This window comes from Nothobranchius furzeri, chromosome 17 (assembly GCF_043380555.1).
Source record: "Nothobranchius furzeri strain GRZ-AD chromosome 17, NfurGRZ-RIMD1, whole genome shotgun sequence".
NCBI lineage: Eukaryota > Metazoa > Chordata > Actinopteri > Cyprinodontiformes > Nothobranchiidae > Nothobranchius > Nothobranchius furzeri.
The window spans coordinates 1,010,376-1,152,852 of record NC_091757.1 but is presented as its reverse complement, the minus strand read 5'-3'; positions in this window follow the sequence as shown (position 1 = coordinate 1,152,852).

Sequence of the window (142,477 nt, the reverse complement as noted above, 5' to 3'; positions counted from 1 at the left end):
CCAGCAAGACGCGCCCCGAGGAGCGTCTTGCCACATGTCAACACTGGGTCTGACTGAGCACCTCCAGGAGAGAGGCCCAAGCAAGACGCGCCCCGAGGAGCGTCTTGCCACATGTCAACACTGCGTCTGACTAAGGGCCTCCAGGAGAGAGGCCCGAGGAGCGTCTTGCCACATGTCACCTCTGGGTCTTACTGAGCCCCTCCAGGAGAGAGGCGCAAGCAAGAAACGCCCGAGGAGCGTCTTGACACATGTCAACACTGGGTTTGACTGAGCGCCTCCAGGAGAGAGGCCCCAGCAAGACGCGCCCCAAAGAGCGTCTTGCCACATGTCAGCACTCGGTCTGACTGAGCGCCTCCAGGAGAGAGGCCCAAGCAAGAAGCGCCCCGAGGAGCGTCTTGCCACATGTCAACACTGGGTCTAATTGAGCGCCTCCAGGAGAGAGGTCCAAGCAACACGCGCCCCGAGGAGCGTCTTGCCACATGTCAACACTGGGTCTGACTGAGTGCCTCCATGAGAGAAGCCCAAGCAAGACGCGCCCCGAGAGCGTCTTGCCACGTGTCAACACTGGGTCTGACTTAGTGCCTCCAGGAGAGAGGCCCAAGCAAGATGCGCCCCGAGGAGCGTCTTGCCACGTGTCACCACTGGGTCTGACTGAGCTCCTCCAGGAGAGAGGCCCAAGCAAGACGCGCCTGAGGAGCGTCTTGCCACATGTCACCACTTGGTCTGATTGAGCACCTCCAGGAGAGAGGCCCCAGCAAGACGCGCCCCAAGGAGCGTCTTGCCTTATGTCAGCACTCGGTCTGACTGAGCGCCTCCAGGAGAGAGGCCCAAGCATGACGCGCCCCGAGGAGCGTCTTGCCACATGTCACTACTCGGTCTAACTGAGCGCCTCCAGGAGAGAGGCCCAAGCAAGACGCGCCCCGAGGAGCGTCTTGCCACATGTCACTACTCGGTCTAACTGAGCGCCTCCAGGAGAGAGGTCCAAGCAAGACGCGCCCTGAGGAGCGTCTTGCCAAATGTCACTACTCGGTCTGACTGAGCGCCTCCAGGAGGGAGGTCCAAGCAAGACGCGCCCCGAGGAGCGTCTTGCCACATGTCAACAATGGGTCTGACTGAGGGCCTCCAGGAGAGAAGCCCAAGCAAGACGCGCCCAGAGGAGCGTCTTGCCACATGTCAACACTGGGTCTGACTGAGCGCCTCCAGGAGAGAGGCCCAAGCAAGACACGCCCCGAGGAGCGTCTTGACAATTGTCAACACTGGGTCGGACTGAGGGCCTCCATGAGAGAAGCCCAAGCAAGACGCGCCCCGAGGAGAGTCTTGCCACATGTCAACACTCGGTCTGACAGAGGGCATTCAGGAGAGAGGCCCAAGCAATACGCGCCCCGAGGAGCGTCTTGCCACATGTCACCACTGGGTCTGATTGAGCACCTCCAGGAGAGAGGCCCCAGCAAGACGCGCCCCGAGGAGCGTCTTGCCTTATGTCACTACTCGGTCTGACTGAGCGCCTCCAGGAGAGAGGCCAAAGCAAGACGTGCCCCGAGGAGCGTCAGGCAACATGTCACTACTCAGTCTGACTGAGTGCCTCCAGGAGAGAGGCCCAAGCAAGACGCGCCCAGAGGAGCGTCTTGCCACATGTCAACACTGGGTCTGACTGAGCGCCTCCAGGAGAGAGGCCCAAGCAAGACACGCCCCGAGGAGTGTCTTGCCACATGTCACCAATGGGTCTGACTGAGCGCCTCCAGGAGAGAGGCCAGAGCAAGACGCGCCCCGAGGAGCGTCTTGCCACATGTCAACACTGGGTCTGACTGAGCACCTGCAGGAGAGAGGCCCAAGCAAGACGCGCCCCGAGGAGCCTCTTGCCACATGTCAACACTGGGTCTGACTGAGCGCCTCCAGGAGAGAGGCCCGAGGAGCGTCTTGCCACATGTCACCTCTGGGTCTTACTGAGCGCCTCCAGGAGAGAGGCGCAAGCAAGAAACGCCCGAGGAGCGTCTTGACACATGTCAACACTGGGTTTGACAGAGCGCCTCCAGGAGAGAGGCCCCAGCAAGACGCGCCCCGAGGAGCGTCTTGCCACATGTCAGCACTCGGTCTGACTGAGCGCCTCCAGGAGAGAGGCCCAAGCAAGAAGCACCCCGAGGAGCTTCTTGCCACATGTCAAAAATGGGTCTGACTGAGGGCCTCCAGGAGAGAAGCCCAAGCAAGACGCGCCCCAAGGAGCGTCTTGCCACATGTCAACACTGGGTCTAATTGAGCGCCTCCAGGAGACAGGTCCAAGCAACACGCGCCCCGAGGAGCGTCTTGCCACATGTCAACAATGGGTCTGACTGAGGGCCTCCAGGAGAGAAGCCCAAGCAAGAAGCGCCCCGAGGAGCGTCTTGCCACATGTCAACACTGGGTCTGACTGAGCGCCTCCAGGAGAGAGGCCCAAGCAAGACACGCCCCGAGGAGCGTCTTGACACATGTCAACACTGGGTCTGACTGAGGGCCTCCATGAGAGAAGCCCAAGCAAGACGCGCCCCGAGGAGAGTCTTGCCACATGTCAACACGTGGTCTGACAGAGGGCCTCCAGGAGAGAGGCCCAAGCAAGACGCGCCCCGAGGAGCGTCTTGCCACATGTCACCTCTGGTTCTGACTGAGCGCCTCCAGGAGAGAGGCCCAAGCAAGACGTGCCCCGAGGAGCGTCTAGTCACATGTCAACACTGGGTCTTTCTGAGCGCCTCGAGGAGAGAAGCCCAAGCAAGACGCGCCCCGAGGTGCATCTTGCCGCATGTCAGCACTCGGTCTGACTGAGCGCCTCCAGGAGAGAGGCCCAAGCAAGACGCGCCCCGAGGAGCGTCTTGCCACATGTCAACAATGGGTCTGACTGAGGGCCTCCAGGAGAGAAGCCCAAGCAACACGCGGCCCGAGGAGCGTCTTGCCACATGTCAGCACTCGGTCTGACTGAGCGCCTCCAGGAGAGAGGCCCAAGCAAGACGCGCCCCGAGAAGTGTCTTGCCACATGTCACCACTTGGTCTGACTGAGCGCCTCCAGGAGAGAGGCCAAAGCAACACGCGCCCCGAGGAGCGTCAGGCCACATGTCACTACTCATTCTGACTGAGCGCCTCCAGGAGAGAGGCCCAAGCAAGACGCGCCCCGAGCAGCGTCTTGCCACGTGTCAACACTGGGTCTGATTGAGGGCCTTCTGGGGAGAGGCCCAAGCAAGACGCGCCCCGAGGAGCGTCTTGCCACATGTCACCACTTGGTCTGACTGAGCGCCTCCAGGAGAGAGGCCCAAGCAACACGCGCGCCGAGGAGCGTCAGGCCACATGTCACTACTCAGTCTGACTGAGCGCCTCCAGGAGAGAGGCCCAAGCAAGACGCGCCCCGAGGAGCGTCTTGCCACATGTCAACAATGGGTCTTACTGAGGGCCTCCAGGAGAGAAGCCTAAGCAAGACGTGCCCCGAGGAGCTTCTTGCCACATGTCAGCACTCGGTCTGACTGAGCGCCTCCAGGAGAGAGGCCAAAGCAAGATGCGCCCCGATCAGCGTCTTGACACATGTCAACACTGGGTCTCACAGAGGGCCTCCATGAGAGAGGCCCAAGCAAGACGCGCCCCGAGGAGTGTCTTGCCACATGTCAACACTGGGTCTGACAGAGGGCCTCCAGGAGAGAGGCCCAAGCAATACGCGCCCCGAGGAGCGTCTTGCCACATGTCACCACTTGGTCTGACTGAGCGCCTCCAGGAGAGAGGCCCAAGCAACACGCGCCCCGAGGAGCGTCAGGCCACATGTCACTACTCAGTCTGACTGAGCGCCTCCAGGAGAGAGGCCCAAGCAACACGCGCCCCGAGGAGCGTCTTGCCACATGTCAACAATGGGTCTTACTGAGGGCCTCCAGGAGAGAAGCCCAAGCAAGACGCGCCCCGAGGAGCTTCTTGCCACATGTAAGCACTCGGTCTGACTGAGCGCCTCCAGGAGAGAGGCCAAAGCAAGACATGCCCCGATGAGCGTCTTGACACATGTCAACATTGGGTCTGACAGAGGGCTTCCATGAGAGAGGCCCAAGCAAGACGCGCCCCGAGGAGCGTCTTTCCACATGTCAACACTGGGTCTGACAGAGGGCCTCCAGGAGAGAGGCCCAAGCAATAAGCGCCCCGAGGAGCGTCTTGCCACATGTCACCACTTGGTCTGACTGAGCGCCTCCAGGAGAGAGGCCCAAGCAACACGCGCCCCGAGGAGCGTCAGGCCACATGTCACTACTCACTGACTGAGCGCCTCCAGGAGAGAGGCCCAAGCAAGACGCGCCCCGAGGAGCGTCTTGCCACGTGTCAACACTGGGTCTGATTGAGGGCCTTCTGGAGAGAAGCCCAAGCAAGACGCGCCCCGAGGAGCTTCTTGCCACATGTCAGCACTCGGTCTGACTGAGCGCCTCCAGGAGAGAGGCCAAAGCAAGACGCCCCCCCGAGGAGCGTCTTGACACATGTCAACACTGGGTCTGACTGAGCGCCTCAGGGAGAGAGGTCCAAGCAAGACGCGCCCCGAGGAGCGTCTTGCCACATGTCACTACTCGGTCTGACTGAGCGCCTCAGGGAGAGAGGTCCAAGCAAGACGCGCCCCGAGGAGCGTCTTGCCACATGTCAACACTGGGTCTGACTGAGTGCCTCCATGAGAGAAGCCCCAGCAAGACGCGCCCCGAGGAGAGTCTTGTCACATGTCATCACTGGGTCTTTCTGAGCGCCTCCAGGAGAGAAGCCCAAGCAAGACGCACCCCGAGGAGCGTCTTACCACATGTCAGCACTCGGTCTGACTGAGCGACTCCAGGAGAGAGGCCCAAGCAAGACGCGCCCCGAGGAGCGTCTTGCCACATGTCAACAATGGTTCTGACTGAGGGCCTCCAGGAGAGAAGCCCAAGCAACACGCGGCCCGAGGAGCGTCTTGCCACATGTCAGCACTCGGTCTGACTGAGCGCCTCCAGGAGAGAAGCCCAAGCAAGACGCGCCCCGAGGAGCGTCTTGTCACATGTCAACTCTGGGTCTTTCTGAGCGCCTCCAGGAGAGAAGCCCAAGCAAGACGCGCCCCGAGGAGCGTCTTTCCACATGTCAGCACTCGGTCTGACTGAGCGCCTCCAGGAGAGAGGCCAAAGCAAGACGCGCCCCGAGGAGCGTCTTGCCACATGTCAACAATGGGTATGACTGAGGGCCTCCAGGAGAGAAGCCCAAGCAAGACGCGCCCCGAGGAGTGTCTTGACACATGTCAACACTGGGTCTGACAGAGGGCCTCCAGGAGAGAGGCCCAAGAAAGACGTGCCCCGAGGAGTGTCTTGCCACATGTCACCACTTGGTCTGACTGAGCGCCTCCAGGAGAGAGGCCCAAGCAACACGCGCCCCGACGAGCGTCAGGCCACATGTCACTACTCAGTCTGACTGAGCGCCTCCAGGAAAGAGGCCCAAGTAAGACGCACCCCGAGGAGCGTCTTGCCACGTGTCAACACTGGGTCTGACTGAGCACCTCCAGGAGAGAGGCCCAAGCAAGACGCGCCCCGAGGAGCGTCTTGCCACATGTCAACACTGGGTCTGACTGAGCGCCTCCAGGAGAGAGGCCCGAGGAGCGTCTTGCCACATGTCACCTCTGGGTCTTACTGAGCGCCTCCAGGAGAGAGGCGCAAGGAAGAAACGCCCGAGGAGCGTCTTGACACATGTCAACACTGGGTTTGACTGAGCGCCTCAGGAGAGAGGCCCCAGCAAGACGCGCCCCGAGGAGCGTCTTGCCACATGTCAGCACTCGGTCTGACTGAGCGCCTCCAGGAGAGAGGCCCAAGCAAGAAGCGCCCCGAGGAGCTTCTTGCCACATGTCAACAATGGGTCTGACTGAGGGCCTCCAGGAGAGAAGCCCAAGCAAGACGCGCCCCGAGGAGCGTCTTGCCACATGTCAACACTGGGTCTAATTGAGCGCCTCCAGGAGAGAGGTCCAAGCAACACGCACCCCGAGGAGCGTCTTGCCTTATGTCAGCACTCGGTCTGACTGAGCGCCTCCAGGAGAGAGGCCCAAGCAAGACGCGCCCCGAGGAGCGTCTTGCCACATGTCACTACTCGGTCTGAGCGCCTCCAGGAGAGAGGTCCAATCAAGACGCGCCCCGAGGAGCGTCTTGCCAAATGTCACTACTCGGTCTGACTGAGCGCCTCCAGGAGGGAGGTCCAAGCAAGACGCGCCCCGAGGAGCGTCTTGCCACATGTCACCACTGGGTCTGAATGAGCGCCTCCAGGAGAGAGGCCCAAGCAAGACGCGCCCCGAGGAGCGTCTTGCCACATGCCAACACTGGGTCTGACTGAGCGCCTCCAGGAGAGAGGCCCAAGCAAGACGCGCCCCGAGGAGCGTCTTGCCACGTGTCACCACTGGGTCTGACTGAGCGCCTCCAGGAGAGAGGCCCAAGCAAGACGCGCCCCGAGGAGCGTCTTGCCACATGTCAACACTGGGTCTGACTGAGCACCTCCAGGAGAGAGGCCCAAGCAAGACGCGCCCCGAGGAGCGTCTTGTCACATGTCAACACTGGGTCTGTCTGAGCGCCTCCGGGAGAGAAGCCCAAGCAAGACGCGCCTAGAGGAGTGTCTTGCCACATGTCAACAATGGGTCTGACTGAGGGCCTCCAGGAGAGAAGCCCAAGCAAGACGCGCCCCGAGGAGCGTCTTGACACATGTCAACACTGGGTCTGACAGAGGGCCTCCAGGAGAGAGGCCCAAGCAAGACGCGCCCCGAGGAGTGTCTTGCCACATGTCACCACTGGGTCTGACTGAGCGCCTCCGGGTGAGAGGCCCAAGCAAGACGCGCCCCGAGGAGCGTCTTGCCACATGTCAGCACTGGGTCTGACTGAGCGCCTCCAGGAGAGAGGCCCAAGCAAGACGCACCCCGAGGAGCGTCTTGCCACATGTCAACAATGGGTCTGTCTGAGCGCCTCAAGGAGAGAAGCCCAAGCAAGACGCGCCCAGAGGAGTGTCTTGTCACATGTCAACAATGGGTCTGACTGAGGGCCTCCAGGAGAGAAGCCCAAGCAAGACGCGCCCCGAGGAGCGTCTTGACACATGTCAACACTGGGTCTGACAGAGGGCCTCCAGGAGAGAGGCCCTAGCAAGACGCGCCCCGAGGAGTGTCTTGCCACATGTCACCACTGGGTCTGAATGAGCGCCTCCAGGAGAGAGGCCCAAGCAAGACGCGCCCCGAGGAGCGTCAGGCCACATGTCACCACTGGGTCTGAATGAGCGCCTCCAGGAGAGAGGCCCAACCAAGACGCGCCCCGAGGAGTGTCTTGCCACATGTCACCACTGGGTCTGAATGAGCGCCTCCAGGAGAGAGGCCCAACCAAGACGTGCCCCGAGGAGTGTCTTGCCACATGCCAACACTGGGTCTGACTGAGCGCCTCCAGGAGAGAGGCCCAAGCAAGACGCGCCCCGAGGAGTGTCTTGCCACATGTCACCACTGGGTCTGACTGAGCGCCTCCAGGAGAGAGGCCCAAGCAAGACGCGCCCCGAGGAGCGTCAGGCCACATGTCAGCACTGGGTCTGACTGAGCGCCTCCAGGAGAGAGTTCCCAGCAAGACACGCCCCGAGGAGCGTCTTGCCTTATGTCAGCACTCGGTCTGACTGAGCGCCTCCAGGAGAGAGGCCCAAGCAAGACGCGCCCCGAGGAGCGTCTTGCCACATGTCAACATTGGGTCTGACTGAGGGCCTCCAGGAGAGAGGCCCAAGCAAGACGCGCCCCGAGGAGCGTCTTGTCACATGTCAACACTGGGTCTTTCTGAGCGCCTCCAGGAGAGAAGCCCAAGCAAGACGCGCCCCGAGGAGAGTCTTTCCACATGTCAGCACTCGGTCTGACTGAGCGCCTCCAGGAGAGAGGCCAAAGCAAGACGCGCCCCGAGGAGCGTCTTGCCACATGTCAACAATGGGTATGACTGAGGGCCTCCAGGAGAGAAGCCCAAGCAAGACGCGCCCCGAGGAGCGTCAAGACACATGTCAACACTGGGTCTGACTGAGCGCCTCCAGGAGAGAGGCCCAAGCAACACGCGCCCCGAGGAGCGTCAGGCCAAATGTCACTACTCAGTCTTACTGAGCGCCTCCAGGAGAGAGGCCCAAGTAAGACGCGCCCCGAGGAGCGTCTTGCCACGTGTCAACACTGGGTCTGATTGAGGGCCTTCTGGAGAGAGGCCCAAGCAAGACGCGCCCCGAGGAGCGTCTTGCCACATGTCAATACTCGGTCTGACTGAGCGCCTCCAGGAGAGAAGCCCAAGCAAGACGCGCCCCGAGGAGCGTCAAGACACATGTCAACACTGGGTCTGACAGAGGGCCTCCAGGAGAGAAGCCCAAGCAAGACGCGCCCCGAGGAGCGTCTTGCCACATGTCAACACTGGGTCTGACTGAGGGCCTCCAGGAGAGAGGCCCAAATAAGACGCGCCCCGAGGAGCGTCTTGCCACATGTCAACACTGGGTCTGACTGAGGGCCTCCAGGAGAGAAGCCCAAGCAAGATGCGCCCCGAGGAGCGTCTTGCCACATATCAGCACTGGGTCTGACTGAGCGCCTCCAGGAGAGAGTTCCCAGCAAGACCCGCCCCGAGGAGCGTCTTGCCTTATGTCAGCACTCGGTCTGACTGAGCGCCTCCAGGAGAGAGGCCCAAGCAAGATGCGCCCCGAGGAGCGTCTTGCCACATGTCAACAATGGGTCTGACTGAGGGCCTCCAGGAGAGAGGCCCAAGCAAGACGCGCCCCGAGGAGCGTCTTGTCACATGTCAACACTGGGTCTTGCTGAGCGCCTCCAGGAGAGAAGCCCAAGCAAGACGCGCCCCGAGGAGAGTCTTTCCACATGTCAGCACTCGGTCTGACTGAGCGCCTCCAGGAGAGAGGCCCAAGCAAGACGCGCCCCGAGGAGCGTCTTGCCACATGTCACTACTCGGTCTGACTGAGCGCCTCCAGGAGAGAGGCCAAAGCAAGACGTGCCCAGAGGAGCGTCTTGCCACATGTCAACAATGGGTCTGACTGAGGGCCTCCAGGAGAGAAGCCCAAGCAAGACGCGCCCCGAGGAGCGTCTTGCCACATGTCAACACTGGGTCTGACTGAGGGCCTCCAGGAGAGAGGCCCAAGCAAGACGCGCCCCGAGGAGCGTCTTGCCACATGTCAGCACTGGGTCTGACTGAGCGCCTCCAGGAGAGTGTTCCCAGCAAGACGCGCCCCGAGGAGCGTCTTGCCTTATGTCAGCACTCGGTCTGACTGAGCGCCTCCAGGAGAGAGGCCCAAGCAAAAGGCGCCCCGAGGAGCGTCTTGCCACATGTCAACAATGGGTCTAACTGAGGGCCTCCAGGAGAGAGGCCCAAGCAAGACGCGCCCCGAGGAGCGTCTTTCCACATGTCAGCACTCGGTCTGACTGAGCGCCTCCAGGAGAGAGGCCAAAGCAAGACGCGCCCAAAGGAGAGTCTTGCAACATGTCAAAAATGGGTCTGACTGAGCGCCTCCAGGAGAGAGACCCAAGCAACACGCGCCCCGAGGAGCGTCAGGCCACATGTCACTTCTCAGTCTGACTGAGCGCCTCCAGGAGAGAGGCCCAAGCAAGACGCGCCCCGAGGAGCGTCTTGCCACGTGTCAACAATGGGTCTGACTGAGGGCCTCCAGGAGAGAAGCCCAAGCAAGACGCGCCCCGAGGAGCGTCTTGCCACATGTCACCACTTGGTCTGACTGAGCGCCTCCAGGAGAGAGGCCCAAGCAACACGCGCCCCGAGGAGCGTCAGGCCACATGTGACTACTCAGTCTGACTGAGCGCCTCCAGGAGAGAGGCCCAAGCAAGACGCGCACCGAGGAGCTTCTTGCCACGTGTCAACACTGGGTCTGATTGAGGGCCTTCTGGAGAGAGGCCCAAGCAAGACGCGCCCCGAGGAGCTTCTTGCCACATGTCAGCACTCGGTCTGACTGAGCGCCTCTAGGAGAGAGGCCAAAGCAAGACGCCGCCCGAGGAGCATCTTGACACATGTCAACACTGGGTCTGACAGAGGGCCTCCATGAGAGAGTTCCAAGCAAGACGCGCCCCGAAGAGTGTCTTGCCACATGTCACTACTCGGTCTGACTGAGCGCCTCAGGGAGAGAGGTCCAAGCAAGACGCGCCCCGAGGAGCGTCTTGCCACATGTCAACACTGGGTCTGACTGAGTGCCTCCATGAGAGAAGCCCCAGCAAGACGCGCCCCGAGGAGCGTCTTGCCACATGTCAACACTGGGTCTGACTGAGCGCCTCCAGGAGAGAGGCCCAAGCAAGACACGCCCCGAGGAGCGTCTTGACACATGTCAACACTGGGTCTGACTGAGGGCCTCCATGAGAGAAGCCCAAGCAAGACGCGCCCCGAGGAGAGTCTTGCCACATGTCAACACTCGGTCTGACAGAGGGCACCCAGGAGAGAGGCCCAAGCAATACGCGCCACCGAGGAGCGTCTTGCCACATGTCACCACTGGGTCTGACTGAGCGCCTCCAGGAGAGAGGCCCAACCAAGATGCGCCATGAGGAGCGTCTTGCCACATGCCAACACTGGGTCTGACAGAGGGCCTCCAGGAGAGAGGCCCAAGCAAGACACGCCCGGAGGAGTGTCTTGCCACATGTCACCACTGGGTCTGACTGAGCGCCTCCAGGAGAGAGGCCAGAGCAAGACGCGCCCCGAGGAGCGTCTTGTCACATGTCAACACTGGGTCTTTCTGAGCGCCTCCAGGAGAGAAGCCCAAGCAAGACGCGCCCCGAGGAGCGTCTTTCCACATGTCAGCACTCGGTCTGACTGAGTGCCTCCAGGAGAGAGGCCCAAGCAAGACGCGCCCAAAGGAGCGTCTTGCAACATGTCAACAATGGGTCTGACTGAGCGCCTCCAGGAGAGAGGCCCAAGCAACACGCGCCCCGAGGAGCGTCAGGCCACATGTCACTACTCAGTCTGACTGAGCGCCTCCAGGAGAGAGGCCCAAGCAAGAAGCGCCCCGAGGAGCGTCTTGCCACGTGTCAACAATGGGTCTGACTAAGGGCCTCCAGGAGAGAAGCCCAAGCAAGACGCGCCCCGAGGAGCGTCTTGCCACATGTCAACACTGGGTCTGACTGAGCGCCTCCAGGAGAGAGGCCCAAGCAAGACGCGCCCCGAGGAGCGTCAGGCCACATGTCACTACTCAGTCTGACTGAGCGCCTCCAGGAGAGAGGCCCAAGCAAGACGTGCCCCGAGGAGCGTCTTGCCACATGTCAACACTGGGTCTGATTGAGGGCCTTCTGGAGAGAGGCCCAAGCAAGACGTGCCCCGAGGAGCGTCTTGCCACATGTCAACAATGGGTCTTACTGAGGGCCTCCAGGAGAGAGGCCCAAGCCAGAAGCGCCCCGAGGAGTGTCTTGCCAAATGTCAACACTGGGTCTGACTGAGCGCCTCAGGGAGAGAGGTCCAAGCAAGACGCGCCCCGAGGAGCGTCTTGCCACATGTCAACACTGGGTCTGACTGAGTGCCTCCATGAGAGAAGCCCCAGCAAGATGCGCCCCGAGGAGCGTCTTGCCACATGTCAACAATGGGTCTCACTGAGCGCCTCCAGGAGAGAGGCCCAAGCAAGACGCGCCCCGAGGAGCGTCAGGCAACATGTCACTACTCAGTCTGACTGAGTGCCTCCAGGAGAGAGGCCCAAGCAAGACGCGCCCCGAGGAGCGTCTTGCCACGTGTCAACACTGGGTCTGATTGAGGGCCTTCTGGAGAGAGGCCCAAGCAAGACGCACCACGAGGAGCGTCTTGCCACATGTCAACAATGGGTCTTACTGAGGGCCTCCAGGAGAGAAGCCCAAGCAAGACGCGCCCCGAGGAGCTTCTTGCCACATGTCAACACTGGGTCTGACAGAGGGCCTCCAGGAGAGAGGCCCAAGCAAGACGCGCCCCGAGGAGCCTCTTGCCACATGTCACCTCTGGTTCTGACTGAGCGCCTCCAGGAGAGAGGCCCAAGCAAGACGCGACCCGAGGAGCGTCTTGCCACATGTCAACAATGGGTCTGACTGAGGGCCTCCAGGAGAGAAGCCCAAGCAAGACGCGCCCCGTGGAGCGTCTTGACACATGTCAACACTGGGTCTGACAGAGGGCCTCCAGGAGAGAGGCCCAAGCAAGACGCGCCCCGAGGAGTGTCTTGCCACATGTCACCACTGGGTCTGACTGAGCGCCTCCAGGAGAGAGGCCCAAGCAAGACGCGCCCCGAGGAGCGTCAGGCCACATGTCACTACTCAGTCTGACTGAGCGCCTCCAGGAGAGAGGCCCAAGCAAGACGCGCCCCGAGGAGCGTCTTGCCACGTGTCAACACTGGGTCTGATTGAGGGCCTTCTGGAGAGAGGCCCAAGCAAGACGCGCCACGAGGAGCGTCTTGCTACATGTCAACAATGGGTCTTACTGAGGGCCTCCAGGAGAGAAGCCCAAGCAAGACGCGCCCCGTGGAGCTTCTTGCCACATGTCAGCACTTGGTCTGACTGAGCGCCTCCAGGAGAGAGGCCAAAGCAAGACGCGCCCCGAGGAGCGTCTTGACACATGTCAACACTGGGTCTGACAGAGGGCCTCCATGAGAGAGGCCCAAGCAAGACGCGCCCCGAGGAGTGTCTTGCCACATGTCAACACTGGGTCTGACTGAGCGCCTCCAGGAGAGAGGCCCAAGCAAGACGCACCCCGACGAGCGTCTTGCCACGTGTCAACACTGGGTCTGACTGAGCGCCTCCAGGAGAGAGGCCCAAGCAAGATGCGCCCCGAGGAGCTTCTTGCCACGTGTCACCACTGGGTCTGAGTGAGCGCCTCCAGGAGAGAAGCCCAAGCAAGACTCGCCCCGAGGAGCGTCTTGCCACGTGTCACCACTGGGTCTGATTGAGCGCCTCCAGGAGAGAGGCCAGAGCAAGACGCGCCCCGAGGAGCGTCTTGTCACATGTCAACACTGGGTCTTTCTGAGCGCCTCCAGGAGAGAAGCCCAAGCAAGACGCGCCCCGAGGAGCGTCTTTCCACATGTCAGCACTCGGTCTGACTGAGCGCCTCCAGGAGAGAGGCCCAAGCAAGACGCGCCCAAAGGAGCGTCTTGCAACATGTCAACAATGGGTCTGACTGAGCGCCTCCAGGAGAGAGGCCCAAGCAACACGCGCCCCGAGGAGCGTCAGGCCACATGTCACTACTCAGTCTGACTGAGCACCTCCAGGAGAGAGGCCCAAGCAAGACGCGCCCCGAGGAGCGTCTTGCCACGTGTCAACACTGGGTCTGATTGAGGGCCTTCTGGAGAGAGGCCCAAGCAAGACACGCCCCGAGGAGCTTCTTGCCACATGTCAGCACTCGGTCTGACTGAGCGCCTCTAGGAGAGAGGCCAAAGCAAGACGCCGCCCGAGGAGCGTCTTGACACATGTCAACACTGGGTCTGACAGAGGGCCTCCATGAGAGAGTTCCAAGCAAGACGCGCCCCGAGGAGTGTCTTGCCAAATGTCAACACTGGGTCTGACTGAGCGCCTCAGGGAGAGAGGTCCAAGCAAGACGCGCCCCGAGGAGCGTCTTGCCACATGTCACTACTCGGTCTGACTGAGCGCCTCAGGGAGAGAGGTCCAAGCAAGAAGCGCCCCGAGGAGCGTCTTGCCACATGTCAACACTGGGTCTGACTGAGTGCCTCCATGAGAGAAGCCCCAGCAAGACGCGCCCCGAGGAGCGTCTTGCCACATGTCACTACTCGGTCTGTTTGAGCGCCTCCAGGAGAGAGGCCCAAGCAAGACGTGCCCCGAGGAGTGTCTTGCCACATGTCAACAATGGGTCTGACTGAGGGCCTCCAGGAGAGAAGCCCAAGCAAGACGCGCCCCGAGGAGCGTCTTGCCACATGTCAACACTGGGTCTGACTGAGCGCCTCCAGGAGAGAGGCCCAAGCAAGACGCGCCCCGAGGAGAGTCTTGCCACATGTCAACACTCGGTCTGACAGAGGGCATCCAGGAGAGAGGCCCAAGCAATACGCGCACCGAGGAGCGTCTTGCCACATGTCACCACTGGGTCTGACTGAGCGCCTCCAGGAGAGAGGCCCAACCAAGATGCGCCCTGAGGAGTGTCTTGCCACATGTCAACAATGGGTCTGACTGAGGGCCTCCAGGAGAGAAGCCCAAGCAAGACACGCCCCGAGGAGCGTCTTGACACTTGTCAACACTGGGTCTGACTGAGGGCCTCCATGAGAGAAGCCCAAGCATGACGCGCCCCGAGGAGAGTCTTGCCACATGTCAACACTCGGTCTGACAGAGGGCATCCAGGAGAGAGGCCCAAGCAATACGCGCACCGAGGAGCGTCTTGCCACATGTCACCACTGGGTCTGACTGAGCGCCTCCAGGAGAGAGGCCCAACCAAGATGTGCCCTGAGGAGCGTCTTGCCACATGCCAACACTGGGTCTGACAGAGGGCCTCCAGGAGAGAGGCCCAAGCAAGACACGCCCAGAGGAGTGTCTTGCCACATGTCACCACTGGGTCTGACTGAGCGCCTCCAGGAGAGAGGCCAGAGCAAGACGCGCCCCGAGGAACGTCTTGTCACATGTCAACACTGGGTCTTTCTGAGCGCCTCCAGGAGAGAAGCCCAAGCAAGACGCGCCCCGAGGAGCGTCTTTCCACATGTCAGCACTCGGTCTGACTGAGCGCCTCCAGGAGAGAGGCCCAAGCAAGACGCGCCCAAAGGAGCGTCTTGCAACATGTCAACAATGGGTCTGACTGAGCGCCTCCAGGAGAGAGGCCCAAGCAACACGCGCCCCGAGGAGCGTCAGGCCACATGACACTACTCAGTCTGACTGAGCGCCTCCAGGAGAGAGGCCCAAGCAAGACGCGCCCCGAGGAGCGTCTTGCCACGTGTCAACAATGGGTCTGACTGAGGGCCTCCAGGAGAGAAGCCCAAGTAAGACGCGCCCAGAGGAGCGTCTTGCCACATGTCAACACTGGGTCTGACTGAGCGCCTCCAGGAGAGAGGCCCAAGCAAGACGCCCCCCGAGGAGTGTCAGGCCACATGTCACTACTCAGTCTGACTGAGCGCCTCCAGGAGAGAGGCTCAAGCAAGATGCGCCCGGAGGAGCGTCTTGCCACATGTCAACAATGGGTCTTACTGAGGGCCTCCAGGAGAGAGGCCCAAGCAAGATGCGCCCGGAGGAGCGTCTTGCCACATGTCAACACTGGGTCTGACAGAGGGCCTCCAGGAGAGGGGCCCAAGCAAGACACGCCCCGAGGAGTGTCTTGCCACATGTCACCACTGGGTCTGACTGAGCGCCTCCAGGAGAGAGGCCCAAGCAAGACGCGCCCCGTGGAGCGTTAGGCCACATGTCACTACTCAGTCTGACTGAGCGCCTCCAGGAGAGAGGCCCAAGCAAGACGCGCCCCGAGGAGCGTCTTGCCACGTGTCAATACTGGGTCTGATTGAGGGCCTTCTGGAGAGAGGCCCAAGCAAGACGCGCCACGAGGAGCGTCTTGCCACATGTCAACAATGGGTCTTACTGAGGGCCTCCAGGAGAGAAGCCCAAGCAAGACGCGCCCCGTGGAGCTTCTTGCCACATGTCAGCACTTGGTCTGACTGAGCGCCTCCAGGAGAGAGGCCAAAGCAAGACGCGCCCCGAGGAGCGTCTTGACACATGTCAACACTGGGTCTGACAGAGGGCCTCCATGAGAGAGGCCCAAGCAAGACGCGCCCCGAGGAGTGTCTTGCCACATGTCAACACTGGGTCTGACTGAGCGCCTCCAGGAGAGAGGCCCAAGCAAGACGCACCCCGACGAGCGTCTTGCCACGTGTCAACACTGGGTCTGACTGAGCGCCTCCAGGAGAGAGGCCCAAGCAAGATGCGCCCCGAGGAGCTTCTTGCCACGTGTCAGCACTCGGTCTGACTGAGCGCCTCCAGGAGAGAAGCCCAAGCAAGACGCGCCCCGAGGAGCGTCTTTCCACATGTCAGCACTCGGTCTGACTGAGCGCCTCCAGGAGAGAGGCCCAAGCAAGACGCGCCCAAAGGAGCGTCTTGCAACATGTCAACAATGGGTCTGACTTAGCGCCTCCAGGAGAGAGGCCCAAGCAACACGCGCCCCGAGGAGCGTCAGGCCACATGTCACTACTCAGTCTGACTGAGCACCTCCAGGAGAGAGGCCCAAGCAAGACGCGCCCCGAGGAGCGTCTTGCCACGTGTCAACACTGGGTCTTATTGAGGGCCTTCTGGAGAGAGGCCCAAGCAAGACACGCCCCGAGGAGCTTCTTGCCACATGTCAGCACTCGGTCTGACTGAGCGCCTCTAGGAGAGAGGCCAAAGCAAGACGCCGCCCGAGGAGCGTCTTGACACATGTCAACACTGGGTCTGACAGAGGGCCTCCATGAGAGAGTTCCAAGCAAGACGCGCCCCGAGGAGTGTCTTGCCAAATGTCAACACTGGGTCTGACTGAGCGCCTCAGGGAGAGAGGTCCAAGCAAGACGCGCCCCGAGGAGCGTCTTGCCACATGTCACTACTCGGTCTGACTGAGCGCCTCAGGGAGAGAGGTCCAAGCAAGACGCGCCCCGAGGAGCGTCTTGCCACATGTCAACACTGGGTCTGACTGAGTGTCTCCATGAGAGAAGCCCCAGCAAGACGCGCCCCGAGGAGCGTCTTGCCACATGTCACTACTCGGTCTGTTTGAGCGCCTCCAGGAGAGAGGCCCAAGCAAGACGTGCTCCGAGGAGTGTCTTGCCACATGTCAACAATGGGTCTGACTGAGGGCCTCCAGGAGAGAAGCCCAAGCAAGACGCGCCCCGAGGAGCGTCTTGCCACATGTCAACACTGGGTCTGACTGAGCGCCTCCAGGAGAGAGGCCCAAGCAAGACGCGCCCCGAGGAGAGTCTTGCCACATGTCAACACTCGGTCTGACAGAGGGCATCCAGGAGAGAGGCCCAAGCAATACGCGCACCGAGGAGCGTCTTGCCACATGTCACCACTGGGTCTGACTGAGCGCCTCCAGGAGAGAGGCCCAACCAAGATGCGCCCTGAGGAGTGTCTTGCCACATGTCAACAATGGGTCTGACTGAGGGCCTCCAGGAGAGAAGCCCAAGCAAGACACGCCCCGAGGAGCGTCTTGACACATGTCAACACTGGGTCTGACTGAGGGCCTCCATGAGAGAAGCCCAAGCAAGACGCGCCCCGAGGAGAGTCTTGCCACATGTCAACACTCGGTCTGACAGAGGGCATCCAGGAGAGAGGCCCAAGCAATACGCGCACCGAGGAGCGTCTTGCCACATGTCACCACTGGGTCTGACTGAGCGCCTCCAGGAGAGAGGCCCAACCAAGATGCGCCCTGAGGAGCGTCTTGCCACATGCCAACACTGGGTCTGACAGAGGGCCTCCAGGAGAGAGGCCCAAGCAAGACACGCCCAGAGGAGTGTCTTGCCACATGTCACCACTGGGTCTGACTGAGCGCCTCCAGGAGAGAGGCCAGAGCAAGACGCGCCCCGAGGAACGTCTTGTCACATGTCAACACTGGGTCTTTCTGAGCGCCTCCAGGAGAGAAGCCCAAGCAAGACGCGCCCCGAGGAGCGTCTTTCCACATGTCAGCACTCGGTCTGACTGAGCGCCTCCAGGAGAGAGGCCCAAGCAAGACGCGCCCAAAGGAGCGTCTTGCAACATGTCAACAATGGGTCTGACTGAGCGCCTCCAGGAGAGAGGCCCAAGCAACACGCGCCCCGAGGAGCGTCAGGCCACATGTCACTACTCAGTCTGACTGAGCGCCTCCAGGAGAGAGGCCCACGCAAGACGCGCCCCGAGGAGCGTCTTGCCATGTGTCAACAATGGGTCTGACTGAGGGCCTCCAGGAGAGAAGCCCAAGTAAGACGCGCCCCGAGGAGCGTCTTGCCACATGTCAACACTGGGTCTGACTGAGCGCCTCCAGGAGAGAGGCCCAAGCAAGACGCGCCCCGAGGAGTGTCAGGCCACATGTCACTACTCAGTCTGACTGAGCGCCTCCAGGAGAGAGGCCCAAGCAAGATGCGCCCGGAGGAGCGTCTTGCCACATGTCAACAATGGGTCTTACTGAGGGCCTCCAGGAGAGAGGCCCAAGCAAGATGTGCCCGGAGGAGCGTCTTGCCACATGTCAACACTGGGTCTGACAGAGGGCCTCCAGGAGAGGGGCCCAAGCAAGACGCGCCCCGAGGAGCGTCTTGCCACATGTCACCTCTGGTTCTGACTGAGCGCCTCCAGGAGAGAAGCCCAAGCAAGACGCGCCCCGAGGAGCGTCTTGCCACATGTCAACAATGGGTCTGACTGAGGGCCTCCAGGAGAGAAGCCCAAGCAAGACGCGCCCCGTGGAGCGTCTTGCCAAATGTCAACACTGGGTCTGACTGAGCGCCTCAGGGAGAGAGGTCCAAGCAAGACGCGCCCCGAGGAGCGTCTTGCCACATGTCAACACTGGGTCTGACTGAGTGCCTCCATGAGAGAAGCCCCAGCAAGACGCGCCCCGAGGAGCGTCTTGCCACATGTCACTACTCGGTCTGTTTGCGCGCCTCCAGGAGAGAGGCCCAAGCAAGACGCGCCCCGAGGAGTGTCTTGCCACATGTCACCACTGGGTCTCACTGAGCGCCTCCAGGAGAGAGGCCCAAGCAAGACGCGCCCCGAGGAGCGTCAGGCAACATGTCACTACTCAGTCTGACTGAGCGCCTCCAGGAGAGAGGCCCAAGCAAGACGCGCCCCGAGGAGCGTCTTGCCACGTGTCAACACTGGGTCTGATTGAGGGCCTTCTGGAGAGAGGCCCAAGCAAGACGCGCCACGAGGACCGTCTTGCCACATGTCAACAATGGGTCTTACTGAGGGCCTCCAGGAGAGAAGCCCAAGCAAGACGCGCCCCGAGGAGCGTCTTGCCACATGTCACTACTCGGTCTGTTTGAGCGCCTCCAGGAGAGAGGCCCAAGAAAGACGTGCCCCTAGGAGTGTCTTGCCACATGTCAACAATGGGTCTGACTGAGGGCCTCCAGGAGAGAAGCCCAAGCAAGACGCGCCCCGAGGAGCGTCTTGCCACATGTCAACACTGGGTCTGACTGAGCGCCTCCAGGAGAGAGGCCCAAGCATGACACGCCCCGAGGAGCGTCTTGACACATGTCAACACTGGGTCTGACTGAGGGCCTCCATGAGAGAAGCCCAAGCAAGACGCGCCCCGAGGAGAGTCTTGCCACATGTCAACACTCGGTCTGACAGAGGGCATCCAGGAGAGAGGCCCAAGCAATACGCGCCCCGAGGAGCGTCTTGCCACATGTCACCACTGGGTCTGACTGAGCGCCTCCAGGAGAGAGGCCCAACCAAGACGCGCCCTGAGGAGCGTCTTGCCACATGCCAACACTGGGTCTGACAGAGGGCCTCCAGGAGAGAGGCCCAAGCAAGACACGCCCGGAGGAGTGTCTTGCCACATGTCACCAATGGGTCTGACTGAGCGCCTCCAGGAGAGAGGCCAGAGCAAGACGCGCGCAGAGGAGCGTCTTGTCACATGTCAACCCTGGGTCTTTCTGAGCGCCTCCAGGAGAGAAGCCCAAGCAAGACGTGCCCCGAGGAGCGTCTTTCCACATGTCAGCACTCGGTCTCACTAAGCGCCTCCAGGAGAGAGGCCCAAGCAAGACGCGCCCAAAGGAGAGTCTTGCAACATGTCAAAAATGGGTCTGACTGAGCGCCTCCAGGAGAGAGACCCAAGCAACACGCGCCCCGAGGAGCGTCAGGCCACATGTCACTTCTCAGTCTGACTGAGCGCCTCCAGGAGAGAGGCCCAAGCAAGACGCGCCCCGAGGAGCGTCTTGCCACGTGTCAACAATGGGTCTGATTGAGGGCCTCCAGGAGAGAAGCCCAAGCAAGACGCGCCCCGAGGAGCGTCTTGCCACATGTCACCACTTGGTCTGACTGAGCGCCTCCAGGAGAGAGGCCCAAGCAACACGCGCCCCGAGGAGCGTCAGGCCACATGTCACTACTCAGTCTGACTGAGCGCCTCCAGGAGAGAGGCCCAAGCAAGACGCGCCCCGAGGAGCGTCTTGCCACGTGTCAACACTGGGTCTGATTGAGGGCCTTCTGGAGAGAGGCCCAAGCAAGACGCGCCCCGAGGAGCTTCTTGCCACTTGTCAGCACTCGGTCTGACTGAGCGCCTCTAGGAGAGAGGCCAAAGCAAGACGCCGCCCGAGGAGCGTCTTGACACATGTCAACACTGGGTCTGACAGAGGGCCTCCATGAGAGAGGTCCAAGCAAGACGCGCCCCGAGGAGTGTCTTGCCAAATGTCAACACTGGGTCTGACTGAGCGCCTCAGGGAGAGAGGTCCAAGCAAGACGCGCCCCGAGGAGCGTCTTGCCACATGTCACTACTCGGTCTGACTGAGCGCCTCAGGGAGAGAGGTCCAAGCAAGACGCGCCCCGAGGAGCGTCTTGCCACATGTCAACAATGGGTCTTACTGAGGGCCTCCAGGAGAGAAGCCCAAGCAAGACGCGCCCCGAGAAGTGTCTTGCCACATGTCACTACTCGGTCTGTTTGAGCGCCTCCAGGAGAGAGGCCCAAGCAAGACGTGCCCCGAGGAGTGTCTTGCCACATGTCAACAATGGGTCTGACTGAGGGCCTCCAGGAGAGAAGCCCAAGCAAGACGCGCCCCGAGGAGCGTCTTGCCACATGTCAACACTGGGTCTGACTGAGCGCCTCCAGGAGAGAGGCCCAAGCAAGACACGCCCCGAGGAGCGTCTTGACACATGTCAACACTGGGTCTGACTGAGGGCCTCCATGAGAGAAGCCCAAGCAAGACGCGCCCCGAGGAGAGTCTTGCCACATGTCAACACTCGGTCTGACAGAGGGCATCCAGGAGAGAGGCCCAAGCAATACGCGCCCCGAGGAGCGTCTTGCCACATGTCACCACTGGGTCTGACTGAGCGCCTCCAGGAGAGAGGCCCAACCAAGATGCGCCCTGAGGAGCGTCTTGCCACATGCCAACACTGGGTCTGACAGAGGGCCTCCAGGAGAGAGGCCCAAGCAAGACACGCCCGGAGGAGTGTCTTGCCACATGTCACCACTGGGTCTGACTGAGCGCCTCCAGGATAGAGGCCAGAGCAAGACGCGCCCCGAGGAGCGTCTTGTCACATGTCAACACTGGGTCTTTCTGAGCGCCTCCAGGAGAGAAGCCCAAGCAAGACGCGCCCCGAGGAGCGTCTTTCCACATGTCAGAACTCGGTCTGACTGAGCGCCTCCAGGAGAGAGGCCCAAGCAAGACGCGCCCAAAGGAGCGTCTTGCAACATGTCAACAATGGGTCTGACTGAGCGCCTCCAGGAGAGAGGCCCAAGCAAGACGCGCCCCGAGGAGCGTCTTGCCACGTGTCAACAATGGGTCTGACTAAGGGCCTCCAGGAGAGAAGCCCAAGCAAGACGCGCCCCGAGGAGCGTCTTGCCACATGTCAACACTGGGTCTGACTGAGCGCCTCCAGGAGAGAGGCCCAAGCAAGACGTGCCCCGAGGAGCGTCTTGCCACATGTCATTACTCAGTCTGACTGAGCGCCTCCAGGAGAGAGGCCCAAGCAAGACGTGCCCCGAGGAGCGTCTTGCCACATGTCAACACTGGGTCTGATTGAGGGCCTTCTGGAGAGAGGCCCAAGCAAGACGCGCCCCGAGGAGCGTCTTGCCACATGTCAACAATGGGTCTTACTGAGGGCCTCCAGGAGAGAGGCCCAAGCAAGACGCGCCCCGAGGAGTGTCTTGCCAAATGTCAACACTGGGTGTGACTGAGCGCCTCAGGGAGAGAGGTCCAAGCAAGACGCGCCCCGAGGAGCGTCTTGCCACATGTCAACACTGGGTCTGACTGAGTGCCTCCATGAGAGAAGCCCCAGCAAGATGCGCCCCGAGGAGCGTCTTGCCACATGTCAACAATGGGTCTCACTGAGCGCCTCCAGGAGAGAGGCCCAAGCAAGACGCGCCCCGAGGAGCGTCAGGCAACATGTCACTACTCAGTCTGACTGAGCGCCTCCAGGAGAGAGGCCCAAGGAAGACGCGCCCCGAGGAGCGTCTTGCCACGTGTCAACACTGGGTCTGATTGAGGGCCTTCTGGAGAGAGGCCCAAGCAAGACGCACCACGAGGAGCGTCTTGCCACATGTCAACAATGGGTCTTACTGAGGGCCTCCAGGAGAGAAGCCCAAGCAAGACGCGCCCCGAGGAGCTTCTTGCCACATGTCAACACTGGGTCTGACAGAGGGCCTCCATGAGAGAGGCCCAAGCAAGACGCGCCCCGAGGAGCCTCTTGCCACATGTCACCTCTGGTTCTGACTGAGCGCCTCCAGGAGAGAGGCCCAAGCAAGACGCGACCCGAGGAGCGTCTTGCCACATGTCAACAATGGGTCTGACTGAGGGCCTCCAGGAGAGAAGCCCAAGCAAGACGCGCCCCGTGGAGCGTCTTGACACATGTCAACACTGGGTCTGACAGAGGGCCTCCAGGAGAGAGGCCCAAGCAAGACGCGCCCCGAGGAGTGTCTTGCCTCATGTCACCACTGGGTCTGACTGAGCGCCTCCAGGAGAGAGGCCCAAGCAAGACGCGCCCCGAGGAGCGTCAGGCCACATGTCACTACTCAGTCTGACTGAGCGCCTCCAGGAGAGAGGCCCAAGCAAGACGCGCCCCGAGGAGCGTCTTGCCACGTGTCAACACTGGGTCTGATTGAGGGCCTTCTGGAGAGAGGCCCAAGCAAGACGCGCCACGAGGAGCGTCTTGCCACATGTCAACAATGGGTCTTACTGAGGGCCTCCAGGAGAGAAGCCCAAGCAAGACGCGCCCCGTGGAGCTTCTTGCCACATGTCAGCACTTGGTCTGACTGAGCGCCTCCAGGAGAGAGGCCAAAGCAAGACGCGCCCCGAGGAGCGTCTTGACACATGTCAACACTGGGTCTGACAGAGGGCCTCCAGGAGAGAAGCCCAAGCAAGACGCGCCCCGAGGAGCGTCTTGCCACATGTCAACACTGGGTCTGACTGAGCGCCTCCAGGAGAGAGGCCCAAGCAAGACACGCCCCGAGGAGCGTCTTGCCACATGTCAGCACTCGGTCTGACAGAGGGCATCCAGGAGAGAGGCCCAAGCAATACGCGCCCCGAGGAGCGTCTTGCCACATGTCACCACTGGGTCTGACTGAGCGCCTCCAGGAGAGAGGCCCAACCAAGATGCGCCCTGAGGAGCGTCTTGCCACATGCCAACACTGGGTCTGACAGAGGGCCTCCAGGAGAGAGGCCCAAGCAAGACACGCCCGGAGGAGTGTCTTGCCACATGTCACCACTGGGTCTGACTGAGCGCCTCCAGGAGAGAGGCCAGAGCAAGACGCGCCCCGAGGAGCGTCTTGTCACATGTCAACACTGGGTCTTTCTGAGGGCCTCCATGAGAGAAGCCCAAGCAAGACGCGCCCCGAGGAGAGTCTTGCCACATGTCAACACTCGGTCTGACAGAGGGCATCCAGGAGAGAGGCCCAAGCAATACGCGCCCCGAGGAGCGTCTTGCCACATGTCACCACTGGGTCTGACTGAGCGCCTCCAGGAGAGAGGCCCAACCAAGATGCGCCCTGAGGAGCGTCTTGCCACATGCCAACACTGGGTCTGACAGAGGGCCTCCAGGAGAGAGGCCCAAGCAAGACACACCCGGAGGAGTGTCTTTCCACATGTCACCACTGGGTCTGACAGAGCGCCTCCAGGAGAGAGGCCAGAGCAAGACGCGCGAAGAGGAGCGTCTTGTCACATGTCAACCCTGGGTCTTTCTGAGCGCCTCCAGGAGAGAAGCCCAAGCAAGACGTGCCCCGAGGAGCGTCTTTCCACATGTCAGCACTCAGTCTGACTGAGCGCCTCCAGGAGAGAGGCCCAAGCAAGACGCGCCCAAAGGAGAGTCTTGCAACATGTCAAAAATGGGTCTGACTGAGCGCCTCCAGGAGAGAGACCCAAGCAACACGCGCCCCGAGGAGCGTCAGGCCACATGTCACTTCTCAGTCTGACTGAGCGCCTCCAGGAGAGAGGCCCAAGCAAGACGCGCCCCGAGGAGCGTCTTGCCACGTGTCAACAATGGGTCTGATTGAGGGCCTCCAGGAGAGAAGCCCAAGCAAGACGCGCCCCGAGGAGCGTCTTGCCACATGTCACCACTTGGTCTGACTGAGCGCCTCCAGGAGAGAGGCCCAAGCAACACGCGTCCCGAGGAGCGTCAGGCCACATGTCACTACTCAGTCTGACTGAGCGCCTCCAGGAGAGAGGCCCAAGCAAGACGCGCCCCGAGGAGCGTCTTGCCACGTGTCAACACTGGGTCTGATTGAGGGCTTCTGGAGAGAGGCCCAAGCAAGACGCGCCCCGAGGAGCTTCTTGCCACATGTCAGCACTCGGTCTGACTGAGCGCCTCTAGGAGAGAGGCCAAAGCAAGACGCCGCCCGAGGAGCGTCTTGACACATGTCAACACTGGGTCTGACAGAGGGCCTCCATGAGAGAGTTCCAAGCAAGACGCGCCCCGAGGAGTGTCTTGCCAAATGTCAACACTGGGTCTGACTGAGCGCCTCAGGGAGAGAGGTCCAAGCAAGACGCGCCCCGAGGAGCGTCTTGCCACATGTCACTACTCGGTCTGACTGAGCGCCTCAGGGAGAGAGGTCCAAGCAAGACGCGCCCCGAGGAGCGTCTTGCCACATGTCAACACTGGGTCTGACTGAGTGCCTCCATGAGAGAAGCCCCAGCAAGACGCGCCCCGAGGAGCGTCTTGCCACATGTCACTACTCGGTCTGTTTGAGCGCCTCCAGGAGAGAGGCCCAAGCAAGACGTGCCCCGAGGAGTGTCTTGCCACATGTCAACAATGGGTCTGACTGAGGGCCTCCAGGAGAGAAGCCCAAGAAAGACGCGCCCCGAGGAGCGTCTTGCCACATGTCAACACTGGGTCTGACTGAGCGCCTCCAGGAGAGAGGCCCAAGCAAGACACGCCCCGAGGAGCGTCTTGACACATGTCAACACTGGGTCTGACTGAGGGCCTCCATGAGAGAAGCCCAAGCAAGACGCGCCCCGAGGAGCGTCTTGTCACATGTCAACACTGGGTCTTTCTGAGCGCCTCCAGGAGAGAAGCCCAAGCAAGACGCGCCCCGAGGAGCGTCTTTCCACATGTCAGCACTCGGTCTGACTGAGCGCCTCCAGGAGAGAGGCCCAAGCAAGACGCGCCCAAAGGAGCGTCTTGCAACATGTCAACAATGGGTCTGACTGAGCGCCTCCAGGAGAGAGGCCCAAGCAACACGTGCCCCGAGGAGCGTCAGGCCACATGTCACTACTCAGTCTGACTGAGCGCCTCCAGGAGAGAGGCCCAAGCAAGACGCGCCCCGAGGAGCGTCTTGCCACGTGTCAACAATGGGTCTGACTAAGGGCCTCCAGGAGAGAAGCCCAAGCAAGACGCGCCCCGAGGAGCGTCTTGCCACATGTCAACACTGGGTCTGACTGAGCGCCTCCAGGAGAGAGGCCCAAGCAAGACGCGCCCCGAGGAGCGTCAGGCCACATGTCACTACTCAGTCTGACTGAGCGCCTCCAGGAGAGAGGCCCAAGCAAGACGTGCCCCGAGGAGCGTCTTTCCACATGTCAACACTGGGTCTGATTGAGGGCCTTCTGGAGAGAGGCCCAAGCAAGACGCGCCCCGAGGAGCGTCTTGCCACATGTCAACAATGGGTCTTACTGAGGGCCTCCAGGAGAGAGGCCCAAGCAAGACGCGCCCCGAGGAGTGTCTTGCCAAATGTCAACACTGGGTGTGACTGAGCGCCTCAGGGAGAGAGGTCCAAGCAAGACGCGCCCCGAGGAGCGTCTTGCCACATGTCAACACTGGGTCTGACTGAGTGCCTCCATGAGAGAAGCCCCAGCAAGATGCGCCCCGAGGAGCGTCTTGCCACATGTCAACAATGGGTCTCACTGAGCGCCTCCAGGAGAGAGGCCCAAGCAAGACGCGCCCCGAGGAGCGTCAGGCAACATGTCACTACTCAGTCTGACTGAGCGCCTCCAGGAGAGAGGCCCAAGCAAGACGCGCCCCGAGGAGCGTCTTGCCACGTGTCAACACTGGGTCTGATTGAGGGCCTTCTGGAGAGAGGCCCAAGCAAGACGCACCACGAGGAGCGTCTTGCCACATGTCAACAATGGGTCTTACTGAGGGCCTCCAGGAGAGAAGCCCAAGCAAGACGCGCCCCGAGGAGCTTCTTGCCACATGTCAACACTGGGTCTGACAGAGGGCCTCCAGGAGAGAGGCCCAAGCAAGATGCGCCCCGAGGAGCCTCTTGCCACATGTCACCTCTGGTTCTGACTGAGCGCCTCCAGGAGAGAGGCCCAAGCAAGACGCGACCCGAGGTGCGTCTTGCCACATGTCAACAATGGGTCTGACTGAGGGCCTCCAGGAGAGAAGCCCAAGCAAGACGCGGCCCGTGGAGCGTCTTGACACATGTCAACACTGGGTCTGACAGAGGGCCTCCAGGAGAGAGGCCCAAGCAAGACGCGCCCCGAGGAGTGTCTTGCCTCATGTCACCACTGGGTCTGACTGAGCGCCTCCAGGAGAGAGGCCCAAGCAAGACGCGCCCCGAGGAGCGTCAGGCCACATGTCACTACTCAGTCTGACTGAGAGCCTCCAGGAGAGAGGCTCAAGCAAGATGCGCCCCGAGGAGCGTCTTGCCACGTGTCAACACTGGGTCTGATTGAGGGCCTTCTGGAGAGAGGCCCAAGCAAGACGCGCCACGAGGAGCGTCTTGCCACATGTCAACAATGGGTCTTACTGAGGGCCTCCAGGAGAGAAGCCCAAGCAAGACGCGCCCCGTGGAGCTTCTTGCCACATGTCAGCACTTGGTCTGACTGAGCGCCTCCAGGAGAGAGGCCAAAGCAAGACGCGCCCCGAGGAGCGTCTTGACACATGTCAACACTGGGTCTGACAGAGGGCCTCCAGGAGAGAAGCCCAAGCAAGACGCGCCCCGAGGAGCGTCTTGCCACATGTCAACACTGGGTCTGACTGAGCGCCTCCAGGAGAGAGGCCCAAGCAAGACACGCCCCGAGGAGCGTCTTGCCACATGTCAGCACTCGGTCTGACAGAGGGCATCCAGGAGAGAGGCCCAAGCAATACGCGCCCCGAGGAGCGTCTTGCCACATGTCACCACTGGGTCTGACTGAGCGCCTCCAGGAGAGAGGCCCAACCAAGATGCGCCCTGAGGAGCGTCTTGCCACATGCCAACACTGGGTCTGACAGAGGGCCTCCAGGAGAGAAGCCCAAGCAAGACGCGCCCCGAGGAGAGTCTTGCCACATGTCAACACTCGGTCTGACAGAGGGCATCCAGGAGAGAGGCCCAAGCAATACGCGCCCCGAGGAGCGTCTTGCCACATGTCAACACTGGGTCTGACTGAGTGCCTCCATGAGAGAAGCCCCAGCAAGATGCGCCCCGAGGAGCGTCTTGCCACATGTCAACAATGGGTCTCACTGAGCGCCTCCAGGAGAGAGGCCCAAGCAAGACGCGCCCCGAGGAGCGTCAGGCAACATGTCACTACTCAGTCTGACTGAGCGCCTCCAGGAGAGAGGCCCAAGCAAGACGCGCCCCGAGGAGCGTCTTGCCACGTGTCAACACTGGGTCTGATTGAGGGCCTTCTGGAGAGAGGCCCAAGCAAGACGCACCACGAGGAGCGTCTTGCCACATGTCAACAATGGGTCTTACTGAGGGCCTCCAGGAGAGAAGCCCAAGCAAGACGCGCCCCGAGGAGCTTCTTGCCACATGTCAACACTGGGTCTGACAGAGGGCCTCCAGGAGAGAGGCCCAAGCAAGACGCGCCCCGAGGAGCCTCTTGCCACATGTCATCTCTGGTTCTGACTGAGCGCCTCCAGGAGAGAGGCCCAAGCAAGACGCGACCCGAGGAGCGTCTTGCCACATGTCAACACTGGGTCTGACTGAGCGCCTCCAGGAGAGAGGCCCAAGCAAGACACGCCCCGAGGAGCGTCTTGCCACATGTCAGCACTCGGTCTGACAGAGGGCATCCAGGAGAGAGGCCCAAGCAATACGCGCCCCGAGGAGCGTCTTGCCACATGTCACCACTGGGTCTGACTGAGCGCCTCCAGGAGAGAGGCCCAACCAAGATGCGCCCTGAGGAGGGTCTTGCCACATGCCAACACTGGGTCTGACAGAGGGCCTCCAGGAGAGAGGCCCAAGCAAGACACGCCCGGAGGAGTGTCTTGCCACATGTCACCACTGGGTCTGACTGAGCGCCTCCAGGAGAGAGGCCAGAGCAAGACGCGCCCCGAGGAGCGTCTTGTCACATGTCAACACTGGGTCTTTCTGAGGGCCTCCATGAGAGAAGCCCAAGCAAGACGCGCCCCGAGGAGAGTCTTGCCACATGTCAACACTCGGTCTGACAGAGGGCATCCAGGAGAGAGGCCCAAGCAATACGCGCCCCGAGGAGCGTCTTGCCACATGTCACCACTGGGTCTGACTGAGCGCCTCCAGGAGAGAGGCCCAACCAAGATGCGCCCTGAGGAGCGTCTTGCCACATGCCAACACTGGGTCTGACAGAGGGCCTCCAGGAGAGAGGCCCAAGCAAGACACGCCCGGAGGAGTGTCTTGCCACATGTCACCACTGGGTCTGACAGAGCGCCTCCAGGAGAGAGGCCAGAGCAAGACGCGCGCAGAGGAGCGTCTTGTCACATGTCAACCCTGGGTCTTTCTGAGCGCCTCCAGGAGAGAAGCCCAAGCAAGACGTGCCCCGAGGAGCGTCTTTCCACATGTCAGCACTCAGTCTGACTGAGCGCCTCCAGGAGAGAGGCCCAAGCAAGACGCGCCCAAAGGAGAGTCTTGCAACATGTCAAAATTGGGTCTGACTGAGCGCCTCCAGGAGAGAGACCCAAGCAACACGCGCCCCGAGGAGCGTCAGGCCACATGTCACTTCTCAGTCTGACTGAGCGCCTCCAGGAGAGAGGCCCAAGCAAGACGCGCCCCGAGGAGCGTCTTGCCACGTGTCAACAATGGGTCTGATTGAGGGCCTCCAGGAGAGAAGCCCAAGCAAGACGCGCCCCGAGGAGCGTCTTGCCACATGTCACCACTTGGTCTGACTGAGCGCCTCCAGGAGAGAGGCCCAAGCAACACGCATCCCGAGGAGCGTCAGGCCACATGTCACTACTCAGTCTGACTGAGCGCCTCCAGGAGAGAGGCCCAAGCAAGACACGCCCCGAGGAGCGTCTTGCCACGTGTCAACACTGGGTCTGATTGAGGGCCTTCTGGAGAGAGGCCCAAGCAAGACGCGACCCGAGGAGCTTCTTGCCACATGTCAGCACTCGGTCTGACTGAGCGCCTCTAGGAGAGAGGCCAAAGCAAGACGCCGCCCGAGGAGCGTCTTGACACATGTCAACACTGGGTCTGACAGAGGGCCTCCATGAGAGAGTTCCAAGCAAGACGCGCCCCGAGGAGTGTCTTGCCAAATGTCAACACTGGGTCTGACTGAGCGCCTCAGGGAGAGAGGTCCAAGCAAGACGCGCCCCGAGGAGCGTCTTGCCACATGTCACTACTCGGTCTGACTGAGCGCCTCAGGGAGAGAGGTCCAAGCAAGACGCGCCCCGAGGAGCTTCTTGCCACATGTCAACACTGGGTCTGACTGAGTGCCTCCATGAGAGAAGCCCCAGCAAGACGCGCCCCGAGGAGCGTCTTGCCACATGTCACTACTGGGTCTGTTTGAGCGCCTCCAGGAGAGAGGCCCAAGCAAGACGTGCCCCGAGGAGTGTCTTGCCACATGTCAACAATGGGTCTGACTGAGGGCCTCCAGGAGAGAAGCCCAAGAAAGACGCGCCCCGAGGAGCGTCTTGCCACATGTCAACACTGGGTCTGACTGAGCGCCTCCAGGAGAGAGGCCCAAGCAAGACACGCCCCGAGGAGCGTCTTGACACATGTCAACACTGGGTCTGACTGAGGGCCTCCATGAGAGAAGCCCAAGCAAGACGCGCCCCGAGGAGAGTCTTGCCACATGTCAACACTCGGTCTGACAGAGGGCATCCAGGAGAGAGGCCCAAGCAATACGCGCCCCGAGGAGCGTCTTGCCACATGCCAACACTGGGTCTGACAGAGGGCCTCCAGGAGAGAGGCCCAAGCAAGACACGCCCGGAGGAGTGTCTTGCCACATGTCACCACTGGGTCTGACTGAGCGCCTCCAGGAGAGAGGCCAGAGCAAGACGCGCCCCGAGGAGCGTCTTGTCACATGTCAACACTGGGTCTTTCTGAGCGCCTCCAGGAGAGAAGCCCAAGCAAGACGCGCCCCGAGGAGCGTCTTTCCACATGTCAGCACTCGGTCTGACTGAGCGCCTCCAGGAGAGAGGCCCAAGCAAGACGCGCCCAAAGGAGCGTCTTGCAACATGTCAACAATGGGTCTGACTGAGCGCCTCCAGGAGAGAGGCCCAAGCAACACGTGCCCCGAGGAGCGTCAGGCCACATGTCACTACTCAGTCTGACTGAGCGCCTCCAGGAGAGAGGCCCAAGCAAGACGCGTCCCGAGGAGCGTCTTGCCACGTGTCAACAATGGGTCTGACTAAGGGCCTCCAGGAGAGAAGCCCAAGCAAGACGCGCCCCGAGGAGCGTCTTGCCACATGTCAACACTGGGTCTGACTGAGCGCCTCCAGGAGAGAGGCCCAAGCAAGACGCGCCCCGAGGAGCGTCAGGCCACATGTCACTACTCAGTCTGACTGAGCGCCTCCAGGAGAGAGGCCCAAGCAAGACGTGCCCCGAGGAGCGTCTTTCCACATGTCAACACTGGGTCTGATTGAGGGCCTTCTGGAGAGAGGCCCAAGCAAGACGCGCCCCGAGGAGCGTCTTGCCACATGTGAACAATGGGTCTTACTGAGGGCCTCCAGGAGAGAGGCCCAAGCAAGACGCGCCCCGAGGAGTGTCTTGCCAAATGTCAACACTGGGTGTGACTGAGCGCCTCAGGGAGAGAGGCCCAAGCAAGACGCGCCCCGAGGAGCGTCTTGCCACATGTCAACAATGGGTCTCACTGAGCGCCTCCAGGAGAGAGGCCCAAGCAAGACGCGCCCCGAGGAGCGTCAGGCAACATGTCACTACTCAGTCTGACTGAGCGCCTCCAGGAGAGAGGCCCAAGCAAGACGCGCCCCGAGGAGCGTCTTGCCACGTGTCAACACTGGGTCTGATTGAGGGCCTTCTGGAGAGAGGCCCAAGCAAGACGCACCACGAGGAGCGTCTTGCCACATGTCAACAATGGGTCTTACTGAGGGCCTCCAGGAGAGAAGCCCAAGCAAGACGCGCCCCGAGGAGCTTCTTGCCACATGTCAACACTGGGTCTGACAGAGGGCCTCCAGGAGAGAGGCCCAAGCAAGACGCGCCCCGAGGAGCCTCTTGCCACATGTCACCTCTGGTTCTGACTGAGCGCCTCCAGGAGAGAGGCCCAAGCAAGACGCGACCCGAGGTGCGTCTTGCCACATGTCAACAATGGGTCTGACTGAGGGCCTCCAGGAGAGAAGCCCAAGCAAGACGCGCCCCGTGGAGCGTCTTGACACATGTCAACACTGGGTCTGACAGAGGGCCTCCAGGAGAGAGGCCCAAGCAAGACGCGCCCCGAGGAGTGTCTTGCCTCATGTCACCACTGGGTCTGACTGAGCGCCTCCAGGAGAGAGGCCCAAGCAAGACGCGCCCCGAGGAGCGTCAGGCCACCTGTCACTACTCAGTCTGACTGAGACCCTCCAGGAGAGAGGCTCAAGCAAGATGCGCCCCGAGGAGCGTCTTGCCACGTGTCAACACTGGGTCTGATTGAGGGCCTTCTGGAGAGAGGCCCAAGCAAGACGTGCCACGAGGAGCGTCTTGCCACATGTCAACAATGGGTCTTACTGAGGGCCTCCAGGAGAGAAGCCCAAGCAAGACGCGCCCCGTGGAGCTTCTTGCCACATGTCAGCACTTGGTCTGACTGAGCGCCTCCAGGAGAGAGGCCAAAGCAAGACGCGCCCCGAGGAGCGTCTTGACACATGTCAACACTGGGTCTGACAGAGGGCCTCCAGGAGAGAAGCCCAAGCAAGACGCGCCCCGAGGAGCGTCTTGCCACATGTCAACACTGGGTCTGACTGAGCGCCTCCAGGAGAGAGGCCCAAGCAAGACACGCCCCGAGGAGCGTCTTGCCACATGTCAGCACTCGGTCTGACAGAGGGCATCCAGGAGAGAGGCCCAAGCAATACGCGCCCCGAGGAGCGTCTTGCCACATGTCACCACTGGGTCTGACTGAGCGCCTCCAGGAGAGAGGCCCAACCAAGATGCGCCCTGAGGAGCGTCTTGCCACATGCCAACACTGGGTCTGACAGAGGGCCTCCAGGAGAGAGGCCCAAGCAAGACACGCCCGGAGGAGTGTCTTGCCACATGTCACCACTGGGTCTGACTGAGCGCCTCCAGGAGAGAGGCCAGAGCAAGACGCGCCCCGAGGAGCGTCTTGTCACATGTCAACACTGGGTCTTTCTGAGGGCCTCCATGAGAGAAGCCCAAGCAAGACGCGCCCCGAGGAGAGTCTTGCCACATGTCAACACTCGGTCTGACAGAGGGCATCCAGGAGAGAGGCCCAAGCAATACGCGCCCCGAGGAGCGTCTTGCCACATGTCACCACTGGGTCTGACTGAGTGCCTCCAGGAGAGAGGCCCAACCAAGATGCGCCCTGAGGAGCGTCTTGCCACATGCCAACACTGGGTCTGACAGAGGGCCTCCAGGAGAGAGGCCCAAGCAAGACACGCCCGGAGGAGTGTCTTGCCACATGTCACCACTGGGTCTGACTGAGCGCCTCCAGGAGAGAGGCCAGAGCAAGACGCGCCCCGAGGAGCGTCTTGTCACATGTCAACACTGGGTCTTTCTGAGCGCCTCCAGGAGAGAAGCCCAAGCAAGACGCGCCCCGAGGAGCGTCTTTCCACATGTCAGCACTCGGTCTGACTGAGCGCCTCCAGGAGAGAGGCCCAAGCAAGACGCGCCCAAAGGAGCGTCTTGCAACATGTCAACAATGGGTCTGACTGAGCGCCTCCAGGAGAGAGGCCCAAGCAACACGTGCCCCGAGGAGCGTCAGGCCACATGTCACTACTCAGTCTGACTGAGCGCCTCCAGGAGAGAGGCCCAAGCAAGACGCGCCCGGAGGAGCGTCTTGCCACGTGTCAACAATGGGTCTGACTAAGGGCCTCCAGGAGAGAAGCCCAAGCAAGACGCGCCCCGAGGAGCGTCTTGCCACATGTCAACACTGGGTCTGACTGAGCGCCTCCAGGAGAGAGGCCCAAGCAAGACGCGCCCCGAGGAGCGTCAGGCCACATGTCACTACTCAGTCTGACTGAGCGCCTCCAGGAGAGAGGCCCAAGCAAGACGTGCCCCGAGGAGCGTCTTGCCACATGTCAACACTGGGTCTGATTGAGGGCCTTCTGGAGAGAGGCCCAAGCAGGACGCGCCCCGAGGAGCGTCTTGCCACATGTCAACAATGGGTCTTACTGAGGGCCTCCAGGAGAGAGGCCCAAGCAAGACGCGCCCCGAGGAGTGTCTTGCCAAATGTCAACACTGGGTGTGACTGAGCGCCTCAGGGAGAGAGGTCCAAGCAAGACGCGCCCCGAGGAGCGTCTTGCCACATGTCAACACTGGGTCTGACTGAGTGCCTCCATGAGAGAAGCCCCAGCAAGATGCGCCCCGAGGAGCGTCTTGCCACATGTCAACAATGGGTCTCACTGAGCGCCTCCAGGAGAGAGGCCCAAGCAAGACGCGCCCCGAGGAGCGTCAGGCAACATGTCACTACTCAGTCTGACTGAGCGCCTCCAGGAGAGAGGCCCAAGCAAGACGCGCCCCGAGGAGCGTCTTGCCACGTGTCAACACTGGGTCTGATTGAGGGCCTTCTGGAGAGAGGCCCAAGCAAGACGCACCACGAGGAGCGTCTTGCCACATGTCAACAATGGGTCTTACTGAGGGCCTCCAGGAGAGAAGCCCAAGCAAGACGCACCCCGAGGAGCTTCTTGCCACATGTCAACACTGGGTCTGACAGAGGGCCTCCAGGAGAGAGGCCCAAGAAAGACGCGCCCCGAGGAGCCTCTTGCCACATGTCACCTCTGGTTCTGACTGAGCGCCTCCAGGAGAGAGGCCCAAGCAAGACGTGCCCCGAGGAGCGTCTTTCCACATGTCAACACTGGGTCTGATTGAGGGCCTTCTGGAGAGAGGCCCAAGCAAGACGCGCCCCGAGGAGCGTCTTGCCACATGTCAACAATGGGTCTTACTGAGGGCCTCCAGGAGAGAGGCCCAAGCAAGACGCGCCCCGAGGAGTGTCTTGCCAAATGTCAACACTGGGTGTGACTGAGCGCCTCAGGGAGAGAGGCCCAAGCAAGACGCGCCCCGAGGAGCGTCTTGCCACATGTCAACAATGGGTCTCACTGAGCGCCTCCAGGAGAGAGGCCCAAGCAAGACGCGCCCCGAGGAGCGTCAGGCAACATGTCACTACTCAGTCTGACTGAGCGCCTCCAGGAGAGAGGCCCAAGCAAGACGCGCCCCGAGGAGCGTCTTGCCACGTGTCAACACTGGGTCTGATTGAGGGCCTTCTGGAGAGAGGCCCAAGCAAGACGCACCACGAGGAGCGTCTTGCCACATGTCAACAATGGGTCTTACTGAGGGCCTCCAGGAGAGAAGCCCAAGCAAGACGCGCCCCGAGGAGCTTCTTGCCACATGTCAACACTGGGTCTGACAGAGGGCCTCCAGGAGAGAGGCCCAAGCAAGACGCGCCCCGAGGAGCCTCTTGCCACATGTCACCTCTGGTTCTGACTGAGCGCCTCCAGGAGAGAGGCCCAAGCAAGACGCGACCCGAGGTGCGTCTTGCCACATGTCAACAATGGGTCTGACTGAGGGCCTCCAGGAGAGAAGCCCAAGCAAGACGCGCCCCGTGGAGCGTCTTGACACATGTCAACACTGGGTCTGACAGAGGGCCTCCAGGAGAGAGGCCCAAGCAAGACGCGCCCCGAGGAGTGTCTTGCCTCATGTCACCACTGGGTCTGACTGAGCGCCTCCAGGAGAGAGGCCCAAGCAAGACGCGCCCCGAGGAGCGTCAGGCCACATGTCACTACTCAGTCTGACTGAGAGCCTCCAGGAGAGAGGCTCAAGCAAGATGCGCCCCGAGGAGCGTCTTGCCACGTGTCAACACTGGGTCTGATTGAGGGCCTTCTGGAGAGAGGCCCAAGCAAGACGCGCCACGAGGAGCGTCTTGCCACATGTCAACAATGGGTCTTACTGAGGGCCTCCAGGAGAGAAGCCCAAGCAAGACGCGCCCCGTGGAGCTTCTTGCCACATGTCAGCACTTGGTCTGACTGAGCGCCTCCAGGAGAGAGGCCAAAGCAAGACGCGCCCCGAGGAGCGTCTTGACACATGTCAACACTGGGTCTGACAGAGGGCCTCCAGGAGAGAAGCCCAAGCAAGACGCGCCCCGAGGAGCGTCTTGCCACATGTCAACACTGGGTCTGACTGAGCGCCTCCAGGAGAGAGGCCCAAGCAAGACACGCCCCGAGGAGCGTCTTGCCACATGTCAGCACTCGGTCTGACAGAGGGCATCCAGGAGAGAGGCCCAAGCAATACGCGCCCCGAGGAGCGTCTTGCCACATGTCACCACTGGGTCTGACTGAGCGCCTCCAGGAGAGAGGCCCAACCAAGATGCGCCCTGAGAAGCGTCTTGCCACATGCCAACACTGGGTCTGACAGAGGGCCTCCAGGAGAGAGGCCCAAGCAAGACACGCCCGGAGGAGTGTCTTGCCACATGTCACCACTGGGTCTGACTGAGCGCCTCCAGGAGAGAGGCCAGAGCAAGACGCGCCCCGAGGAGCGTCTTGTCACATGTCAACACTGGGTCTTTCTGAGGGCCTCCATGAGAGAAGCCCAAGCAAGACGCGCCCCGAGGAGAGTCTTGCCACATGTCAACACTCGGTCTGACAGAGGGCATCCAGGAGAGAGGCCCAAGCAATACGCGCCCCGAGGAGCGTCTTGCCACATGTCACCACTGGGTCTGACTGAGTGCCTCCAGGAGAGAGGCCCAACCAAGATGCGCCCTGAGGAGCGTCTTGCCACATGCCAACACTGGGTCTGACAGAGGGCCTCCAGGAGAGAGGCCAAAGCAAGACACGCCCGGAGGAGTGTCTTGCCACATGTCACCACTGGGTCTGACTGAGCGCCTCCAGGAGAGAGGCCAGAGCAAGACGCGCCCCGAGGAGCGTCTTGTCACATGTCAACACTGGGTCTTTCTGAGCGCCTCCAGGAGAGAAGCCCAAGCAAGACGCGCCCCGAGGAGCGTCAGGCCACATGTCACTACTCAGTCTGACTGAGCGCCTCCAGGAGAGAGGCCCAAGCAAGACGTGCCCCGAGGAGCGTCTTGCCACATGTCAACACTGGGTCTGATTGAGGGCCTTCTGGAGAGAGGCCCAAGCAAGACGCGCCCCGAGGAGCGTCTTGCCACATGTCAACAATGGGTCTTACTGAGGGCCTCCAGGAGAGAGGCCCAAGCAAGACGCGCCCCGAGGAGTGTCTTGCCAAATGTCAACACTGGGTGTGACTGAGCGCCTCAGGGAGAGAGGTCCAAGCAAGACGCGCCCCGAGGAGCGTCTTGCCACATGTCAACACTGGGTCTGACTGAGTGCCTCCATGAGAGAAGCCCCAGCAAGATGCGCCCCGAGGAGCGTCTTGCCACATGTCAACAATGGGTCTCACTGAGCGCCTCCAGGAGAGAGGCCCAAGCAAGACGCGCCCCGAGGAGCGTCAGGCAACATGTCACTACTCAGTCTGACTGAGCGCCTCCAGGAGAGAGGCCCAAGCAAGACGCGCCCCGAGGAGCGTCTTGCCACGTGTCAACACTGGGTCTGATTGAGGGCCTTCTGGAGAGAGGCCCAAGCAAGACGCACCACGAGGAGCGTCTTGCCACATGTCAACAATGGGTCTTACTGAGGGCCTCCAGGAGAGAAGCCCAAGCAAGACGCGCCCCGAGGAGCTTCTTGCCACATGTCAACACTGGGTCTGACAGAGGGCCTCCAGGAGAGAGGCCCAAGAAAGACGCGCCCCGAGGAGCCTCTTGCCACATGTCACCTCTGGTTCTGACTGAGCGCCTACAGGAGAGAGGCCCAAGCAAGACGCGACCCGAGGAGCGTCTTGCCACATGTCAACAATGGGTCTGACTGAGGGCCTCCATGAGAGAAGCCCAAGCAAGACGCGCCCCGTGGAGCGTCTTGACACATGTCAACACTGGGTCTGACAGAGGGCCTCCAGGAGAGAGGCCCAAGCAAGACGCGCCCCGAGGAGTGTCTTGCCACATGTCACCACTGGGTCTGACTGAGCGCCTCCAGGAGAGAGGCCCAAGCAAGACGCGCCCCGAGGAGCGTCAGGCCACATGTCACTACTCAGTCTGACTGAGCGCCTCCAGGAGAGAGGCCCAAGCAAGACGCGCCCCGAGGAGCGTCTTGCCACGTGTCAACACTGGGTCTGATTGAGGGCCTTCTGGAGAGAGGCCCAAGCAAGACGCGCCACGAGGAGCGTCTTGCCACATGTCAACAATGGGTCTTACTGAGGGCCTCCAGGAGAGAAGCCCAAGCAAGACGCGCCCCGTGGAGCTTCTTGCCACATGTCAGCACTTGGTCTGACTGAGCGCCTCCAGGAGAGAGGCCAAAGCAAGACGCGCCCCGAGGAGCGTCTTGACACATGTCAACACTGGGTCTGACAGAGGGCCTCCAGGAGAGAGGCCCAAGCAAGACGCGCCCCGAGGAGCGTCTTGCCACATGTCAACACTGGGTCTGACTGAGCGCCTCCAGGAGAGAGGCCCAAGCAAGACACGCCCCGAGGAGCGTCTTGCCACATGTCAGCACTCGGTCTGACAGAGGGCATCCAGGAGAGAGGCCCAAGCAATACGCGCCCCGAGGAGCGTCTTGCCACATGTCACCACTGGGTCTGACTGAGCGCCTCCAGGAGAGAGGCCCAACCAAGATGCGCCCTGAGGAGCGTCTTGCCACATGCCAACACTGGGTCTGACAGAGGGCCTCCAGGAGAGAGGCCCAAGCAAGACACGCCCGGAGGAGTGTCTTGCCACATGTCACCACTGGGTCTGACAGAGGGCCTCCAGGAGAGAGGCCCAAGCAAGACGTGCCCCGAGGAGCGTCTTGCCACATGTCAACACTGGGTCTGATTGAGGGCCTTCTGGAGAGAGGCCCAAGCAGGACGCGCCCCGAGGAGCGTCTTGCCACATGTCAACAATGGGTCTTACTGAGGGCCTCCAGGAGAGAGGCCCAAGCAAGACGCGCCCCGAGGAGTGTCTTGCCAAATGTCAACACTGGGTGTGACTGAGCGCCTCAGGGAGAGAGGTCCAAGCAAGACGCGCCCCGAGGAGCGTCTTGCCACATGTCAACACTGGGTCTGACTGAGTGCCTCCATGAGAGAAGCCCCAGCAAGATGCGCCCCGAGGAGCGTCTTGCCACATGTCAACAATGGGTCTCACTGAGCGCCTCCAGGAGAGAGGCCCAAGCAAGACGCGCCCCGAGGAGCGTCAGGCAACATGTCACTACTCAGTCTGACTGAGCGCCTCCAGGAGAGAGGCCCAAGCAAGACGCGCCCCGAGGAGCGTCTTGCCACGTGTCAACACTGGGTCTGATTGAGGGCCTTCTGGAGAGAGGCCCAAGCAAGACGCACCACGAGGAGCGTCTTGCCACATGTCAACAATGGGTCTTACTGAGGGCCTCCAGGAGAGAAGCCCAAGCAAGACGCACCCCGAGGAGCTTCTTGCCACATGTCAACACTGGGTCTGACAGAGGGCCTCCAGGAGAGAGGCCCAAGAAAGACGCGCCCCGAGGAGCCTCTTGCCACATGTCACCTCTGGTTCTGACTGAGCGCCTCCAGGAGAGAGGCCCAAGCAAGACGTGCCCCGAGGAGCGTCTTTCCACATGTCAACACTGGGTCTGATTGAGGGCCTTCTGGAGAGAGGCCCAAGCAAGACGCGCCCCGAGGAGCGTCTTGCCACATGTCAACAATGGGTCTTACTGAGGGCCTCCAGGAGAGAGGCCCAAGCAAGACGCGCCCCGAGGAGTGTCTTGCCAAATGTCAACACAGGGTGTGACTGAGCGCCTCAGGGAGAGAGGCCCAAGCAAGACGCGCCCCGAGGAGCGTCTTGCCACATGTCAACAATGGGTCTCACTGAGCGCCTCCAGGAGAGAGGCCCAAGCAAGACGCGCCCCGAGGAGCGTCAGGCAACATGTCACTACTCAGTCTGACTGAGCGCCTCCAGGAGAGAGGCCCAAGCAAGACGCGCCCCGAGGAGCGTCTTGCCACGTGTCAACACTGGGTCTGATTGAGGGCCTTCTGGAGAGAGGCCCAAGCAAGACGCACCACGAGGAGCGTCTTGCCACATGTCAACAATGGGTCTTACTGAGGGCCTCCAGGAGAGAAGCCCAAGCAAGACGCGCCCCGAGGAGCTTCTTGCCACATGTCAACACTGGGTCTGACAGAGGGCCTCCAGGAGAGAGGCCCAAGCAAGACGCGCCCCGAGGAGCCTCTTGCCACATGTCACCTCTGGTTCTGACTGAGCGCCTCCAGGAGAGAGGCCCAAGCAAGACGCGACCCGAGGTGCGTCTTGCCACATGTCAACAATGGGTCTGACTGAGGGCCTCCAGGAGAGAAGCCCAAGCAAGACGCGCCCCGTGGAGCGTCTTGACACATGTCAACACTGGGTCTGACAGAGGGCCTCCAGGAGAGAGGCCCAAGCAAGACGCGCCCCGAGGAGTGTCTTGCCTCATGTCACCACTGGGTCTGACTGAGCGCCTCCAGGAGAGAGGCCCAAGCAAGACGCGCCCCGAGGAGCGTCAGACCACATGTCACTACTCAGTCTGACTGAGAGCCTCCAGGAGAGAGGCTCAAGCAAGATGCGCCCCGAGGAGCGTCTTGCCACGTGTCAACACTGGGTCTGATTGAGGGCCTTCTGGAGAGAGGCCCAAGCAAGACGCGCCACGAGGAGCGTCTTGCCACATGTCAACAATGGGTCTTACTGAGGGCCTCCAGGAGAGAAGCCCAAGCAAGACGCGCCCCGTGGAGCTTCTTGCCACATGTCAGCACTTGGTCTGACTGAGCGCCTCCAGGAGAGAGGCCAAAGCAAGACGCGCCCCGAGGAGCGTCTTGACACATGTCAACACTGGGTCTGACAGAGGGCCTCCAGGAGAGAAGCCCAAGCAAGACGCGCCCCGAGGAGCGTCTTGCCACATGTCAACACTGGGTCTGACTGAGCGCCTCCAGGAGAGAGGCCCAAGCAAGACACGCCCCGAGGAGCGTCTTGCCACATGTCAGCACTCGGTCTGACAGAGGGCATCCAGGAGAGAGGCCCAAGCAATACGCGCCCCGAGGAGCGTCTTGCCACATGTCACCACTGGGTCTGACTGAGCGCCTCCAGGAGAGAGGCCCAACCAAGATGCGCCCTGAGGAGCGTCTTGCCACATGCCAACACTGGGTCTGACAGAGGGCCTCCAGGAGAGAGGCCCAAGCAAGACACGCCCGGAGGAGTGTCTTGCCACATGTCACCACTGGGTCTGACTGAGCGCCTGCAGGAGAGAGGCCAGAGCAAGACGCGCCCCGAGGAGCGTCTTGTCACATGTCAACACTGGGTCTTTCTGAGGGCCTCCATGAGAGAAGCCCAAGCAAGACGCGCCCCGAGGAGAGTCTTGCCACATGTCAACACTCGGTCTGACAGAGGGCATCCAGGAGAGAGGCCCAAGCAATACGCGCCCCGAGGAGCGTCTTGCCACATGTCACCACTGGGTCTGACTGAGTGCCTCCAGGAGAGAGGCCCAACCAAGATGCGCCCTGAGGAGCGTCTTGCCACATGCCAACACTGGGTCTGACAGAGGGCCTCCAGGAGAGAGGCCAAAGCAAGACACGCCCGGAGGAGTGTCTTGCCACATGTCACCACTGGGTCTGACTGAGCGCCTCCAGGAGAGAGGCCAGAGCAAGACGCGCCCCGAGGAGCGTCTTGTCACATGTCAACACTGGGTCTTTCTGAGCGCCTCCAGGAGAGAAGCCCAAGCAAGACGCGCCCCGAGGAGCGTCAGGCCACATGTCACTACTCAGTCTGACTGAGCGCCTCCAGGAGAGAGGCCCAAGCAAGACGTGCCCCGAGGAGCGTCTTGCCACATGTCAACACTGGGTCTGATTGAGGGCCTTCTGGAGAGAGGCCCAAGCAAGACGCGCCCCGAGGAGCGTCTTGCCACATGTCAACAATGGGTCTTACTGAGGGCCTCCAGGAGAGAGGCCCAAGCAAGACGCGCCCCGAGGAGTGTCTTGCCAAATGTCAACACTGGGTGTGACTGAGCGCCTCAGGGAGAGAGGTCCAAGCAAGACGCGCCCCGAGGAGCGTCTTGCCACATGTCAACACTGGGTCTGACTGAGTGCCTCCATGAGAGAAGCCCCAGCAAGATGCGCCCCGAGGAGCGTCTTGCCACATGTCAACAATGGGTCTCACTGAGCGCCTCCAGGAGAGAGGCCCAAGCAAGACGCGCCCCGAGGAGCGTCAGGCAACATGTCACTACTCAGTCTGACTGAGCGCCTCCAGGAGAGAGGCCCAAGCAAGACGCGCCCCGAGGAGCGTCTTGCCACGTGTCAACACTGGGTCTGATTGAGGGCCTTCTGGAGAGAGGCCCAAGCAAGACGCACCACGAGGAGCGTCTTGCCACATGTCAACAATGGGTCTTACTGAGGGCCTCCAGGAGAGAAGCCCAAGCAAGACGCGCCCCGAGGAGCTTCTTGCCACATGTCAACACTGGGTCTGACAGAGGGCCTCCAGGAGAGAGGCCCAAGAAAGACGCGCCCCGAGGAGCCTCTTGCCACATGTCACCTCTGGTTCTGACTGAGCGCCTACAGGAGAGAGGCCCAAGCAAGACGCGACCCGAGGAGCGTCTTGCCACATGTCAACAATGGGTCTGACTGAGGGCCTCCATGAGAGAAGCCCAAGCAAGACGCGCCCCGTGGAGCGTCTTGACACATGTCAACACTGGGTCTGACAGAGGGCCTCCAGGAGAGAGGCCCAAGCAAGACGCGCCCCGAGGAGTGTCTTGCCACATGTCACCACTGGGTCTGACTGAGCGCCTCCAGGAGAGAGGCCCAAGCAAGACGCGCCCCGAGGAGCGTCAGGCCACATGTCACTACTCAGTCTGACTGAGCGCCTCCAGGAGAGAGGCCCAAGCAAGACGCGCCCCGAGGAGCGTCTTGCCACGTGTCAACACTGGGTCTGATTGAGGGCCTTCTGGAGAGAGGCCCAAGCAAGACGCGCCACGAGGAGCGTCTTGCCACATGTCAACAATGGGTCTTACTGAGGGCCTCCAGGAGAGAAGCCCAAGCAAGACGCGCCCCGTGGAGCTTCTTGCCACATGTCAGCACTTGGTCTGACTGAGCGCCTCCAGGAGAGAGGCCAAAGCAAGACGCGCCCCGAGGAGCGTCTTGACACATGTCAACACTGGGTCTGACAGAGGGCCTCCAGGAGAGAGGCCCAAGCAAGACGCGCCCCGAGGAGCGTCTTGCCACATGTCAACACTGGGTCTGACTGAGCGCCTCCAGGAGAGAGGCCCAAGCAAGACACGCCCCGAGGAGCGTCTTGCCACATGTCAGCACTCGGTCTGACAGAGGGCATCCAGGAGAGAGGCCCAAGCAATACGCGCCCCGAGGAGCGTCTTGCCACATGTCACCACTGGGTCTGACTGAGCGCCTCCAGGAGAGAGGCCCAACCAAGATGCGCCCTGAGGAGCGTCTTGCCACATGCCAACACTGGGTCTGACAGAGGGCCTCCAGGAGAGAGGCCCAAGCAAGACACGCCCGGAGGAGTGTCTTGCCACATGTCACCACTGGGTCTGACTGAGCGCCTCCAGGAGAGAGGCCAGAGCAAGACGCGCCCCGAGGAGCGTCTTGTCACATGTCAACACTGGGTCTTTCTGAGCGCCTCCAGGAGAGAAGCCCAAGCAAGACGAGCCCCGAGGAGCGTCTTTCCACATGTCAGCACTCGGTCTGACTGAGCGCCTCCAGGAGAGAGGCCCAAGCAAGACGCGCCCAAAGGAGCGTCTTGCAACATGTCAACAATGGGTCTGACTGAGCGCCTCCAGGAGAGAGGCCCAAGCAACACGTGCCCCGAGGAGCGTCAGGCCACATGTCACTACTCAGTCTGACTGAGCGCCTCCAGGAGAGAGGCCCAAGCAAGACGCGCACCGAGGAGCGTCTTGCCACATGTCAACACTGGGTCTGACTGAGCGCCTCCAGGAGAGAGGCCCAAGCAAGACGCGCCCCGAGGAGCGTCAGGCCACATGTCACTACTCAGTCTGACTGAGCGCCTCCAGGAGAGAGGCCCAAGCAAGACGTGCCCCGAGGAGCGTCTTGCCACATGTCAACACTGGGTCTGATTGAGGGCCTTCTGGAGAGAGGCCCAAGCAAGACGCGCCCCGAGGAGCGTCTTGCCACATGTCAACAATGGGTCTTACTGAGGGTCTCCAGGAGAGAGGCCCAAGCAAGACGCGCCCCGAGGAGTGTCTTGCCAAATGTCAACACTGGGTCTGACTGAGCGCCTCAGGGAGAGAGGTCCAAGCAAGACGCGCCCCGAGGAGCGTCTTGCCACATGTCAACACTGGGTCTGACTGAGTGCCTCCATGAGAGAAGCCCCAGCAAGATGCGCCCCGAGGAGCGTCTTGCCACATGTCAACAATGGGTCTCACTGAGCGCCTCCAGGAGAGAGGCCCAAGCAAGACGCGCCCCGAGGAGCGTCAGGCAACATGTCACTACTCAGTCTGACTGAGCGCCTCCAGGAGAGAGGCCCAAGCAAGACGCGCCCCGAGGAGCGTCTTGCCACGTGTCAACACTGGATCTGATTGAGGGCCTTCTGGAGAGAGGCCCAAGCAAGACGCACCACGAGGAGCGTCTTGCCACATGTCAACAATGGGTCTTACTGAGGGCCTCCAGGAGAGAAGCCCAAGCAAGACGCGCCCCGAGGAGCTTCTTGCCACATGTCAACACTGGGTCTGACAGAGGGCCTCCAGGAGAGAGGCCCAAGCAAGACGCGCCCCGAGGAGCCTCTTGCCACATGTCACCTCTGGTTCTGACTGAGCGCCTCCAGGAGAGAGGCCCAAGCAAGACGCGACCCGAGGAGCGTCTTGCCACATGTCAACAATGGGTCTGACTGAGGGCCTCCAGGAGAGAAGCCCAAGCAAGACGCGCCCCGTGGAGCGTCTTGACACATGTCAACACTGGGTCTGACAGAGGGCCTCCAGGAGAGAGGCCCAAGCAAGACGCGCCCCGAGGAGTGTCTTGCCACATGTCACCACTGGGTCTGACTGAGCGCCTCCAGGAGAGAGGCCCAAGCAAGACGCGCCCCGAGGAGCGTCAGGCCACATGTCACTACTCAGTCTGACTGAGCGCCTCCAGGAGAGAGGCCCAAGCAAGACGCGCCCCGAGGAGCGTCTTGCCACGTGTCAACACTGGGTCTGATTGAGGGCCTTCTGGAGAGAGGCCCAAGCAAGACGCGCCACGAGGAGCGTCTTGCCACATGTCAACAATGGGTCTTACTGAGGGCCTCCAGGAGAGAAGCCCAAGCAAGACGCGCCCCGTGGAGCTTCTTGCCACATGTCAGCACTTGGTCTGACTGAGCGCCTCCAGGAGAGAGGCCAAAGCAAGACGCGCCCCGAGGAGCGTCTTGACACATGTCAACACTGGGTCTGACAGAGGGCCTCCATGAGAGAGGCCCAAGCAAGACACGCCCCGAGGAGTGTCTTGCCACATGTCAACACTGGGTCTGACTGAGCACCTCCAGGAGAGAGGCCCAAGCAAGATGCGCCCCGAGGAGCTTCTTGCCACGTGTCACCACTGGGTCTGAGTGAGCGCCTCCAGGAGAGAAGCCCAAGCAAGAATCGCCCCGAGGAGCGTCTTGCCACGTGTCACCACTGGGTCTGATTGAGCGCCTCCAGGAGAGAGGCCAGAGCAAGACGCGCCCCGAGGAGCGTCTTGTCACATGTCAACACTGGGTCTTTCTGAGCGCCTCCAGGAGAGAAGCCCAAGCAAGACGCGCCTCGAGGAGCGTCTTTCCACATGTCAGCACTCGGTCTGACTGAGCGCCTCCAGGAGAGAGGCCCAAGCAAGACGCGCCCAAAGGAGCGTCTTGCAACATGTCAACAATGGGTCTGACTGAGCGCCTCCAGGAGAGAGGCCCAAGCAACACGCGCCCCGAGGAGCGTCAGGCCACATGTCACTACTCAGTCTGACTGAGCGCCTCCAGGAGAGAGGCCCAAGCAAGACGCGCCCCGAGGAGCGTCTTGCCACGTGTGAACAATGGGTCTGACTGAGCACCTCCAGGAGAGAGGCCCAAGCAACATGCGCCACGAGGAGCGTCAGGCCACATGTCACTACTCAGTCTGACTGAGCACCTCCAGGAGAGAGGCCCAAGCAAGACACGCCCCGAGGAGCGTCTTGCCACGTGTCAACACTGGGTCTGATTGAGGGCCTTCTGGAGAGAGGCCCAAGCAAGACACGCCCCGAGGAGCTTCTTGCCACATGTCAGCACTCGGTCTGACTGAGCGCCTCTAGGAGAGAGGCCAAAGCAAGACGCCGCCCGAGGAGCGTCTTGACACATGTCACCACTGGGTCTGACAGAGGGCCTCCATGAGAGAGTTCCAAGCAAGACGCGCCCCGAGGAGTGTCTTGCCAAATGTCACTACTCGGTCTGACTGAGCGCCTCAGGGAGAGAGGTCCAAGCAAGACGCGCCCCGAGGAGCGTCTTGCCACATGTAAACACTGGGTCTGACTGAGTGCCTCCATGAGAGAAGCCCCAGCAAGACGCGCCCCGAGGAGCGTCTTGCCACATGTCACTACTCGGTCTGTTTGAGCGCCTCCAGGAGAGAGGCCCAAGCAAGACGTGCCCCGAGGAGTGTCTTGCCACATGTCAACAATGGGTCTGACTGAGGGCCTCCAGGAGAGAAGCCCAAGCAAGACGCGCCCCGAGGAGCGTCTTGCCACATGTCAACACTGGGTCTGACTGAGCGCCTCCAGGAGAGAGGCCCAAGCAAGACGCGCCCCGAGGAGAGTCATGCCACATGTCAACACTCGGTCTGACAGAGGGCATCCAGGAGAGAGGCCCAAGCAATACGCGCACCGAGGAGCGTCTTGCCACATGTCACCACTGGGTCTGACTGAGCGCCTCCAGGAGAGAGGCCCAACCAAGATGCGCCCTGAGGAGTGTCTTGCCACATGTCAACAATGGGTCTGACTGAGGGCCTCCAGGAGAGAAGCCCAAGCAAGACACGCCCCGAGGAGCGTCTTGACACATGTCAACACTGGGTCTGACTGAGGGCCTCCATGAGAGAAGCCCAAGCAAGACGCGCCCCGAGGAGAGTCTTGCCACATGTCAACACTCGGTCTGACAGAGGGCATCCAGGAGAGAGGCCCAAGCAATACGCGCACCGAGGAGCGTCTTGCCACATGTCACCACTGGGTCTGACTGAGCGCCTCCAGGAGAGAGGCCCAACCAAGATGCGCCCTGAGGAGCGTCTTGCCACATGCCAACACTGGGTCTGACAGAGGGCCTCCAGGAGAGAGGCCCAAGCAAGACACGCCCAGAGGAGTGTCTTGCCACATGTCACCACTGGGTCTGACTGAGCGCCTCCAGGAGAGAGGCCAGAGCAAGACGCGCCCCGAGGAGCGTCTTGTCACATGTCAACACTGGGTCTTTCTGAGCGCCTCCAGGAGAGAAGCCCAAGCAAGACGCGCCCCGAGGAGCGTCTTTCCACATGTCAGCACTCGGTCTGACTGAGCGCCTCCAGGAGAGAGGCCCAAGCAAGACGCGCCCAAAGGAGCGTCTTGCAACATGTCAACAATGGGTCTGACTGAGCGCCTCCAGGAGAGAGGCCCAAGCAACACGTGCCCCGAGGAGCGTCAGGCCACATGTCACTACTCAGTCTGACTGAGCGTCTCCAGGAGAGAGGCCCAAGCAAGACGCGCCCCGAGGAGCATCTTGCCACGTGTCAACAATGGGTCTGACTGAGCGCCTCCAGGAGAGAGGCCCAAGCAAGACGCGCCCCGAGGAGCGTCAGGCCACATGTCAACACTGGGTCTGACAGAGGGCCTCCAGGAGAGGGGCCCAAGCAAGACGCGCCCCGAGGAGCGTCTTGCCACATGTCACCTCTGGTTCTGACTGAGCGCATCCAGGAGAGAGGCCCAAGCAAGACGCGCCCCGAGGAGCGTCTTGCCACATGTCAACAATGGGTCTGACTGAGGGCCTCCAGGAGAGAAGCCCAAGCAAGACGCGCCCCGTGGAGCGTCTTGCCAAATGTCAACACTGGGTCTGACTGAGCGCCTCAGGGAGAGAGGTCCAAGCAAGACGCGCCCCGAGGAGCGTCTTGCCACATGTCAACACTGGGTGTGACTGAGTGCCTCCATGAGATAAGCCCCAGCAAGACGCGCCCCGAGGAGCGTCTTGCCACATGTCACTACTCGGTCTGTTTGAGCGCCTCCAGGAGAGAGGCCCAAGCAAGACGCGCCCCGAGGAGTGTCTTGCCACATGTCACCACTGGGTCTCACTGAGCGCCTCCAGGAGAGAGGCCCAAGCAAGACGCGCCCCGAGGAGCGTCAGGCAACATGTCACTACTCAGTCTGACTGAGCGCCTCCAGGAGAGAGGCCCAAGCAAGACGCGCCCCGAGGAGCGTCTTGCCACGTGTCAACACTGGGTCTGATTGAGGGCCTTCTGGAGAGAGGCCCAAGCAAGACGCGCCACGAGGAGCGTCTTGCCACATGTCAACAATGGGTCTTACTGAGGGCCTCCAGGAGAGAAGCCCAAGCAAGACGCGCCCCGAGGAGCGTCTTGACACATGTCAACACTGGGTCTGACAGAGGGCCTCCAGGAGAGAGGCCAAAGCAAGACGCGCCCCGAGGAGCGTCTTGACACATGTCAACACTGGGTCTGACAGAGGGCCTCCAGGAGAGAGGCCCAAGCAAGACGCGCCCCGAGGAGCGTCTTGCCACATGTCAACACTGGGTCTGATTGAGGGCCTTCTGGAGAGAGGCCCAAGCAAGACGCGCCCCGAGGAGCGTCTTGCCACATGTCAACAATGGGTCTTACTGAGGGCCTCCAGGAGAGAGGCCCAAGCAAGATGCGCCCGGAGGAGCGTCTTGCCACATGTCAACACTGGGTCTGACAGAGGGCCTCCAGGAGAGAGGCCCAAGCAAGACGCGCCCCGAGGAGCCTCTTGCCACATGTCACCTCTGGTTCTGACTGAGCGCCTCCAGGAGAGAGGCCCAAGCAAGACGCGCCCCGAGGAGCGTCTTGCCACGTGTCACCACTGGGTCTGACTGAGCGCCTTCAGGAGAGAGGCCCAAGCAAGACGCGCCCCGAGGAGCGTCTTGCCACGTGTCACCACTGGGTCTGATTGAGCGCCTCCAGGAGAGAGGCCCCAGCAAGACCGGTCAGGCCTGCAGTGTACACATCAGAGACATGATGTTCTTTCACAGAACTGAGGTTGTTCATTACTAAATGACTTTTACAGGAATATTGTTATTATACTATTCAACAGGTTGATCATAATAATGTGTATTAAACCCACAACCTAGCACTGAGGACAGAGGGACTTTATTTAAATTAGTACTTAATGGAAACGATACATAATGGTACATAAGAGCCATGTCATACATTCAGCCTAGGAATACTAGCATTGAGCACTATTAAAAATATACACATCAATTGCTCGAATCCCATTGTTGCAAAGTAAAACTCTAATAAAACTCTAGTCTGACATCAACAGAGAAGACTTAGTGTATGTACTACAAATACAGCATTAGGATTTCGAGTGGACCGTGCACCTTGTGAACCATCAGAGGCTTATGACGCAACATATCTTCGGTTTGCTATTAGACAAGTTATCACAATTACGTTGATTAATAAATCCAGTGTTGTAGCGACTGCAGCCAGCGCCGTCGCGCAACTCGTGTCGGTGTTATCTCTCGATACTTTCATTCGTATCCAAGCGTATGCAGAATCTACGGATCTGGTGAAGTTGCTTGTCACTAGCTTGCGCACGTTTGATATGGCACTTTGCGCGAGACTCACACAACCTGCAGTGGCGACCATCGCGTCAGTGCAAAGTTTTTCCGATATATCGCTCGCAACATCGTTTGTCATTTGCTGTACACTGCGCACACTGGCCACGAGGTCGCGGAGAGGGTCTTCGTTACGAGTTGTGTAATATCCGCTGACTTGCCGATTCAATTCTGGTGGCGCTGACCCAAACGAGAACGCTTTTAAGGCGCATGTCGTGGTAACTCTGGTAGCGCCGTGGTTGACGAGGACGATCATCTTTAGCAATAGTTCATCTCGAAGCGCAACGATGGTGAGGGCGACGGGTTGGCCGGTTCCGCCTTCAGGCCACTCGGTTGTCGCTAGATTGCCCAATGCCACACACGCAGACGAACCCTGTACACACTCAATGACCCGTGTGCGATCGTTGATTTCTGCTAGTACGTTTGCTAGTTCAACGTGCTTCCACGGATTGGGCGTGGGCACGCGCTTGTTTTAGACGCGTTTTCGCGCAGCCTCTACCCTGCACGACCGCTCGTGGCCGCACTAGCTATATTTATCTTTATTTGTTTCACACACACACACACACACACACACACACACACACACACACACACACGTACAACACCCAAGAAAAAAAATTATCTCGCTGTCTGTACTGGGTGTACTCTCAGTAGTCGCAGTTGCTCAGGCCATGGTGGTACGCTCACATAACGCCTCTGAGATACGTTCCATCACACCACCTCCTAGACTACTCGCGAAGGAGTATTCAACACCCCCTTTGTACGAAGACAACCATTATAACGAGCACAGCACAACGCTTGCCGCACGCGAAGACAACATGCAGGAGACAACGCTACCACCTGTCGTGAGAACAACGGATTCGAGTGACAACGATCGCGACTATGACGAGCACATTACAACACCCTCTGTGCACGAAGACCAGGTGCAGGAGACAACGCTACCACCTGTCGTGAGAAAGAAGAGTTTGGTTAACAATGATCATCGTCGTGTCCCATTGTAAACGGGCGCGCCATCGCACACATTGTACATGTGTGTTAACCCACCTGTATGCGACAGACTTTGTGTGTTGCATGACATCGAGATGTATTGACGTCTGCGTCAATACAGGACTCTCTATAAGCCGGGAGCTGGACGCTAACGACCCGTGCATGCGCCACACAAAAGGTATCGTACATGTGTTAACCCACCTGTATGCGACAGCCTTTGTGTGTTGCATGACATCGAGATGTATTGACGTCTGTGTCAATACAGGACTCTCTAAGCTGGGAGCTGGACGCTAACGACCCGTGCATGCGCCACACAAAAGGTAACTCGACTAACTACAAAACGCATATTGTGATGTAGAAAGTTGGCTCGACTGTTTGAATCAGCTGCAGCTGCGGTTTACTCACGAAGTGAATCGCACGCTTGTTAGAAGTACATTCTGAGCACTTAAAAAATACATCGCTTTCATCGAGTTCTGTCTCAGCGTTCACCGGCTGATGGGCAAGAGCGTGACATGGGATCGCCAGGAACTTACTTAAGGACTATCATCTCATTTGGCATTTACTCACTGACCCAAGAAACCAGTTCCGAAAAATGGTCGAGAATTATAACTTGTCTAATAGCAACTGGAAGATATGTTGCGTCATAAGCCTCTGATGGTTCACAAGGTGTACGGTCCACTCGAAATCCTAATGCTGTATTTGTAGTACATACACTAAGTCTTCTCTGTTGATTTCAGACTAGAGTTTTATTAGAGTTTTACTTTGCAACAATGGGATTCGAGCAATTTATGTGTATATTTTTAATAGTGCACAATGCTACTATTCCTAGGCTGAATGTATGACATGGCTCTTATGTATCATTATGTATCGTTTCCATTAAGTTCTAATTTAAATAAAGTCCCTCTGTCCTCAGTGCTAGGTTGTGGGTTTAATACACATTATTATGATCAACCTGTTGAATAGTATAATAACAATATTCCTGTAAAAGTCATTTAGTAATGAACAACCTCAGTTCTGTGAAAGAACATCATGTCTCTGATGTGTACACTGCAGGCCTGACCGGGGTTTGCAGGCAAGGGCCTGTGTGTGTGTGTGTGTGTGTGTGTGTGTGTGTGTGTGTGTGTGTGTGTGTGTGTGTGTGTGTGTGTGTGTGTGAAACAAATAAAGATAAATATAGCTAGTGCGGCCACGAGCGGTCGTGCAGGGTAGAGGCTGCGCGAAAACGCCTCTAAAAACAAGCGCGTGCCCACGCCCGATCCGTGGAAGCACGTAGACCTAGCAAACGTACTAGCAGAAATCAACGATCGCACACGGGTCATTGAGTGTGTACAGGGTTCGTCTGCGTGTGTGGCATAGGGCAATCTAGCGGCAACCGAGTGGCCTGAAGGCGGAACCGGCCAACCCGTCGCCCTCACCATCGTTGCGCTTCGAGATGAACTATTGCTAAAGATGATCGTCCTCATCAACCACGGCGCTACCAGAGTAGCTCGTAACGAAGACCCTCTCCGCGACCTCGCGGCCAGTGTGCGCAGTGTACAGCAAATGACAAACGATGTTGCGAGCGATATATCGGAAAAACTTTGCACTGACGCGACGGTCGCCACTGCAGGTTGTGTGAGTCTCGCGCAAAGTGCCATATCAAACGTGCGCAAGCTAGTGACAAGCAACTTCACCAGATCCGTAGATTCTGCATACGCTTGAATAACAACGAAAGTATCGAGAGATAACACCGACATGAGTTGCGCGACGGCGCTGGCTGCAGTCGCTACAACACTGGATTTATTAATCAACGTAATTGTGATCGTAATGGCGTATCGAGTGTGCACCAGAAACTACAACCAGTACTACAGAAAACTGGCATGAGGGTCGCGGTCTAACGTTATGTTGGTGTCTCGCATCGACCGTCGACGGCCGTTTGCCAGCGGCTGAAAATGGCACAGTTGACGAAATGGAAACGCCGACCGTCCATAGTGCACTCTCACAAGTTCCAACCGCACCATCTCAGGAGACAGACCACAGAGTCATATTAGCGGAGGGTAGATAGAAAATGCGCAAACCGCTGCAACCGCCCATATACATACTATACGAGTTCAACATAGAGTGGAGTAAGAAGTTACTACCGATTGTATTTCCAACATGCAAGCAGCTGTGGTGTGACGCTTTACTTGAGTATCACAGAGGTTGCGATGTCCTGTGTTCCACGAGCGCATGGAAACAAGTGAACGAACTTCTACGGACCGTACTGTTGGGGTATGAGCGAGCTGTAAAATCAATACACGCTAGACACGCGGACTTTGCCGCGTTACTGGACACGCATATCGCCACAACAAAACCGGGTCAAGTGTTCGGGGCGTCACCGCGCTCGACTATACACGTCTTGGCCTACCACGAGTACATGAGCCCACAAGATCCTAAGCGAGGTCGAAGCAGTTGTGTCTACCCAACGCAAATTCAGCACAGCCGTGCGCGCTAAGACAAGTCCCTCTAGACTGCTGGAAACTTTGGAAACGTGGAAGGCTGGCGTGTACGCGCTTTCTACACATCTCAACGGTATGATCGCGATACTCTCGGCCGCACAACAACTAATGGTCATGTGTTCGGAAGGTCTGATAAGGTCTGACATGACCGGTTGTCAATCGACGTCGAGTGTGCACTCACACACGGATATCCTGGCGTACAGTAAAGCGACAGCGACCTCTACGCTCACGTTGATCGCCGATGTTTCGAAGGGCAATCGAGTGTGTTGGCTGACGAAAGCTATGGTGACCGACGGTCGCGTCGACTACAATGTGCCTCATTGCGACTGGAGAGGCGTATGTGATCCTTTGCAAATCGACAACACCACCGCGGTCGAGTGCGAAGTCACGGTCGGCGGCGTGTTGTCCTTACTGTGCCCCATACAATGTGACGGTCCGTGTGACGGACCGGTGTGTTACGACCCGACTAACGAAACGTACCAGGTGATAACATTGCATCTGCCCATTACAGCGGAGCGAGCGTTTCGCCACACTCCCAAACCAAGGTTAATAGTTGTAGCGCACGCCCTTTCGGACCTCGGTGCACGCGAAACACTGGCGTACACTCACAACATCACGCTCGAGACAGCTCAAGTGTTACGCAAAACAAAGGACGTGTTCAAATCCATAGAGAATATACGCGTATATAAAGAAGGTCGATGACATTTACAGACCCGGCGGCGTGGGCACCACAGTAGAACAACAAGGTGCTCTCAAGCGCACACAGATACTGGCCGCATTATCACTCGCGATGTCTATCCTGACATGCCCGTTTCTGATTTCTATGTATATTAAATTATGACAAGAGCTACGGTGGTTACGATTACACTCTGACCATGTGCCTTAGTTTCTGCTAGTGACCTATAAATACATTTGACCACTGGCTCTCACTGCCATTAAAGCGGCTGTACCCACACGTACAACACCCAAGTAAAAAAATGATCTCGCTGTCTGTACTGGGTGTACTCTCAGTAGTCGCAGTTGCTCAGGCCATGGTGGTACGCTCACATAACGCCACTGAGATACGTCCCATCACACCACCTCCTAGACTACTCGCGAAGGAGTATTCAACACCCCCTTTGTACGAAGACAACCATTATAACGAGCACAGCACAACGCTTGCCGCACGCAAAGACAACATGCAGGAGACAACGCTACCACCTGTCGTGAGAACAACGGATTCGAGTGACAACGATCGCGACTATGACGAGCACATTACAACACCCTCTGTGCACGAAGACCAGGTGCAGGAGACAACGCTACCACCTGTCGTGAGAAACAAGAGTTTGGTTAACAATGATCGTCGTGTCCCATTGTAAACGGGCGCGCCATCGCACACATCGTACATGTGTGTTAACCCACCTGTATGCGACAGACTTTGTGTGTTGCATGACATCGAGATGTATTGACGTCTGTGTCAATACAGGACTCTCTAAGCTGGGAGCTGGACGCTAACGACCCGTGCATGCGCCACACAAAAGGTATCGTACATGTGTTAACCCACCTGTATGCGACAGACTTTGTGTGTTGCATGACATCGAGATGTATTGACGTCTGTGTCAATACAGGACTCTCTAAGCTGGGAGCTGGACGCTAACGACCCGTGCATGCGCCACACAAAAGGTAACTCGACTAACTACAAAACGAATATTGTGATGTAGAAAGTTGGCTCGACTGTTTGAATCAGCTGCAGCTGCGGTTTACTCACGAAGTGAATCGCACGCTTGTTAGAAGTACATTCGGAGCACTTAAAACATACATCGCTCTCATCGAGTTCCGTCTCAGCGTTCACCGGCTGATGGGCAAGAGTGTGACATGGGATCGCCAGGAACTTACTTAAGGACTATCATCTCATTTGGATTTACTCACGGACCCAAGAAACCAGTTCCGAAAAATGGTCGAGAATTATAACTTGTCTAATAGCAACTGGAAGATATGTTGCGTCATAAGCCTCTGATGGTTCACAAGGTGCACGGTCCACTCGAAATCCTAATGCTGTATTTGTAGTGCATACACTAAGTCTTCTCTGTTGATGTCAGACTAGAGTTTTATTAGAGTTTTACTTTGCAACAATGGGATTCGAGCAATTTATGTGTATATTTTTAATAGTGCACAATGCTACTATTCCTAGGCTGAATGTATGACATGGCTCTTATGTATCATTATGTATCGTTTCCATTAAGTACTAATTTAAATAAAGTCCCTCTGTCCTCAGTGCTAGGTTGTGGGTTTAATACACATTATTATGATCAACCTGTTGAATAGTATAATAACAATATTCCTGTAAAAGTCATTTAGTAATGAACAACCTCAGTTCTGTGAAAGAACATCATGTCTCTGATGTGTACACTGCAGGCCTGACCGGTCTTGCTGGGGCCTCTCTCCTGGAGGCGCTCAATCAGACCCAGTGGTGACACGTGGCAAGACGCTCCTCGGGGCGCGTCATGCTTGGGCCTCTCTCCTGGAGGCGCTCAGTCAGACCAAGTGGTGACACGTGGCAAGAAGCTCCTCGGGGCGCATCTTGCTTGGGCCTCTCTCCTGGAGGCGCTCAGTTAGACCGAGTGTTGACATGTGGCAAGACACTCCTCGGGGCGCGTCTTGCTTGGGCCTCTCTCATGGAGGCCCTCTGTCAGACCCAGTGTTGACATGTGTCAAGACGCTCCTCGGGGCGCGTCTTGCTTTGAACTCTCCTGGAGGCGCTCAGTCAGACCGAGTGCTGACATGTGGCAAGAAGCTCCTCGGGGCGCGTCTTGCTTGGGCTTCTCTCCTGGAGGCCCTCAGTAAGACCCATTGTTGACATGTGGCAAGACGCTCCTCGTGGCGCGTCTTGCTTGGGCCTCTCTCCAGAAGGCCCTCAATCAGACCCAGTGTTGACACGTGGCAAGACGCTCCTCAGGGCGCGTCTTGGTTGTGCCTCTCTCATGGAGGCCCTCAGTCAGACCCAGTGTTGACATGTGTCAAGACGCTCCTCGGGGCGTGTCTTGCTTGGGCCTCTCTCCTGGAGGCGCTCAGTCAGACCCAGTGGTGACATGTGGCAAGACACTCCTCGGGGCGCGTCTTGCTTGGGCCTCTCTCCTGGAGGCCCTCTGTCAGACCCAGTGTTGGCATGTGGCAAGACGCTCCTCAGGGCGCGTCTTGGTTGGGCCTCTCTCATGGAGGCCCTCAGTCAGACCCAGTGTTGACATGTGTCAAGACGCTCCTCGGGACGTGTCTTGCTTGGGCCTCTCTCCTGGAGGCGCTCAGTAAGACTGAGTAGTGACATGTGGCCTGACGCTCCTCGGGGCGCGTCTTGCTTGGGCCTCTCTCCTGGAGGCCCTCAGTCAGACCCATTGTTGACACGTGGCAATTGGGCCTCTCTCCTGGAGGCGCTCAGTCAGACTGAGTAGTGACATGTGGCCTGACGCTCCTCGGGGCGCGTGTTGCTTGGGCCTCTCTCCTGGAGGCGCTCAGTCAGACCCATTGTTGACATGTTGCCAGACACTCCTTTGGGCGCGTCTTGCTTGGGCCTCTCTCCTGGAGGCGCTCAGTCAGACCGAGTGCTGACATGTGGAAAGACGCTCCTCGGGGCGCGTCTTGCTTGGGCTTCTCTCCTGGAGGGGCTCAGAAAGACCCAGGGTTGACATGTGACAAGACAGTCCTCGGGGCGCGTCTTGCTTGGGCCTCTCTCCTGGAGGCGCTCAGTCAGACCCAGTGGTGACATGTGGCAAGACACTCCTCGGGGCGCGTCTTGCTTGGGCCTCTCTCCTGGAGGCCCTCTGTCAGACCCAGTGTTGGCATGTGGCAAGACGCTCCTCAGGGCGCGTCTTGGTTGGGCCTCTCTCCTGGAGGCGCTCAGTCAGACCCAGTGGTGACATGTGGCAACACGCTCCTCGGGGCGCGTATTGCTTGGGCCTCTCTCCTGGATGCCCTCTGTCAGACCCATTGTTGACATGTGGCAAGACTCTCCTCGGGGCGCGTCTTGCTTGGGCTTCTCTCATGGAGGCCCTCAGTCAGACCCAGTGTTGACATGTGTCAAGACGCTCCTCGGGGCGTGTCTTGCTCGGGCCTCTCTCCTGGAGGCGCTCAGTCAGACCCAGTGTTGACATGTGGCAAGACGCTCCTCGGGGCGCGTCTTGCTTGGGCTTCTCTCCTGGAGGCCCTCAGTCAGACCCATTGTTGACATGTGGCAAGACACTCCTCGGGGCACGTCTTGCTTCGGCCTCTCTCCTGGAGGCGCTCAAACAGACCGAGTAGTGACATGTGGCAAGACGCTCCTCGGGGCGTGTCTTGCTGGGGCTTCTCTCATGGAGGCACTCAGTCAGACCCAGTGTTGACATGTGGCAAGACGCTCCTCGGGGCGCGTCTTGCTTGGACCTCTCTCCCTGAGGCGCTCAGTCAGACCGAGTAGTGACATGTGGCAAGACGCTCCTCGGGGCGCGTCTTGCTTGGACCTCTCTCCCTGAGGCGCTCAGTCAGACCCAGTGTTGACATTTGGCAAGACACTCCTCGGGGCGCGTCTTGCTTGGGCCTCTCTCATGGAGGCCCTCTGTCAGACCCAGTGTTGACATGTGTCAAGACGCTCCTCGGGGGGCGTCTTGCTTTGGCCTCTCTCCTGGAGGCGCTCAGTCAGACCGAGTGCTGACATGTGGCAAGAAGCTCCTCGGGGCGCGTCTCTCTTAGGCTTCTCTCCTGGAGGCCCTCAGTAAGAACCATTGTTGACATGTGGCAAGACGCTCCTCGGGGCGCTCTTGCTTGGGCCTCTCTCCAGAAGGCCCTCAATCAGACCCAGTGTTGACACGTGGCAAGACGCTCCTCGGGGCGCGTCTTGCTTGGGCCTCTCTCCTGGAGGCGCCCAGTCAGACTGAGTAGTGACATGTGGCCTGACGCTCCTCGGGGCGCGTGTTGCTTGGGCCTCTCTCCTGGAGGCGCTCAGTCAGACCAAGTGGTGACATGTGGCAAGACACTCCTCGGGGTGCGTCTTGCTTGGGCCTCTCTCCTGGAGGCCCTCTGTCAGACCCAGTGTTGACATGTGGCAAGACACTCCTCGGGGCGCGTCTTGCTTGGGCCTCTCTCATGGAGGCCCTCTGTCAGACCCAGTGTTGACATGTGTCAAGACGCTCCTCGGGAAGCGTCTTGCTTTGGCCTCTCTCCTGGAGGCGCTCAGTCAGACCGAGTGCTGACATGTGGCAAGAAGCTCCTCGGGGCGCGTCTTGCTTGGGCTTCTCTTCTGGAGGCCCTCAGTAAGACCCATTGTTGACATGTGGCAAGACGCTCCTCTGGGCGCGTCTTGCTTGGGCCTCTCTCCTGGAGGCACTCAGTCAGACTGAGTAGTGACATGTGGCCTGACGCTCCTCGGGGCGCGTGTTGCTTGGGCCTCTGTCCTGGAGGCGCTCAGTCAGACCAAGTGGTGACATGTGGCAAGACGCTCCTCGGGGCGCGTCTTGCTTGGGCCTCTCTCCAGAAGGCCCTCAATCAGACCCAGTGTTGACACGTGGCAAGACGCTCCTCGGGGCGCGTCTTGCTTGGGCCTCTCTCCTGGAGGCGCTCAGTCAGACTGAGTAGTGACATGTGGCCTGACGCTCCTCGGGGCGCGTGTTGCTTGGGCTTATCTCCTGGAGGGGCTCAGAAAGACCCATTGTTGACATGTGGCAAGACGCTCCTCGGGGCGCGTCTTGCTTGGGCCTCTCTCCTGGAGGCGCTCAGTCAGAACCAGAGGTGACATGTGGCAAGACGCTCCTCGGGGCGCGTCTTGCTTGGGCCTCTCTCCTGGAGGCCCTCTGTCAGACCCAGTGTTGACATGTGGCAAGACGCTCCTCCGGGCGCATCTTGCTTGGGCCTCTCTCCTGGAGGCCCTCAGTAAGACCCATTGTTGACATGTGGCAAGACGCTCCTCGGGGCGCGTCTTGCTTGGGCCTCTCTCCAGGAGGCCCTCAATCAGACCCAGTGTTGACATGTGGCAAGACGCTCCTCGGGTCGCGTCTTGCTTGGGCTTCTCTCCTGGAGGCGCTCAGTCAGACTGAGAAGTGACATGTGGCCTGACGCTCCTCGGGGCGCGTGTTGCTTGGGCCTCTCTCCTGGAGGCGCTCAGTCAGACCCATTGTTGACATGTTGCAAGACGCTCCTCTGGGCGCGTCTTGCTTGGTTCTCTCTCCTGGAGGCGCTCAGTCAGACCGAGTGCTGACATGTGGAAAGACGCTCCTCGGGGCGCGTCTTGCTTGGGCTTCTCTCCTGGGGGGGCTCAGAAAGACCCAGTGTTGACATGTGACAAGACGCTCCTCGGTGCGTGTCTTGCTTGGGCCTCTCTCCTGGAGGCGCTCAGTCAGACCCAGTGGTGACATGTGGCAAGACACTCCTCGGGGCGCGTCTTGCTTGGGCCTCTCTCCTGGAGGCCCTCTGTCAGACCCAGTTTTGGCATGTGGCAAGACGCTCCTCAGGGCGCGGCTTGGTTGGGCCTCTCTCCTGGAGGCGCTCAGTCAGACCCAGTGGTGACATGTGGCAAGACGCTCCTCGGGGAGCGTATTGCTTGGGCCTCTCTCCTGGATGCCCTCTGTCAGACCGAGTGTTGACATGTGGCAAGACTCTCCTCGGGGCGCGTCTTGCTCGGGCTTCTCTCATGGAGGCCCTCAGTCAGACCCAGTGTTGACATGTGTCAAGACGCTCCTCGGGGCGTGTCTTGCTTGGGCCTCTCTCCTGGAGGCGCTCAGTCAGACTGAGTAGTGACATGTGGCCTGACGCTCCTCGGGGCGCGTCTTGCTTGGGCCTCTCTCCTAGAGGCCCTCAGTCAGACCCATTGTTGACACGTGGCAATTGGGCCTCTCTCCTGGAGGCGCTCAGTCAGACTGAGTGGTGACATTTGGCCTGACGCTCCTCGGGGCGCGTGTTGCTTGGGCCTCTCTCCTGGAGGCGCTCAGTCAGACCCATTGTTGACATGTGGAAAGACGCTCCTCGGGGCGCGTCTTGCTTGGGCTTCTCTCCTGGAGGGGCTATGAAAGACCCAGTGTTGACATGTGACAAGACGCTCCTCGGGGCGCGTCTTGCTTGGGCCTCTCTCCTGGAGGCACTCAGTCAGACCCAGTGTTGACATGTGGCAAGACTCTCCTCGGGGCGCGTCGTGCTTGGGCTTCTCTCATGGAGGCCCTCAGTCAGACCCAGTGTTGACATGTGTCAAGACGCTCCTCGGGGCGTGTCTTGCTTGGGCCTCTCTCCTGGAGGCGCTCAGTCAGACCCAGTGTTGACATGTGGCAAGACGCTCCTCGGGGCGCGTCTTGCTTGGGCTTCTCTCCTGGAGGCCCTCAGTCAGACCCATTGTTGACATGTGGCAAGACACTCCTCGGGGCACGTCTTGCTTGGGCCTCTCTCCTGGAGGCGCTCAAACAGACCGAGTAGTGACATGTGGCAAGACGCTCCTCGGGGCGTGTCTTGCTGGGACTTCTCTCATGGAGGAACTCAGTCAGATCCAGTGTTGACATGTGGCAAGACGCTCCTCGGGGCGCGTCTTGCTTGGACCTCTCTCCCTGAGGCGCTCAGTCAGACCCAGTGTTGACATTTGGCAAGACACTCCTCGGGGCGCGTCTTGCTTGGGCCTCTCTCCTGGAGGCGCTCAGTCAGACCAAGTGGTGACATGTGGCAAGACACTCCTCGGGGTGCGTCTTGCTTGGGACTCTCTCCTGGAGGCCCTCTGTCAGACCCAGTGTAGACATGTGGCAAGACACTCCTCGGGGCGCGTCGTGCTTGGGCTTCTCTCATGGAGGGGCTATGAAAGACCCAGTGTTGACATGTGACAAGACGCTCCTCGGGGCGCGTCTTGCTTGGACCTCTCTCCCTGAGGCGCTCAGTCAGACCCAGTGTTGACATTTGGCAAGACACTCCTCGGGGCGCGTCTTGCTTGGGCCTCTCTCCTGGAGGCGCTCAGTCAGACCAAGTGGTGACATGTGGCAAGACACTCCTCGGGGTGCGTCTTGCTTGGGACTCTCTCCTGGAGGCCCTCTGTCAGACCCAGTGTTGACATGTGGAAAGACGCTCCTCGGGGCGCGTCTTGCTTGGGCTTCTCTCCTGGAGGGGCTTTGAAAGACCCAGTGTTGACATGTGACAAGACGCTCCTCGGGGCGCGTCTTGCTTGGGCCTCTCTCCTGGAGGCACTCAGTCAGACCCAGTGTTGACATGTGGCAAGACTCTCCTCGGGGCGCGTCGTGCTTGGGCTTCTCTCATGGAGGCCCTCAGTCAGACCCAGTGTTGACATGTGTCAAGACGCTCCTCGGGGCGTGTCTTGCTTGGGCCTCTCTCCTGGAGGCGCTCAGTCAGACCCAGTGTTGACATGTGGCAAGACGCTCCTCGGGGCGCGTCTTGCTTGGGCTTCTCTCCTGGAGGCCCTCAGTCAGACCCATTGTTGACATGTGGCAAGACACTCCTTGGGGTACGTCTTGCTTGGGCCTCTCTCCTGGAGGCGCTCAAACAGACCGAGTAGTGACATGTGGCAAGACGCTCCTCGGGGCGTGTCTTGCTGGGACTTCTCTCATGGAGGAACTCAGTCAGATCCAGTGTTGACATGTGGCAAGACGCTCCTCGGGGCGCGTCTTGCTTGGACCTCTCTCCCTGAGGCGCTCAGTCAGACCCAGTGTTGACATTTGGCAAGACACTCCTCGGGGCGCGTCTTGCTTGGGCCTCTCTCCTGGAGGCGCTCAGTCAGACCAAGTGGTGACATGTGGCAAGACACTCCTCGGGGTGCGTCTTGCTTGGGACTCTCTCCTGGAGGCCCTCTGTCAGACCCAGTGTTGACATGTGGCAAGACACTCCTCGGGGCGCGTCTTGCTTGGGCCTCTCTCATGGAGGCCCTCTGTCAGACCCAGTGTTGACATGTGTCAAGACGCTCCTCGGGGCGCGTCTTGCTTTGGCCTCTCTCCTGGAGGCGCTCAGTCAGACCGAGTGCTGACATGTGGCAAGAAGCTCCTCGGGGCGCGTCTTGCTTGGGCTTCTCTCCTGGAGGCCCTCAGTAAGACCCATTGTTGACATGTGGCAAGACGCTCCTCTGGGCGCGTCTTGCATGGGCCTCTCTCCTGGAGGCGCTCAGTCAGACTGAGTAGTGACATGTGGCCTGACGCTCCTCGGGGCGCGTGTTGCTTGGACCTCTCTCCTGGAGGCGCTCAGTCAGACCAAGTGGTGACATGTGGCAAGACGCTCCTCGGTGCGCGTCTTGCTTGGGCCTCTCTCCAGAAGGCCCTCAATCAGACCCAGTGTTGACACGTGGCAAGACGCTCCTCGGGGTGCGTCTTGCTTGGGCCTCTCTCCTGGAGGCGCTCAGTCAGACTGAGTAGTGACATGTGGCCTGACGCTCCTCGGGGCGCGTGTTGCTTGGGCCTCTCTCCTGGAGGCGCTCAGTCAGACCCATTGTTGACATGTTGCAAGACGCTCCTTTGGGCGCGTCTTGCTTGGGCCTCTCTCCTGGAGGCGCTCAGTCAGACCGAGTGCTGACATGTGGAAAGACGCTCCTCGGGGCGCGTCTTGCTTGGGCTTATCTCCTGGAGGGGCTCAGAAAGACCCAGTGTTGACATGTGACAAGACGCTCCTCGGGGCGCGTCTTGCTTGGGCCTCTCTCCTGGAGGCGCTCAGTCAGACCCAGTTGTGACCTGTGGCAAGACACTCCTCGGGGCGCGTCTTGCTTGGGCCTCTCTCCTGGAGGCCCTCTGTCAGACCCAGTGTTGGCATGTGGCAAGACGCTCCTCAGGGCGCGTCTTGGTTGGGCCTCTCTCCTGGAGGCGCTCAGTCAGACCCAGTGGTGACATGTGGCAAGACGCTCCTCGGGGCGCGTCTTGCTTGGGCTTCTCTCATGGAGGCCCTCAGTCAGACCCAGTGTTGACATGTGTCAAGACACTCCTCGGGGCGTGTCTTGCTTGGGCCTCTCTCCTGGAGGCGCTCAGTCAGACCCAGTGTTGACATGTGGCAAGACGCTCCTCGGGGCGCGTCTTGCTTGGGATTCTCTCCTGGAGGCCCTCAGTCAGACCCATTGTTGACATGTTGCAAGACACTCCTCGGGGCACGTCTTGCTTGGGCCTCTCTCCTGGAGGCGCTCAAACAGACCGAGCAGTGACATGTGGCAAGACGCTCCTCGGGGCGTGTCTTGCTGGGGCTTCTCTCATGGAGGCCCTCAGTCAGACCCATTGTTGACATGTTGCAAGACACTCCTCGGGGCACGTCTTGCTTGGGCCTCTCTCCTGGAGGCGCTCAAACAGACCGAGCAGTGACATGTGGCAAGACGCTCCTCGGGGCGTGTCTTGCTTGGACCTCTCTCCATGAGGCGCTCAGTCAGACCCAGTGTTGACATTTGGCAAGACACTCCTCGAGCGCTTCTTGCTTGGGCCTTTCTCATGGAGGCCCTCTGTCAGACCCAGTGTTGACATGTGTCAAGACGCTCCTCGGGGGCCGTCTTGCTTTGGCCTCTCTCCTGGAGGCGCTCAGTCAGACCGAGTGCTGACATGTGGCAAGAAGCTCCTCAGGGCGCGTCTTGCTTGGGCTTCTCTCCTGGAGGCCCTCAGTAAGAACCATTGTTGACATGTGGCAAGACGCTCCTCGGGGCGCGTCTTGCTTGGGCCTCTCTCCAGAAGGCCCTCAATCAGACCCAGTGTTGACACGTGGCAAGACGCTCCTCGGGGCGCGTCTTGCTTGGGCCTCTCTCCTGGAGGCGCTCAGTCAGACTGAGTAGTGACATGTGGCCTGACGCTCCTCAGGGCGCGTGTTGCTTGGGCCTCTCTCCTGGAGGCGCTCAGTCAGACCAAGTGGTGACATGTGGCAAGACACTCCTCGTGGCCCGTCTTGCTTGGGCCTCTCTCCTGGAGGCCCTCTGTCAGACCCAGTGTTGACATGTGGCAAGACACTCCTCGGGGCGCGTCTTGCTTGGGCCTCTCTCATGGAGGCCCTCTGTCAGACCCAGTGTTGACATGTGTCAAGACGCTCCTCGGGGCGCGTCTTGCTTGGGCCTCTCTCCTGGAGGCGCTCAGTCAGACTGAGTAGTGACATGTGGCCTGACGCTCCTCGGGGCGCGTGTTGCTTGGGCCTCTCTCCTGGAGGCGCTCAGTCAGACAAAGTGGTGACATGTGGCAAGACGCTCCTCGGGGCGCGTCTTGCTTGGGCCTCTCTCCAGAAGGCCCTCAATCAGACCCAGTGTTGACATGTGGCAAGACGCTCCTCGGGGCGCGTCTTGCTTGGGCCTCTCTCCTGGAGGCGCTCAGTCAGAATGAGTAGTGACATGTGGCCTGACGCTCCTCGGGGCGCGTGTTGCTTGGGCCTCTCTCCTGGAGGCGCTCAGTCAGACCAAGTGGTGACATGTGGCAAGACACTTCTCGGGGCGCGTCTTGCTTGGGCCTCTCTCCTGGAGGCCCTCTGTCAGACCCAGTGTTGACATGTGTCAAGACGCTCCTCGGGGCGCGTCTTGCTTTGGCCTCTCTCCTGGAGGCGCTCAGTCAGACCGAGTGCTGACATGTGGCAAGACGCTCCTCGGGCCGCGTGTTGCTTGGGCTTCTCTCCTGGAGGCCCTCAGTCAGACCCATTGTTGACATGTGGCAAGACGCTCCTCGGGGCGCGTCTTGCTTGGGCCTCTCTCCTGGAGGCGCTCAGTCAGACCGAGTGCTGACATGTGGCAAGACGCTCCTCGGGGCGCGTCTTGCTTGGGCTTCTCTCCTGGAGGCGCTCAGAAAGAAAGAGTGTTGACATGTGACAAGACGCTCCTCGGGGCACGTCTTGCTTGGGCCTCTCTCCTGGAGGCGCTCAGTCAGAACCAGAGGTGACATGTGGCAAGACGCTCCTCGGGGCGCGTCTTGCTTGGACCTCTCTCCTGGAGGCCCTCTGTCAGACCCAGTGTTGACATGTGGCAAGACGCTCCTCCGAGCGCATCTTGCTTGGGCCTCTCTCCTGGAGGCCCTCAGTCAGACCCATTGTTGACATGTGGCAAGACGCTCCTCGGGGCGCGTCTTGCTTGGGCCTCTCTCCTGGAGGCGCTCAGTCAGACCGAGTGCTGACATAAGGCAAGACGCTCCTCGCGGCGCGTCTTGCTGGGGCCTCTCTCCTGGAGGCGCTCAGTAGGACCCAGTGCTGACATGTGGCAAGACGCTCCTCGGGGCGCGTCTTGCTTGGGCCTCTCTCCTGGAGGCGCTTAGTCAGACTGAGTAGTGACATGTGGCCTGACGCTCCTCGGGGCGCGTCTTGCTTGGGCCTCTCTCCTGGAGGCGCTCAGTCAGACCCAGTGGTGACATGTGGCAAGACACTCCTCGGGGCGCGTCTTGCTTGGGCCTCTCTCCTGGAGGCCCTCTGTCAGACCCAGTGTTGACATGTGTCAAGACGCTCCTCGGGGCGCGTCTTGCTTGGGCTTCTCTCCTGGAGGCCCTCAGTCAGACCCATTGTTGACATGTGACAAGACGCTCCTCGGGGCGCGTCTTGCTTGGGCCTCTCTCCTGGAGGCGCTCAGTCAGAACCAGAGGTGACATGTGGCAAGACGCTCCTCGGGGCGCGTCTTGCTTGGGCCTCTCTCCTGGAGGCCCTCTGTCAGACCCAGTGTTTACATGTGGCAAGACGCTCCTCCGGGCGCATCTTGCTTGGGCCTCTCTCCTGGAGGCCCTCAGTCAGACCCATTGTTGACATGTGGTAAGACGCTCCTCGGGGCGCGTCTTGCTTGGGCCTCTCTCCTGGAGGCGCTCAGTCAGACCGAGTGCTGACATAAGGCAAGACGCTCCTCGGGGCGCGTCTTGCTGGGGCCTCTCTCCTGGAGGCGCTCAGTCAGACCCAGTGCTGACATTTGGCAAGACGCTCCTCGGGGCGATTCTTGCTTGGGCCTCTTTCCTGGAGGCGCTCAGTCAGACCCAGTGTTGACATGTGGCAAGACACTCATCGGGGCGCGTCTTGCTTGGGCCTCTCTCCTGGAGGCCCTCTGTCAGACCCAGTGTTTACATGTGGCAAGACGCTCCTCCGGGCGCATCTTGCTTGGGCCTCTCTCCTGGAGGCCCTCAGTCAGACCCATTGTTGACATGTGGTAAGACGCTCCTCGGGGCGCGTCTTGCTTGGGCCTCTCTCCTGGAGGCGCTCAGTCAGACCGAGTGCTGACATAAGGCAAGACGCTCCTCGGGGCGCGTCTTGCTTGGGCCTCTCTCCTGGAGGCGCTCATTCAGACCCAGTGGTGACATGTGGCAAGACGCTCCTCGGGGCGCGTATTGCTTGGGCCTCTCTCCTGAATGCCCTCTGTCAGACCGAGTGTTGACATGTGGCAAGACTCTCCTCGGGGCGCATCTTGCTTGGGCTTCTCTCATGGAGGCCATCAGTCCGACCCAGTGTTGACATGTGTCAAGACGCTCCTCGGGGCGTGTCTTGCTTGGGCCTCTCTCCTGGAGGCGCTCAGTCAGACTCAGTGTTGACATGTGGCAAGACGCTCGTCTGGGCGCGTCTTGCTTGGGATTCTCTCCTCGAGGCCCTCAGTCAGACCCATTGTTGACATGTGGCAAGACGCTCCTCGGGGCACGTCTTGCTTGGGCCTCTCTCCTGGAGGCGCTCAGTCAGACCGAGTAGTGACATTTGGCAAGACGCTCCTCGGGGCGCGTCTTGCTTGGACCTCTCTCCTGGAGGCGCTCAGTTAGACCGAGTAGTGACATGTGGCAAGACGCTCCTCGGGGCGCGTCTTGCTTGGGCCTCTCTCTTGGAGGCGCTCAGTCAGACCGAGTGCTGACATAAGGCAAGACGCTCCTCGGGGCGCGTCTTGCTGGGGCCTCTCTCCTGGAGGTGCTCAATCAGACCCAGTGGTGACACGTGGCAAGACGCTCCTCGGGGCGCGTCTTGCTTGGACCTCCCTCCTGGAGGCGCTCAGTCAGACCGAGTAGTGACATTTGGCAAGACGCTCCTCGGGGCGCGTCTTGCTTTGACCTCTCTCCTGGAGGCGCTCAGTTAGACCGAGTAGTGACATGTGGCAAGACGCTCCTCGGGGCGCGTCTTGCTTGGGCCTCTCTCTTGGAGGCGCTCAGTCAGACCGAGTGCTGACATAAGGCAAGACGCTCCTCGGGGCGCGTCTTGCTGGGGCCTCTCTCCTGGAGGTGCTCAATCAGACCCAGTGGTGACACGTGGCAAGACGCTCCTCTGGGCGCGTCTTGTTTGGGCCTCTCTCCTGGAGGAGCTCAGTCAGACCCAGTGGTGACACGTGGCAAGACGCTCCTCGGGGCGCATCTTGCTTGGGCCTCTCTCCTGGAGGCGCTAAGTCAGACCCAGTGTTGACACGTGGCAAGACGCTCCTCGGGGCGCGTCTTGCTTGGGCCTCTCTCCTGGAGGCGCTCAGTCAGACACAGTGTTGACATGTGGCAAGACTCTCCTCGGGGCGCGTCTTGCTTGGGCTTCTCTCATGGAGGCCCTCAGTAAGACCCATTGTTGACATGTGGAAAGAAGCTCCTCGGGGCGCGTCTTGCTTTGGCTTCTCTCCTGGAGGCCCTCAGTCAGACCCATTGTTGACATGTGGCAAGACGCTCCTCGGGGCGCGTATTGCTTGGGCCTCTCTCCTGGATGCCCTCTGTCAGACCCAGTGTTGACATGTGGCAAGACTCTCCTCGGGGCGCATCTTGCTTGGGCTTCTCTCATGGAGGCCCTAAGTCAGACCCAGTGTTGACATGTGTCAAGACGCTCCTCGGGGCGTGTCTTGCTTGGGCCTCTCTCCTGGAGGCGCTCAGTCAGACCCAGTGTTGACATGTTGCAAGACGCTCCTCGGGGCGCTTCTTGCTTGGGCTTCTCTCCTGGAGGCCCTCAGTCAGACCCATTGTTGACATGTGGCAAGACGCTCCTCGGGGCACGTCTTGCTTGGGCCTCTCTCCTGGAGGCGCTCAGTCAGACCTAGTAGTGACATGTGGCAAGACGCTCCTCGGGGCGCATCTTGCTGGGGCTTCTCTCATGGAGGCACTCAGTCAGACCCAGTGTTGACGTGGTAAGACGCTCCTCGGGGCGCGTGTTGCTTGGACCTCTCTCCTGGAGGCGCTCAATTAGACCAAGTGTTGACATGTGGCAAGACGCTCCTCGGGGCGCGTCTTGCTTGGGCTTCTCTCATGGAGGCCCTCAGTAAGACCCATTGTTGACATGTGGAAAGAAGCTACTCGGGGCGCGTCTTGCTTTGGCTTCTCTCCTGGAGACCCTCAGTCAGACCCATTGTTGACATGTGGCAAGACGCTCCTCGGGGCGCGTATTGCTTGGGCCTCTCTCCTGGATGCCCTCTGTCAGACCCAGTGTTGACATGGGGCAAGACTCTCCTCGGGGCGCGTCTTGCTTGGGCTTCTCTCATGGAGGCCCTAAGTCAGACCCAGTGTTGACATGTGTCAAGACGCTCCTCGGGGCGTGTCTTGCTTGGGCCTCTCTCCTGGAGGCGCTCAGTCAGACCCAGTGTTGACATGTTGCAAGACGCTCCTCGGGGCGCTTCTTGCTTGGGCTTCTCTCCTGGAGGCCCTCAGTCAGACCCATTGTTGACATGTGGCAAGACGCTCCTCGGGGCACGTCTTGCTTGGGCCTCTCTCCTGGAGGCGCTCAGTCAGACCTAGTAGTGACATGTGGCAAGACGCTCCTCGGGGCGCGTCTTGCTGGGGCTTCTCTCATGGAGGCACTCAGTCAGACCCAGTGTTGACATGTGGTAAGACGCTCCTCGGGGCGCGTGTTGCTTGGACCTCTCTCCTGGAGGCGCTCAATTAGACCCAGTGTTGACATGTGGCAAGACGCTCCTCGGGTCGCGTCTTGCTTGGGCTTCTCTCCTGGAGGCCCTCAGTCAGACCCATTGTTGACATGTGGCAAGAAGCTCCTCGGGGCGCTTCTTGCTTGGGCCTCTCTCCTGGAGGCGCTCAGTCAGACCGAGTGCTGACATGTGGCAAGACGCTCCTCGGGGCGCGTCTTGCTGGGGCCTCTCTCCTGGAGGCGCTCAGTCAAACCCAGTGTTGACATGTGTCAAGACGCTCCTCGGGCGTTTCTTGCTTGCGCCTCTCTCCTGGAGGCGCTCAGTCAGACCCAGAGGTGACATTTGGCAAGACGCTCCTCGGGCCTCTCTCTTGGAGGCGCTCAGTCAGACCCAGTGTTGACATGTGGCAAGACGCTCCTCGGGGCGCGTCTTGCTTGGGCCTCTCTCCTGGAGCTGCTCAGTCAGACCCAGTGTTGACATGTGGCAAGACGCTCCTCGGGGCTGCGTCTCGCTGGGGCTTCTCTCATGGAGGCACTCAGTCAGACCCAGTGTTGACATGTGGCAAGATGCTCGTCGGGGCACGTCTTGCTTGGGCCTCTCTCCTGGAGGCGCTCAGTCAGACCCAGAGGAGACATGTGTCAAGACCCTCCTCGGGGCGCGTCTTGCTTGGGCCTCTCTCCTGGAGGCGCTCAGTCAGACCGAGTGCTGACATGTTGCAAGACGCTCCTCGGGGCGCGTCTTGCTTGGGCCTCTCTCCTGGAGGCGCTCAGTCAGACCCAGTTTTTACATGTGGCAAGACGCTCCTCGGGGCGCGTCTTATTTGGGCCTCTCTCCTGGAGGCCCTCAGTCAGACCCAGTGTTGACATGTGGCAAGACGCTCCTCGGGGCACGTCTTGCTTGGGCCTCTCTCCTGGAGGAGCTCAGTCAGACCGAGAAGTGACATGTGGCAAGACGCTCCTCGGGGCGCGTCTTGCTTAGGCTTCTCTCATGGAGGCCCTCAGTCCGACCCAGTGTTGACATGTGTCAAGACGCTCCTCGGGGCGTGTCTTGCTTGGGCCTCTCTCCTGGAGGCGCTCAGTCAGACTCAGTGTTGACATGTGGCAAGACGCTCCTCTGGGCGCGTCTTGCTTGGGATTCTCTCCTGGAGGCCCTCAGTCAGACCCATTGTTGACATGTGGCAAGACGCTCCTCGGGGCGCGTCTTGCTTGGACCTCCCTCCTGGAGGCGCTCAGTCAGACCGAGTAGTGACATTTGGCAAGACGCTCCTCGGGGCGCGTCTTGCTTGGACCTCTCTCCTGGAGGCGCTCAGTTAGACCGAGTAGTGACATGTGGCAAGACGCTCCTCGGGGCGCGTCTTGCTTGGGCCTCTCTCTTGGAGGCGCTCAGTCAGACCGAGTGCTGACATAAGGCAAGACGCTCCTCGGGGCACGTCTTGCTTGGGCCTCTCTCCTGGAGGCGCTCAGTCAGACCGAGTAGTGACATGTGGCAAGACGCTCCTCGGGGCGCGTCTTGCTTGGGCTTCTCTCATGGAGGCCCTCAGTCCGACCCAGTGTTGACATGTGTCAAGACGCTCCTCGGGGCGTGTCTTGCTTGGGCCTCTCTCCTTGAGGCGCTCAGTCAGACTCAGTGTTGACATGTGGCAAGACGCTCCTCTGGGCGCGTCTTGCTTGGGATTCTCTCCTGGAGGCCCTCAGTCAGACCCATTGTTGACATGTGGCAAGACGCTCCTCGGGGCACATCTTGCTTGGGCCTCTCTCCTGGAGGCGCTCAGTCAGACCGAGTAGTGACTTGTGGCAAGACGCTCCTCGGGGCGCGTCTTGCTTGGACCTCCCTCCTGGAGGCGCTCAGTCAGACCGAGTAGTGACATTTGGCAAGACGCTCCTCGGGGCGCGTCTTGCTTGGACCTCTCTCCTGGAGGCGCTCAGTTAGACCGAGTAGTGACATGTGGCAAGACGCTCCTCGGGGCGCGTCTTGCTTGGGCCTCTCTCTTGGAGGCGCTCAGTCAGACCGAGTGCTGACATAAGGCAAGACGCTCCTCGGGGCGCGTCTTGCTGGGGCCTCTCTCCTGGAGGTGCTCAATCAGACCCAGTGGTGACACGTGGCAAGACGCTCCTCTGGGCGCGTCTTGCTTGGGCCTCTCTCCTGGAGGAGCTCAGTCAGACCCAGTGGTGACACGTGGCAAGACGCTCCTCGGGGCGCATCTTGCTTGGGCCTCTCTCCTGGAGGCGCTAAGTCAGACCCAGTGTTGACACGTGGCAAGACGCTCCTCGGGGCGCGTCTTGCTTGGGCCTCTCTCCTGGAGGCGCTCAGTCAGACACAGTGTTGACATGTGGCAAGACTCTCCTCGGGGCGCGTCTTGCTTGGGCTTCTCTCATGGAGGCCCTCAGTAAGACCCATTGTTGACATGTGGAAAGAAGCTCCTCGGGGCGCGTCTTGCTTTGGCTTCTCTCCTGGAGGCCCTCAGTCAGACCCATTGTTGACATGTGGCAAGACGCTCCTCGGGCCGCGTATTGCTTGGGCCTCTCTCCTGGATGCCCTCTGTCAGACCCAGTGTTGACATAAGGCAAGACTCTCCTCGGGGCGCGTCTTGCTTGGGCTTCTCTCATGGAGGCCCTAAGTCAGACCCAGTGTTGACATGTGTCAAGACGCTCCTCGGGGCGTGTCTTGCTTGGGCCTCTCTCCTGGAGGCGCTCAGTCAGACCCAGTGTTGACATGTTGCAAGATGCTCCTCGGGGCGCTTCTTGCTTGGGCTTCTCTCCTGGAGGCCCTCAGTCAGACCCTTTGTTGACATGTGGCAAGACGCTCCTCGGGGCACGTCTTGCTTGGGCCTCTCTCCTGGAGGCGCTCAGTCAGACCTAGTAGTGACATGTGGCAAGACGCTCCTCGGGGCGCGTCTTGCTGGGGCTTCTCTCATGGAGGCACTCAGTCAGACCCAGTGTTGACATGTGGTAAGACGCTCCTCGGGGCGCGTGTTGCTTGGACCTCTCTCCTGGAGGCGCTCAATTAGTCCCAGTGTTGACATGTAGCAAGACGTTCCTCGGGGCGCGTCTTGCTTGGGCTTCTCTCCTGGAGGCCCTCAGTCAGACCCATTGTTGACATGTGGCAAGAAGCTCCTCGGGGCGCTTCTTGCTTGGGCCTCTCTCCTGGAGGCGCTCAGTCAGACCGAGTGATGACATGTGGCAAGACGCTCCTCGGGGCGCGTCTTGCTGGGGCCTCTCTCCTGGAGGCGCTCAGTCAAACCCAGTGTTGACATGTGTCAAGACGCTCCTCGGGCGTTTCTTGCTTGCGCCTCTCTCCTGGAGGCGCTCAGTCAGACCCAGAGGTGACATTTGGCAAGACGCTCCTCGGGCCTCTCTCTTGGAGGCGCTCAGTCAGACCCAGTGTTGACATGTGGCAAGACGCTCCTCGGGGCGCGTCTTGCTTGGGCCTCTCTCCTGGAGGTGCTCAGTCAGACCCAGTGTTGACATGTGGCAAGACGCTCCTCGGTGCTGCGTCTTGCTGGGGCTTCTCTCATGGAGGCACTCAGTCAGACCCAGTGTTGACATGTGGCAAGATGCTCGTCGGGGCACGTCTTGCTTGGGCCTCTCTCCTGGAGGCGCTCAGTCAGACCCAGAGGAGACATGTGTCAAGACCCTCCTCGGGGCGCGTCTTGCTTGGGCCTCTCTCCTGGAGGCGCTCAGTCAGACCGAGTGCTGACATGTTGCAAGACGCTCCTCGGGGCGCGTCTTGCTTGGGCCTCTCTCCTGGAGGTGCTCAGTCAGACCCAGTTTTCACATGTGGCAAGACGCTCCTCGGGGCGCGTCTTATTTGGGCCTCTCTCCTGGAGGCCCTCAGTCAGACCCAGTGTTGACATGTGGCAAGACGCTCCTCGGGGCACGTCTTGCTTGGGTTTCTCTCCTGGAGGCGCTCAGTCAGACCGAGTAGTGACAGGTGGCAAGACGCTCCTCGGGGCGCGTCTTGCTTGGGCTTCTCTCATGGAGGCCCTCAGTCCGACCCAGTGTTGACATGTGTCAAGACGCTCCTCGGGGCGTGTCTTGCTTGGGCCTCTCTCCTGGAGGCGCTCAGTCAGACTCAGTGTTGACATGTGGCAAGACGCTCCTCTGGGCGCGTCTTGCTTGGGATTCTCTCCTGGAGGCCCTCAGTCAGACCCATTGTTGACATGTGGCAAGACGCTCCTCGGGGCACGTCTTGCTTGGGCCTCTCTCCTGGAGGCGCTCAGTCAGACCGAGTAGTGACATGTGGCAAGACGCTCCTCGGGGCGCGTCTTGCTTGGACCTCCCTCCTGGAGGCGCTCAGTCAGACCGAGTAGTGACATTTGGCAAGACGCTCCTCGGGGCGCGTCTTGCTTGGACCTCTCTCCTGGAGGCGCTCAGTTAGACACAGTAGTGACATGTGGCAAGACGCTCCTCGGGGCGCGTCTTGCTTGGGCCTCTCTCTTGGAGGCGCTCAGTCAGACCGAGTGCTGACATAAGGCAAGACGCTCCTCGGGGCGCGTCTTTCTGGGGCCTCTCTCCTGGAGGTGCTCAATCAGACCCATTGGAAACATGTGGCAAGACGCTACTCTGGGCGCGTCTTGCTTGGGCCTCTCTCCTGGAGGAGCTCAGTCAGACCCAGTGGTGACACGTGGCAAGACGCTCCTCGGGGCGCATCTTGCTTGGGCCTCTCTCCTGGAGGCGCTAAGTCAGACCCAGTGTTGACACGTGGCAAGACGCTCCTCGGGGCGCGTCTTGCTTGGGCCTCTCTCCTGGAGGCGCTCAGTCAGACACAGTGTTGACATGTGGCAAGACTCTCCTCGGGGCGCGTCTTGCTTGGGCTTCTCTCATGGAGGCCCTCAGTAAGACCCATTGTTGACATTTGGCAAGACGCTCCTCGGGGCGCGTATTGCTTGGGCCTCTCTCCTGGATGCCCTCTGTCAGACCCAGTGTTGACATGTGGCAAGACTCTCCTCGGGGCGCGTCTTGCTTGGGCTTCTCTCATGGAGGCCCTAAGTCAGACCCAGTGTTGACATGTGTCAAGACGCTCCTCGGGGCGTGTCTTGCTTGGGCCTCTCTCCTGGAGGCGCTCAGTCAGACCCAGTGTTGACATGTTGCAAGACGCTCCTCGGGGCGCTTCTTGCTTTGGCTTCTCTCCTGGAGGCCCTCAGTCAGACCCATTGTTGACATGTGGCAAGACGCTCCTCGGGGCACGTCTTGCTTGGGCCTCTCTCCTGGAGGCGCTCAGTCAGACCTAGTAGTGACATGTGGCAAGACGCTCCTCGGGGCGCGTCTTGCTGGGGCTTCTCTCATGGAGGCACTCAGTCAGACCCAGTGTTGACATGTGGTAAGACGCTCCTCGGGGCGCGTGTTGCTTGGACCTCTCTCCTGGAGGCGCTCAATTAGACCCAGTGTTGACATGTGGCAAGACGCTCCTCGGGGCGCGTCTTGCTTGGGCTTCTCTCATGGAGGCCCTCAGTAAGACCCATTGTTGACATGTGGAAAGAAGCTCCTCGGGGCGCGTCTTGCTTTGGCTTCTCTCCTGGAGGCCCTCATTCAGACCCATTGTTGACATGTGGCAAGACGCTCCTCGGGGCGCGTATTGCTTGGGCCTCTCTCCTGGATGCCCTCTGTCAGACCCAGTGTTGACATGTGGCAAGACTCTCCTCGGGGCGCGTCTTGCTTGGGCTTCTCTCATGAAGGCCCTAAGTCAGACCCAGTGTTGACATGTGTCAAGACGCTCCTCGGGGCGTGTCTTGCTTGGGCCTCTCTCCTGGAGGCGCTCAGTCAGACCCAGTGTTGACATGTTGCAAGACGCTCCTCGGGGCGCTTCTTGCTTTGGCTTCTCTCCTGGAGGCCCTCAGTCAGACCCATTGTTGACATGTGGCAAGACGCTCCTCGGGGCACGTCTTGCTTGGGCCTCTCTCCTGGAGGCGCTCAGTCAGACCTAGTAGTGACATGTGGCAAGACGCTCCTCGGGGCGCGTCTTGCTGGGGCTTCTCTCATGGAGGCACTCAGTCAGACCCAGTGTTGACATGTGGTAAGACGCTCCTCGGGGCGCGTGTTGCTTGGACCTCTCTCCTGGAGGCGCTCAATTAGACCCAGTGTTGACATGTGGCAAGACGCTCCTCGGGGCGCGTCTTGCTTGGGCTTCTCTCATGGAGGCCCTCAGTAAGACCCATTGTTGACATGTGGAAAGAAGCTCCTCGGGGCGCGTCTTGCTTTGGCTTCTCTCCTGGAGGCCCTCATTCAGACCCATTGTTGACATGTGGCAAGACGCTCCTCGGGGCGCGTATTGCTTGGGCCTCTCTCCTGGATGCCCTCTGTCAGACCAAGTGTTGACATGTGGCAAGACTCTCCTCAGGGCGCGTCTTGCTTGGGCTTCTCTCATGGAGGCCCTAAGTCAGACCCAGTGTTGACATGTGTCAAGACGCTCCTCGGGGCGTGTCTTGCTTGGGCCTCTCTCCTGGAGGCGCTCAGTCAGACCCAGTGTTGACATGTTGCAAGACGCTCCTCGGGGCGCTTCTTGCTTGGGCTTCTCTCCTGGAGGCCCTCAGTCAGACCCATTGTTGACATGTGGCAAGACGCTCCTCGGGGCGCGTCTTGCTTTGGCTTCTCTCCTGGAGGCCCTCATTCAGACCCATTGTTGACATGTGGCAAGAAGCTCCTCGGGGCGCTTCTTGCTTGGGCCTCTCTCCTGGAGGCGCTCAGTCAGACCGAGTGCTGACATGTGGCAAGACGCTCCTCGGGGCGCGTCTTGCTGGGGCCTCTCTCCTGGAGGCGCTCAGTCAAACCAAGTGTTGACATGTGTCAAGACGCTCCTCGGGCGTTTCTTGCTTGCGCCTCTCTCCTGGAGGCGCTCAGTCAGACCCAGAGGTGACATTTGGAAAGACGCTCCTCGGGCCTCTCTCTTGGAGGCGCTCAGTCAGACCCAGTGTTGACATGTGGCAAGACGCTCCTCGGGGCGCGTCTTGCTTGGGCCTCTCTGCTGGAGGTGCTCAGTCAGACCCAGTGTTGACATGTGGCAAGACGCTCCTCGGGGCGCGTCTTGCTGGGGCTTCTCTCATGGAGGCACTCAGTCAGACCCAGTGTTGACATGTGGCAAGATGCTCGTCGGGGCACGTCTTGCTTGGGCCTCTCTCCTGGAGGCGCTCAGTCAGACCCAGAGGAGACATCTGTCAAGACCCTCCTCGGGGCGTGTCTTGCTTGGGCCTCTCTCCTGGAGGCGCTCAGTCAGACCGAGTGCTGACAAGTTGCAAGACGCTCCTCTGGGCGCGTCTTGCTTGGGCCTCTCTCCTGGAGGCGCTCAGTCAGACCCAGTTTTCACATGTGGCAAGACGCTCCTCGGGGCGCGTCTTATTTGGGCCTCTCTCCTGGAGGCCCTCAGTCAGACCCAGTGTTGACATGTGGCAAGACTCTCCTCGGGGCACGTCTTGCTTGGGCCTCTCTCCTGGAGGCGCTCAGTCAGACCGAGTAGTGACATGTGGCAAGACGCTCCTCGGGGCGCGTCTTGCTTGGGCCTCTCTCCAGAAGGCCCTCAATCAGACCCAGTGTTGACACGTGGCAAGACGCTCCTCGGGGCGCATCTTGCTTGGGCCTCTCTCCTGGAGGCGCTAAGTCAGACCCAGTGTTGACACGTGGCAAGACGCTCCTCGGGGCGCGTATTGCTTGGGCCTCTCTCCTGGATGCCCTCTGTCAGACCCAGTGTTGACATGTGGCAAGACTCTCCTCGGGGCGCGTCTTGCTTGGGCTTCTCTCATGGAGGCCCTAAGTCAGACCCAGTGTTGACATGTGTCAAGACGCTCCTCGGGGCGCGTCTTGCTTGGGCCTCTCTCCTGGAGGTGCTCAGTCAGACCCAGTGTTGACATGTGGCAAGACGCTCCTCGGGGCTGCGTCTTGCTGGGGCTTCTCTCATGGAGGCCCTCAGTCAGACCCAGTGTTTACATTTGGCAAGATGCTCGTCGGGGCACGTCTTGCTTGGGCCTCTCTCCTGGAGGCGCTCAGTCAGACCCAGAGGAGACATGTGTCAAGACCCTCCTCGGGGCGCGTCTTGCTTGGGCCTCTCTCCTGGAGGCGCTCAGTCAGACCCAGTTTTCACATGTGGCAATACGCTCCTCGGGGCGCGTCTTATTTGGGCCTCTCTCCTGGAGGCGCTCAGTCAGACTGAGTAGTGACATGTGGCCTGACGCTCCTCGCGGCGCGTGTTGCTTGGGCCTCTCTCCTGGAGGCGCTCAGTCAGACCAAGTGGTGACATATGGCAAGACACTCCTCGGGGCGCGTCTTGCTTGGGCCTCTCTCCTGGAGGCCCTCTGTCAGACCCAGTGTTGACATGTGTCAAGATGCTCCTCGGGGCGCGTCTTGCTTGGGCTTCTCTCCTGGAGGCCCTCAGTCATACCCATTGTTGACATGTGGCAAGACGCTCCTCGGGGCGCGTCTTGCTTTGGCCTCTCTCCTGGAGGCGCTCAGTCAGACCGAGTGCTGACATGTGGAAAGACGCTCCTCGGGGCGTGTCTTGCTTGGGCTTCTCTCCTGGAGGCGCTCAGAAAGACCCAGTGTTGACATGTGACAAGTCTCTCCTCGGGGCGCATCTTGCTTGGGCCTCTCTCCTGGAGGCGCTCAGTCAGACCCAGTGCTGACATGTGGCAAGACGCTCCTCGGGGCGCGTCTTGCTTGGGCCTCTCTCCTGGAGGCGCTCAGTCAGACCCAGTGTTGACATGTGGCAAGACGCTCCTCGGGGCGCGTCTTGCTTGGGCCTCTCTCCTGGAGGCGCTCATTCAGACCCAGTGGTGACATGTGGCAAGACGCTCCTCGGGGCGCGTATTGCTTGGGCCTCTCTCCTGAATGCCCTCTGTCAGACCGACTGTTGACATGTGGCAAGACTCTCCTCGGGGCGCATCTTGCTTGGGCTTCTCTCATGGAGGCCCTCAGTCCGACCCAGTGTTGACATGTGTCAAGACGCTCCTCGGGGCGTGTCTTGCTTGGGATTCTCTCCTGGAGGCCCTCAGTCAGATCCATTGTTGACATGTGGCAAGACGCTCCTCGGGGCACGTCTTGCTTGGGCCTCTCTCCTGGAGGCGCTCAGTCAGACCGAGTAGTGACATGTGGCAAGACGCTCCTCGGGGCGCGTCTTGCTTGGACCTCTCTCCTGGAGGCGCTCAGTCAGACCGATTAGTGACATTTGGCAAGACGCTCCTCGGGGCGCGTCTTGCTTGGACCTCTCTCCTGGAGGCGCTCAGTTAGACCGAGTAGTGACATGTGGCAAGACGCTCCTCGGGGCGCGTCTTGCTTGGGCCTCTCTCCTGGAGGCGCTCAGTCAGACCGAGTGCTGACATAAGGCAAGACGCTCCTCGGGGCGCGTCTTGCTGGGGCCTCTCTCCTGGAGGTGCTCAATCAGACCCAGTGGTGACACGTGGCAAGACGCTCCTCTGGGCGCGTCTTGCTTGGGCCTCTCTCCTGGAGGAGCTCAGTCAGACCCAGTGGTGACACGTGGCAAGACACTCCTCGGGGCGCATCTTGCTTGGGCCTCTCTCCTGGAGGCGCTAAGTCAGACCCAGTGTTGACACGTGGCAAGACGCTCCTCGGGGCGCGTATTGCTTGGGCCTCTCTCCTGGATGCCCGCTGTCAGACCCAGTGTTGACATGTGGCAAGACTCTCCTCGGGGCGCGTCTTGCTTGGGCTTCTCTCATGGAGGCCCTAAGTCAGACCCAGTGTTGACATGTGTCAAGACGCTCCTCGGGGCGTGTCTTGCTTGGGCCTCTCTCCTGGAGGCGCTCAGTCAGACCCAGTGTTGAAATGTGGCAAGATGCTCCTCGGGGCGCTTCTTGCTTGGGCTTCTCTCCTGGAGGCCCTCAGTCAGACCCATTGTTGACATGTGGCAAGACGCTCCTCGGGGCACGTCTTGCTTGGGACTCTCTCCTGGAGGCGCTCAGTCAGACCGAGTAGTGACATGTGGCAAGACGCTCCTCAGGGCGCATCTTGCTGGGGCTTCTCTCCTGGAGGCCCTCAGTCATACCCATTGTTGTCATGTGGCAAGACGCTCCTCGGGGCGCGTCTTGCTTTGGCCTCTCTCCTGTAGGCGCTCAGTCAGACCGAGTGCTGACATGTGGAAAGACGCTCCTCGGGGCGCGTCTTGCTTGGGCTTCTCTCCTGGAGGCGCTCAGAAAGACCCAGTGTTGACATGTGACAAGTCTCTCCTCGGGGCGTGTCTTGCTTGGGCCTCTCTCCTGGAGGCGCTCAGTCAGACCCAGTGTTGACATGTGGCAAGACGCTCCTCGGGGCGTGTCTTGCTTGGGCCTCTCTCCTGGAGGCCCTCTGTCAGACCCAGTGTTCACATGTGGCAAGACGCTCCTCGGGGCGCGTCTTGCTTGGGCCTCTCTCCTGGAGGCCCTCTGTCAGACCCAGTGTTGGCATGTGGTAAGACGCTCCTCAGGGCGCGTCTTGGTTGGGCCTCTCTCCTAGAGGCGCTCAGTCAGACCCATTGTGACATGTGGCAAGCCCTCAGTCAGACCCATTGTTGACATGTGGCAAGACGCTCCTCGGGGCACGTCTTGCTTGGGCCTCTCTCCTGGAGGCGGTCAAACAGACCGAGTAGTGACATTTGGCAAGACACTCCTCGGGGCGCGTCTTGCTTGGGCCTCTCTCATGGAGGCCCTCTGTCAGACCCAGTGTTGACATGTGTCAAGACGCTCCTCGGGGCGCGTCTTGCTGGGGCTTCTCTCATGGAGGCACTCAGTCAGACCCAGTGTTGACATGTGGCAAGATGCTCGTCGGGGCACGTCTTGCTTGGGCCTCTCTCCTGGAGGCGCTCAGTCAGACCCAGAGGAGACATGTGTCATGACCCTCCTCGGGGCGCGTCTTGCTTGGGCCTCTCTCCTGGAGGCGCTCAGTCAGACCGAGTGCTGACATGTTGCAAGACGCTCCTCCGGGCGCGTCTTGCTTGGGCCATCTCCCCTGGAGGCGCTCAGTCAGAACCAGTTTTCACATGTGGCAAGACGCTCCTCGGGGCGCGTCTTGCTTGGGCTTCTCTCCTGGAGGCCCTCAGTCAGACCCATTGTTGACATGTGGCAAGACGCTCCTCGGGGCACGTCTTGCTTGGGCCTCTCTCCTGTAGGCGCTCAGTCAGACCGAGTAGTGACATGTGGCAAGACGCTCCTCGGGCCGCGTCTTGCTTGGGCCTCTCTCCAGAAGGCCCTCAATCAGACCCAGTGTTGACACGTGGCAAGACGCTCCTTGGGGCGCGTCTTACTTGGGCCTCTCTGCTGGAGGCGCTCAGTCAGACTGAGTAGTGACATGTGGCCTGACGCTCCTCGGGGCGCGTGTTGCTTGGGCCTCTCTCCTGGAGGCGCTCAGTCAGATCGAGTGCTGACATGTGTCAAGACGCTCCTCGGGGCGCGTCTTGCTTGGGCTTCTCTCCTGGAGGCCCTCAGTCATACCCATTGTTGACATGTGGCAAGACGCTCCTCGGGGCGCGTCTTGCTTTGGCCTCTCTCCTGGAGGCGCTCAGTCAGACCGAGTGCTGACATGTGGAAAGACCCTCCTCGGGGCGCGTCTTACTTGGGCTTCTCTCCTGGAGGCGCTCAGAAAGACCCAGTGTTGATATGTGACAAGTCTCTCCTCGGGGCGCGTCTTGCTTGGGCCTCTCTCCAGGAGGCGCTCAGTCAGACCCAGTGGTGACATGTGGCAAGACACTCCTCGGGGCGCGTCTTGCTTGGGCCTCTCTCCTGGAGGCCCTCTGTCAGACCCAGTGTTGGCATGTGGCAAGACGCTCCTCGGGGCGCGTCTTGGTTGGGCCTCTCTCCTGGAGGCGCTCAGTCAGACCCATTGTGACATGTGGCAAGATGCTCCTCGGGGCGCGTATTGCTTGGGCCTCTCTCCTGGATGCCCTCTGTCAGACCGAGTGTTGACATGTGGCAAGACTCTCCTCGGGGCGCGTCTTGCTTGGGCTTACCTCATGGAGAACCTCAACCAGACCCAGTGATGACATGTGTCAAGACGCTCCTCGGGGCGTGTCTTGCTTGGGCCTCTCTCCTGGAGGCGCTCAGTCAGACCCAGTGTTGACATGTGGCAAGACGCTCCTCGGGGCGCGTCTTGCTTGGGCTTCTCTCCTGGAGGCCCTCAGTCAGACCCATTGTTGACATGTGGCAAGACGCTCCTCGGGGCACGTCTTTCTTGGGCCTCTCTCCTGGAGGCGCTCAAACAGACCGAGTAGTGACATGTGGCAAGACGCTCCTCGGGGCGCGTCTTGCTGGGGCTTCTCTCATGGAGGCACTCAGTCAGACCCAGTGTTGACATGTGGCAAGACGCTCCTCTGGGCGCGTCTTGCTTGGACCTCTCTCCCTGAGACGCTCAGTCAGACCCAGTGTTGACATTTGGCAAGACACTCCTTGGGGCGCATCTTGCTTGGGCCTCTCTCATGGAGGCCCTCTGTCAGACCCAGTGTTGACATGTGTCAAGACGCTCCTCGGGGGGCGTCTTGCTTTGGCCTCTCTCCTGGAGGCGCTCAGTCAGACCGAGTGCTGACATGTGGCAAGAAGCTCCTCGGGGCGCGTCTTGCTTGGGCTTCTCTCCCGGAGGCCCTCAGTAAGAACCATTGTTGACATGTGGCAAGACGCTCCTCGGGGCGCGTCTTGCTTGGGCCTCTCTCCAGAAGGCCCTCAATCAGACCCAGTGTTGACACGTGGCAAGACGCTCCTCGGGGCGCGTCTTGCTTGGGCCTCTCTCCTGGAGGCGCTCAGTCAGACTGAGTAGTGACATGTGGCCTGATGCTCCTCGGGGCGCGTGTTGCTTGGGCCTCTCTCCTGGAGGAGCTCAGTCAGACCAAGTTGTGACATGTGGCAAGACACTCCTCGGGGTGCGTCTTGCTTGGGCCTCTCTCCTGGAGGCCCTCTGTCAGACCCAGTGTTGACATGTGTCAAGACGCTCCTCGGGGCGCGTCTTGCTTGGGCTTCTCTCCTGGAGGCGCTCAGTCAGACCCATTGTTGACATGTGGCAAGACGCTCCTCGGGGCGCGTCTTGCTTGGGCTTCTCTCCTGGAGGCGCTCAGAAAGACCCAGTGTTGACATGTGGCAAGATGCTCGTCGGGGCACGTCTTGCTTGGGCCTCTCTCCTGGAGGCGCTCAGTCAGACCCAGAGGAGACATGTGTCAAGACCCTCCTCGGGGCGCGTCTTGCTTGGGTCTCTCTCCTGGAGGCGCTCAGTCAGACCGAGTGCTGACATGTTGCAAGACGCTCCTCGGGGCGCGTCTTGCTTGGGCCTCTCTCCTGGAGGCGCTCAGTCAGACCCAGTTTTCACATGTGGCAAGACGCTCCTCGGGGCGCGTCTTATTTGGGCCTCTCTCCTGGAGGCCCTCAGTCAGACCCAGTGTTGACATGTGGCAAGACGCTCCTCGGGGCACGTCTTGCTTGGGCCTCTCTCCTGGAGGCGCTCAGTCAGACCGAGTAGTGACATGTGGCAAGACGCTCCTCGGGGCGCGTCTTGCTTGGGCCTCTCTCCAGAAGGCCCTCAATCAGACCCAGTGTTGACACGTGGCAAGACGCTCCTCGGGGCGCGTCTTACTTGGGCCTCTCTCCTGGAGGCGCTCAGTCAGACTGAGTAGTGACATGTGGCCTGACGCTCCTCGGGGCGCGTGTTGCTTGGGCCTCTCTCCTGGAGGCGCTCAGTCAGACCAAGTGGTGACATATGGCAAGACACTCCTCGGGGCGCGTCTTGCTTGGGCCTCTCTCCTGGAGGCCCTCTGTCAGACCCAGTGTTGACATGTGTCAAGACGCTCCTCGGGGCGCGTCTTAATTGGGCTTCTCTCCTGGAGGCCCTCAGTCATACCCATTGTTGACATGTGGCAAGACGCTCCTCGGGGCGCGTCTTGCTTTGGCCTCTCTCCTGGAGGCGCTCAGTCAGACCGAGTGCTGACATGTGGAAAGACGCTCCTCGGGGCGTGTCTTGCTTGGGCTTCTCTCCTGGAGGCGCTCAGAAAGACCCAGTGTTGACATGTGACAAGTCTCTCCTCGGGGCGCGTCTTGCTTGGGCCTCTCTCCTGGAGGCGCTCAGTCAGACCCAGTGCTGACATGTGGCAAGACGCTCCTCGGGGCGCGTCTTGCTTGGGCCTCTCTCCTGGAGGCGCTCAGTCAGACCCAGTGTTGACATGTGGCAAGACGCTCCTCGGGGCGCGTCTTGCTTGGCCCTCTCTCCTGGAGGCTCTCATTCAGACCCAGTGGTGACATGTGGCAAGACGCTCCTCGGGGCGCGTATTGCTTGGGCCTCTCTCCTGAATGCCCTCTGTCAGACCGACTGTTGACATGTGGCAAGACTCTCCTCGGGGCGCGTCTTGCTTGGGCTTCTCTCATGGATTGGAGTACACTAAAACAAACCTGATCTCTCTAGGACATTCAGAAGCCAAGTTATAAGCCCACAAATGTGTAACTGGACTACTTCTTTAAATTGACACCAGATCCGGTGACCTTTGGGACATAGTTTGACCCCCTTAGGAAAGTGCTATCATCACGAAACGTTCAGATCACTTACAACTCAATAGATTCTACCTTCCTGTAATGTTTCAGCCTGATTGGACCTTGTTTTCACATAAATGAACCCAGAATGATGTGAAATTGTGCTTCGTGCAACATAATTCTGGGTGCCATTTAAAAACCATAAGTGCTAATGACTCCAGTCCTTTTTGTGGTATTAGGGGCTGTTGATTGGAGTACACTAAAACAAACCTGACCTCTTGAGGATATTCAGAAGCCAAGTTTTAAGCCCACAAAGTTGTAACTGGACTACTTCTTTAAAGTGACACCAGGCCCGGTGACCTTTGGGACATGGTTTGACCCCCTTAGGAAAGTGCTATCATCATGAAACGTTCAGATCTCTTACAACTCAATAGATTCTACCTTCTTGTAACGTTTCAGCCTGATTGGACCTTGTTTTCACACAAATGGACCCAGAATGATGTGAAATTGTGCTCCGTGCAACATAATTCTGGCTGCCATTTACAAACCATAAGTGCTAATGACTCCATTCCTTTTTGTGGTTGTAGGAGCTATTAATTGAAGTACTCTAAAACAAACCTGACCTTTCTAGGACATTCAGAAGAAAAGTTATAAGCCGACAAAGGTGTAACTGGACTACTTCTTTAAAGTGACACCAGGCCCGGTGACCTTTGGGACATGGTTTGACCCCCTATAGTAATGTGCAATCATCTTGAAACGTTCAGATCACTTACAACTCAATAGATTCTACCTTCTTGTAACGTTTCAGCCTGATTGGACCTTGTTTTCACACAAATGGACCCAGAATGATGTGAAATTGTGTTTCGTGCAACATAATTCTGGGTGCCATTTACAAACCATAAGTGCTAATGACTCCATTCCTTTTTGTGGTTGTAGGGGCTGTTGGTTGGAGTACACTAAAACAAACCTGATCTCGCTAGGACATTCAGAAGCCAAGTTATAAGCCCACAAATGTGTAACTGGACTACTTCTTTAAATTGACACCAGATCCGGTGACCTTTGGGACATGGTTTGACCCCCTTAGGAAAGTGCTATCATCATGAAACGTTCAGATCACTTACAACTCAATAGATTCTACCTTCCTGTAACGTTTCAGCCTGATTGGACCTTGTTTTCACACAAATGAACCCAAAATGATGTGAAATTGTGCTTCGTGCAACATAATTCTGGGTGCCATTTAAAAACCATAAGTGCTAATGACTCCATTCCTTTTAGTGGTAATGGGGGCTGTTAATTGGAGTACTCTAAAACAAACCTGATCTCACTAGGACATTCAGAAGCCAAGCTATAAGCCCACAAATGTGTAACTGGACTACTTCTTTAAAGTGACACCAGGCCCGGTGAACTTTGCGACAAGGTTTTACCCCCTATAGGAATGTGCGATCATCATGAAACGTTCAGATCACTTACAACTCAATAGATTCTACCTTCTTGTAACGTTTCAGCCTGATTGGACCTTGTTTTCACACAAATGAACCCAGAATGATGTGAAATTGTGCTTCGTGCAACATAATTCTGGGTGCCATTTAAAAACCATAAGTGCTAATGACTCCGTTCCTTTTAGTGGTAATGGGGGCTGCTAATTGGAGTACTCTAAAACAAACCTGACCTCTCTAGGATATTCAGAAGCCAAGTTATAAGCCCACAAAGGTGTAACTGGACTACTTCTTTAAAGTTACACCAGGCCCGGTGACCTTTGGGACAATGTTTGACCCCCAATAGGAATGTGCGATCATCATGAAACGTTCAGATCCCTTACAACTCAATAGATTCTACCTTCTTGTAAAGTTTCAGCCTGATTGGACCTTGTTTTCACACAAATGGACCCAGAATGATGTGAAATTGTGCTTTGTGCAACATAATTCTGGGTGCCATTTAAAAATCATAAGTGCTAATGACTCCATTCCTTTTTGAGGTTGTAGGGGCTGTTGATTGGAGTACACTAAAACAAACCTGATCTCTCTAGGACATTCAGAAACCAAGTTATAAGCCCTCAAAGGTGTAATTGGAATACTTCTTTAAAGTGACACCAGGCCCGGTGACCTTTGGGACATGGTTTGACCCCCTATAGGAAAGTGCGATCATCATGAAACGTTCAGATCACTTACAACTCAATAGATTCTACCTTCTTGTAACGTTTCAGCCTGATTGGACCTTGTTTTCACACAAATGGACCCAGAATGATGTGAAATTGTGCTTCGTGCAACATAATCTTGGGTGCCATTTACAAACCATAAGTGCTAATGACTCCATTCCTTTTTGTGGTTGTAGGGGCTGTTGGTTGGAGTACATTAAAACAAACCTGATCTCTCTAGGAAATTCAGAAGCCAAGTTATAAGCCCACAAATGTGTAACTGGACTACTTCTTTAAATTGACACCAGATCCGGTGACCTTTGGGACATGGTTTGACCCCCTTAGGAAAGTGTGATCATCTTGAAACGTTCAGATCACTTACAACTCAATAGATTCTACCTTTTTGTGATGTTTCAGCCTGATTGGACCTTGTTTTCACACAAATGGACCCAGAATGAGGTGAAATTGTGCTTCATGCAACATAATTCTGGGTGCCATTTACAAACCATAAGTGCTAATGACTCCATTCCTTTTTGTGGTTGTAGGGGCTGTTGATTGGAGTACATTAAAACAAACCTGATCTCTCTAGGACATTCAGAAGTCAAGTTATAAGCCCACAAATGTGTGACTGGACTACTTCTTTAAATTGACACCAGATCCGGTGACATTTGGGACATGGTTTGATCCCCTTAGGAAAGTACTATCATCATGAAACGTTCAGATCACTTACAACTGAATAGATTCTACCTTCCTGTAACGTTTCAGCTTGATTGGACCTTGTTTTCGTCTTCGTCTTCGTCTTCCTCCGCTTATCCGGGTCTGGGTCGCGGGGGCAGCATACCAATTAGGGAGCTCCAGGCCGTCCTCTCCCCGGCCTTGCCCACCAGCTCCTCCGGCAGGACCCCAAGGCGTTCCCGGACCAGATTGGAGATGTAACCTCTCCAACGTGTCCTGGGTCGACCCGGGGGCCTTCTGCCGGCAGGACATGCCCGAAACACCTCCCCGGGGAGGCGTCCAGGAGGCATCCTGACCAGATGCCCAAACCACCTCAACTGGCTCCTTTCGATCCGGAGGAGCAGCGGCTCTACTCCGAGTCCCTCCCGAATGTCCGAGCTCCTCACCCTATCTCTAAGGCTGAGCCCGGCCACCCTACGGAGGAAACTCATTTCGGCCGCTTGTATCCGCGATCTCGTTCTTTCGGTCATTACCTAAAGCTCATGACCATAGGTGAGGATTGGGACGTAGATCGACCGGTAAATCGAGAGCCTGGCTTTCTGGCTCAGCTCCCTCTTCCCCACGACAGATCAGCTCAGCGTCCGCATCACTGCAGACGCCGAACCAATCCGACTGTCGATCTCCCGATCCCACCTACCCTCACTCGTGAACAAGACCCCGAGATACTTAAACTCCTCCACTTGAGGTAGGACCTCTCCCCCGACCCGGAGGTGGCAAGCCACCCTTTTCCAGTCGAGAACCATGGTCTCAGATTTGGAGGTGCTGATCCTCATCCCAGCCGCTTCACATTCAGCCGCGAACCTACCCAGCAAGAGCTGAAGGTCAGAGCTGGATGAAGCTAGGAGGACCACATCATCCGCAAAAAGCAGAGACGAGATTCTCCTGCCACCAAACTCGACACACTCCACACCATGGCTGTGTCTAGAAATTCTGTCCATAAAAGTGATGAACAGAACCGGTGACAAAGGGCAGCCCTGGCGGAGTCCAACCCTCACTGGGAACAGGTCCGACTTACTACCGGCTATGCGGACCAAACTCACGCTCCTCTGGTAAAGGGACTGAATGGCCCTTAACAGAAAGCCACCCACCCCATACTCCTGGAGCGTCCCCCACAGGGTGCCCCTGGGGACACGGTCATAAGCCTTCTCCAAATCCACAAAGCACATGTGGATTGGTTGGGCAAACTCCCATGCACCCTCCATCACCCTTGCAAGGGTATAGAGCTGGTCCACAGTTCCACGGCCAGGACGAAAACCACATTGCTCCTCCTCTATCTGAGATTCAACTATCAATCGGACCCTCCTCTCCAGTACCTTGGCGTAGACCTTTCCAGGGAGGCTGAGGAGTGTGATCCCCCTATAGTTGGAACACACCCTCAGGTCACCCTTCTTAAAGATGGGGACCACCACCCCGGTCTGCCACTCCCTAGGAACTGCCCCCGATGACCACGCAATGTTGTAGAGACGTGTCAACCATGACAGCCCTACAACATCCATAGCCTTGAGATACCCAGGACGAACCTCATCCGCCCCCGGGGCTCCGCCGCTGTGTAGTTGTTTGACTACCTCAGCATCTTCTGTCCCCGAGATCGGACAGTCCATCCCCAGGCCTCCCAGCTCTGGTTCCTCCTCGGAATGCGCATTGGTGGGATTGAGGAGCTCCTCAAAGTATTCCTTCCACCGTCCGACTATAGCCTCAGTTGACGTCAGCAACTCCCCATCCCCACTGTAAACAGTGTGAGCGAGTTGCTGCCTTCCTCTCCTGAGGCGCCGGACAGTTTGCCAGAACCTCTTTGGAGCCGATCGATAGTCTTTCTCCATGGCCTCACCAAACTCCTCCCACGCCCGAGATTTTGCCTCGGTAACTGCCACTGCTGCACCCCGCTTGGCTATCCGGTACCTGTCTGCTGCCTCCGGAGACCCACAGACCAGCCACGCCCTGTAGGCCTCCTTCTTCAGCCTGACGGCTCCCCGAACCTCTGTTGTCCACCAGCGGGTACGGGGGTTGCCACCACGACTGGCACCGGCCACCTTACGACCACAGCTAGCAACAGCCGCCTCGAACAAGGCCCACTCGGACTCAATGTCCCCCACTGCTCTCGGGACTTGGTCAAAGCTCTGCCGGAGGTGGGAGTTGAAGACCGTCTTGACAGGTTCTTCTGCCAGGCGTTCCCAGCAGACCCTCACTATGCGTTTGGGTCTGCCAGGTCTACGCGGCATGTTCCCTTGCCATCTGATCCAACTCACCACCAGGTGGTGATCAGTTGACAGCTCCGCCCCTCTCTTCACTCGGGTGTCCAAAACATACGGCCGCAGGTCAGATGATACGACTACAAAATCCATCATCGACCTGTGACCTAGGCTGCCCTGGAACCAAGTGTACCGGTGGGCATCCTTATGTTCGAACTTGGTGTTCATTATGGCCAAACTGCTGCTTGCACAGAAGTCCAATAACAAAACACCGCTCGAGTTCAGATTAGGTGGGCCGTTCCTCCCAATCACACCCCTCCAGGTCAAGCTGTCATTGCCCACGTGAGCATTGAAGTCCCCCAGCAGGACAATGGAGTCCCCTGATGGAGCACTATCTAGCACTCGTCCCAGGGACTCCAAAAAGGGTGGGTACTCTGAACTGATATTTGGCCCATAAGCACAAACAACAGTCAGGACCCGTTCCCCGACCCGAAGGCGCCAGGAAGCTACCCTCTTGTCCCACCGGGGTAAACCCCAACACACAGGCAGAGAGTCTCGGGGCTAACAAAAAGCCAACCCCAGCCCTCCGCCTCTCACCCGGAGCAACTCCAGCAAAGTAGAGTGTCCAACCCCTCTCCAGGTCTCGGGTTCCAGAGCCAATGCAATGTGTCGAGGTGAGTCCGACTATATCTAGCCGGTACCGCTCAACCTCTGCCACAAGCTCCGGCTCCTTCCCCGCCAGCGAGGTGACATTCCATGTCCCAAAAACTAGTTTTCTTGTCCGGGGATTGGACCGCCAAGGCTCCCGCCTTGGCCTGCCACCCGATTCGCATTGCACCGGACCCTTCATGTTCCTCCTGCGGGTGGTGGGTCCACAGTTGGACGAGCCCATGTATCCGGTTCGGGCTGGGCCCGGCCGGGCCCCATGGGCGAAAGCCCGGCCACCAGGCGCTCGCTCACGGGCCCCAACCCCAGGCCTGAGTCCAGGGTGGGACCCCGGTAACCCTCCGGGCCGGGTACTCCGACTCTTCGTTTTAACCGCCATGAAAGATCCTTCGAACCGTTCTTTGTCTCACCCTTCACCTAAGACAAATTTGTCATGGGAGACCCTACCAGGGGCACTAAGTGCCCCAGACACCATAGCTCCTAGGATCATTAGGGCACTCAAACTCCTCCACCACGATAAGGTGACGGTTCACACAAATGAACCCAGAATGATGTGAAAGTGTGCTTCGTACCACATAATTCTGGGTGCCATTTAAAAACCACAAGTGCTAATGACTCCATTCCTTTTTGTGGTTGTAGGGGCTGTTGATTGGAGTATACAAAAACAAACCTGATCTCTCTAGGACATTCAGAAGCCAAGTTATAAGCCCACAAATGTGTAACTGGACTACTTCTTTAAATTGACACCAGATCCGGTGACCTTTGGGACATGGTTTGACCCCCTTAGGAAAGTGCTATCATCATGAAACGTTCAGATCACTTACAACTCAATAGATTCTACCTTCCTGTAACGTTTCAGCCTGATTGTACCTTGTTTTCACACAAATGAACCCAGAATGATGTGAAATTGTGCTTCGTGTAACATAATTCTGGGTGCCATTTAAAAACCATAAGTGCTAATGACTCCATTCCTTTTTATGGTTGTAGGGGCTGTTGATTGGAGTATACTAAAACAAACCTGATCTCTCTAGGACATTCAGAAACCAAGTTATAAGCCCTCAAAGGTGTAATTGGACTACTTCTTTAAAGTGACACCAGGCCCGGTGACCTTTGGGACATGGTTTGACCCCCTATAGGAATGTGCGATCATCATGAAACGTTCAGATCACTTACAACTCAATAGATTCTACCTTCTTGTAACGTTTCAGCCTGATTGGACCTTGTTTTCACACAAATGGACCCAGAATGATGTGAAATTGTGCTTCGTGCAATATAATTCTGGGTGCCATTTACAAACCATAAGTGCTAATGACTCCATTTCTTTTTGTGGTTGTAGGGGCTGTTGGTTGGAGTACATTAAAACAAACCTGATCTCTCTAGGACATTCAGAAGCCAAGTTATAAGCCCACAAATGTGTAACTGGACTACTTCTTTAAATTGACACCAGATCCGGTGACCTTTGGGACATAGTTTGACCCCCTATAGGAATTTGCTATCATCATGAAACATTCAGATCACTTACAACTCAATAGATTCTACCTTCCTGTAACGTTTCAGCCTGATTGGACCTTGTTTTCACACAAATGGACCCAGAATGATGTGAAATTGTGCTTCGTGCAACATAATTGTGGGTGCCATTTACAAACCATAAGTGCTAATGACTCCATTCCTTTTTGTGGTTGTAGGGGCTGTTGATTGGAGTATCCTAAAACAAACCTGATCTCTCTAGGACATTCAGAAACCAAGTTATAAGCCCTCAAAGGTGGTATTGGACTACTTCTTTAAAGTGACACCAGGCCCGGTGACCTTTGGGACATGGTTTGACCCCCTATAGGAATGTGCGATCATCATGAAACGTTCAGATCACTTACAACTCAATAGATTCTACCTTCTTGTAACGTTTCAGCCTGACTGGACCTTGTTTTCACACAAATGGACCCAGAATGATGTGAAATTGTGCTTCGTGCAATATAATTCTGGGTGCCATTTACAAACCATAAGTGCTAATGACTCAATTTCTTTTTGTGGTTGTAGGGGCTGTTGGTTGGAGTACATTAAAACAAACCTGATCTCTCTAGGACATTCAGAAGCCAAGCTATAAGCCCACAAATGTGTAACTGGACTACTTCTTTAAATTGACACCAGATCCGGTGACCTTTGGGACATAGTTTGACCCCCTATAGGAATGTGCTATCATCATGAAACGTTCAGATCACTTACAACTCAACAGATTCTACCTTCCTGTAACGTTTCAGCCTGATTGGACCTTGTTTTCACACAAATGGACCCAGAATCATGTGAAATTGTGCTTCGTGCAACATAATTCTGAGTGCCATTTACAAACCATAAGTGCTAATGACTCCATTCCTTTTTGTGGTTGTAGAGGCTGTTGATTGGAGTACACTAAAACAAACCTGACCTCTTTAGGATATTCAGAAGCCAAGTTATTAGCTCACAAAGGTGTAACTGGACTACTTTAAAGTGACACCAGGCCCGGTGAAATTTGGGACATGGTTTGACCCCCTATAGGAATGTGCGATCATCATGAAACCTTCAGATCACTTACAACTCAATAGATTCTACCTTCCTGTAACGTTTCAGCCTGATTGGACCTTGTTTTCACACAAATGGACCCAGAATGTTGTGAAATTGTGCTTCGTGCAGCATAATTCTGGGTGCCATTTACAAACCATAAGTGCTAATGACTCCATTCCTTTATGTGGTTGTAGGGGCTGTTGATTGGAGTACACTAAAACAAACCTGATCTCTCTAGGACATTCAGAAGCCAAGTTATAAGCCCACAAATGTGTAACTGGACTACTTCTTTAAATTGACACCAGATCCGGTGACCTTTGGGACATGGTTTGACCCGCTTAGGAAAGTGCTATCATCATGAAACGTTCAGACCACTTACAACTCAATAGATTCTACCATCCTGTAACATTTCAGCCTGATTGGACCTTGTTTTCACACGAATGAACCCAGAATGATGTGAAATTGTGCTTCGTGCAACATAATTCTGGGTGCCATTTAAAAACCATAAGTGCTAATGACTCCATTCCTTTTTGTGTTTGTAGGGGCTTTTGATTGGAGTACACTAAAACAAACCTGACCTCTTTAGGATTTTCAGAAGCCAAGTTATAAGCCCACAAATGTGTAACTGGACTACTTCTTTAAAGTGACATCAGGCCCGGTGACCTTTGGGACATGGTTTGACCCCCTAAAGGAATGTGCGATCATCATGAAACGTTCAGATCACTTACAACTCAATAGATTCTACCTTCTTGTAACGTTTCAGCCTGATTGGACCTTATTTTCACAAAAATGGACCCAGAATGATGTGAAATTGTGCTTCGTGCAACATAATTCTGGGTGCCATTTACAAACCATAAGTGCTAATGACTCCATTTCTTTTTGTTGTTGTAGGGGCTGTTGATTGGAGTACACTAAACCAAACCTGATCTCTCTAGGACATTCAGAAGCCAAGTTATAAGCCCACAAATGTGTAACTGGACTACTTCTTTAAATTGACACCAGATCCAGTGACATTTTGGGACATGGTTTGACCCCCTTAGGAAAGTGCTATCATCATGAAACGTTCAGATCACTTACAACTCAATAGATTCTACCTTCCTGTAACGTTTCAGCCTGATTGGACCTTGTTTTCACACAAATGAACACAGAATGATGTGAAATTGTGCTTTGTGCAACATAATTCTGGGTGCCATTTACAAACCATAAGTGCTAATGACTCCATTCTTTTTTGTGGTTGTAGGGGCTGTTGATTGGAGTACACCAAAACAAGCCTGACCTCTCTAGGACATTCAGAAACCAAGTTATAAGCCCACAAATGTGTAACTGGACTACTTCTTTAAATTGACACCAGATCCGGTGACCTTTGGGACATGGTTTGACCCCCTTAGGAAAGTGCTATCATCATGAAACGTTCAGATCACTTACAACTCAATAGATTCTACCTTCCTGTAACGTTTCAGCCTGATTGGACCTTGTTTTCACACAAATGAACCCAGAATGATGTGAAATTGTGCTTTGTGCAACATAATTCTGGGTGCCATTTACAAACCATAAGTGCTAATGACTCCATTCTTTTTTGTGGTTGTAGGGGCTGTTGATTGGAGTACACTAAAACAAGCCTGACCTCTCTAGGACATTCAGAAACCAAGTTATAAGCCCACAAATGTGTAACTGGACTACTTCTTTAAATTGACACCAGATCCGGTGACCTTTGGGACATGGTTTGACCGCCTTAGGAAAGTGCTATCATCATGAAACGTTCAGATCACTTACAACTCAATAGATTCTACCTTCCTGTAACGTTTCAGCCTGATTGGACCTTGTTTTCACACAAATGAACCCAGAATGATGTGAAATTGTGCTTCGTGCAACATAATTCTGGGTGCCATTTACAAACCATAAGTGCTAATGACTCCATTCCTTTTTGTGGTTGTAGGGACTGTTTACTGGAGTACACTAAATTAAACCTGATCTCTCTAGGACATTCAGAAGCCAAGTTATAAGCCCACAAATGTGTAACTGGACTACTTCTTTAAATTGACACCAGACCCGGTGACCTTTGGGACATAGTTTGACCTCCTTAGGAAAGTGCTATCAGCATGAAACGTTCAGATCACTTACAACTCAATAGATTCTACCTTCCTGTAACGTTTCAGCCTGATTGGACCTTGTTTTCACACAAATGAACCCAGAATGATGTGAAATTGTGCTTCGTGCAACATAATTCTGGGTGCAATTTACAAACCATAAGTGCTAATGACTCCATTCCTTTTTGTGGTTGTAGGGGCTGTTTATTGGAGTACACTAAATTAAACCTGATCTCTCTAGGACATTCAGAAGCCAAGTTATAAGCCCACAAATGTGTAACTGGACTACTTCTTTAAATTGACACCAGATCCGGTGACCTTTGGGACATAGTTTGACCTCCTTAGGAAAGTGCTATCAGCATGAAACGTTCAGATCACTTACAACTCAATAGATTCTACCTTCCTGTAACGTTTCAGCCTGATTGGACCTTGTTTTCACACAAATGGACCCAGAATGATTTGAAATTGTGCTTCGTACAACTTAATTCTGGATGCCATTTACAAACCATAAGTGCTAATGACTCCATTCCTTTTTGTGGTTGTAGGGGCTGTTGACTGGAGTACACTAAAACAAGCCTGACCTCTCTAGGATATTCAGAAGCCAAGTTATAAGCCCACAAATGTTGGTACTGGACTACTTCTTTAAATTGACACCAGATCCGGTGACCTTTGGGACATGGTTTGACCCCCTTAGGAAAGTGCTATCATCATGAAACGTTCAGATCACTTACAACTCAATAGATTCTACCTTCCTGTAACGTTTCAGCCTGATTGGACCTTGTTTTCACACAAATGAACCCAGAATGATGTGAAATTGTGCTTCGTGCAACATAATTCTGGGTGCCATTTAGAAACCATAAGTGCTAATGACTCCATTCCTTTTTGTGGTTGTAGGGGCTGTTGATTGGAGTACACTAAAACAAACCTGATCGCTCTAGGACATTCAGAACTCAAGTTATAAGCCCACAAATGTGTAACTGGACTACTTCTTTAAATTGACACCAGATCCGGTGACCTTTGGGACATGATTTGACCCCCTTAGGAAAGTGCTATCATCATGAAACGTTCAGACCACTTACAACTCAGTAGATTCTACCTTCCTGTAACGTTTCAGCCTGATTGGACCTTGTTTTCACACAAATGAACCCAGAATGATGTGAAATTGTGCTTTGTGCAACATAATTCTGGGTGCCATTTACAAACCATAAGTGCTAATGACTCCATTCCTTTTTGTGGTTGTAGGGGCTGTTGACTGGAGTACACTAAAACAAGCCTGACCTCTCTAGGACATTCAGAAGCCAAGTTATAAGCCCACAAATGTTGGTACTGGACTACTTCTTTAAATTGACACCAGATCCGGTGACCTTTGGGACATGGTTTGACCCCCTTAGGAAAGTGCTATCATCATGAAACGTTCAGATCACTTACAACTCAATAGATTCTACCTTCCTGTAACGTTTCAGCCTGATTGGACCTTGTTTTCACACAAATGAACCCAGAATGATGTGAAATTGTGCTTCGTGCAACATAATTCTGGGTGCCATTTACAAACCATAAGTGCTAATGACTCCATTCCTTTTTGTGGTTGTAGGGGCTGTTGATTGGAGTACACTAAAACAAACCTGATCGCTCTAGGACATTCAGAACTCAAGTTATAAGCCCACAAATGTGTAACTGGACTACTTCTTTAAATTGACACCAGATCCGGTGACCTTTGGGACATGATTTGACCCCCTTAGGAAAGTGCTATCATCATGAAACGTTCAGACCACTTACAACTCAGTAGATTCTACCTTCCTGTAACGTTTCAGCCTGATTGGACCTTGTTTTCACACAAATGAACCCAGAATGATGTGAAATTGTGCTTTGTGCAACATAATTCTGGGTGCCATTTACAAACCATAAGTGCTAATGACTCCATTCCTTTTTGTGGTTGTAGGGGCTGTTGATTGTAGTACACTAAAACAAGCCTGACCTCTCTAGGACATTCAGAAGCCAAGTTATAAGCCCACAAATGTGTAACTGGACTACTTCTTTAAATTGACACCAGATCCGGTGACCTTTGGGACATGGTTTGACCCCCTTAGGAAAGTGCTATCATCATGAAACGTTCAGATCACTTACAACTCAATAGATTCTACCTTCCTGTAACGTTTCAGCCTGATTGGACCTTGTTTTCACACAAATGAACCCAGAATGATGTGAAATTGTGCTTCGTGCAACATAATTCTGGGTGCCATTTACAAACCATAAGTGCTAATGACTCCATTCCTTTTTGTGGTTGTAGGGGCTGTTTACTGGAGTACACTAAATTAAACCTGATCTCTCTAGGACATTCAGAAGCCAAGTTATAAGCCCACAAATGTGTAACTGGACTACTTCTTTAAATTGACACCAGATCCGGTGACCTTTGGGACATAGTTTGACCTCCTTAGGAAAGTGCTATCAGCATGAAACGTTCAGATCACTTACAACTCAATAGATTCTACCTTCCTGTAACGTTTCAGCCTGATTGGACCTTGTTTTCACACAAATGGACCCAGAATGATTTGAAATTGTGCTTTGTACAACTTAATTCTGGATGCCAATTACAAACCATAAGTGCTAATGACTCCATTCCTTTTTGTGGTTGTAGGGGCTGTTGACTGGAGTACATTAAAACAAGCCTGACCTCTCTAGGACATTCAGAAGCCAAGTTATAAGCCCACAAATGTTGGTACTGGACTACTTCTTTAAATTGACACCAGATCAGGTGACCTTTGGGACATGGTTTGACCCCCTTAGGAAAGTGCTATCATCATGAAACGTTCAGATCACTTACAACTCAATAGATTCTACCTTCCTGTAACGTTTCAGCCTGATTGGACCTTGTTTTCACACAAATGAACCCAGAATGATGTGAAATTGTGCTTCGTGCAACATAATTCTGGGTGCCATTTACAAACCATAAGTGCTAATGACTCCATTCCTTTTTGTGGTTGTAGGGGCTGTTGATTGGAGTACACTAAAACAAACCTGATCACTCTAGGACATTCAGAAGCCAAGTTATAAGCCCACAAATGTGTAACTGGACTACTTCTTTAAATTGACACCAGATCCGGTGACCTTTGGGACATGATTTGACCCCCTTAGGAAAGTGCTATCATCATGAAACGTTCAGATCACTTACAACTCAATAGATTCCACCTTCCTGTAACGTTTCAGCCTGATTGGACCTTGTTTTCACACAAATGAACCCAGAATGATGTGAAATTGTGCTTTGTGCAACATAATTCTGGGTGCCATTTACAAACCATAAGTGCTAATGACTCCATTCCTTTTTGTGGTTGTAGGGGCTGTTGATTGGAGTATACTAAAACAAACCTGATCTCTCTAGGGCATTCAGAAGCTAAGTTATGAGCCCACAAATGTGTAACTGGACTACTTCTTTAAATTGACACCAGATCCGGTGACCTTTGGGACATGGTTTGACCCCCTATAGGAATGTGCTATCATCATGAAACGTTCAGATCACTTACAACTCAATAGAATCTACCTTCCTGTAACGTTTCAGCCTGATTGGACCTTGTTTTCACACAAATGGACCCAGAATGATGTGAAATTGTGCTTCGTGCAACATAATTGTGGGTGCCATTTACAAACCATAAGTGCTAATGACTCCATTCCTTGATGTGGTTGTAGGGGCTGTTGACTGGAGAACACTAAAACAAGCCTGACCTCTCTAGGACATTCAGAAGCCAAGTTATAAGCCCACAAATGTTGGTACTGGACTACTTCTTTAAATTGACACCAGATCCGGTGACCTTTGGGACATGGTTTGACCCCCTTAGGAAAGTGCTATCATCATGAAACGTTCAGATCACTTACAACTCAATAGATTCTACCTTCCTGTAACGTTTCAGCCTGATTGGACCTTGCTTTCACACAAATGAACCCAGAATGATGTGAAATTGTGCTTCGTGCAACATAATTCTGGGTGCCATTTACAAACCATAAGTGCTAATGACTCCAATCCTTTTTGTGGTTGTAGGGGCTGTTGATTGGAGTACACTAAAACAAACCTGATCGCTCTAGGACATTCAGAAGCCAAGTTATAAGCCCACAAATGTGTAACTGGACTACTTCTTTAAATTGACACCAGATCCGGTGACCTTTGGGACATGATTTGACCCCCTTAGGAAAGTGCTATCATCATGAAACGTTCAGATCCCTTACAACTTAATAGATTCTACCTTCCTGTAACGTTTCAGCCTGATTGGACCTTGTTTTCACACAAATGAACCCAGAATGATGTGAAATTGTGCTTTGTGCAACATAATTCTGGGTGCCATTTACAAACCATAAGTGCTAATGACTCCATTCCTTTTTGTGGTTGTAGGGGCTGTTGATTGGAGTACACTAAAACAAGCCTGACTTCTCTAGGACATTCAGAAGCCAAGTTATAAGCCCACAAATGTGTAACTGGAATACTTCTTTAAATTGACACCAGATCCGGTGACCTTTGGGACATGGTTTGACCCCCTTAGGAAAGTGCTATCATCATGAAACGTTCAGATCACTTACAACTCAATAGATTCTACCTTCCTGTAACGTTTCAGCCTGATTGGACCTTGTTTTCACACAAATGAACCCAGAATGATGTGAAATTGTGCTTCGTGCAACATAATTCTGGGTGCCATTTACAAACCATAAGTGCTAATGACTCCATTCCTTTTTGTGGTTGTAGGGGCTGTTTATTGGAGTACACTAAATTAAACCTGATCTCTCTAGGACATTCAGAAGCCAAGTTATCAGCCCACAAATGTGTAACTGGACTACTTCTTTAAATTGACACCAGATCCGGTGACCTTTGGGACATAGTTTGACCTCCTTAGGAAAGTGCTATCAGCATGAAACGTTCAGATCACTTACAACTCAATAGATTCTACCTTCCTGTAACGTTTCAGCCTGATTGGACCTTGTTTTCACACAAATGGACCCAGAATGATTTGAAATTGTGCTTCGTACAACTTAATTCTGGATGCCATTTACAAACCATAAGTGCTAATGACTCCATTCCTTTTTGTGGTTGTAGGGGCTGTTGACTGGAGTACACTAAAACAAGCCTGACCTCTCTAGGACATTCAGAAGCCAAGTTATAAGCCCACAAATGTTGGTACTGGACTACTTCTTTAAATTGACACCAGATCAGGTGACCTTTGGGACATGGTTTGACCCCCTTAGGAAAGTGCTATCATCATGAAACGTTCAGATCAATTACAACTCAATAGATTCTACCTTCCTGTAACGTTTCAGCCTGATTGGACCTTGTTTTCACACAAATGAACCCAGAATGATGTGAAATTGTGCTTCGTGCAACATAATTCTGGGTGCCATTTACAAACCATAAGTGCTAATGACTCCATTCCTTTTTGTGGTTGTAGGGGCTGTTTACTGGAGTACACTAAATTAAACCTGATCTCTCTAGGACATTCAGAAGCCAAGTTATAAGCCCACAAATGTGTAACTGGACTACTTCTTTAAATTGACACCAGATCCGGTGACCTTTGGGACATGATTTGACCCCCTTAGGAAGGTGCTATCATCATGAAACGTTCAGACCACTTACAACTCAGTAGATTCTACCTTCCTGTAACGTTTCAGCCTGATTGGACCTTGTTTTCACACAAATGAACCCAGAATGATGTGAAATTGTGCTTTGTGCAACATAATTCTGGGTGCCATTTACAAACCATAAGTGCTAATGACTCCATTCCTTTTTGTGGTTGTAGGGGCTGTTGATTGTAGTACACTAAAACAAGCCTGACCTCTCTAGGACATTCAGAAGCCAAGTTATAAGCCCACAAATGTGTAACTGGACTACTTCTTTAAATTGACACCAGATCCGGTGACCTTTGGGACATGATTTGACCCCCTTAGGAAAGTGCTATCATCATGAAACGTTCAGACCACTTACAACTCAGTAGATTCTACCTTCCTGTAACGTTTCAGCCTGATTGGACCTTGTTTTCACACAAATGAACCCAGAATGATGTGAAATTGTGCTTTGTGCAACATAATTCTGGGTGCCATTTACAAACCATAAGTGCTAATGACTCCATTCCTTTTTGTGGTTGTAGGGGCTGTTGATTGTAGTACACTAAAACAAGCCTGACCTCTCTAGGACATTCAGAAGCCAAGTTATAAGCCCACAAATGTGTAACTGGACTACTTCTTTAAATTGACACCAGATCCGGTGACCTTTGGGACATGGTTTGACCCCCTTAGGAAAGTGCAATCATCATGAAACGTTCAGATCACTTACAACTCAATAGATTCTACCTTCCTGTAACGTTTCAGCCTGATTGGACCTTGTTTTCACACAAATGAACCCAGAATGATGTGAAATTGTGCTTCGTGCAACATAATTCTGGGTGCCATTTACAAACCATAAGTGCTAATGACTCCATTCCTTTATGTGGTTGTAGGGGCTGTTGACTGGAGAACACTAAAACAAGCCTGACCTCTCTAGGACATTCAGAAGCCAAGTTATAAGCCCACAAATGTTGGTACTGGACTACTTCTTTAAATTGACACCAGATCCGGTGACCTTTGGGACATGGTTTGACCCCCTTAGGAAAGTGCTATCATCATGAAACGTTCAGATCACTTACAACTCAATAGATTCTACCTTCCTGTAACGTTTCAGCCTGATTGGACCTTGCTTTCACACAAATGAACCCAGAATGATGTGAAATTGTGCTTCGTGCAACATAATTCTGGGTGCCATTTACAAACCATAAGTGCTAATGACTCCAATCCTTTTTGTGGTTGTAGGGGCTGTTGATTGGAGTACACTAAAACAAACCTGATCGCTCTAGGACATTCAGAAGCCAAGTTATAAGCCCACAAATGTGTAACTGGACTACTTCTTTAAATTGACACCAGATCCGGTGACCTTTGGGACATGATTTGACCCCCTTAGGAAAGTGCTATCATCATGAAACGTTCAGACCACTTACAACTCAGTAGATTCTACCTTCCTGTAACGTTTCAGCCTGATTGGACCTTGTTTTCACACTAATGAACCCAGAATGATGTGAAATTGTGCTTTGTGCAACATAATTCTGGGTGCCATTTACAAACCATAAGTGCTAATGACTCCATTCCTTTTTGTGGTTGTAGGGGCTGTTGATTGGAGTACACTAAAACAAGCCTGACTTCTCTAGGACATTCAGAAGCCAAGTTATAAGCCCACAAATGTGTAACTGGAATACTTCTTTAAATTGACACCAGATCCGGTGACCTTTGGGACATGGTTTGACCCCCTTAGGAAAGTGCTATCATCATGAAACGTTCAGATCACTTACAACTCAATAGATTCTACCTTCCTGTAACGTTTCAGCCTGATTGGACCTTGTTTTCACACAAATGAACCCAGAATGATGTGAAATTGTGCTTCGTGCAACATAATTCTGGGTGCCATTTACAAACCATAAGTGCTAATGACTCCATTCCTTTTTGTGGTTGTAGGGGCTGTTTATTGGAGTACACTAAATTAAACCTGATCTCTCTAGGACATTCAGAAGCCAAGTTATCAGCCCACAAATGTGTAACTGGACTACTTCTTTAAATTGACACCAGATCCGGTGACCTTTGGGACATAGTTTGACCTCCTTAGGAAAGTGCTATCAGCATGAAACGTTCAGATCACTTACAACTCAATAGATTCTACCTTCCTGTAACGTTTCAGCCTGATTGGACCTTGTTTTCACACAAATGGACCCAGAATGATTTGAAATTGTGCTTCGTACAACTTAATTCTGGATGCCATTTACAAACCATAAGTGCTAATGACTCCATTCCTTTTTGTGGTTGTAGGGGCTGTTGACTGGAGTACACTAAAACAAGCCTGACCTCTCTAGGACATTCAGAAGCCAAGTTATAAGCCCACAAATGTTGGTACTGGACTACTTCTTTAAATTGACACCAGATCAGGTGACCTTTGGGACATGGTTTGACCCCCTTAGGAAAGTGCTATCATCATGAAACGTTCAGATCACTTACAACTCAATAGATTCTACCTTCCTGTAACGTTTCAGCCTGATTGGACCTTGTTTTCACACAAATGAACCCAGAATGATGTGAAATTGTGCTTCGTGCAACATAATTCTGGGTGCCATTTACAAACCATAAGTGCTAATGACTCCATTCCTTTTTGTGGTTGTAGGGGCTGTTTACTGGAGTACACTAAATTAAACCTGATCTCTCTAGGACATTCAGAGGCCAAGTTTTAAGCCCACAAATGTGTAACTGGACTACTTCTTTAAATTGACACCAGATCCAGTGACCTTTGGGACATAGTTTGACCTCCTTAGGAAAGTGCTAGCAGCATGAAACGTTCAGATCAATTACAACTCAATAGATTCTACCTTCCTGTAACGTTTCAGCCTGATTGGACCTTGTTTTCACACAAATGGACCCAGAATGATTTGAAATTGTGCTTTGTACAACTTAATTCTGGATGCCATTTACAAACCATAAGTGCTAATGACTCCATTCCTTTTTGTGGTTGTAGGGGCTGTTGACTGGAGTACACTAAAACAAGCCTGACCTCTCTAGGACATTCAGAAGCCAAGTTATAAGCCCACAAATGTTGGTACTGGACTACTTCTTTAAATTGACACCAGATCAGGTGACCTTTGGGACATGGTTTGACCCCCTTAGGAAAGTGCTATCATCATGAAACGTTCAGATCACTTACAACTCAATAGATTCTACCTTCCTGTAACGTTTCAGCCTGATTGGACCTTGTTTTCACACAAATGAACCCAGAATGATGTGAAATTGTGCTTCGTGCAACATAATTCTGGGTGCCATTTACAAACCATAAGTGCTAATGACTCCATTCCTTTTTGTGGTTGTAGGGGCTGTTGATTGGAGTACACTAAAACAAACCTGTTCGCTCTAGGACATTCAGAACTCAAGTTATAAGCCCACAAATGTGTAACTGGACTACTTCTTTAAATTGACACCAGATCCGGTGACCTTTGGGACATGATTTGACCCCCTTAGGAAAGTGCTATCATCATGAAACGTTCAGATCACTTACAACTCAATAGATTCTACCTTCCTGTAACGTTTCAGCCTGATTGGACCTTGTTTTCACACAAATGAACCCAGAATGATGTGAAATTGTGCTTTGTGCAACATAATTCTGGGTGCCATTTACAAACCATAAGTGCTAATGACTCCATTCCTTTTTGTGGTTGTAGGGGCTGTTGATTGGAGTACACTAAAACAAGCCTGACCTCTCTTGGACATTCAGAAGCCAAGTTATAAGCCCACAAATGTGTAACTGGACTACTTCTTTAAATTGACACCAGATCCGGTGACCTTTGGGACATGGTTTGACCCCCTTAGGAAAGTGCTATCATCATGAAACGTTCAGATCACTTACAACTCAATAGATTCTATCTTCCTGTAACGTTTCAGCCTGATTGGACCTTGTTTTCACACAAATGAACCCAGAATGATGTGAAATTGTGCTTCGTGCAACATAATTCTGGGTGCCATTTACAAACCATAAGTGCTAATGACTCCATTCCTTTTTGTGGTTGTAGGGGCTGTTTACTGGAGTACACTAAATTAAACCTGATCTCTCTAGGACATTCAGAAGCCAAGTTATAAGCCCACAAATGTGTAACTGGACTACTTCTTTAAATTGACACCAGATCCGGTGACCTTTGGGACATAGTTTGACCTCCTTAGGAAAGTGCTATCAGCATGAAACGTTCAGATCACTTACAACTCAATAGATTCTACCTTCCTGTAACGTTTCAGCCTGATTGGACCTTGTTTTCACACAAATGGACCCAGAATGATTTGAAATTGTGCTTTGTACAACTTAATTCTGGATGCCATTTACAAACCATAAGTGCTAATGACTCCATTCCTTTTTGTGGTTGTAGGGGCTGTTGACTGGAGTACACTAAAACAAGCCTGACCTCTCTAGGACATTCAGAAGCCAAGTTATAAGCCCACAAATGTTGGTACTGGACTACTTCTTTAAATTGACACCAGATCAAGTGACCTTTGGGACATGGTTTGACCCCCTTAGGAAAGTGCTATCATCATGAAACGTTCAGATCACTTACAACTCAATAGATTCTACCTTCCTGTAACGTTTCAGCCTGATTGGACCTTGTTTTCACACAAATGAACCCAGAATGATGTGAAATTGTGCTTCGTGCAACATAATTCTGGGTGCCATTTACAAACCATAAGTGCTAATGACTCCATTCCTTTTTGTGGTTGTAGGGGCTGTTGATTGGATTACAATAAAACAAACCTGTTCGCTCTAGGACATTCAGAACTCAAGTTATAAGCCCACAAATGTGTAACTGGACTACTTCTTTAAATTGACACCAGATCCGGTGACCTTTGGGACATGATTTGACCCCCTTAGGAAAGTGCTATCATCATGAAACGTTCAGATCACTTACAACTCAATAGATTCTACCTTCCTGTAACGTTTCAGCCTGATTGGACCTTGTTTTCACACAAATGAACCCAGAATGATGTGAAATTGTGCTTTGTGCAACATAATTCTGGGTGCCATTTACAAACCATAAGTGCTAATGACTCCATTCCTTTTTGTGGTTGTAGGGGCTGTTGATTGGAGTACACTAAAACAAGACTGACCTCTCTAGGACATTCAGAAGCCAAGTTATAAGCCCACAAATGTGTAACTGGACTACTTCTTTAAATTGACACCAGATCCGGTGACCTTTGGGACATGGTTTGACCCCCTTAGGAAAGTGCTATCATCATGAAACGTTCAGATCACTTACAACTCAATAGATTCTATCTTCCTGTAACGTTTCAGCCTGATTGGACCTTGTTTTCACACAAATGAACCCAGAATGATGTGAAATTGTGCTTCGTGCAACATAATTCTGGGTGCCATTTACAAACCATAAGTGCTAATGACTCCATTCCTTTTTGTGGTTGTAGGGGCTGTTTACTGGAGTACAGTAAATTAAACCTGATCTCTCTAGGACATTCAGAAGCCAAGTTATAAGCCCACACATGTGTAACTGGACTACTTCTTTAAATTGACACCAGATCCGGTGACCTTTGGGACATAGTTTGACCTCCTTAGGAAAGTGCTATCAGCATGAAACGTTCAGATCACTTACAACTCAATAGATTCTACCTTCCTGTAACGTTTCAGCCTGATTGGACCTTGTTTTCACACAAATGGACCCAGAATGATTTGAAATTGTGCTTTGTACAACTTAATTCTGGATGCCATTTACAAACCATAAGTGCTAATGACTCCATTCCTTTTTGTGGTTGTAGGGGCTGTTGACTGGAGTACATTAAAACAAGCCTGACCTCTCTAGGACATTCAGAAGCCAAGTTATAAGCCCACAAATGTTGGTACTGGACTACTTCTTTAAATTGACACCAGATCCGGTGACCTTTGGGACATGGTTTGACCCCCTTAGGAAAGTGCTATCATCATGAAACGTTCAGATCACTTACAACTCAATAGATTCTACCTTCCTGTAACGTTTCAGCCTGAATGGACCTTGTTTTCACACAAATGAACCCAGAATGATGTGAAATTGTGCTTCGTGCAACATAATTCTGGGTGCCATTTACAAACCATAAGTGCTAATGACTCCATTCCTTTTTGTGGTTGTAGGGGCTGTTGATTGGAGTACACTAAAACAAACCTGATCGCTCTAGGACATTCAGAAGCCAAGTTATAAGCCCACAAATGTGTAACTGGACTACTTCTTTAAATTGACACCAGATCCGGTGACCTTTGGGACATGATTTGACCCCCTTAGGAAAGTGCTATCATCATGAAACGTTCAGATCACTTACAACTCAATAGATTCCACCTTCCTGTAACGTTTCAGCCTGATTGGACCTTGTTTTCACACAAATGAACCCAGAATGATGTGAAATTGTGCTTTGTGCAACATAATTCTGGGTGCCATTTACAAACCATAAGTGCTAATGACTCCATTCCTTTTTGTGGTTGTAGGGGCTGTTGATTGGAGTATACTAAAACAAACCTGACCTCTCTAGGACATTCAGAAGCCAAGTTATAAGCCCACAAATGTTGGTACTGGACTACTTCTTTAAATTGACACCAGATCCGGTGACCTTTGGCACATGGTTTGACCCCCTTAGGAAAGTGCTATCATCATGAAACGTTCAGATCACTTACAACTCAATAGATTCTACCTTCCTGTAACGTTTCAGCCTGATTGGACCTTGCTTTCACACAAATGAACCCAGAATGATGTGAAATTGTGCTTCGTGCAACATAATTCTGGGTGCCATTTACAAACCATAAGTGCTAATGACTCCAATACTTTTTGTGGTTGTAGGGGCTGTTGATTGGAGTACACTAAAACAAACCTGATCGCTCTAGGACATTCAGAAGCCAAGTTATAAGCCCACAAATGTGTAACTGGACTACATCTTTAAATTGACACCAGATCCGGTGACCTTTGGGACATGATTTGACCCCCTTAGGAAAGTGCTATCATCATGAAACGTTCAGATCCCTTACAACTTAATAGATTCTACCTTCCTGTAACGTTTCAGCCTGATTGGACCTTGTTTTCACACAAATGAACCCAGAATGATGTGAAATTGTGCTTTGTGCAACATAATTCTGGGTGCCATTTACAAACCATAAGTGCTAATGACTCCATTCCTTTTTGTGGTTGTAGGGGCTGTTGATTGGAGTACACTAAAACAAGCCTGACTTCTCTAGGACATTCAGAAGCAAAGTTAAAGCCCACAAATGTGTAACTGGAATACTTCTTTAAATTGACACCAGATCCGGTGACCTTTGGGACATGGTTTGACCCCCTTAGGAAAGTGCTATCATCATGAAACGTTCAGATCACTTACAACTCAATAGATTCTACCTTCCTGTAACGTTTCAGCCTGATTGGACCTTGTTTTCACACAAATGAACCCAGAATGATGTGAAATTGTGCTTCGTGCAACATAATTCTGGGTGCCATTTACAAACCATAAGTGCTAATGACTCCATTCCTTTTTGTGGTTGTAGGGGCTGTTTATTGGAGTACACTAAATTAAACCTGATCTCTCTAGGACATTCAGAAGCCAAGTTATCAGCCCACAAATGTGTAACTGGACTACTTCTTTAAATTGACACCAGATCCGGTGACCTTTGGGACATAGTTTGACCTCCTTAGGAAAGTGCTATCAGCATGAAACGTTCAGATCACTTACAACTCAATAGATTCTACCTTCCTGTAACGTTTCAGCCTGATTGGACCTTGTTTTCACACAAATGGACCCAGAATGATTTGAAATTGTGCTTCGTACAACTTAATTCTGGATGCCATTTACAAACCATAAGTGCTAATGACTCCATTCCTTTTTGTGGTTGTAGGGGCTGTTGACTGGAGTACACTAAAACAAGCCTGACCTCTCTAGGACATTCAGAAGCCAAGTTATAAGCCCACAAATGTTGGTACTGGACTACTTCTTTAAATTGACACCAGATCAGGTGACCTTTGGGACATGGTTTGACCCCCTTAGGAAAGTGCTATCATCATGAAACGTTCAGATCACTTACAACTCAATAGATTCTACCTTCCTGTAACGTTTCAGCCTGATTGGACCTTGTTTTCACACAAATGAACCCAGAATGATGTGAAATTGTGCTTCGTGCAACATAAATCTGGGTGCCATTTACAAACCATAAGTGCTAATGACTCCATTCCTTTTTGTGGTTGTAGGGGCTGTTGATTGGAGTACACTAAAACAAGCCTGATCGCTCTAGGACATTCAGAAGCCAAGTTATAAGCCCACAAATGTGTAACTGGACTACTTCTTTAAATTGACACAAGGTCCGGTGACCTTTGGGACATGATTTGACCCCCTTAGGAAAGTGCTATCATCATGAAACGTTCAGATCACTTACAACTCAATAGATTCTACCTTCCTGTAACGTTTCAGCGTGATTGGACCTTGTTTTCACACAAATGAACCCAGAATGATGTGAAATTGTGCTTTGTGCAACATAATTCTGGGTGCCATTTACAAACCATAAGTGCTAATGACTCCATTCCTTTTATTGGTTGTAGGGGCTGTTGATTGGAGTATACTAAAACAAACCTGATCTCTCTAGGACATTCAGAAGCCAAGTTATGAGCCCACAAATGTGTAACTGGACTACTTCTTTAAATTGACACCAGATCCGGTGACCTTTGGGACATGATTTGACCCCCTTAGGAAAGTGCTATCATCATGAAATGTTCAGATCACTTACAACTCAATAGATTCTACCTTCCTGTAACGTTTCAGCCTGATTGGACCTTGTTTTCACACAAATGAACCCAGAATGATGTGAAAGTGTGCTTTGTGCAACATAATTCTGGGTGCCATTTACAAACCATAAGTGCTAATGACTCCATTCCTTTTTGTGGTTGTAGGGGCTGTTGATTGGAGTATACTAAAACAAACCTGATCTCTCTAGGGCATTCAGAAGCCAAGTTATGAGCCCACAAATGTGTAACTGGACTACTTCTTTAAATTGACACCAGATCCGGTGACCTTTGGGACATGGTTTGACCCCCTATATGAATGTGCTATCATAATGAAACGTTCAGATCACTTACAACTCAATAGAATCTACCTTCCTGTAACGTTTCAGCCTGATTGGACCTTGTTTTCACACAAATGGACCCAGAATGATGTGAAATTGTGCTTCGTGCAACATAATTCTGGGTGCCATTTACAAACCATAAGTGCTAATGACTCCATTCCTTTATGTGGTTGTAGGGGCTGTTGACTGGAGAACACTAAAACAAGCCTGACCTCTCTAGGACATTCAGAAGCCAAGTTATAAGCCCACAAATGTTGGTACTGGACTACTTCTTTAAATTGACACCAGATCCGGTGACCTTTGGGACATGGTTTGACCCCCTTAGGAAAGTGCTATCATCATGAAACGTTCAGATCACTTACAACTCTATAGATTCTACCTTCCTGTAACGTTTCAGCCTGATTGGACCTTGCTTTCACACAAATGAACCCAGAATGATGTGAAATTGTGCTTCGTGCAACATAATTCTGGGTGCCATTTACAAACCATAAGTGCTAATGACTCCATTCCTTTTTGTGGTTGTAGGGGCTGTTGATTGGAGTACACTAAAACAAACCTGATCGCTCTAGGACATTCAGAAGCCAAGTTATAAGCCCACAAATGTGTAACTGGACTACTTCTTTAAATTGACACCAGATCCGGTGACCTTTGGGACATGATTTGACCCCCTTAGGAAAGTGCTATCATCATGAAACGTTCAGATCCCTTACAACTTAATAGATTCTACCTTCCTGTAACGTTTCAGCCTGATTGGACCTTGTTTTCACACAAATGAACCCAGAATGATGTGAAATTGTGCTTTGTGCAACATAATTCTGGGTGCCATTTACAAACCATAAGTGCTAATGACTCCATTCCTTTTTGTGGTTGTAGGGGCTGTTTATTGGAGTACACTAAATTAAACCTGATCTCTCTAGGACATTCAGAAGCCAAGTTATCAGCCCACAAATGTGTAACTGGACTACTTCTTTAAATTGACACCAGATCCGGTGACCTTTGGGACATAGTTTGACCTCCTTAGGAAAGTGCTATCAGCATGAAACGTTCAGATCACTTACAACTCAATAGATTCTACCTTCCTGTAACGTTTCAGCCTGATTGGACCTTGTTTTCACACAAATGGACCCAGAATGATTTGAAATTGTGCTTCGTACAACTTAATTCTGGATGCCATTTACAAACCATAAGTGCTAATGACTCCATTCATTTTTGTGGTTGTAGGGGCTGTTGACTGGAGTACACTAAAACAAGCCTGACCTCTCTAGGACATTCAGAAGCCAAGTTATAAGCCCACAAATGTTGGTACTGGACTACTTCTTTAAATTGACACCAGATCAGGTGACCTTTGGGACATGGATTGACCCCCTTAGGAAAGTGCTATCATCATGAAACGTTCAGATCACTTACAACTCAATAGATTCTACCTTCCTGTAACGTTTCAGCCTGATTGGACCTTGTTTTCACACAAATGAACCCAGAATGATGTGAAATTGTGCTTCGTGCAACATAAATCTGGGTGCCATTTACAAACCATAAGTGCTAATGACTCCATTCCTTTTTGTGGTTGTAGGGGCTGTTGATCGGAGTACACTAAAACAAGCCTGATCGCTCTAGGACATTCAGAAGCCAAGTTATAAGCCCACAAATGTGTAACTGGACTACTTCTTTAAATTGACACAAGATCCGGTGACCTTTGGGACATGATTTGACCCCCTTAGGAAAGTGCTATCATCATGAAACGTTCAGATCACTTACAACTCAATAGATTCTACCTTCCTGTAACGTTTCAGCTTGATTGGACCTTGTTTTCACACAAATGAACCCAGAATGATGTGAAATTGTGCTTTGTGCAACATAATTCTGGGTGCCATTTACAAACCATAAGTGCTAATGACTCCATTCCTTTTATTGGTTGTAGGGGCTGTTGATTGGAGTATACTAAAACAAACCTGATCTCTCTAGGACATTCAGAAGCCAAGTTATGAGCCCACAAATGTGTAACTGGACTACTTCTTTAAATTGACACCAGATCCGGTGACCTTTGGGACATGATTTGACCCCCTTAGGAAAGTGCTATCATCATGAAACGTTCAGATCACTTACAACTCAATAGATTCTACCTTCCTGTAACGTTTCAGCCTGATTGGACCTTGTTTTCACACAAATGAACCCAGAATGATGTGAAATTGTGCTTTGTGCAACATAATTCTGGGTGCCATTTACAAACCATAAGTGCTAATGACTCCATTCCTTTTTGTGGTTGTAGGGGCTGTTGATTGGAGTATACTAAAACAAACCTGATCTCTCTAGGGCATTCAGAAGCCAAGTTATGAGCCCACAAATGTGTAACTGGACTACTTCTTTAAATTGACACCAGATCCGGTGACCTTTGGGACATGGTTTGACCCCCTATAGGAATGTGCTATCATCATGAAACGTTCAGATCACTTACAACTCAATAGAATCCACCTTCCTGTAACGTTTCAGCCTGATTGGACCTTGTTTTCACACAAATGGACCCAGAATGATGTGAAATTGTGCTTCGTGCAACATAATTCTGGGTGCCATTTACAAACCATAAGTGCTAATGACTCCATTCCTTTATGTGGTTGTAGGGGCTGTTGACAGGAGAACACTAAAACAAGCCTGACCTCTCTAGGACATTCAGAAGCCAAGTTATAAGCCCACAAATGTTGGTACTGGACTACTTCTTTAAATTGACACCAGATCCGGTGACCTTTGGGACTTGGTTTGACCCCCTTAGGAAAGTGCTATCATCATGAAACGTTCAGATCACTTACAACTCAATAGATTCTACCTTCCTGTAACGTTTCAGCCTGATTGGACCTTGCTTTCACACAAATGAACCCAGAATGATGTGAAATTGTGCTTCGTGCAACATAATTCTGGGTGCCATTTACAAACCATAAGTGCTAATGACTCCATTCCTTTTTGTTGTTGTAGGGGCTGTTGATTGGAGTACACTAAAACAAACCTGATCGCTCTAGGATATTCAGAAGCCAAGTTATAAGCCCACAAATGTGTAACTGGACTACTTCTTTAAATTGACACCAGATCCGGTGACCTTTGGGACATGATTTGACCCCCTTAGGAAAGTGCTATCATCATGAAACGTTTAGATCCCTTACAACTTAATAGATTCTACCTTCCTGTAACGTTTCAGCCTGATTGGACCTTGTTTTCACACAAATGAACCCAGAATGATGTGAAATTGTGCTTTGTGCAACATAATTCTGGGTGCCATTTACAAACCATAAGTGCTAATGACTCCATTCCTTTTTGTGGTTGTAGGGGCTGTTGATTGGAGTACACTAAAACAAGCCTGACTTCTCTAGGACATTCAGAAGCCAAGTTATAAGCCCACAAATGTGTAACTGGACTACTTCTTTAAATTGACACCAGATCCGGTGACCTTTGGGACATGGTTTGACCCCCTTAGGAAAGTGCTATCATCATGAAACGTTCAGATCACTTACAACTCAATAGATTCTACCTTCCTGTAACGTTTCAGCCTGATTGGACCTTGTTTTCACACAAATGAACCCAGAATGATGTGAAATTGTGCTTCGTGCAACATAATTCTGGGTGCCATTTACAAACCATAAGTGCTAATGACTCCATTCCTTTTTGTGGTTGTAGGGGCTGTTTATTGGAGTACACTAAATTAAACCTGATCTCTCTAGGACATTCAGAAGCCAAGTTATCAGCCCACAAATGTGTAACTGGACTAGTTCTTTAAATTGACACCAGATCCGGTGACATTTGGGACATAGTTTTACCTCCTTAGGAAAGTGCTATCAGCATGAAACGTTCAGATCACTTACAACTCAATAGACTCTACCTTCCTGTAACGTTTCAGCCTGATTGGACCTTGTTTTCACACAAATGGACCCAGAATGATTTGAAATTGTGCTTCGTACAACTTAATTCTGGATGCCATTTACAAACCATAAGTGCTAATGACTCCATTCCTTTTTGTGGTTGTAGGGGCTGTTGACTGGAGTACACTAAAACAAGCCTGACCTCTCTAGGACATTCAGAAGCCAAGTTATAAGCCCACAAATGTTGGTACTGGACTACTTCTTTAAATTGACACCAGATCAGGTGACCTTTGGGACATGGTTTGACCCCCTTAGGAAAGTGCTATCATCATGAAACGTTCAGATCACTTACAACTCAATAGATTCTACCTTCCTGTAACGTTTCAGCCTGATTGGACCTTGTTTTCACACAAATGAACCCAGAATGATGTGAAATTGTGCTTCGTGCAACATAAATCTGGGTGCCATTTACAAACCATAAGTGCTAATGACTCCATTCCTTTTTGTGGTTGTAGGGGCTGTTGATTGGAGTACACTAAAAAGAGCCTGATCGCTCTAGGACATTCAGAAGCCAAGTTATAAGCCCACAAATGTGTAACTGGACTACTTCTTTAAATTGACACAAGATCCGGTGACCTTTGGGACATGATTTGACCCCCTTAGGAAAGTGCTATCATCATGAAACGTTCAGATCACTTACAACTCAATAGATTCTACCTTCCTGTAACGTTTCAGCTTGATTGGACCTGGTTTTCACACAAATGAACCCAGAATGATGTGAAATTGTGCTTTGTGCAACATAATTCTGGGTGCCATTTACAAACCATAAGTGCTAATGACTCCATTCCTTTTATTGGTTGTAGGGGCTGTTGATTGGAGTATACTAAAACAAACCTGATCTCTCTAGGACATTCAGAAGCCAAGTTATGAGCCCACAAATGTGTAACTGGACTACTTCTTTAAATTGACACCAGATCCGGTGACCTTTGGGACATGGTTTGACCCCCTATAGGAATGTGCTATCATCATGAAACGTTCAGATCACTTACAACTCAATAGAATCTACCTTCCTGTAACGTTTCAGCCTGATTGGACCTTGTTTTCACACAAATGGACCCAGAATGATGTGAAATTGTGCTTCGTGCAACATAATTCTGGGTGCCATTTACAAACCATAAGTGATAATGACTCCATTCCTTTTTGTGGTTGTAGGGACTGTTGATTGGAGTACACTCAAACAAACCTGATCTCTCTAGGACATTCAGAAGCCAAGTTATAAGCCCACAAATGTGTAACTGGACTACTTCTTTAAATTGACACCAGATCCGGTGACCTTTGGGACATGGTTCGACCCCCTTAGGAAAGTGCTATCATCATGAAACGTTCAGATCACTTACAACTCAATAGATTCTACCTTCTTGTAACGTTTCAGCCTGATTGGACCTTGTTTTCACACAAATGGACCCAGAATGATGTGAAATTGTGCTTCGTGCAACATAATTCTGGTTGCCATTTAAAAACCATAAGTGATAATGACTCCATTCCTTTTAGTGGTAATGGGGGCTGTTAATTGGAGTACTCTAAAACAAACCTGACCTCTCTAGGATATTCAGAAGCCAAGTTATAAGCCCACAAATGTGTAACTGGACTACTTCTTTAAAGTGACACCAGGCCCGGTGACCATTGGGACATGGTTTGACCCCCTATAGGAATGTGCGATCATCATGAAACGTTCAGATCACTTACAACTCAATAGATTCTACCTTCTTGTAACGTTTCAGCCTGATTGGACCTTGTTTTCACACAAATTAACCCAGAATGGTGTGAAATTGTGCTTTGTGCAACATAATTCTGGGTGCCATTTAAAAACCATAAGTGCTAATGACTCCATTCCTTTTTGTGGTTGTAGGGGCTGTTGGTTGGAGTACATTAAAACAAACCTGATCTCTCTAGGACATTCAGAAGCCAAGTTACAAGCCCACAAATGTGTAACTGGACTACTTCTTTAAATTGACACCAGATCCGGTGACCTTTGGGACAATGTTTTACCCTCTATAGGAATGTGCGATCATCATGAAACCTTCAGATCACTTACAACTCAATAGATTCTACCTTCTTGTAACGTTTCAGCGTGATTGGACCTTGTTTTCACACAAATGAACCCAGAATGATGTGAAATTGTGCTTCGTGCAACATAATTCTGGGTGCCATTTAAAAACCATAAGTGCTAATGACTCCATTCCTTTTAGTGGTAATGGGGGCTGTTGGTTGGAGTACATTAAAACAAACCTGATCTCTCTAGGACATTCAGAAGCCAAGTTATAAGCCCACAAATGTGTAACTGGACTACTTCTTTAAATTGACACAAGATCCGGTGACCTTTGGGACATGGTTTGACCCCCTTAGGAAAGTGCTATCATCATGAAACGTTCAGATCACTTACAACTCAATAGATTCTACCTTCCTGTAACGTTTCAGCCTGATTGGACCTTGTTTTCACACAAATGAACCCAGAATGATGTGAAATTGTGCTTCGTGCAACATAATTCTGGGTGCCATTTAAAAACCATAAGTGCTAATGACTCCGTTCCTTTTAGTGGTAATGGGGGCTGCTAATTGGAATACTCTAAAACAAACCTGACCTGTCTAGGATATTCCGAAGCCAAGTTATAAGCCCACAAAGGTGTAACTGGACTACTTCTTTAAAGTTACACACGGCCCGGTGACCTTTGGGACATGGTTTGACCCCCAATAGGAATGTGCGATCATCATGAAACGTTCAGATCACTTACAACTCAATAGATTCTACCTTCTTGTAAAGTTTCAGCCTGATTGGACCTTGTTTTCACACAAATGGACCCAGAATGATGTGAAATTGTGCTTCGTGCAACATAATTCTGGGTGCCATTTAAAAACCATAAGTGCTAATGACTCCATTCCTTTTTGAGGTTGTAGGGGCTGTTGATTGGAGTACACTAAAACAAACCTGATCTCTCTAGGACATTCAGAAACCAAGTTATAAGCCCTCAAATGTGTAATTGGACTACTTCTTTAAAGTGACACCAGGCCCGGTGACCTTTGGGACATGGTTTGACCCCCTATAGGAATGTGCGATCATCATGAAACGTTCAGATCACTTACAACTGAATAGATTCTACCTTCCTGTAACGTTTCAGCTTGATTGGACCTTGTTTTCACACAAATGAACCCAAAATGATGTGAAATTGTGCTTCGTACCACATAATTCTGGGTGCCATTTAAAAACCACAAGTGCTAATGACTCCAATCATTTTTGTGGTTGTAGGGGCTGTTGATTGGAGTATACTAAAACAAACCTGATCTCTCTAGGACATTCAGAAGCCAAGTTATAAGCCCACAAATGTGTAACTGGACTACTTCTTTAAATTGCCACCAGATCCAGTGACGTTTGGGACATGGTTTGACCCCCTTAGGAAAGTGCTATCATCATGAAACGTTCAGATCACTTAACACTCAATAGATTCTACCTTCCTGTAACGTTTCAGCCTGATTGTACCTTGTTTTCACACAAATGAACCCAGAATGATGTGGGATGATCATTTGCACGTCAGGATAGACATCGCGAGTGATAATGCCACCAGTATCTGTGTGCGCTTGAGAGCACCTAGTTGTTCTACTGTGGTGCCCACGCCGCCGGGTCTGTAAATGTCATCGACCTTCTTTATATACGCATACGCTAAAGACCGTATATTCTCTATGGATTTGAACACGTCCTTTGTTTCGCGTAACACGAGCTGTCTCGAGCGTGATGTTGTGAGTGTACACCAGTGTTTCGCGTGCACCGAGGTCCGAAAGGGCGTGCACTACAACTATTAACCTTGGTTTGGGAGTGTGGCGAAACGCTCGCTCCGCTGTAATGGGCAGATGCAATGTTATCACCTAGTACGTTTCGTTAGTCGGGTCGTAACACACCGGTCCGTCACACGGACCGTCACATTGTATGGGGCTTATACTATTCAACAGGTTGATCATAATAATGTGTATTAAACCCACAACCTAGCACTGAGGACAGAGGGACTTTATTTAAATTAGTACTTAATGGAAACGATACATAATGATACATAAGAGCCATGTCATACATTCAGCCTAGGAATAGTAGCATTGTGCACTATTAAAAATATACACATCAATTGCTCGAATCTCATTGTTGCAAAGTAAAACTCTAATAAAACTCTAGTCTGACATGAACAGAGAAGACTTAGTGTATGTACTACAAATACAGCATTAGGATTTCGAGTGGACCGTGCACCTGGTGAACCATCAGAGGCTTATGACGCAACATATCTTCCAGTTGCTATTAGACAAGTTATAATTCTCGACCATTTTTCGGAACTGGTTTTTTGGGTCCGTGAGTAAATGCCAAATGAGATGATAGTCCTTAAGTAAGTTCCTGGCGATCCCATGTCATGCTCTTGCCCATCAGCCGGTGAACACTGAGACGGAACTCGATGAGAGCGATGTAGTTTTTTAAGTGCTCCGAATGTACTTCTAACAAGCGTGCGATTCACTTCGTGAGTAAACCGCAGCTGCAGCTGATTCAAACAGTCCAGCCAACTTTCTACATCACAATATGCGTTTTGTAGTTAGTCGAGTTACCTTTTGTGTGGCGCAAGCACGGGTCGTTAGAGTCCAGCTCCCAGCTTATAGAGTCCTGTATTGACACAGACGTCAATACATCTCGATGTCATGTAACACACAAAGTCTGTCGCATACAGGTGGGTTAACACATGTACGTTACCTTTTGTGTGGCGCATGCACGGGTCGTTAGCTTCCAGCTCCCGGCTTATAGAGAGTCCTGTATTGACACAGACGTCAATACATCTCGATGTCATGCAACACACAAAGTCTGTCGCATACAGGTGGGTTAACACACATGTACGATGTGTGCGATGGCGCGCCCGTTTACAATGGGACACGACGATGATCATTGTTAACCAAACTCTTGTTTCTCACGACAGGTGGTAGCGTTGTCTCCTGCACCTGGTCTTCGTGCACAGAGGGTGTTGTAATGTGCTCATCATAGTCGCGATCGTTGTCACTCGAATCCGTTGTTCTCACGACAGGTGGTAGCGTTGTCTCCTGCATGTTGTCTTCGCGTGCGGCAAGCGTTGTGCTGTGCTCGTTATAATGGTTGTCTTTGTACAAAGGGGGTGTTGAATACTCCTTCGCGAGTAGTCTAGGAGGTGGTGTGATGGGACGTATCTCAGAGGCGTTATGTGAGCGTACCACCATGTGTACCTTGCAGGCCTGACCGGGGTTTGCACGCAAGGGCCTGTGTGTGTGTGTGTGTGTGTGTGTGTGTGTGTGTGTGTGTGTGTGTGTGTGTGTGTGTGTGTGTGTGTGTGTGTGTGTGTGTGTGTGTGTGTGTGTGTGTGTGTGTGTGTGAAACAAATAAAGATAAATATAGCTAGTGCGGCCACGAGCCATGTGGCAAGAAGCTCCTCGGGGCGCGTCTTGCTTGGGCTTCTCTCCTGGAGGCCCTCAGTAAGACCCATTGTTGACATGTGGCAAGACGCTCCTCGGGGCGCGTCTTGCTTGGGAATCTCTCCTGGAGGCGCTCAGTCAGACTGAGTAGTGACATGTGGCCTGACGCTCCTCGGGGCGCGTCTTGCTTGGGCCTCTCTCCTGGAGGCCCTCTGTCAGACCCAGTGTTGGCATGTGTTAAGACGCTCCTCAGGGCGCGTCTTGGTTGGGCCTCTCTCCTGGAGGCGCTCAGTCAGACCCAGTGGTGACATGTGGCAAGACGCTCCTCGGGGCGCGTATTGCTTGGGCCTCTCTCCTGGATGCCCTCTGTTAGACCGAGTGTTGACATGTGGCAAGACTCTCCTCGGGGCGCGTCTTGCTTGGGCTTCTCTCATGGAGGCCCTCAGTCAGACCCAGTGTTGACATGTGTCAAGACGCTCCTCGGGGCGTGTCTTGCTTGGGCCTCTCTCCTGGAGGCGCTCAGTCAGACTGAGTAGTGACATGTGGCCTGACGCTCCTCGGGGCGCGTCTTGCTTGGGCCTCTCTCCTGGAGGCGCTCAGTCAGACCCAGTGTTGACATGTTGCAAGACGCTCCTTTGGGCGCGTCTTGCTTGGGCCTCTCTCCTGGAGGCGCTCAGTCAGACCGAGTGCTGACATGTGGAAAGACGCTCCTCGGGGCGCGTCTTGCTTTGGCTTCTCTCCTGGAGGGGCTCAGAAAGACCCAGTGTTGACATGTGACAAGACGCTCCTCGGGGCGCGTCTTGCTTGGGCCTCTCTCCTGGAGGTGATCAGTCAGACCCATTGGTGACATGTGGCAAGAAACTCCTCGGGGCGCGTCTTGCTTGGGCCTCTCTCCTGGAGGCCCTCTGTCAGACCCAGTGTTGGCATGTGGCAAGACGCTCCTCAGGGCGCGTCTTGGTTGGGCCTCTCTCCTGGAGGCGCTCAGTCAGACCGAGTAGTGACATGTGACAAGACGCTCCTCGGGGCGCGTCTTGCTGGGGCTTCTCTCATGGAGGCACTCAGTCAGACCCAGTGGTGACATGTGGCAAGACGCTCCTCGGGGCGCGTATTGCTTGGGCCTCTCTCCTGGATGCCCTCTGTCAGACCGAGTGTTGACATGTGGCAAGACTCTCCTCTGGGCGCGTCTTGCTTGGGCTTCTCTCATGGAGGCCCTCAGTCAGACCCAGTGTTGACATGTGTCAAGACGCTCCTCGGGGCGTGTCTTGCTTGGGCCTCTCTCCTGGAGGCGCTCAGTCAGACCCAGTGTTGACATGTGGCAAGACGCTCCTCGGGGCGTGTCTTGCTTGGGCTTCTCTCCTGGAGGCCCTCAGTCAGACCCATTGTTGACATGTGGCAAGACACTCCTCGGGGCACGTCTTGCTTGGGCCTCTCTCCTGGAGGCGCTCAAACAGACCGAGTAGTGACATGTGGCAAGACGCTCCTCGGGGCGTGTCTTGCTGGGGCTTCTCTCATGGAGGCACTCAGTCAGACCCAGTGTTGACATGTGGCAAGACGCTCCTCGGGGCGCGTCTTGCTTGGACCTCTCTCCCTGAGGCGCTCAGTCAGACCGAGTAGTGACATGTGGCAAGACGCTCCTCGGGGCGCGTCTTGCTTGGACCTCTCTCCCTGAGGCGCTCAGTCAGACCGAGTGTTGACATTTGGCAAGACACTCCTCGGGGCGCGTCTTGTTTGGGCCTCTCTCATGGAGGCCCTCTGTCAGACCCAGTGTTGACATGTGTCAAGACGCTCCTCGGGGGGCGTCTTGCTTTGGCCTCTCTCCTGGAAGCCCTCAGTCAGACCCATTGTTGACATGTGGCAAGACACTCCTCGGGGCACGTCTTGCTTGGGCCTCTCTCCTGGAGGCGCTCAAACAGACCGAGTAGTGACATGTGGCAAGACGCTCCTCGGGGCGTGTCTTGCTGGGGCTTCTCTCATGGAGGCACTCAGTCAGACCCAGTGTTGACATGTGGCAAGACGCTCCTCGGGGCGCGTCTTGCTTGGACCACTCTCCCTGAGGCGCTCAGTCAGACCGAGTAGTGACATGTGGCAAGACGCTCCTCGGGGCGCGTCTTGCTTGGGCTTCTCTCCTGGAGGCCCTCAGTAAGAACCATTGTAGACATGTGGCAAGACGCTCCTCGGGGCACGTCTTGCTTGGGCCTCTCTCCAGAAGGCCCTCAATCAGACCCAGTGTTGACACGTGGCAAGACGCTCCTCGGGGCGCGTCTTGCTTGGGCCTCTCTCCTGGAGGCGCTCAGTCAGACTGAGTAGTGACATGTGGCCTGACGCTCCTCGGGGCGAGTGTTGCTTGGGCCTCTCCCCTGGAGGCGCTCAGTCAGACCAAGTGGTGACATGTGGCAAGACACTCCTCGGGTCGCGTCTTGCTTGGGCCTCTCTCCTGGAGGCCCTCTGTCAGACCCAGTGTTGACATGTGGCAAGACACTCCTCGGGGCGCGTCTTGCTTGGGCCTCTCTCATGGTGGCCCTCTGTCAGACCCAGTGTTGACATGTGTCAAGACGCTCCTCGGGGCGCGTCTTGCTTTGGCCTCTCTCCTGGAGGCGCTCAGTCAGACCGAGTGCTGACATGTGGCAAGAAGCTCCTCGGGGCGCGTCTTGCTTGGGCTTCTCTCCTGGAGGCCCTCAGTAAGAGCCATTCTTGACATGTGGCAAGACGCTCCTCGGGGCGCGTCTTGCTTGGGCCTCTCTCCTGGAGGCGCTCAGTCAGACTGAGTAGTGACATGTGGCCTGACGCTCCTCGGGGCGCGTGTTGCTTGGGCCTCTCTCCTGGTGGCGCTCAGTCAGACCAAGTGGTGACATGTGGCAAGACGCTCCTCGGGGCGCGTCTTGCTTGGACCTCTCTCCAGAAGGCCCTCAATCAGACCCAGTGTTGACACGTGGCAAGACGCTCCTCGGGGCGCGTCTTGCTTGGGCCTCTCTCCTGGAGGCGCTCAGTCAGAATGAGTAGTGACATGTGGCCTGACGCTCCTCGGGGCGCGTGTTGCTTGGGCCTCTCTCCTGGAGGCGCTCAGTCAGACCCAGTGTTGACATGTGTCAAGACGCTCCTCGGGGCGCGTCTTGCTTTGGCCTATCTCCTGGAGGCGCTCAGTCAGACCGAGTGCTGACATGTGGCAAGACGCTCCTCGGGCCGCGTGTTGCTTGGGCTTCTCTCCTGGAGGCCCTCAGTCAGACCCATTGTTGACATGTGGCCTGACGCTCCTCGGGGCGCGTCTTGCTTGGGCCTCTCTCCTGGAGGCGCTCAGTCAGACCCAGTGGTGACATGTGGCAAGACACTCCTCGGGGCGCGTCTTGCTTGGGCCTCTCTCCTGGAGGCCCTCTGTCAGACCCATTGTTGACATGTGTAAAGACGCTCCTCGGGCCGCGTCTTGCTTGGGCCTCTCTCCAGAAGGCCCTCAATCAGACCCAGTGTTGACACGTGGCAAGACACTCCTCGGGGCGCGTCTTGCTTGGGCCTCTCTCCTGGAGGCGCTCAGTCAGAATGAGTAGTGACATGTGGCCTGACGCTCCTCGGGGCGCGTGTTGCTTGGGCCTCTCTCCTGGAGGCGCTCAGTCAGACCAAGAGGTGACATGTGGCAAGACACTTCTCGGGGCGCGTCTTACTTGGGCCTCTCTCCTGGAGGCCCTCTGTCAGACCCAGTGTTGACATGTGTCAAGACGCTCCTCGGGGCGCGTCTTGCTTTGGCCTCTCTCCTGGAGGCGCTCAGTCAGACCGAGTGCTGACATGTGGCAAGACGCTCCTCGGGCCGCGTGTTGCTTGGGCTTCTCTCCTGGAGGCCCTCAGTCAGACCCATTGTTGACATGTGGCAAGACGCTCCTCGGGGCGCTTCTTGCTTGGGCCTCTCTCCTGGAGGCGCTCAGTCAGAACCAGAGGTGACATGTGGCAAGACGCTCCTCGGGGCGCGTCTTGCTTGGGACTCTCTCCTGGAGGTGCTCAGTCAGACCCAGTGTTGACATGTCGCAAGACGCTCCTCGGGGCGCGTCTTGCTTGGGCCTCTCTCCTGGAGGCGCTCATTCAGACCCAGTGGTGACATGTGGCAAGACGCTCCTCGGGTCGCGTATTGCTTGGGCCTCTCTCCTGAATGCCCTCTGTCAGACCGAGTGTTGACATGTGGCAAGACTCTCCTCGGGGCGCGTCTTGCTTGGGCTTCTCTCATGGAGGCCCTCAGTCCGACCCAGTGTTGACATGTGTCAAGACGCTCCTCGGGGCGTTTCTTGCTTGGGCTTCTCTCCTGGAGGCCCTCAGTCAGACCCATTGTTGACATGTGGCAAGACGCTCCTCGGGGCACGTCTTGCTTGGGCCTCTCTCCTGGAGGCGCTCAGTCAGACCGAGTAGTGACATGTGGCAAGACGCTCCTCGGGGCGCGTCTTGCTTGGGCCTCTCTCCTGGAGGCGCTCAGTCAGACCGAGTGCTGACATGTGGAAAGACGCTCCTCGGGGCGCGTCTTGCTTTGGCTTCTCTCCTGGAGGGGCTCAGAAAGACCCAGTGTTGACATGTGACAAGACGCTCCTCGGGGCGCGTCTTGCTTGGGCCTCTCTCCTGGAGGTGCTCAGTCAGACCCATTGGTGACATGTGGCAAGAAACTCCTCGGGGCGCGTCTTGCTTGGGCCTCTCTCCTGGAGGCCCTCCATCAGACCCAGTGTTGGCATGTGGCAAGACGCTCCTCAGGGCGCATCTTGGTTGGGCCTCTCTCCTGGAGGCGCTCAGTCAGACCGAGTAGTGACATGTGACAAGACGCTCCTCGGGGCGCGTTTTGCTGGGGCTTCTCTCATGGAGGCACTCAGTCAGACCCAGTGGTGACATGTGGCAAGACGCTCCTCGGGGCGCGTATTGCTTGGGCCTCTCTCCTGGATGCCCTCTGTCAGACCGAGTGTTGACATGTGGCAAGACTCTCCTCTGGGCGCGTCTTGCTTGGGCTTCTCTCATGGAGGCCCTCAGTCAGACCCAGTGTTGACATGTGTCAAGACGCTCCTCGGGGCGTGTCTTGCTTGGGCCTCTCTCCTGGAGGCGCTCAGTCAGACCCAGTGTTGACATGTGGCAAGACGCTCCTCGGGGCGTGTCTTGCTTGGGCTTCTCTCCTGGTGGCCCTCAGTCAGACCCATTGTTGACATGTGGCAAGACACTCCTCGGGGCACGTCTTGCTTGGGCCTCTCTCCTGGAGGCGCTCAAACAGACCGAGTAGTGACATGTGGCAAGACGCTCCTCGGGGCGTGTATTGCTGGGGCTTCTCTCATGGAGGCACTCAGTCAGACCCAGTGTTGACATGTGGCAAGACGCTCCTCGGGGCGCGTCTTGCTTGGACCTCTCTCCCTGAGGCGCTCAGTCAGACCGAGTAGTGACATGTGGCAAGACGCTCCTCGGGGCGCGTCTTGCTTGGACCTCTCTCCCTGAGGCGCTCAGTCAGACCCAGTGTTGACATTTGGCAAGACACTCCTCGGGGCGCGTCTTGCTTGGGCCTCTCTCATGGAGGCCCTCTGTCAGACCCAGTGTTGACATGTGTCAAGACGCTCCTCGGGGGGCGTCTTGCTTTGGCCTCTCTCCTGGAAGCCCTCAGTCAGACCCATTGTTGACATGTGGCAAGACACTCCTCGGGGCACGTCTTGCTTGGGCCTCTCTCCTGGAGGCGCTCAAACAGACCGAGTAGTGACATGTGGCAAGACGCTCCTCGGGGCGTGTCTTGCTGGGGCTTCTCTCATGGAGGCACTCAGTCAGACCCAGTGTTGACATGTGGCAAGACGCTCCTCGGGGCGGGTCTTGCTTGGACCTCTCTCCCTGAGGCGCTCAGTCAGACCGAGTAGTGACATGTGGCAAGACGCTCCTCGGGGCGCGTCTTGCTTGGGCTTCTCTCCTGGAGGCCCTCAGTAAGAACCATTGTAGACATGTGGCAAGACGCTCCTCGGGGCACGTCTTGCTTGGGCCTCTCTCCAGAAGGCCCTCAATCAGACCCAGTGTTGACACGTGGCAAGACGCTCCTCGGGGCGCGTCTTGCTTGGGCTTCTCTCCTGGAGGCCCTCAGTAAGACCCATTCTTGACATGTGGCAAGACGCTCCTCGGGGCGCGTCTTGCTTGGGCCTCTCTCCTGGAGGCGCTCAGTCAGACTGAGTAGTGACATGTGGCCTGACGCTCCTCGGGGTGCGTGTTGCTTGGGCCTCTCTCCTGGTGGCGCTCAGTCAGACCAAGTGGTGACATGTGGCAAGACGCTCCTCGGGGCGCGTCTTGCTTGGACCTCTCTCCAGAAGGCCCTCAATCAGACCCAGTGTTGACATGTGGCAAGACGCTCCTCGGGGCGCGTCTTGCTTGGGCCTCTCTCCTGGAGGCGCTCAGTCAGAATGAGTAGTGACATGTGGCCTGACGCTCCTCGGGGCGCGTGTTGCTTGGGCCTCTCTCCTGGAGGCGCTCAGTCAGACCCAGTGTTGACATGTGTCAAGACGCTCCTCGGGGCGCGTCTTGCTTTCGCCTATCTCCTGGAGGCGCTCAGTCAGACCGAGTGCTGACATGTGGCAAGACGCTCCTCGGGCCGCGTGTTGCTTGGGCTTCTCTCCTGGAGGCCCTCAGTCAGACCCATTGTTGACATGTGGCAAGATGCTTGTCAAGGCACGTCTTGCTTGGGCCTCTCTCCTGGAGGCGCTCAGTCAGACTGAGTAGTGACATGTGGCCTGACGCTCCTCGGAGCGCGTGTTGCTTGGGCCTCTCTCCTGGAGGCGCTCAGTCAGACCAAGTGGTGACATGTGGCAAGACACTCCTCGGGGCGCGTCTTGCTTGGGCCTCTCTCCTGGAGGCCCTCTGTCAGACCCAGTGTTGACATGTGGCAAGACACTCCTCGGGGCGCGTCTTGCTTGGGCCTCTCTCATGGAGGCCCTCTGTCAGACCCAGTGTTGACATGTGTCAAGACGCTCCTCGGGGCGCGTCTTGCTTTGGCCTCTCTCCTGGAGGCGCTCAGTCAGACCAAGTGCTGACATGTGGCAAGAAGCTCCTCGGGGCGCGTCTTGCTTAGGCTTCTCTCCTGGAGGCCCTCAGTAAGACCCATTGTTGACATGTGGCAAGACGCTCCTCGGGGCGCGTCTTGCTTGGGCCTCTCTCCTGGAGGCGCTCAGTCAGACTGAGTAGTGACATGTGGCCTGACGCTACTCGTGGTGCGTGTTGCTTGGGCCTCTCTCCTGGAGGCGCTCAGTAAGACCAAGTTGTGACATGTGGCAAGACGCTCCTCGGGGCGCGTCTTGCTTGGGCCTCTCTCCAGAAGGCCCTCAATCAGACCCAGTGTTGACACGTGGCAAGACGCTCCTCGGGGCGCGTCTTGCTTGGGCCTCTCTCCTGGAGGCGCTCAGTCAGAATGAGTAGTGACATGTGGCAAGACGCTCCTCTGGGCGCTTCTTGCTTGGGCTTCTCTCCTGGAGGCCCTCAGTCAGACCCATTGTTGACATGTGGCAAGACGCTCCTCGGGGCACCTCTTGCTTGGGCCTCTCTCCTGGAGGCGCTCAGTCAGACCGAGTAGTGACATGTGGCAAGACGCTCCTCGGGGCGCGTGTTGCTTGGGCCTCTCTCCTGGAGGCGCTCAGTCAGACCCAGTTTTCACATGTGGCAAGACGCTCCTCGGGGCGCGTCTTGCTTGGGCCTCTCTCCTGGAGGCGCTCAGTCAGACCGAGTGCTGACATGTGGCAAGACGCTCCTCGGGGCGCATCTTGCTTGGGCTTCTCTCCTGGAGGCCCTCAGTCAGACCCAGTGTTGAGATGTGGCAAGACGCTCCTCGGGGCGCGTCTTATTTGGGCCTCTCTCCTGGAGGCCCTCAGTCAGACCCAGTGTTAACATTTTGCAAGACGCTCCTCGGGGCGCGTCTTGCTTGGGCTTCTCTCCTGGAGGCCCTCAGTCAGACCCATTGTTGACATGTGGCAAGACGCTCCTCGGGGCACGTCTTGCTTGGGCCTCTCTCCTGGAGGCGCTCAGTCAGACCGAGTAGTGACATGTTGCAAGACGCTCCTCGGGGCGCGTCTTGCTTGGGCCTCTCTCCAGAAGGCCCTCAATCAGACCCAGTGTTGACACGTGGCAAGACGCTCCTCGGGGCGCGTCTTGCTTGGGCTTACCTCATGGAGGCCCTCAGTCAGACCCAGTGTTGACATGTGTCAAGACGCTCCTCGGGGCGTGTCTTGCTTGGGCCTCTCTCCTGGAGGCGCTCAGTCAGACCCAGTGTTGACATGTGGCAAGACGCTCCTCGGGGCGCGTCTTGCTTGGTCTTCTCTCGTGGAGACCCTCAGTCAGACCCATTGTTGACATGTGGCAAGACGCTCCTCGGGGCACGTCTTGCTTGGGCCTCTCTCCTGGAGGCGCTCAAACAGACCGAGTAGTGACATGTGGCAAGACGCTCCTCGGGGCGCGTATTGCTGGGGCTTCTCTCATGGAGGCACTCAGTCAGACCCAGTGTTGACATGTGGCAAGACGCTCCTCGGGGCGCGTCTTGCTTGGACCTCTCTCCCTGAGGCACTCAGTCAGACCGAGTAGTGACATGTGGCAAGACGCTCCTCGGGGCGTGTCTTGCTTGGACCTCTCTCCCTGAGGCGCTCAGTCAGACCCAGTGTTGACATTTGGCAAGACACTCCTCGGGGCGCGTCTTGCTTGGGCCTTTCTCATGGAGGCCCTCTGTCAGACCCAGTGTTGACATGTGTCAAGACGCTCCTCGGGGGGCGTCTTGCTTTGGCCTCTCTCCTGGAGGCGCTCAGTCAGACCGAGTGCTGACATGTGGCAAGAAGCTCCTCGGGGCGCGTCTTGCTTGGGCTTCTCTCCCGGAGGCCCTCAGTAAGAACCATTGTTGACATGTGGCAAGACGCTCCTCGGGGCGCGTCTTGCTTGGGCCTCTCTCCAGAAGGCCCTCAATCAGACCCAGTGTTGACACGTGGCAAGACGCTCCTCGGGGCGCGTCTTGCTTGGGCCTCTCTCCTGGAGGCGCTCAGTCAGACTGAGTAGTGACATGTGGCCTGACGCTCCTCGGGGCGCGTGTTGCTTGGGCCTCTCTCCTGGAGGCGCTCAGTCAGACCAAGTGGTGACATGTGGAAAGACAATCCTCGGGGCGCGTCTTGCTTGGGCCTCTCTCCTGGAGGCCCTCTGTCAGACCCAGTGTTGACATGTGTCAAGACGCTCCTCGGGGCGCATCTTGCTTTGGCCTCTCTCCTGGAGGCGCTCAGTCAGACCGAGTGCTGACATGTGGCAAGAAGCTCCTCGGGGCGCGTCTTCCTTGGGCTTCTCTCCTGGAGGCCCTCAGTAAGACCCATTGTTGACATGTGGCAAGACGCTCCTCGGGGCGCTTCTTGCTTGGGCCTCTCTCCTGAAGGCGCTCAGTCAGACTGAGTAGTGACATGTGGCCTAACGCTCCTCGGGGCGCGTGTTGCTTGGGCCTCTCTCCTGGAGGCGCTCAGTCAGACCAAGTGGTGACACGTGGCAAGACGTTCCTCGGGGCGCGTCTTGCTTGGGCCTCTCTCCTGGAGGCGCTCAGTCAGAATGAGTAGTGACATGTGGGCTGACGCTCCTCGGGGCGCGTGTTGTTTGGGCCTCTCTCCTGGAGGCGCTCAGTCAGACCAAGTGGTGACATGTGGCAAGACACTTCTCGGGGCGCGTCTTGCTTGGGCCTCTCTCCTGGAGGCCCTCTGTCAGACCCAGTGTTGACATGTGTCAAGACGCTCCTCGGGGCGCGTCTTGCTTTGGCCTATCTCCTCGAGGCGCTCCGTCAGACCAAGTGCTGACATGTGGCAAGACGCTCCTAGGGCCGCGTGTTGCTTGGGCTTCTCTCCTGGAGTTCCTCAGTCAGACCCATTGTTGACATGTGGCCTGACGCTCCTCGGGGCGCGTCTTGCTTGGGCCTCTCTCCTGGAGGCGCTCAGTCAGACCCAGTGGTGACATGTGGCAAGACACTCCTCGGGGCGCGTCTTGCTTGGGCCTCTCTCCTGGAGGCCCCTTTGTCAGACCCAGTGTTGACATGTGTCAAGATGCTCCTCGGGGCGCGTCTTGCTTGGGTTTCTCTCCTGGAGGCCCTCAGTCAGACCCATTGTTGACATGTGGCAAGACACTCCTCGGGGCGCGTCTTGCTTGGGCTTCTCTCCTGGAGGCGCTCAGACAGACCCAGTGTTGACATGTGACAAGACGCTCCTCGGGGCGCGTCTTGCTTGGGCCTCTCTCCAGAAGGCCCTCAATCAGACCCAGTGTTGACACGTGGCAAGATGCTCCTCGGGGCGCGTCTTGCTTGGGCCTCTCTCCTGGAGGTGCTCAGTCAGACTGAGTAGTGACATGTGGCCTGACGCTCCTCGGGGGGCGTGTTGCTTGGGCCTCTCTCCTGGAGGCGCTCAGTCAGACCAAGTGGTGACATGTGGCAAGACACTCCTCGGGGCGCGTCTTGCTTGGGCCTCTCTCCTGGAGGCCCTCTGTCAGACCCAGTGTTGACATGTGGCAAGACACTCCTCGGGGCGCGTCTTGCTTGGGCCTCTCTCATGGAGGCCCTCTGTCCGACCCAGTGTTGACATGTGTCAAGACGCTCCTCGGGGCGCGTCTTGCTTTGGCCTCTCTCCTGGAGGCGCTCAGTCATACCAAGTGCTGACATGTGGCAAGAAGCTCCTCGGGGCGCGTCTTGCTTGGGCTTCTCTCCTGGAGGCCCTCAGTAAGACCCATTGTTGACATTTGGCAAGACGCTCCTCGGGGCGCGTCTTGCTTGGGCCTCTCTCCTGGAGGCGCTGAGTCAGACTGAGTAGTAACATGTGGCCTGACGCTACTCGTGTTGCGTGTTGCTTGGGCCTCTCTCCTGGAGGCGCTCAGTAAGACCAAGTGGTGACATGTGGCAAGACGCTCCTCGGGGCGCGTCTTGCTTGGGCCTCTCTCCAGAAGGCCCTCAATCAGACCCAGTGTTGACACGTGGCAAGACGCTCCTGGGGGCGCGTCTTGCTTGGGCCTCTCTCCTGGAGGCGCTCAGTCAGAATGAGTAGTGACATGTGGCCTGACGCTCCTCGGGGCGTGTGTTGCTTGGGCCTCTCTCCTGGAGGGGCTCAGTCAGACCAAGTGGTGACATGTGGCCAGACACTTCTCAAGGCGCGTCTTGCTTGGGCCTCTCTCCTGGAGGCCCTCTGTCGGACCCAGTGTTGAGATGTGTCAAGACGCTCCTCGGGGCGCATCTTGCTTTGGCCTCTCTCCTGGAGGCGCTCAGTCAGACCGAGTGCTGACATGTGGCAAGACGCTCCTCGGGGCGCGTCTTGCTTGGGCTTCTCTCCTGGAGGCGCTCAGAAAGACCCAGTGTTGACATGTGACAAGACGCTCCTCGGGGCAGGTCTTGCTTGGGCCTCTCTCCTGGAGGCGCTCAGTCAGAACCAGAGGTGACATGTGGCAAGACGTTCCTCGGGGCGCGTCTTGCTTGGGCCTCTCTCCTGGAGGTGCTCAGTCAGACCCAGTGTTGACATGTGGCAAGACGCTCCTCGGGGCGCGTCTTGCTTGGGCCTCTCTCCTGGAGGCGCTCATTCAGACCCAGTGGTGACATGTGGCAAGACGCTCCTCGGGGCGTGTCTTGCTTGGGCCTCTCTCCTGGAGGCGCTCAGTCAGACCCAGTGTTGACATGTGGCAAGATGCTCCTCTGGGCGCGTCTTGCTTGGGCTTCTCTCCTGGAGGCCCTCAGTCAGACCCATTGTTGACATGTGGGAAGACGCTCCTCGGGGCACGTCTTGCTTGGGCCTCTCTCCTGGAGGCGCTCAGTCAGACCGAGTAGTGACATGTGGCAAGACGCTCCTCGGGGCGCGTCTTGCTTGGACCTCCCTCCTGGAGGCGCTCAGTCAGACCGAGTAGTGACATTTGGCAAGACGCTCCTCGGGGCGCGTCTTGCTTGGACCTCTCTCCTGGAGGCGCTCAGTTAGACCGAGTAGTGACATGTGGCAAGACGCTCCTCGGGGCGCGTCTTGTTTTGGCCTCTCTCCTGGAGCCGCTCAGTCAGAACGAGTGCTGACATAAGGCAAGACGCTCCTCGGGGCGCGTCTTGCTGGGGCCTCTCTCCTGGAGGTGCTTAATCAGACCCAGTGGTGACACGTGGCAAGACGCTCCTCTGGGCGCGTCTTGCTTGGGCCTCTCTCCTGGAGGAGCTCAGTCAGACCCAGTGGTGACACGTGGCAAGACGCTCCTCGGGGCGCATCTTGCTTGGGCCTCTCTCCTGGAGGCGCTAAGTCAGACCCAGTGTTGACACGTGGCAAGATGCTCCTCGGGGCGCGTCTTGCTTGGGCCTCTCTCCTGGAGGCGCTCAGTCAGACACAGTGTTGACATGTGGCAAGACACTCCTCGGGGCGCGTCTTGCTTGGGCTTCTCTCATGGAGGCCCTCAGTAAGACCCATTGTTGACATGTGGAAAGAAGCTCCTCGGGTCGCGTCTTGCTTTGGCTTCTCTCCTGGAGGCCCTCAGTCAGACCCATTGTTGACATGTGGCAAGACGCTCCTTGGGGCGCGTATTGCTTGGGCCTCTCTCCTGGATGCCCTCTGTCAGACCCAGTGTTGACATGTGGCAAGACTCTCCTCGGGGCGCGTCTTGCTTGGGCTTCTCTCATGGAGGCGCTCAGTCAGACCCAGTGTTGACATGTGGCAAGACGCTCCTCGGGGCGCTTCTTGCTTGGGCTTCTCTCCTGGAGGCCCTCAGTCAGACCCATTGTTGACATGTGGCAAGACGCTCCTCGGGGCGCGTCTTGCTTGGGCTTCTCTCATGGAGTCCCTCAGTCACACCCATTGTTGACATGTGGCAAGAAGCTCCTCGGGGCGCTTCTTGCTTGGGCCTCTCTCCTGGAGGCGCTCAGTCAGACCGAGTGCTGACATGTGGCAAGACGCTCCTCGGGGCGCGTCTTGCTGGGGGCTCTCTCCTGGAGGCGCTCAGTCAAACCCAGTGTTGACATGTGTCAAGACGCTCCTCGGAAGTTTCTTGCTTGCGCCTCTCTCCTGGAGGCGCTCAGTCAGACCCAGAGGTGACATGTGGCAAGACGCTCCTCGGGCCTCTCTCCTGGAGGCGCTCAGTCAGACCCAGTGTTGACATGTGGCAAGACGCTCCTCGGGGCGCGTCTTGCTTGGGTCTCTCTCCTGGAGGCGCTCAGTCAGACCGAGTGCTGACATGTTGCAAGACGCTCCTCCGGGCGCGTCTTGCTTGGGCCTCTCTCCTGGAGGCGCTCAGTCAGACCCAGTTTTCACACGTGGCAAGACGCTCCTCGGGGCGCGTCTTGCTTGGGCCTCTCTCCTGGAGGCGCTCAGTCAGACCGAGTGCTGACATGTGGCAAGACGCTCCTCGGGGCGCATCTTGCTTGGGCCTCTCTCCTGGAGGCCCTCAGTCAGACCCAGTGTTGACATGTGGCAAGACGCTCCTCGGGGCGCGTCTTATTTGGGCCTCTCTCCTGGAGGCGCTCAGTCAGACCGAGTGCTGACATGTTGCAAGACGCACCTCCGGGCGCGTCTTGCTTGGGCCTCTCTCCTGGAGGCGCTCAGTCAGACCCAGTTTTCACACGTGGCAAGACGCTCCTCGGGGCGCGTCTTGCTTGGGCCTCTCTCCTGGAGGCGCTCAGTCAGACCGAGTGCTGACATGTGGCAAGACGCTCCTCGGGGCGCATCTTGCTTGGGCTTCTCTCCTGGAGGCCCTCAGTAATACCCATTGTTGACATGTTGAAAGAAGCTCCTCGGGTCGCGTCTTGCTTTGGCTTCTCTCCTGGAGGCCCTCAGTCAGACCCATTGTTGACATGTGGCAAGACACTCCTTGGGGCGCGTATTGCTTGGGCCTCTCTCCTGGATGCCCTCTGTCAGACCCAGTGTTGACATGTGGCAAGACTCTCCTCGGGGCGCGTCTTGCTTGGGCTTCTCTCATGGAGGCGCTCAGTCAGACCCAGTGTTGACATGTGGCAAGACGCTCCTCGGGGCGCTTCTTGCTTGGGCTTCTCTCCTGGAGGCCCTCAGTCAGACCCATTGTTGACATGTGGCAAGACGCTCCTCGGGGCGCGTCTTGCTTGGGCTTCTCTCATGGAGGCGCTCAGTCAGACCCAGTGTTGACATGTGGCAGGACGCTCCTCGGGGCGCGTGTTGCTTGGACCTCTCTCCTGGAGGCGCTCAATTAGACCCAGTGTTGACATGTGGCAAGACGCTCCTCGGGGCGCGTCTTGCTTGGGCTTCTCTCCTGGAGTCCCTCAGTCACACCCATTGTTGACATGTGGCAAGAAGCTCCTCGGGGCGCTTCTTGCTTGGGCCTCTCTCCTGGAGGCGCTCAGTCAGACCGAGTGCTGACATGTGGCAAGACGCTCCTCGGGGCGCGTCTTGCTGGGGGCTCTCTCCTGGAGGCGCTCAGTCAAACCCAGTGTTGACATGTGTCAAGACGCTCCTCGGAAGTTTCTTGCTTGCGCCTCTCTCCTGGAGGCGCTCAGTCAGACCCAGAGGTGACATGTGGCAAGACGCTCCTCGGGCCTCTCTCCTGGAGGCGCTCAGTCAGACCCAGTGTTGACATGTGGCAAGACGCTCCTCGGGGCGCGTCTTGCTTGGGCCTCTCTCCTGGAGGTGCTCAGTCAGACCCAGTGTTGACATGTGGCAAGACGCTCCTCGGGGCGCGTCTTGATGGGGCTTCTCTCATGGAGGAACTCAGTCAGACCCAGTGTTGACATGTGGCAAGATGCTCGTCGGGGCACGTCTTGCTTGGGCCTCTCTCCTGGAGGCGCTCAGTCAGACCCAGAGGAGACATGTGTCAAGACCCTCCTCGGGGCGCGTCTTGCTTGGGTCTCTCTCCTGGAGGCGCTCAGTCAGACCGAGTGCTGACATGTTGCAAGACGCTCCTCCGGGCGCGTCTTGCTTGGGCCTCTCTCCTGGAGGCGCTCAGTCAGACCCAGTTTTCACACGTGGCAAGACGCTCCTCGGGGCGCGTCTTGCTTGGGCCTCTCTCCTGGAGGCGCTCAGTCAGACCGAGTGCTGACATGTGGCAAGACTCTCCTCGGGGCGCATCTTGCTTGGGCTTCTCTCCTGGAGGCCCTCAGTCAGACCCAGTGTTGACATGTGGCAAGACGCTCCTCGGGGTGCGTCTTATTTGGGCCTCTCTCCTGGAGGCCCTCAGTCAGACCCAGTGTTGACATGTGGCAAGACGCTCCTCGGGGCGCGTCTTGCTTGGGCTTCTCTCCTGGAGGCCCTCAGTCAGACCCATTGTTGACATGTGGCAAGACGCTCCTCGGGGCACGTCTTGCTTGGGCCTCTCTCCTGGAGGCGCTCAGTCAGACCGAGTAGTGACATGTGGCAAGACGCTCCTCTGGGCGCGTCTTGCTTGAGCCTCTCTCCAGAAGGCCCTCAATCAGACCCAGTGTTGACACGTGGCAAGACGCTCCTCGGGGCGCGTCTTGCTTGGGCCTCTCTCCTGGAGGCGCTCAGTCAGACTGAGTAGTGACATGTGGCCTGACGCTCCTCGGGGCGCGTGTTGCTTGGGCCTCTCTCCTGGAGGCGCTCAGTCAGACCAAGTGGTGACATGTGGCAAGACAATCCTCGGGGCGCGTCTTGCTTGGGCCTGTCTCCTGGAGGCCCTCTGTCAGACCCAGTGTTGACATGTGGCAAGACACTCCTCGGGGCACGTCTTGCTTGGGCCTCTCTCATGGAGGCCCTCTGTCAGACCCAGTGTTGACATGTGTCAAGACGCTCCTCGGGGCACATCTTGCTTTGGCCTTTCTCCTGGAGGCGCTCAGTCAGACCGAGTGCTGACATGTGGCAAGAAGCTCCTCGGGGCGCGTCTTGCTTGGGCTTCTCTCCTGGAGGCCCTCAGTAAGACCCATTGTTGACATGTGGCAAGACGCTCCTCGGGGCGCGTCTTGCTTGGGCCTCTCTCCTGGAGGCGCTCAGTCAGACTGAGTAGTGACATGTGGCCTGACGCTCCTCGGGGCGCGTGTTGCTTGGGCCTCTCTCCTGGAGGCGCTCAGTCAGACCAAGTGGTGACACATGGCAAGACAATCCTCGGGGCGCGTCTTGCTTGGGCCTCTCTCCTGGAGGCCCTCTGTCAGACCCAGTGTTGACATGTGGCCTGACGCTCCTCGGGGCGCGTCTTGCTCGGGCCTCTCTCCTGGAGGCGCTCAGTCAGACCGAGTGCTGACATGTGGCAAGACGCTCCTCGGGGCGCGTCTTGCTTGGGCTTCTCTCCTGGAGGCGCTCAGAAAGACCCAGTGTTGACATGTGACAAGACGCTCCTCGGGGCACGTCTTGCTTGGGCCTCTCTCCTGGAGGCGCTCAGTCAGAACCAGAGGTGACAAGTGGCAAGACGCTCCTCGGGGCGCGTCTTGCTTGGGCCTCTCTCCTGGAGGTGCTCAGTCAGACCCAGTGTTGACATGTGGCAAGACGCTCCTAGGGGCGCGTCTTTCTTGGGCCTCTCTCCTGAATGCCCTCTGTCAGACCGAGTGTTGACATGTGGCAAGACTCTCCTCGGGGCGCGTCTTGCTTGGGCTTCTCTCATGGAGGCCCTCAGTCGGACCCAGTGTTGACATGTGTCAAGACGCTCCTCGGGGCGTGTCTTGCTTGGGCCTCTCTCCTGGAGTCGCTCAGTCAGACCCAGTGTTGACATGTGGCAAGACGCTCCTCTGGGCGCGTCTTGCTTGGGCTTCTCTCCTGGAGGCCCTCAGTCAGACCCATTGTTGACATGTGGCAAGACGCTCCTCGGGGCACGTCTTGCTTGGGCCTCTCTCCTGGAGGCGCTCAGTCAGACCGAGTAGTGACATGTGGCAAGACGCTCCTCGGGGCGCGTCTTGCTTGGACCTCCCTCCTGGAGGCGCTCAGTCAGACCGAGTAGTGACATTTGGCAAGACGCTCCTCGGGGCGCGTCTTGCTTGGACCTCTCTTTTGGAGGCGCTCAGTTAGACCGAGTAGTGACATGTGGCAAGACGCTCCTCGGGGCGCGTCTTGCTTGAGCCTCTCTCCTGGAGGCGCTCAGTCAGACCGAGTGCTCACATAAGGCAAGACGCTCCTCGGGGCGCGTCTTGCTGGGGCCTCTCTCCTGGAGGTGCTCAATCAGACCCAGTGGTGACACGTGGCAAGACGCTCCTCTGGGCGCGTCTTGCTTGGGCCTCTCTCCTGGAGGAGCTCAGTCAGACCCAGTGGTGACACGTGGCAAGACGCTCCTCGGGGCGCATCTTGCTTGGGCCTCTCTCCTGGAGGCGCTATGTCAGACCCAGTGTTGACATGTGTCAAGACGCCCCTCGGGGGGCGTCTTGCTTTGGCCTCTCTCCTGGAGGCGCTAAGTCAGACCGAGTGCTGACATGTGGCAAGAAGCTCCTCGGGGCGCGTCTTGCTTGGGCTTCTCTCCCGGAGGCCCTCAGTAAGAACCATTGTTGACATGTGGCAAGACGCTTCTCGGGGCGCGTCTTGCTTGGGCCTCTCTCCAGAAGGCCCTCAATCAGACCCAGTGTTGACACATGGCAAGACGCTCCTCGGGGCGCATCTTGCTTGGGCCTCTCTCCTGGAGGCGCTCAGTCAGACTGAGTAGTGACATGTGGCCTGACGCTCCTCGGGGCGCGTGTTGCTTGGGCCTCTCTCCTGGAGGCGCTCAGTCAGACCAAGTGGTGACACGTGGCAAGACGCTCCTCAGGGCGCGTCTTGCTTGGGCCTCTCTCCTGGAGGCGCTCAGTCAGAATGAGTAGTGACATGTGGCCTGACGCTCCTCGGGGCGCGTGTTGCTTGGGCCTCTCTCCTGGAGGCGCTCAGTCAGATCAAGTGGTGACATGTGGCAAGACACTTCTCGGGGCGCGTCTTGCTTGGGCCTCTCTCCTGGAGGCCCTCTGTCAGACCCAGTGTTGACATGTGTCAAGACGCTCCTCGGGGCGCGTCTTGCTTTTGCCTATCTAATGGAGGCGCTCAGTCAGACCGAGTGCTGACATGTGGCAAGACGCTCCTCGGGCCGTGTGTTGCTTGGGCTTCTCTCCTGGAGGCCCTCAGTCAGACCCATTGTTGACATGTGGCCTGACGCTCCTCGGGCCGCGTCTTGCTTGGGCCTCTCTCCTGGAGGCGCTCAGTCAGACCCAGTGGTGACATGTGGCAAGACACTCCTCGGGGCGCGTCTTGCTTGGGCCTCTCTCCTGGAGGCCCTCTGTCAGACCCAGTGTTGACATGTGTCAAGACGCTCCTCGGGGCGTGTCTTGCTTGGGCTTCTCTCCTGGAGGCCCTCAGTCAGACCCATTGTTGACATGTGGCAAGACACTCCTCCGGGCGCGTCTTGCTTGGGCTTCTCTCCTGGAGGTGCTCAGACAGACCCAGTGTTGACATGTGACAAGACGCTCCTCGGGGCGCGTCTTGCTTGGGCCTCTCTCCAGAAGGCCCTCAATCAGACCCAGTGTTGACACGTGGCAAGACGCTCCTCGAGGCGCGTCTTGCTTGGGCCTCTCTCCTGGAGGCGCTCAGTCAGACTGAGTAGTGACATGTGGCCTGACGCTCCTTGGGGCGCGTGTTGCTTGGGCTTCTCTCCTGGAGGCGCTCAGTCAGACCAAGTGGTGACATGTGGCAAGACACTCCTCGGGGCGCGTCTTGCTTGGGCCTCTCTCCTGGAGGCCCTCTGTCAGACCCAGTGTTGACATGTGGCAAGACACTCCTCGGGGCGCGTCTTGCTTGGGCCTCTCTCATGGAGGTCCTCTGTCAGACCCAGTGTTGACATGTGTCAAGACGCTCCTCGGGGCGCGTCTTGCTTTGGCCTCTCTCCTGGAGGCGCTCAGTCAGACCGAGTGCTGACATGTGGCAAGAAGCTCCTCGGGGCGCGTCTTGCTTGGGCTTCTCTCCTGTAGGCCCTCAGTCTGACTGAGCGCCTCCAGGAGAGAGGCCCAAGCAAGACGCGCCCCGAGGAGCTTCTTGCCACATGTCATTACTCGGTCTGACTGAGCGCCTCCAGGAGAGAGGCCAAAGCAAGACGCTCCTCGGGGCGCGTCTTGCTTGGGCCTCTCTCCTGGAGGCGCTCAGTCAGACTGAGTAGTGACATGTGGCCTGACGCTACTCGGGGTGAGTGTTGCTTGGGCCTCTCTCCTGGAGGCGCTCAGTCAGACCAAGTGGTGACATGTGGCAAGACGCTCCTCGGGGCGCGTCTTGCTTGGGCCTCTCTCCAGAAGGCCCTCAATCAGACCCAGTGTTGACACGTTGCAAGACGCTCCTCGGGGCGCGTCTTGCTTGGGCCTCTCTCCTGGAGGTGCTCATTCAGAATGAGTAGTGACCTTTGGCCTGACGCTCCTCGGGGTGTGTGTTGCTTGGGCCTCTCTCCTGGAGGCCCTCTGTCAGACCCAGTGTTTACATGTGTCAAGACGCTCCTCGGGGCGCGTCTTGCTTTGGCCTCTCTCCTGGAGGCGCTCAGTCAGACCGAGTGCTGACATGTGGCAAGACGCTCCTCGGGCCGCGTGTTGCTTGGGCTTCTCTCCTGGAGGCCCTCAGTCAGACCCATTGTTGACATGTGGCAAGACGCTCCTCGGGGCGCGTCTTGCTTGGGCCTCTCTCCTGGAGGCGCTCAGTCAGACCGAGTGCTGACATGTGGCAAGACGCTCCTCGGGGCGCGTCTTGCTTGGGCCTCTCTCCTGGAGGTGCTCAGTCAGACCCAGTGTTGACATGTAGCAAGACGCTCCTCGGGGCGCGTCTTGCTTGGGCCTCTCTCCTGGAGGCGCTCATTCAGACCCAGTGGTGACATGTGGCAAGACGCTCCTCGGGGCGCGTATTGCTTGGGCCTCTCTCCTGGAGGCCCTCTGTCAGACCCAGTGCTGACATGTGTCAAGACGCTCCTCGGGGCGCGTCTTGCTTTGGCCTCTCTCCTGGAGGCGCTCAGTCAGACCGAGTGCTGACATGTGGCAAGACGCTCCTCGGGCCGCGTGTTGCTTGGGCTTCTCTCCTGGAGGCCTTCAGTCAGACCCATTGTTGACATGTGGCAAGACGCTCCTCGGGGCGCGTCTTGCTTGGGCTTCTCTCATGGAGGCCCTCAGTCCGACCCAGTGTTGACATGTGTCAAGAAACTCCTCGGGGCGTGTCTTGCTTGGGCTTCTCTCCTGGAGTTCCTCAGTCAGACCCATTGTTGACATGTGGCAAGACGCTCCTCGGGGCACGTCTTGCTTGGGCCTCTCTCCTGGAGGCGCTCAGTCAGACTGAGTAGTGACATGTGGCCTGACGCTACTCGGGGTGAGTGTTGCTTGGGCCTCTCTCCTGGAGGCGTTCAGTCAGACCAAGTGGTGACATGTGGCAAGACGCTCCTCGGGGCGCGTCTTGCTTGGGCCTCTCTCCAGAAGGCCCTCAATCAGACCCAGTGTTGACACGTTGCAAGACGCTCCTCGGGGCGCGTCTTGCTTGGGCCTCTCTCCTGGAGGTGCTCATTCAGAATGAGTAGTGACCTTTGGCCTGACGCTCCTCGGGGTGTGTGTTGCTTGGGCCTCTCTCCTGGAGGGGCTCAGTAAGACCAAGTGGTGACATGTGGCAAGACACTTCTCGGGGCGCGTCTTGCTTGGGCCTCTCTCCTGGAGGCCCTCTGTCAGACCCAGTGTTTACATGTGTCAAGACGCTCCTCGGGGCGCGTCTTGCTTTGGCCTCTCTCCTGGAGGCGCTCAGTCAGACCGAGTGCTGACATGTGGCAAGACGCTCCTCGGGCCGCGTGTTGCTTGGGCTTCTCTCCTGGAGGCCCTCAGTCAGACCCATTGTTGACATGTGGCAAGACGCTCCTCGGGGCGCGTCTTGCTTGGGCCTCTCTCCTGGAGGCGCTCAGTCAGACCGAGTGCTGACATGTGGCAAGACGCTCCTCGGGGCGCGTCTTGCTTGGGCCTCTCTCCTGGAGGTGCTCAGTCAGACCCAGTGTTGACATGTAGCAAGACGCTCCTCGGGGCGCGTCTTGCTTGGGCCTCTCTCCTGGAGGCGCTCATTCAGACCCAGTGGTGACATGTGGCAAGACGCTCCTCGGGGCGCGTATTGCTTGGGCCTCTCTCCTGGAGGCCCTCTGTCAGACCCAGTGCTGACATGTGTCAAGACGCTCCTCGGGGCGCGTCTTGCTTTGGCCTCTCTCCTGGAGGCGCTCAGTCAGACCGAGTGCTGACATGTGGCAAGACGCTCCTCGGGCCGCGTCTTGCTTGGGCCTGTCTCCTGGAGGCGCTCAGTCAGACCCAGTTTTCACATGTGGCAAGACGCTCCTCGGGGCGAGTCTTGCTTGGGCCTCTCTCCTGGAGGCGCTCAGTCAGACCGAGTGCTGACATAAGGCAAAACGCTCCTCGGGGCGCGTCTTGCTGGGGCCTCTCCTGGAGGTGCTCAATCAGACCCAGTGGTGACACGTGGCAAGACGCTCCTCTGGGCGCGTCTTGCTTGGGCCTCTCTCCTGGAGGAGCTCAGTCAGACCCAGTGGTGGCACGTGGCAAGACGCTCCTCGGGGCGCATCTTGCTTGGGCCTCTCTCCTGGAGGCGCTAAGTCAGACCCAGTGTTGACACGTGGCAAGATGCTCCTCGGGGCGCGTCTTGCTTGGGCCTCTCTCCTGGAGGCGCTCAGTCAGACACAGTGTTGACATGTGGCAAGACACTCCTTGGGGCGCGTCTTGCTTGGGCTTCTCTCATGGAGGCCCTCAGTAAGACCCATTGTTGACATATGGAAAGAAGCTCCTCGGGGCGCGTCTTGCTTTGGCTTCTCTCCTGGAGGCCCTCAGTCAGACCCATTGTTGACATGTGGCAAGACGCTCCTCGGGGAGCGTATTGCTTGGGCCTCTCTCCTGGATGCCCTCTGTCAGACCCAGTGTTGACATGTGGCAAGACTCTCCTCGGGGCACGTCTTGCTTGGGCTTCTCTCATGGAGGCGCTCAGTCAGACCCATTGTTGACATATGGCAAGACGCTCCTCGGGGCACGTCTTGCTTGGGCCTAACTCCTGGAGGCGCTCAGTCAGACCCAGTGTTGACATGTGGCAAGACGCTCCTCGGGGCGCGTGTTGCTTGGACCTCTCTCCTAGAGGCGCTCAATTAGACCCAGTGTTGTCATGTGGCAAGATGCTCCTCGGGGCGCGTCTTGCTTGGGCTTCTCTCCTGGAGGCCCTCAGTCAGACCCAGTGTTGACATGTGGCAAGATGCTCCTCTGGGCGCGTCTTGCTTGGGCTTCTCTCCTGGAGGCCCTCAGTCAGACCCATTGTTGACATGTGGGAAGACGCTCCTCGGGGCACGTCTTGCTTGGGCCTCTCTCCTGGAGGCGCTCAGTCAGACCGAGTAGTGACATGTGGCAAGACGCTCCTCGGGGCGCGTCTTGCTTGGACCTCCCTCCTGGAGGCGCTCAGTCAGACCGAGTAGTGACATTTGGCAAGACGCTCCTCGGGGCGCGTCTTGCTTGGACCTCTCTCCTGGAGGCGCTCAGTTAGACCGAGTAGTGACATGTGGCAAGACGCTCCTCGGGGCGCGTCTTGTTTTGGCCTCTCTCCTGGAGGCGCTCAGTCAGAACGAGTGCTGACATAAGGCAAGACGCTCCTCGGGGCGCGTCTTGCTGGGGCCTCTCTCCTGGAGGTGCTTAATCAGACCCAGTGGTGACACGTGGCAAGACGCTCCTCTGGGCGCGTCTTGCTTGGGCCTCTCTCCTGGAGGAGCTCAGTCAGACCCAGTGGTGACACGTGGCAAGACGCTCCTCGGGGCGCATCTTGCTTGGGCCTCTCTCCTGGAGGCGCTAAGTCAGACCCAGTGTTGACACGTGGCAAGATGCTCCTCGGGGCGCGTCTTGCTTGGGCCTCTCTCCTGTAGGCGCTCAGTCAGACACAGTGTTGACATGTGGCAAGACACTCCTCGGGGCGCGTCTTGCTTGGGCTTCTCTCATGGAGGCCCTCAGTAAGACCCATTGTTGACATGTGGAAAGAAGCTCCTCGGGTCGCGTCTTGCTTTGGCTTCTCTCCTGGAGGCCCTCAGTCAGACCCATTGTTGACATGTGGCAAGACGCTCCTTGGGGCGCGTATTGCTTGGGCCTCTCTCCTGGATGCCCTCTGTCAGACCCAGTGTTGACATGTGGCAAGACTCTCCTCGGGGCGCGTCTTGCTTGGGCTTCTCTCATGGAGGCGCTCAGTCAGACCCAGTGTTGACATGTGGCAAGACGCTCCTCGGGGCGCTTCTTGCTTGGGCTTCTCTCCTGGAGGCCCTCAGTCAGACCCATTGTTGACATGTGGCAAGACGCTCCTCGGGGCGCGTCTTGCTTGGGCTTCTCTCATGGAGGCGCTCAGTCAGACCCAGTGTTGACATGTGGCAGGACGCTCCTCGGGGCGCGTGTTGCTTGGACCTCTCTCCTGGAGGCGCTCAATTAGACCCAGTGTTGACATGTGGCAAGACGCTCCTCGGGGCGCGTCTTGCTTGGGCTTCTCTCCTGGAGTCCCTCAGTCACACCCATTGTTGACATGTGGCAAGAAGCTCCTCGGGGCGCTTCTTGCTTGGGCCTCTCTCCTGGAGGCGCTCAGTCAGACCGAGTGCTGACATGTGGCAAGACGCTCCTCGGGGCGCGTCTTGCTGGGGGCTCTCTCCTGAAGGCGCTCAGTCAAACCCAGTGTTGACATGTGTCAAGACGCTCCTCGGAAGTTTCTTGCTTGCGCCTCTCTCCTGGAGGCGCTCAGTCAGACCCAGTGTTGACATGTGGCAAGACGCTCCTCGGGGCGCGTCTTGCTTGGGCCTCTCTCCTGGAGGTGCTCAGTCAGACCCAGTGTTGACATGTGGCAAGACGCTCCTCGGGGCGCGTCTTGATGGGGCTTCTCTCATGGAGGAACTCAGTCAGACCCAGTGTTGACATGTGGCAAGATGCTCGTCGGGGCACGTCTTGCTTGGGCCTCTCTCCTGGAGGCGCTCAGTCAGACCCAGAGGAGACATGTGTCAAGACCCTCCTCGGGGCGCGTCTTGCTTGGGTCTCTCTCCTGGAGGCGCTCAGTCAGACCGAGTGCTGACATGTTGCAAGACGCTCCTCCGGGCGCGTCTTGCTTGGGCCTCTCTCCTGGAGGCGCTCAGTCAGACCCAGTTTTCACACGTGGCAAGACGCTCCTCGGGGCGCGTCTTGCTTGGGCCTCTCTCCTGGAGGCGCTCAGTCAGACCGAGTGCTGACATGTGGCAAGACGCTCCTCGGGGCGCATCTTGCTTGGGCTTCTCTCCTGGAGGCCCTCAGTCAGACCCAGTGTTGACATGTGGCAAGACGCTCCTCGGGGCGCGTCTTATTTGGGCCTCTCTCCTGGAGGCCCTCAGTCAGACCCAGTGTTGACATGTGGCAAGACGCTCCTCGGGGCGCGTCTTATTTGGGCCTCTCTCCTGGAGGCGCTCAGTCAGACCGAGTGCTGACATGTTGCAAGACGCTCCTCCGGGCGCGTCTTGCTTGGGCCTCTCTCCTGGAGGCGCTCAGTCAGACCCAGTTTTCACACGTGGCAAGACGCTCCTCGGGGCGCGTCTTGCTTGGGCCTCTCTCCTGGAGGCGCTCAGTCAGACCGAGTGCTGACATGTGGCAAGACGCTCCTCGGGGCGCATCTTGCTTGGGCTTCTCTCCTGGAGGCCCTCAGTAAGACCCATTGTTGACATGTGGAAAGAAGCTCCTCGGGTCGCGTCTTGCTTTGGCTTCTCTCCTGGAGGCCCTCAGTCAGACCCATTGTTTACATGTGGCAAGACGCTCCTTGGGGCGCGTATTGCTTGGGCCTCTCTCCTGGATGCCCTCAGTCAGACCCATTGTTGACATGTGGCAAGACGCTCCTCGGGGCGCGTCTTGCTTGGGACTTTCCCCTGGAGGCGCTCAGTCAGACCGAGTGCTGACATAAGGCAAGACGCTCCTCGGGGCGCGTCTTGCTGGGGCCTCTCTCCTGGAGGCGCTCGGTCAGACCCAGTGCTGACATGTGGCAAGACGCTCCTCGAGGCGCGTCTTGCTTGGGCCTCTCTCCTGGAGGCGCTCAGTCAGACTGAGTAGTGACAAGTGGCCTGACGCTCCTCGGGTCGCGTGTTGCTTGGGCCTCTCTCCTGGAGGCGCTCAGTCAGACCAAGTGGTGACATGTGGCAAGACAATCCTCGGGGCGCGTGTTGCTTGGGCCTCTCTCCTCGAGGCCCTCTGTCAGACCCAGTGTTGACATGTGGCAAGACACTCCTCGGGGCACGTCTTGCTTGGGCCTCTCTCATGGAGGCCCTCTGTCAGACCCAGTGTTGACATGTGTCAAGACGCTCCTCGGGGCGCATCTTGATTTGGCCTCTCTCCTGGAGGCGCTCAGTCAGACCGAGTGCTGACATGTGGCAAGAAGCTCCTCGGGGTGCGTCTTGCTTGGGCTTCTCTCCTGGAGGCCCTCAGTAAGACCCATTGTTGACATGTGGCAAGACGCTCCTCGGGGCGCGTCTCGCTTGGGCCTCGATCCTGGAGGCGCTCAGTCAGACTGAGTAGTGACATGTGGCCTGACGCTCCTCGGGGCGCGTGTTGCTTGGGCCTCTCTCCTGGAGGCGCTCAGTCAGACCAAGTGGTGACACGTGGCAAGACACCCCTCGGGGCACGTTTTGCTTGGGCCTCTCTCCTGGAGGCGCTCAGTCAGAATGAGTAGTGACATGTGGCCTGACGCTCCTTGGGGCGCGTGTTGCTTGGGCCTCTCTCCTGGAGGCG